This window comes from Lissotriton vulgaris, chromosome 1_1 (genome assembly GCF_964263255.1).
Source record: "Lissotriton vulgaris chromosome 1_1, aLisVul1.2, whole genome shotgun sequence".
In the NCBI taxonomy this organism is placed as follows: Eukaryota; Metazoa; Chordata; class Amphibia; order Caudata; family Salamandridae; genus Lissotriton; species Lissotriton vulgaris.
The window spans coordinates 958655064-958799242 of NC_141685.1; the positions used below are offsets into that span (position 1 = coordinate 958655064).

The 144179-nt window shown below is 45.6% G+C and overlaps 1 protein-coding gene across 1 annotated transcript; it reads right to left on the reverse strand.

The window, feature by feature from the left end:
* Positions 1-4515: 4515 nt before the first annotated feature.
* On the reverse strand, positions 4516-79617 carry LOC147748280 (glucose-6-phosphatase 2-like). The gene is made up of 5 exons (XM_086959777.1): positions 79298-79617; positions 76873-76982; positions 19124-19226; positions 8508-8623; positions 4516-6719 (listed from the first exon to the last, which is right to left on the reverse strand). Exons 1-5 carry the CDS (start codon positions 79513-79515, stop codon positions 6205-6207), a joined length of 1062 nt encoding a protein of 353 aa, XP_086815903.1. The 5' UTR covers positions 79516-79617; the 3' UTR covers positions 4516-6204.
* Between the last annotated feature and the right edge of the window lie 64562 nt (positions 79618-144179).

A 144179-nucleotide genomic window follows, 5' to 3' on the forward strand; every position in this document is an offset into this window, starting at 1 on the left:
GGTTGAGTGGCGTTGCGTGGTTGAGTGGCGTTGCGTGGTTGAGTGGCGTTGCGTGGTTGAGTGGCGTTGCGTGGTTGAGTGGCGTTGCATGTGTGAGTGGCGTTGCATGTGTGAGTGGCGTTGCGTGGATGAGTGGCGTTGCGTGGGTGAGTGGCGTTGCGTGGGTGAGTGGCGTTGCGTGGGTGAGTGGCGTTGCATGTGTGAGTGGCGTTGCATGTGTGAGTGGCGTTGCATGTGTGAGTGGCGTTGCATGTGTGAGTGGCGTTGCATGTGTGAGTGGCGTTGCGTGGATGAGTGGGGTTGCGTGGGTGAGTGGCGTTGCATGTATGAGTGGCGTTGCGTGGATGAGTGGGGTTGCGTGGATGAGTGGGGTTGCGTGGATGAGTGGGGTTGCGTGGATGAGTGGGGTTGCGTGGGTGAGTTGTGTTGCGTGGGTGAGTTGTGTTGCGTGTGTGAGTTGTGTTGCGTGTGTGAGTTGTGTTGCGTGTGTGAGTTGTGTTGCGTGTGTGAGTTGTGTTGCGTGTGTGAGTGCTGTTGCATGGGTGTGTGGCGTTGCGTGGGTGAGTGGCGTTGCGTGGGTGAGTGGCGTTGCGTGGTTGAGTGGCGTTGCATGTGTGAGTGGCGTTGCGTGGATGAGTGGCGTTGCGTGGGTGAGTGGCGTTGCATGTGTGAGTGTGGTGTTGCGTGGATGATAGTGGGCTTGCGTGGGTGTGAGTGGCGTTGCTTGTCTGTAAGTGTTGCTGTGTGGGTGAAAGTGGCACAGAGCCTTTGATGTGGCCTGGCGCAGGAGAAATGCTGCTGCTGCTAATTAAATATAAAAAGTGTTTAGGGACTCACGGCTGCCGAGAGTAACAAGGCAGTGCTGGGAGGGGGGCTGCACACCAACTGAAGTGCTCTGGTTGCACGGCCTGCGGCCGGCCGTGTGAAGTGATAAGCCTTTGAAGTACACAGGCATGCTGTGACGGAGGTGTGAGAGGTCTGGCAGGGAACAGATGGCCTGACTGTGAAGCAGGGGGCGGGGCAGCGCTGGGGAAGCCTGTGGGAGGGTGATTGATGCCTTTGATGTGGGGAGGGAGGAGAGCCTTTTGCGAGCCTGCAGGAGAAATGCTGCTGATGCGCGTGCATGTTTAATCACGTGATTCACGTGAACTTAAAGAAAACCGCGGCTGAAAGCCCGTGGTTTGAAGTTGATTTTGCCGACTTGAATTCTCCCCTTTTCCCAATCCTGCGGAATGGTAAAGGCGAGACCTAAAAATCATCTTTACTAAAAGATTAATTTTTATATTCTGAGTTCAGGCATACTAAACTCATTTCTCTATCCTGTCCCAATGGGAAGATATGCTTGTAAGATGTTATAAGTAAACTCCCATTCTATCCTATGGGACAAATAGTCTTTCCATAGTGAAACTTCAAATACACTGTAATTCACTGCCAGGACATGTCACACTCACCAGTACATGTCCTAACTTTATAATACATGGCACCCTGCCCACAGGGGTACCTTGGGCCTACCTTAGGGGTGACGTACATGTAAGAAAAGTGAAGAATAGGGCCTGGCAAGTGGTTGCACTTGCCAGATCAACATGGCAGTTACAAACTGCATGCACACGCTGCAGTAGCAGGTCTGGAAACCCTTTTCAGGGCTCCTTTAATGATTGTCACAATTAGTGCTACAGGCCTACCAGCAGCATTTGATTTACAGGCCCTTGCACCCTCAGTGCACCTTACTAGGGACTTACTAGTAAGTCAAACATGCCAATCATGGAAACACCATTCCATAATACAATTTCCAATAGGAGCACTTGCATTTTAACACTGAACAGCAGTGAGTAAGAGCGCAGAGACACTAAACCAGAAAAAAAAGTCAAAACTTGGACGTCAGAAAGGAAAAAAACAGGGGAAACATGCCAAAAGATGCCGGGTTTAACAGGCGCATTTATGGTTGTTGATAGTTGTTGATGAGGAGTACCAGTTTCTAGAAACTTTTGTCAGAAGGGGGTCCTTACGCCTAAAAAGGTTTGACAAGGGGGTCCCAGCATCAAAAAGTTTGAAGACCTCTGGGCCCGTTGCGCACACCTGTTCATGTTCCAGGTGCATTAACCCACTGAGCTGCCTTAACAATTACACTTCTATTTGAATGATGATTGGACTTTCAAGATGCTCTTTAGGAAGTCATGTCTCCTTTTTGTTACCTTCTGGGCATTGTTACGACACCGTAAATCTTTATAATCGCCAGAACAAGCCAAGAATGCAGCTTTTTACAATTTGAGATGGAAATGCTTTTTGGTATTCCAGTCTCATCGTTCACCCCTGAAACTTTCTCAATAACACATTTGGATATCTATAGATAAGTGCCTCCAGGCAATCTAAAAAATAAATTCGTTTTTTGTTGATTTGGCCGTACTTGAGCCAGATCCACCAAATTGGACGGACTTTAATTGGGGGAAATAACTTTCCAAGTTTTTCTCACACCATTTGGAGAGATCAATGTTTTATGTTTCACTCTACTCCACGCACGAGTCAGAGGCCCGTATGAAAAATCTTGTATCCACATTTTTCCATTTGGGATGTTGACTTAGGGTGACCACGTTTTTGGGACGATTGGGTTTTAAAAAAGCAAACACTGCAACATTCAACAAACCTAGAGTTACAACTAAATCTTTCCTCCGACTATGGGACGGAGAGTGCCTGAATTGTGAGTACTCACTGACATACAAGACAATGAGACACTAATGGGAATTAAGCCCAACTTTTACACGCTATATCATCTGTTATATAAGTAGTTTTCTGTTAAGGGCTACTAATTCTGCCCTGGACAAATGAAAGTGTCTTCCCCCTTTGTTTAGTCGACACTGTAAACCAGGGCATTTTGTAAATTTCCCAGAAAAGATGGTCGAAAACCTGGAGTGTCTCAGCAAACCCTGGACACCTGGTCGCCTTTGGTCTTGTTATCTCGTTAGAACTTCGATTCTTATTTTGAGAATCGAGCCGATGTTCTTAAACTAGGTGCAGGTGTGGGAACAGTTGTGTTGGGGTTGAGCGACCAGTGGTCTTTGCAGCCACGTGTGGGCTAGGCAGAACCTCATCACAGCTCTTTTTAGAATTATTGAGATTGTTTTGCAATGTTTGGGTCTTCTTTAAGGAGGCTGAGGTGCAGAAGAAAAGTGAGGGAGTGCGGCTCTGGAATTTATAAAGCAAGACACCAAGCCTTTGATCTCTATAGGACAGATGTGAATTACAGCCTTAGCCAATGGGTGCCCACCATAGATCCAAGGGAGGCCGACCTTGTCGCAGATTTGAAAGGATATCCACACAAGACAAATGTACCTATTATGAATCCATATGAAAATAATTAACAAAGGGGTTATGCTTAAACTATCCCTCCTAGTCCTATGTTGTGCTTTCCTGTTCGACTTGAGTGCTTGCTTGTGCCATTTAGAAAAGAAAGGGACCCCTACTTCTAATGCCTTCACTACTAGTAGGGAATAAATATAACTATTTTTTAGAAGAACAAACAGTAGTGAGCTTAATAATTGCTTGTGCCTACATGAGAATAGGGAGGACAGACGTCCTGTGTACTCGCACTGGAGAAAAGGGTGCCAGCTGTGATTGTATTGCTTCGGTGTGAGGTTCCCTGTACTACTGAACCCGTGCCATTAAGCAAAGGCCACCAAACTGTCCCATGTTCATGAATTGTTGGTCACCACAAACCTGGCTTTGACCTAATTGTGTCTCCTAAAGGACAAATGTTCCAACAGTGCGCTCGTTCTTTATAGAATGAGGTTCTTGAGACCTGAACCCACCACAACCACCCCCGTAATCTTTGTAATCTCTTCTCATTAAATGCATTAACTGCTTATGCTGGTTTTCACCTGTACAATTACATAAGGTCAAAGATGTATTTATTGCGATCCAGTTTGTCATAACTTATATTAGCTCGCAGCACAGCATTTTGAGAAAAATCATGCACATAATTTGCATATTTGAGTGAATATTTATTAATTTAAAAACCATGAGGTAATGAGAGGCAATGGAACTTTGACTCCGCGTTTTTTTTCCAGGTTATGACTTGTCACCAGTTATTTTCAGTGTCAGATTACTGGAAATATCACTTATAACCACATAACTTTTCACCTCTGTGTCTTGAATGTTAAGGTGTTTTTCTTAAATATGTGCGTATTCTATACCTTTCCTCCTTTTCTGCCTTTGTCTAGTTTTTGGGCAAACGAGGATTCAAAACCTACATCAACTACAAAGAGAAAGCACAGACTAATTACGGCATATCCTATCATTACACCCATAGTAATCCTCATGACTCTTCCCCCTGAAGGACCACACATGAATCAATCCCCTTCCAAATCCATTTTCAAAACAATGCTCATACACTTGCTCCCAGAAAATTGACTTCTGAGCACCCCCACATAAAATGTAACCAGGAAGCCTCCCTCTGAATGAAACCCCATAGAATGGCCACTTGACTCTACTGAGATTTTACTTCGAAGTTATGATGTATAATAAACCCTGTGTGCTGAGAAATATTAAATGCCACATGGTTCTGATCTGATGGGAAAGCAGTCCACATCCAAGTTCATTGCCCACCACCCAGATTCTGAAAATTCTATCTGCAATGCTTGCTGACAAACTGTTCTTCTTTTGTTGTTGTGTTCATTTAATCTTTTATATACTAGGCCCCGGTGGAATTTTCATGAAATGCAGAATTAAACAGTCCCTGTCCATCCTCTTTCTTAGCTCCGGCAAAAACATTTCTTTAGAGAAGATACCTGAAGATATTGGTTTGGAATCGAACTCTAAACTTTTCCTTTTCTCCCAAGAAGGAAAATAAACCTTTATTCTCGAGCAGTTGATTCACTTCCCCAATTCCCTCATCTCTCCAATTTCTAGTAACTTGTGTGTGGAGGGACAGGGTATCCCAAGAGGGTACACACCCAGTTTCTCTTCTGCTTTATAGTTATTTTATTCTACAGTGCATATACTGCATATACTTCAGTGTTATCAGTATGTTAAATTTGAACATCCTAAAGAATGTTGTACTATCTTATTATGTAGCTAAGCCCCTTGGCTTTCTGGCATTTTGTCCATGGTAACTACAAAAATCCTGATTTCCACAGTGAGGTATAACTAATCTGCATCTGCTAATAATACTGTTCCAAATCGAGCAATGCCTGTCCACCGTTTTCCATCGATGCACCTAGATAAATAGAATATAATTAATTTATCTCTACTTTTATCCCCTTATTGATTCTCGTTGAGACCTTGTTATATGTTACCACATTTACCCAAGTCTCCACTCGGACTACGAGGGGCTCTCCTGCAGTTAACACATAGATTTTTCCTAGACACAGTTAGGCCTTTGCCTGCCCAAATAAATTAAGTAGCAAGTCCATTTACCTCCCTAAAAATATCTTGCCTAGTTGAAGTGGAAAACATTCGGGGAAAGAAATAAGCAGTGCAGTATAATTAACATCTTTGATAGTAGTTGCTGTTGCCTGATGAATGGAGTGGACTTGTTCAGTATATTGAGTTGCGAATTTTAATTTTTTGTAAGGCTTTGCAACTGTTACGTTCCTCAGCTTACGGTTAGCAAATGTCTAGGATTTTATAACCATTTATCATTAGCTTCTTTTGTTGAGTACTGCTGTCATCGCTTGATTGTAATTCTTAGTGCAAGCAATAATTGTTGATTTGTATATATCCAGTTATGGAGTAATTTATGTAGAACTTGTCAAACTCATAAACCAAAATTCCCTGTTTCTCAAAAAGGCAATCAAGGTGTGATTTAAAAAGATTTTGTGAATCTATTTTTTCTCCCTAAGCATAATGAGCTTCTTATGAGGGTTGAAAAGTACTGTTCTTTTTGTACACTCCTACAACTTTTCCCCTATTTGAACAATCTTCATCAAACATACTCGAAAGATGGTTCAGGAAACTGTATAACACTGTTAAATGTATATGAACCCAAGGGTGCCAACGTTTTAGACAGTTCGTTACTTCTTCCCAAAGAAATTAAATTGCAACCTTCATAATTATTGAATGCTGCTGAACTCTGTAAGAATGGGTTGGCACAATACAAGCAAATCCAAAGTACTTTCCAGAAACATCTTTGCCTAAAGTACTTGTCATATGTTGATTCTATTTTAGTGTTAATGTATTCTATCTTAATATCATATGGCTTTGTACGGAGCCTCACACAAAGGCTTTCCCACCTTTGCTGTTGGCGATCCATCCAATGCAGGAAGGTACAAAGGCCACAGTCATCAGAGGAATGGTTGCGCACTTGCAGAAAGACAGGGCGTAGAAGAGATATGGAGAGCTGGTGGGAATCTGAAGATAGTCTAATAGTTGAAGGACAGCCAAGGAGATAACCATGCAGAGACCTTTGAAGCTCCCCTGCATCTTCTGCTGTTTGCCAAAACCTTTGCGTGAAGCTTTTAAGTTGACGGCTAGTCCTAAGCCAACAAGAGCCCCTAGGTTTCGGTACAGGCCAGAAAACGGCATAGTGTCCATGTGGATCCAGTCTGGTTTGGCACACCACTTGGTCGCTCGTTCCACCGACCACAGCAAGTCTACATCAATGAGTTTCAGCAGCAGGTAGAACCCAAGTGCAAAGAGGAAGAGGGCCACGCTGACCGCACTGTACTGTCTCGTGCTGGCACTGTAAATCCAAGACGTGTGGTTGAAGGCTTCAGCGACAAGCATACCTGTAAAGGAAAAAAAGAATATGATGGATTGTTCCCTTTTTTCAGTTCTTTGCCAATCAATGTCTGTAGGGTCTGTGTCCATTAAAAAAATACAAATGTCTTCAGGTGAGAATCCTAGACCCATTGATACTGTGATCAGTAGCTGGTTTTCCACAGGTATTGTACACTTACTTTAGAAGCTAGCTGTGTTTACTATGGATTTGAAAACCACCTCACATGATTTACAAAACGTCTCCTCTCGTACCAAGATTTCGGAGAATAATGTGACTGAGCATATACTCCTATATTTAAAATCGACTTTCCACTTGAATTTTTGCCTGAAACTTCAAAATAAGATCATCTCCCTTCTTGACAATGACTTAATTGTTGCAACCTCATCCTAGTGTTAACTATTTCTACGCGTAACCTAGCACATAATTCTATTCCCAGCCCATCATGTATACCCCAAATTACTTTAGTATACCTTAGCTGTGCCTTTTTCCAAACGTTTTTCCCATTACTTTAAATGGCAATTAAAGAAAAGTATTTGTGCTGACTTAATTTATTCCTCAGGAAGGATTCTTTAAGGTGTTTGTGTTATGGCGTTAGTTTTCACCTACAGATTTCCATGACCACCGCCCCCCACCCCATATGCAATTTGGACCTTACATTTCCAATGATTACATTCAAGCTTGCCAAGTTTGGATAATTGGTAGGATCCCTCTAGCTCTGTCTTTGTCCTAAGGCCCTCATCTGCTGGGATCAGATAGACTGTATTAGCAGAATTGACACACTTTAAGCGGAGATGCCCATCTCTGGAGTCAGTGTCACCTACCTACTGTGATACTGCTCCTCTCCTTGTGACAGCTGCATTACATACTACACTGGCAGTAGAACTGCAGACTAGCGCCATTGTTGATTTTTGCTTCAAACACATTCTGATTGTGTACATTTGTCCTTTTCAGAAAGTCTGTCACAAAGGCACTGTGGCCAATGGAATAGTTTCTGCTAGACTGAGTACTGAATCAGGTTGCGCATGAGCCATCTTCAAAAACACTGTAGCAGAACATAGGTTGCATTGGGGCAAGATAAACAATATTCCAGCATTTATGTCGTATCAACTCATTACTAGATTACGGGCAAGAAATAATTCAATTTGGCCTGTTTCTTAAAGTGGTGACCAAGCCTAGATGGCTATTCCTGCAAGGTGAAATAGAACTGTTTTGGTGTTGTATATCCAATAATTATTGCTCTGGTTATTCCAATATTGAAAAGATTAAGGTACAAGTGTTCATCCTTTCGCTAACAAATGCTTAGAAAAAAATGTAAATTCAGTCATGGGGAGAGGAAGACCACCAGCAAGACAGTGCATGTTGAACATCTCTGCCTTCCATCTTGATTTATTTTCTAATTCTTCGTATACTGGACGGTCCTAGTGTGCTGTGAAAGAGCAGGTATGCCCTCTTCCCATGATGTGCTAGAAATGTTGCTCCAAGCGCACCCACTTGTGTAATAATCAATTTGATGCTCCTCTTCACTGAGTGAGGTAGTGATTTTGGAGATGGGGCGGGAGTTTTACTTATCCATTTTGTGGATCAAATCCCTTCCTTTGATACAGTAATGTGCAGGGTGTCAATGTGCAGGTTCCGGCATTTTGCCTCTAAATTAAGTTTGTAAGTAGATGCTATGAGATATCTTTAACACAAGGAGAACATAAACGTCCCCAACACTATCCTCCAAACAGGTGAATAGCCACATCCCCCAAAACCCCTAATGTGGAGCACCTTCCAAAAACAGTGAGCAATTTACCTGCTAAGACTCCAAGAATGACTTGATGTGGGAAGTGTGTGGCCACAAAGACACGGGAGACGCACACGCTGAGTTGTATCACCCAGAACAGAGTCCAGAGGAAGATTCGAGCGCCCCTTGAAAACAAAGACAAATATTACCAATGCCGTCCTAATCTTTTAAAAGAAATGTGTTCAGCATTCTCCCCCCCATCCCCTTCCTGGGCATATCTGCACTAGTAGTTGAAAGCCAGTCAATTGTGATGTAAGACTATGGACCTAACCGGTTCGTAAATGGGGGCTGAATAATAAAAGAAGAAAACCCATTGGACTGAAAGTCCCAAAATGGATGCTGTTACCTTTCCCTTACCTCTAGATCTAAATCTTTCGTTGAGAGTTCCATCAAATGACATTGGTCAGGATGGTGACTGATTAGCAAAACTTTGCAGTTTGTATCTTTGTGATGGTGTTTATGGGATGTATGCGGTGTGGACCATGTGGCTGCCTTTTATGTTCACTTCTACTTGCAGGAAGCAATGGGTTTGGATGGAGAATTCAACATCTAAAAAAAAGGGTGTGTTTCTCTTTTGTGCAGAAGCAGATTGAAATTTGAATTTGTTTCTTGGGGCAATCAAACACTGTTTTGTAGAGCAAAACTTCAGACGCCCAATTGGGTATTGTGCAAAGCCTTTGTTAATGTGCCAAGAATGATCTTTAATGTGGACGCTTTTAGATGCATGAAAAGTGAATCTTCATGATAAAAGGTTTTCGAGTTCAAAAACCGAAATGAGTGGTGCTGAATTCTTGCCAGTTTCAGGGGGGGCAAATGAATGAGCTACATATTGTCGAGGCTTGGAACTAACCTGAAAATCATAGCTGGCCTGAGGCTGAGAGCTTGAGGGAGCGGAAACATTTGCATACATTTCTCTGGGCATTCTAGACTGACGTCTGTCCACTCTGGTTGCCTGAATGTGGCTGTAAAAGGTGCAAATTACAGGCCCTTTGTATTAATGTAGTTTAGTGGCAAAGTGTTTGAACTGAGCAACTCACTGAGCTGAATGGCGATTCTGGTGTTCAGTTCTCAGTTGCTAATGGGCATCGTGACCTGAGGAATTTGTCTGCCAATGCTTACAGCCAGTGGCGGCTCCTCTGTTAAGGTGGAGGAGCGGGATGTATGACATTACAACACACGCTTTTAACACGCATGCCTTTGCAACGCGGTTTTTACAACGAAAACCTTTACAACGCATAGCGCTTTGAGGTGCTGGATAGTGAATAGTTTAATTTACTATTCCAACTCCAGTCCCCGTGGACACTAGGGAAGGTGTTGGATAGTAAATTAAACTTATTCCCTATCTTAGAGCGCCCCCCAACGCAATGCGTTGTAATGGTTTGCGTTGTAAAAGTTGCGTGGTAAAGGCACTGCGTGGTAAAAGTTGCGTTGTAAAGGATGTTTCCCGGAGGAGCGTCGCCCCACTGCTTTTTTACCAGTGAAGTAAAGGAAAAATACCATGATAATAATTCCACATTGTTATCAGTTTATTTGTTCCTGCTTCGGCAGCTTTGCCGGGTGGGGCAAGGCTGCTCCGATGACAGGAGAAGGGGAGTTGTGAGCACACTTTGTAAGTGGGCATAAATGTAGGGCCGGTCAAACATTCATGCCCACTTTGCATGTTCTCCACCCAGGCTCTACAGTAGCCCGGGTGGAGAACATGCCCAGGCTCCCACTGCCTGCCTAAGCTCCGAACCACAGCGCTCAAACCAATCACAATGCAGCGTTGTGATTGGCTATGGGGAGCCTGGGTGTGCTTCCTGTTCCGGCAGAAGCGAGGAAACTACGGAGGAGAGATGTGGCGACCAGGTACTTTTTTTTTTTTTTTTTCTTCCTCTTTTTACGTCTCGAATGAGACACTCTATAGGACTTTACTACCTTCAGAAGAGACAAAGCCAGGCACCAATAAAGGTCCGGCACATACCATGTCCACTAGATTGTCAAAGAGCGACTAAGATATGGTCTGTACTTGAGAAAGGGCCAGAGGAAGTAATGGGTTCCTTGTGGCTCATAATAAGAGCGGCAGACATTCACCCGCTTGTGATTCAGTGTGCCCACCACGTCTAAGAGGCTTTCGGTACCTGGCCCCTGAGGCACTTGCCTAAAATCCTTTTGAAGGTGCTCCCCAGCTGGAATGTGTAAAAAGGCACCTGGCTTGCATAGCAGAGGACACCAATTCTAGAGTAAAATGGAAAGATAGGCTTGTCAATAAAGAGAAGGCAGGAGGACAGGCCCCAGTTTAACAGGACAGCTGAACAAGCACTGGCGTTGCCAATAGGTCTCGCAGTAGGAGAGTTGGAGCTATTGGTTTTGTAGATGACATTTTATATTTATATATTGTTATTGGCATTGTCAATAACAATATATAAATATACAATGTCATTTACAAAACCAATAGCTCCAACTTTCCTACTGCGAGACCTATTGGCAACGCCAGTGCTTGTTTAAGGGGCAGGGTTTTTAGTTTAGGAATATATAGGTGGCATTTAGGGGAGGTCCTGCCTTATTGAGGACTCCATTTTGGGAGCTTGGGAGCAGAGCAGAGATTGCAGTTAGCCCCACCCATCCAACCTATAAAAATGTACCTTTTATTATTGTTATAGATATGGCTTACTTCGTATGAGTTGATATAGTTACTATAGGATAGGTTGTAGTTTTAAAGGGGCGCTTTTTTGTTGGTAATGGAGACCCCCCTCAGGAGGAGGGGGTCCTCTGAGGGGACAAGAGGAGTGTTTGGAAAAAGGGAGTTCGTATTAGAGATAATTGGTCGGATGTGTGAGAGAGAGATCGGGTAATGCAAGGTAAGGACTGTGATTGGAAGATGAAAGATGAGGTTACAGCGGAAAGGGAGTTGATTTGTTCTGGGGAATTGTTGCAAAGTCTGGGGTTGTTAAGGGACGGTGTGTCAGGAAACATTGTGTATTCGTGAGGATATCTCCGTTTCATGTATTGGACTTGAATTCATGAAGGTTGATGCCTGCAAGCCTGTCCTAATAAGGTGGGCATTTATGCTGTATAGGCTTGTGTCAGGGATATTATTGCACATTTTTTTATATGTCATTTTTAGTCGCAAGTGCTGACGAAAAGCGAACAAAAGGCATGCGATTAACAAGCAGCATGTACTTGTCCAAATGTTGCCTCTTCTTAAACTTCAAACTTTAACATGCCGCCTGGAAGTGAGTGGGGGTTGTGGACGTAAGCGTACGTGACGTCTGTAACGTGGTTACGATAGGGCGCCATTTTGAACGGAAAGCCCTGCGGTGGCGGGAAAATTGGCGAAGTCCCGGGTCCGAGGAGGAGGCCCCGGTGAAGAGTAGAGGCGGTGGAGGGGGAATATGTTGGAGCGGGGTTTTCATGAGTGTAGGGAAACCCTGTGAGAGAAGTGCTGGTGTCGTGGAGAGGATTTACGGAGAGGAAGAGCAGGTGAGTAAAGCTTTATTGGGGGGAGTAAAGTAGAGGTATTACGCCGTTGCCTATTGTTAGTGTTGCCTTGTTTGTTAGAGTAGTTGTGTAAAGTGTAGGTAGCTTTTTAAGATTTGGATGAGGCAATGTGTGTGGTTGTTTATGATTTGTGTGTACATTTTTTGTGCGCTGACTGCGATACAGTTTGTGAGAACATGCTTTGTGAGTGTGTCTGCGAGTGTGTGAGATAGTGTGTGTGTGAGAGAGTGTTTTTAGTTTTGTTATGAATCTCCAGTATTAATTGGCGCACTGTGATAAGTAGTTTTGCTACTTACAGTTTGTGATGCTGTCTGTGTGGCAGGAGTGTTACCTCCAGCTGGAGATGTTGTGGCTATGTTTTTCTTTGGCTTGTACACTGAAATTGAGTTTACATAAAAAAATAGAGCGCCGTATTGGGGTAGACGGATAGATTATGTAGTGTTTTTTTAACAAACAAATAATCTAGCCTTCCCGGAGATTACATTGAAATACATGTTTATTTTTACTGCTATTGCACCATGTTGTTGGATATAGTTGTGAACGGTACAGAACATTATGCGGCTGTGCTATAAAGAGTTTTTTTTAAAAATATGTCTGAGCGAGATGCTGTTACAGTGCTACCGACGCAAGTACGTGTTTTGTGAGTAAGTTAAAACAAGAACAAGTCGGGTTGGGGCGGGGCGGGAGAGTGAGAGAGTGGGAGGGAAGAGCTGGAAAAGCCCAGGCTCGGCAGTGCGGCATGGCTGTGATTGCGTGGAGAGAGAGGGGAGGTGCTGGTGTGGGAGGGGGAGGCTGTGATTGCGTGGAGAGAGAGGGGAGGTGCTGGTGTGGGAGGGGGGAGGTGCTGGTGTGGGAGGGGGAGGCTGTGATTGCGTGGAAAGAGGGGGGAGGTGCTGGTGTGGGAGGGGGGAGGTGCTGGTGTGGGAGGGGGAGGCTGTGATTGCGTGGAGAGAGAGGGGAGGTGCTGGTGTGGGAGGGGGGAGTTGCTGGTGTGGGAGGAGTGCTGCTAGGGGAGGAGAAGCCTGATGCCGGATGGGGGCGGGAGAGGCTGGGCTTGCATGCGATGCGCGTGCATGTTCACGTGAACTTCATGAAAACCGCGGGCTGAAAGCCCTTTGGTTTGAAGATGTTTTCGCCACATGAATTCTCGCTCCGCTCGATGCGCTTGCGCACATCGATAGGTCGCGAGACCTAAAAATGGACCTTAACAGGGAATAATGTGTTAAAGGTCATAGCCATGCAGGAAACAATGTGCTTAAGTTCAAAGGCATGCACTGACTGAAGTTCACCTCTGTTCTTCACTGCTTTGACTGTTGTATATATGATGTACAATTGAGTGTTGCTTTCACGAGCACTTTCATTCTTGTGCTCCTGTAAGTCACGCTTTGCTTTCATGAGCACTTTCATTCTTGTGCTCCTGCAAGTCACACTCAATGTTTCCTTTTGTTTTAATAATTGATTGCATTCTCGCGCTCCCTGTGTTGTTTTAAATGTGGGGATTCTGGTGGGGGGTTATGGAACAGCGGTTCATTATTATGTACTGAACCATGAACTTATGAAGGCTGGAATAAACAATCTCCTGCTTTCATTGCATCTTTATTCTTATTGAATGAATGATTTCGACTTTCCCACATTGGCGACGATTGGGGATAAACCTCTCATGCTTACTTTATAAGGAAATTACTGAGGAAGTTACGTTTTTTTTTTTTTTTTTATTCCTATACGCATTGGACTCCAGCACTTTTTTGGGGGGAATACGCAGTGAGTATATTTTAAATCCCCCAATTGATTCCTCGCTGACTTGATTTAAAAAAAAAAAAGGTCTACCTAGCGTTATCATTAATTTTGCTTCTCCAACGCAGAAGGCTCAGCTAGTTCCTTTTTACTGGCAGTTCCCAGTGCCCGTTTGCCTTAAGCTTGCGCAGAAAGATTAATTGCAGTTGGACGTCAACTCACGGTTGTATGCAGACTCGCGAGTTAACAAACAGTGGATTTCAGTTCATGTTTGCTGGACAAAATTCAGAATTTTTTTTTTCTAACCTCGGAATATCAGCGCTTCTTTTTTTTCATAAGGCAGCATCTTTTGAGTTCTTCTCGAGCGTGCACAACGAAGGAATAGAATTTTCGTCAATGAACTTCCGCTCACTTGGGAAACTACGCAAAGGAAGTTTCATCATCACGCATCAGAGCGTGAACGTGCCTCCATGTTATAAACATCTTTTCATTGTTGCTTAGCGACCAAAGGAACACCATTTTTCACTCGTTTTTCCACGTTATAAATCCCCTAATTGTTCATTTTCTTCACATTTACCACTCAAAGGCATTACTCTGAAACTCAAATATTTTGGATCAATTTCAAAAGCAGAGGAATACTAAATAGGGATATTTCTTCAAATGTAAGGTATTACTAAATTGCATGTAACCTAATTTGTAGCATTTTGTTTATTTTTATTCTATTTGTTCAATTTTTTTTTCTTTCTCTTCTTTCATTATCCTATGATTAATTTCGTTCATTAAACATGTCCGATATTGTTCCACCTCCTTCCTTTTTAACGTCTTCAGGTGAGCCTCCCATGCCATGGGAAGTTTGAGAACCAGTTTTCCTTGCATATGTAGAAGTTTTGGAAGGTGATGATTGTGAACCTCAAAGAAAGTTATCACTACATAAACATTGTTTAGGAGGTTTTGGGTTAAAGGAGTTTATAACTTTACCTGCATTAATCAATCCTGGGAGAATTAATGTGTACCAATATGCATCTTCACAACTTAATCTACTTTTTGGGAAAAAGAAAAACGATGTCATGGAAAGATTCATATTTTATTCACGTAAGCAAAATCCCGATGAGTCAATTGAGGACTATGTCTCAGCATTAAGGTTTTTGGCTGCTTCCTGTGCTTTCGAACACATTTCTTACGACCAAGTTCTGAGAGATCAAATTTTGATGCGCACCAACGGTAAAAAGTCCAAGAAAAACTGTGGTGCACCTCTGATTTGTCATTAAGTGCCGCAATCGATATCGCAAAATCCATTTAACACTCAGAAAAATGTGTGAAAGAGATCAGAGGAAATTAAAAGTCCCATGTATTTTCAATAAAAAAAGATTCCAACTTGTTGGATCAGCACAAGAAGAGCTTTAATTCAAGAAACAATGTTACAGAAAAGACTGAGAACAAATACAAAACCTCAAACACCAAAATTGAAATTCTTTAATTAATGTTTGCAGCGATGACGCAATTTCAAAATGTCCCTCATGTGCCATCAATGTTGATGGAATTGACCTAAAGTTTTTAGATGATTCTTGTGCATGGTATTCTTTCATCTCATCAAAAAATGTTCATGAAAATTGGCCAAATAGATTTCTCACTCAACCTGATGTATCTCCTGGGGAATATACGGGGCACAAAATTGATTTAGTAGGTCTTTTCTCTGCCACTCTTAAATTTTCTGACCGTCAAACTTTTAGCAAAGTGTATGTTGCTAGATCTGGAAAATCTCTTCTTGGGTGGCCACACCAACATGCATTAGGTATCAAACTTGACCCTAGAGCCAACCCACCTGTTTGTGATGTTGACACTGTAAACCAGAGTGATTCTTTCTCTGTTGATCAATTGGTAAAAATTCCAGATGTTTTCAGTGGCAAACTCGGAAAATATCAAGGATTTGAGCATGTAATTAAATTGCACGACAACTCCATACCCATTCGGTTTAAAGTAAGGAACATTCCTTTATCTTACAGAGAGAAATTAAAGGACATGCTCAAAAATCTTTGCAATGAAGGTATCATAGAACCTACAGAATCCTCGCCATGGGTTTCTCCCATTGTTATTTCAGTAAAATCTTCTGGGGGAACTCAGGTTATGTGTGGATTTGCGCAGTTTAAATCGTGCAATTTGAGTTGATTCACATCCTCTTCCCAATTTACATGAAATGGTTTCCACCTTGCATGATGCAAAAGTTTTCTCTTGTATCGACTTAGCAAGTGCATACCACCAGGTTGTACTTTCTGATGAGTCAAAGAACTTTACAGCATTTATTACACCTGAAGGACTTTTTAGATATTGTTGTATGCCTTTTGGGTTGGCAAGTGCTGCTTCTGTTTTCCAGAGATTAATGAAAGAAACATTAGAAGGGTTATCAGGTGCCATCGCTTTCCAGGGTGATATTTTGGTATATGGTAAGAATGACAATGACCATGACAATAATCTGTACAATGTCTTAGCTGCCTTATCTAAGAAGGGTTTTACTCCTCGTTTAGACAAATGCAAAATAAAAGCTAAGGAAGTAGAATATTTAGGACACACCACCAGTGGGGAGGGCATCAAACCCAAACAAAAACACATTGAAAGCATTATCAATGCGCTGTTACCCGTTTCAAAAGAACAGTTAATTGCTTTTCTTGGGTTAGTTGAATTTCTACGCAACATTTATTCCCAACTACTCTGCAAAAGTTGATCCCTTCAGGTGTTTGTTAAAAAAAAAAAAGCTACATTTGTGTGGTCAAATGAGATGTCTGAAGCTTTCAAAAAATTGAGGAGTTCATTGTTAGTGCGCCATGTTTCAAATCTTTCATTCCAGGAAAAAAAATTATAAGTATGGTGGATGCCAGCAATTTAGGACTTGGTGGTGTGTTACTACAAAAAGATCATTGCAAGGAATGGATTGTAGCTTACGCTTCTAGAGCCTTAAGGGATGCAGAAAAAAATTACTCCGTTATTGAGAGAGAACTACTTGCTTGTGTATGGGGTGCAGAAAATTTTAAGTTTTGTTTGAGGCACTGAGTTCATTATCAAAACTTACCATACACCTTTGGTTTTCTTAATGTCGCCTGGTGGTGGCAGATCCATGTCCGCACGGTTAGCCAGATTATCTTCAAGGTTACAGTCTTTCCGTTTTAGTATAGAATATGTTCAAGGGAAGGCAAACATGCATTCTGACTCTATGTCCAGATTACCTATTCCTAATGAAGGAATTTTTCAAGATGATGATTGCGAAGTAGCTTTTACCCCAGATGATGTCAATTTAATACATGACGGGAAGTCTACGCTAAGCGCAGACATTTGGATGTCGGAAATGGAAAAAGACATTGAATTGAACATGGTTAAGAATTACATTGTGAATGGTTGGCCAGAATTAAGGAAAGTCTCTGGTGAAATGATGAGTTTTGTGAAGACCCAGGAGGAGTTAGCTATTGAGAATGGTTTAGTATTGAGAGAAGACAAAATAATTCCACCGTTTGCTTTGAAGAATACTACTATGGAAATAGGCCATAAAGGACATCTTGGGATTTCTTTTACTAGGAGACGCATCAAGAAAGCGTTTTGGTGGCCTGGAATAGACTCCCCGGTGGAACATTTTGTTAGTAAGTTTAGTGAGTGTTCCATTAGTGATAAATCAGCTGTGCCTTTGCGTGTTTAATCTCACCCTGTTGATTTTCCAATTGGTCCTTATAGGAAACAGGAATTAGATATTATTGGTCCTTTCCATGTTCTACCTGAAGAAAATTATTTTGGTATTGTTTTGATCGACTGTTTTTCGAAGTGGCCTGAGGTTAAAATGGTCAGAGAAGTAAATTCACAAAATGTCATTGAATTCTTGGATAGTATTTTTTGTAGGGAAGGGATTCCAGAAGAAATAGTTACGGATAATGGACCACAATTCATTAGTAGGGAAATTGAGTGATTCTTTAATAAATGTGGCATAATCCATAGAAGGATAGCTGTGTTCCATCCAGAGGCCAATGGTCAAGTGGAACGGTTTAACTGGGTTGTAAAGGAAGCCATTCAATTATCCATAAAAGGTGGTCTTAATTGGCGAAATGCTCTGGAATCTATGTTACTAGTTTATAGGACATCTCCTAATTCAGTTACTTTGGTGAGTCCTTTTGAGAAGACGCAAACCAAGCACATGGTGGTTAAAAAACTGTCTGAGTGATGATAAATTAGTTGCTAATGATAACAATGTGGTAAAACAAAGAGTTAAGACATAAGGAAAAAATAGAAACAAACTATGGACAAAAAAAGAGGTTCAGGAAGTAAACACAGTATTGCCATTGGTGATCTTGTTCGCATAAAAAGAAAAGAGAATGTTCTCAAAGGTTCTCAGTGTTGGTCAGATCCTAAGAGAATTATTGAGGTTTTCAGAAATGCAGTAAGAATAGAAGGAGGAAGTGTTTGGAACCTGAACAGGATTTCCTTGTTCAAGGGGAATTTCCCCTCAGTTGAAAATACCAACAAGGACTCGTGCTCATATTCTAGACAGAGTATTTTTTCCTCTAAAGAATTCCCAAGTTGTTCACATGGGGACAATGTTTCATCTAGGAAGAAACGTGAACATCATCTCCTTGAGAAATTCAAAGATTTTGTTATGGATTAAAAAATAAATAAATAAAAGGGGGAGGATGTGTTGTATATATAATGTACAATTGAGCGTTGCTTTCCCGAGCACTTTCATTGTTGTGCTCGTGGAAGTCACGCTTTGCTTTCAGAAGCACTTTCATTCTTGTGCTCGTGGAAGTTACGCTCCAGGTTTCCTTTTGTTTTAATAATTGATTGCATTCTCGCGCTCCCTGTGTTGTGTTTTAATTGTGGGGATTCTGGTGGGCGGTTATGGAACAGCGGTTCATTTTTATGTACTGAATCATGAACTTATGAAGACTGGAATAAACAATCTCCTGCTTTCATTGCATCTTTATTCTTATTGAATGGATGATTTCGACTTTCCCACATTGACCTCATGGAGAAGGAGAGTGCAGTGGTGGGAAGTACATATGGATGCCATCTTGCGGGTACAGGAAGTGCTTGCCTAAGCATAGTCACAAGTGATTCTGCTTGCTAATTCCTTTAGCACCTCACCCACTGTGCAGAGCCTAAATCAGTCTGTTTTGCTTCCTGCCCAGCCAAGAGCGGGTAATTATGGGCATATACATGGCAGAAAAGTAAATGCCAGTGAAGTTGGACAAAATAGAATGATAAAGGGGAGAAAAGATTTAGAAAATTTCATTTTTGCTCTGTGCAGTCTAGACCTAAAAGTCGGGCACATCAAGTGGTAGAAGCTTTGTGCCACAATCATCTTGTGCAGTCTATGCGCCAAGTGCCAAAGTTTACGGTCATGCTGGAACAAATTTGTGGCCTGTTTGTCCACTCACCTGTAGAGTGTGCCTCCTCCAGCTCTTTTAAGGTGAGCTAGGACTGCGGTCACCATGACGTACCAGACACATGCAGATCCCATTGCATGTCCGGATGGACTACCTGGAACAACGAAACAATTCAGGGTTATGTTTGAGCCTATTGGTTATTGCTGCTGCACGAAGGGAAAAAAGATAAAAGAGGGAAAATGTAAAAGCTGCTAAAATATATCCGGGGTAAAAATGTCAGAAAATTACTGAAACATCCAGATTTTGGTACAGTAAGCACTGAAATCCACAGCTTATTACTCACTATGGGGACAAACTCATAATTGGTTGGTATTTATAGCACCTGATTAATTACAACTTAGCAATATGGGATTTCATTGGGTGCGAAAAATATCACCCCAAACACCAGGCCACTCATAATGAGGGCTTTAATATGGTGTTCGGAGACATGTCGAATGATGGAAGATAGCTACATAGATCAGTACAGGTGGATACATAGGACATTGCAGATTAACATTTTTAAGTAATTGCATTTCAATAGTTGTTTTTTCTTTATAGACCAGAGTTTCACAGCTAACTCAAATAGTGACTAAAACAAGCATTGGCAAGCCAGTAGGTCTGGCATTTGGTAATTATTGTTTTGTCATGGTTTTTGCAAATCATTATTGTTCAGGAAGCTGATGAGCCCTCCTCAATCTAAACAAACATATTGATTAGGCAAAAATGATTTGGTCTCAAAAAAGTGCACATTGATAGAGTACCCCTTAACACTGAAGAGAACTGCTCTGTGTGTTCATGTGTACCTTGTGACAGGTCAGCAAGCCGTAACTCCTAGTGAAGTCCGCCATTGACTGAAGAAGGCTGACACATTGTCCCCTGATGCATTCTGGAGTAAGTGGAAGAAAATATGAGGGACAGAACCACAGACTAATGGAAAAGTCTGGCTGAACCCTAATAGGTAACTATGCTATAAACACAATTTTAGTAAAATAAAAAAAGGTCTTGGCTAACACAGACCTTAAAAAGTCAATTGGTGTGACTTTGGCTGCAGCCTCTTACATTTGGGAAAGATGGTGCGAATTAAAGAATGTAAGAAATAATGTCAGAAAGGAAGATAAGAAAGAGGAGAGAGAAAGAAGCAAGAAAGACAGAAAAGTAAATGTAAAGAAAGAAGGAAGGAAAAGGAAAGAACTAAGAAGGAAGGGAAAAATTAGAATGAAAGGAAAAAGAAGGAAAGATGGAAAGGAAAAAAGAAAGGAACGAATAAGGAAGGCAAGAAAGCGAGGGAAGGAACAAAAGGGAAGTGGGAGGCAAGTAACAAAAAAGGGAAGAAAGAAAAAGGCATAGAAAGAAAAGAAAGAAGCAAAGAGGGGAAAAAGAAGGAATAACAGTCAGACAGGGTCGCACAGATAGAGCACCCTCATGAGCTTATATTCAAAGATCATGGGCCATATGTATCAAGAAGTCCTTTTGCGATTCTCAAATAGCGATTTTTTGCGAATCGCTATTTGAGAATCGCAAAATGCTATGTATGTAGGATTTGCAATCAATTTTGTGAATCCTACATATTCCTTAATTGCGAATCGCAATTAAGGAATACTTTCGCATTCATTTCTATGGGCCAGAAATTTTGCGATTCCTTATTTTGCCTTAATACATACCATGTGGCAAAATTGCATTCGCAAACGCCGAACAATTTTGCTTGATACATATGGACCAATATGAGCTGCTGGTAAGGTGTGAAAAAGCAGATGCCAAATAAAGGCCACTTCAAAAGGAATTTACAACAACATTGACAAGACACAGGAACAGACAAGCTGGAATGTGCTCATCTGTTAGAAAGCATCCTGCTGTCACATCAGACTCTACAAACGAATAGGCAAACTAAAGTAAAACCAAAAACATTAGCACTGAGTGGAACTTCCTTGTTTGCGCATGTGCTTCTTGTGAACGGGCTAAATGCAGTCACTCAAAGTGAAATGACCCAATGACTGAAGTAGGCTGAACCATTGCCCTATGTGGTCTGTAGTATGGGGTGGAAAGGAAAATGTGAATGACACAACAGATCAATGGATGAAGTGGGATCTGAAAGCCCCTTTAAGTGAGAAGATTATACATATAATTTGACTAAAATCTAAAGGTCTAGGGTGGCTAACTAAAAACCTAAAAACAAAGGTCACCTCCCCTCGTGTTGCTGTGTACATATACTTCTGATATTCCTGCCCCACTTCCTCAAGAGGCACTGGCATGTTGTCTACATTGTGAGCTGGGCACCTGCTTGCTATAGGCCCCACTGACTTAAATACCTGCCAAAGGTCCCAACTACGCCCTTACCCATCCCATTTCCCAAAATGATAGTACAGATGTGCTCCAAAAAAGTACTTAGTGCTCTCTTGCCTATTATACATTGTATATCCTACATCTTCCACTTGCACAGTTCTTGCTGTTCAACTGTATATTCTAGCACCCTTAGTTGTAAAGTGCTCTGTCACTTTTCGGGTCTAGCAGGGCTATAGCAAAAACTATAAAACTAATATAAATATGCTGTATGTGTTCTCTTCCTAATTTGGACATGGTTAAATATTTTTGTAGTTGGATTCTGAGGCTATCCACTGTGCATGACCCCAGTTTACGCACAATCCCCCATCGATGAATTTGCTGTGGGACATCAAATGTAAAGAATACCATTACTTCATGTCCCACGTTGTTTGTGTTTGCAGTGGTTAGGTGCAGAGCACCACTGGTCCGATTACACACACTGCATGCTCTCATGTAAAACGCTTCAGAAGTTTGCATTACTGGTCCCTTGCCACTTCTGGTTTAATGTTCCAGGTTCTATTCAGGAACTTCTACCAAGGGAGCAAAGAGGTTTCATCTTTAAAGACACTGCCTCCTGCCTGTCTACGAAGGTTCCATTGTTCCAACCTGGGGGTCCATAACATGGCTAATAACGAAGCGCACCTTAAGGTGTTGCCACAATGTTACACCCCCAGGTCCTGTACTGAGATGTTTTTGCAGCCTGGCAATGTAGGGACTCCTCGACCAAATTTGCCTGGATCCTTCAGGAAAAGCCTGTCCGAGGTGCCCTCCCAATTTAGATAAACTAATACTAATGTTGTGTGGAGGGCTGGAGTAAACCCCCAGGGCTGATTGTGGGTAAATTATTTCCTGATGTAACCTAGGCCACAATTAGTTAAGCTTTTCCTTAAGCGTAAATCAGAAGGCCTTAAACAGGATACCCTCTATTTGAAGTAGCTATCCCTTAATGTTTCTTCTGTGGGGAGTATTTGCTGTGATAAGACAGTGATTTTAGTATGCATCGCTTTCAGCTTCCGCAGTCACAGGATTGCTGTAAGTTATCCTAGCACTTCCCATGCTTGGGACCCGGAGAGCTGTATACAGCCACCTGCTGGTACATTGAGGCTCGGACGTCGCTAACGTCTCTATGTAATTTTAATATGCATAAGATCTGCTGTTGTTACGAACGCACACCTCCCCTCACGTTTCCTTTCCCCCAATGGCATTGCTAGTGGAGATGGGGGAAGGGCGAGCACTGCTTTTGGTGGGGCCGAGGTGAGCAAGTTATGTCTGTCGACTACCACTAGCCCCCCCTGGCCCGGAATAAGTCGTCCGTCGGCCCGGCCGGCTCCCCCCTTACCTGCACCAGGCAGCAAACTTAGGGTATGCCCTGGGTGGCATTAGGTCTAGCTACGCCACTGCTTTTCCCTGCCAACCCCCTGTTTTTCACTATTTTTCGGCTGGCTCCTTTGATAGTTGGTTATATGTACGTTTTGATGATGACTTCACAGTCATGGCTGTGTACCAGCATGTGCTCAAATGTTAATGAATTGAAAAACATAAAACAACATGATACACTTCCATATTGGTAGCCTGTGTAGTTTTCCAAGGGCTTCTGATAAAGGCAGAATTGCAAATATGGAGGATAAGACGAGCTGCTGTGTCTTGGACTACCCAAAGTCCCTGGATAAGATATTGGGGGATTCCCAACTGTAAGGCATATCTGTAGTCCAGACAAGAGACAATCAATGCATGGATGACAATTTTCCAGCATACATCAGAGAGGAGGTGACACATTTTATGCAGTGATAGCAGAATGGTACAGGAAAGCGTTGCAACTTAACTAATTTAGGAGGGAAAAGTCAGCTTTGTGTCAAATTTTATCCTCAAATGTTCAACACAGCTCCCAGAATTGGAGATATGCTGAGCTCTGATGGGCACCGTTGTTGTTACTAAACCGCTGACTGCTTCCCATAGAGAAGAATCTTTTTTCTCACCACTATGCTTCAATTAATTTAGCTTCATCCATTGTGCTACTTATGACACACATTGTATGAAGGTACTTCTGGTGGTATTACAGTTGTCTGCTTTAGGTGCCAAAATCTGAGTATCATCTGCGCCGGAAGAATACCTTGTCTCCAACAGCCACTCAACCACATAAGTAACCGGTCAGTCCTGCACCACATACACATCACAGAAGAACACCTGGTGACTTGCAGCCACCCTACCACATAAAATAACTGGTCACTCCTGTATGACACACACACACCACCACAAAAGAACGCCTGGTCTCCAGCAGCCACCTCAGCACATAACATAACTGGATGCTCCACCACGAGATATATAATCACAGAAGAATACATTGTCTCTAGCTGAAACTCCACCACATAAAAAAGGAAAATGCTACTTACCAGTATGCATCTGTTCTTGGCATGTAGAGCTGCAGATCTGCATAATTTTGCATAGATCGCCATCTGGTGTTGGGCTCGGGTGTTTGCACTTTGTTATTGTAGAAGTATTTGTAGTCCCGAGATAGGTGACTCGTCCTCTGGTTAGTAGTGCGCATGGGCATCAACTCCATCCTTAGATTGTTTTGCCATGAATGGTGATGATAGAGTTAGTTAGAAATAGAAAGATGTCCATGTGTAATGTATCTAAGTAAGACAGTACTGCAACACATGCGGATCTACAGCTCTATATGCCAAGAACAGATGCATACTGGTAAGTAGCATTTTACGTTTGAAGCATATGAGCTGTAGATCGTATACTTTTTCATAGACTATACAGCAGTTCCCCAGTTAGCGGTGGCTACCTGTATGCATTGCAGTAGTTTGAAAAAGTGTTCTTAGTACAGCCTGGCCCACACTAGCTTGTAGTTTTGCCTGCACATCTACACAGTAGTGTTTTGTGAAAGTATGCGCTGTAGACCATGTTGCGGCTTTGCAAATGTCATCCATGGGGATGTTTCCTAAGAATGCCATGGATGCCCCTATTTTGCGTGTGGAATGTGCTTTAGGGGAAATGGATAAGTTACGTTTTGCTTTTTGGTAGCATATTTGAATGCATTTAACGATTTACCTGACAATTCCAGCTTTTGATATAGGATTGCCCATATGTGGTGGTGAGAAAGCTACGAAAAGTTGTTTAGTTTTCCTGAAACTTTTTGTCCTTTCAATGTAGTAAAGAATAGCTCTTTTGACATCAAGCGTATGAAGAGCCCATTCAGCTACGGAGTCTGGTTGAGGGAAAAAGTACTGGAAGCTCAACAGACTGGTTAAGGAGGAAAGCCAAAACTACTTTAGGTAAGAATTTAGGGTTTTTCCTAAGAAACACTTTGTTGTGATTGTATTTGCAAAAATCGTTCTTGTATGGTTAATGCCTGGGGTTCACTTACTCTTCTGAGCGATGTGATGGCCACAAGGAAAGCCAGTTTCCATGTGAGGAATTGCAATTCACATTTATATAAAGGTTCAAATGAGGGACCCATGAGCCTAGTAAGGAAAACGTTTAAATTCCATACTGGAGAGGGTGGAATTCTGGGAGGAATTATTCGTTTAAGGCCTTCCGTGAATGCTTTGATGGGAGATACCCTAAGCAATGAAAAGTGTTGTCTGTTTTGTAAGTAAGCAGCTTTAGCAGCAAGATGTAATTGTATAGATGTGTATGCCAGATTACATCTTTGCAGATGGAGGAGATAAGATAATGTTTTGAGTTGAAGCATCTAGTGGATTGATTGTGTTGTTATGGCAGTAAATAACAAATCTTTTCCATAAATTAAGCTGCATAGCATGCCCTAGTGGTAGGATGTCTAGCTTCTTTAATGACATTCATTCAGTCTGGTGGGAGATTGAGGTAACCAATTCTAAGACTTCAGTAGCCAGATTGCTAGGTTCAGTTGAGATGGTTCTGGATGTCTTATCTTTCCATGGTTATGTGTGTGAAGCTTTGGGGAGAGGTGCAATTTTTGGTGCCGAACTACTGAGAGTTCTAACAGTGTCATGAACCATGGTTGTCAGGCCCATGTTGGAGCAACCAGGATCATTGTGAGAGACTGTTGCTTGAGTTTGCGCACCAGTAACGGAATGAGTGTGAGAGGCGGAAAAGCATACACAAATCTGCCTGATCAGTTCATCCATATTGCATTGCCTTTGGATAATGGGTGTGAATACCTGGAGGCGAAGTTTGGGCATTTTCTGTTTAAATGTGTGGTGAACAGATCTATGTCTGGGTGGCCCCATATTTGAAAAAACGGAAGAAGAAGGTGCGGATGAAGTTCTCATTCATGAATGTGCTGTTGTTGACGACTGAGCAGATCCGCAATTTGATTGCGTATCCCAGGTAGATGCTCTGATAAGAGGTATATCTTTTGCGGTATGGCCCATCTCTAAATGCTCTGTGCTAGGCGTGATAGCTGCAGAGAGTGTGCCCCCCCCTATTTTTGTATATAGTACATTGCTGTCATGTTGTCCATATGGATGAGGACAGCTTTGCCTATAAGAAGTTTCTTGAATGAATTTAGGGCGAGAAAAATGGCTAGTAACTCCAGGTGATTGATGTGGAGGAGTGTCTGTGGAGTGGTCCACATACCTTGAATGGTTTGGTTCAAGAGATGAGCTCCCCAGCCGGCGAGCGATGCATCCGCTGTTAGTACTATTTGTTGAACTGGGTCTAAGAACGGCCACCCTGTGGAAAGATTTTGTGTGTTCCACCATTGCAGAGAGCGATATGTGTGGATGTCTACCAACACCAGATCTGTAAGATGACCTTGAGCTTGGTTCCACTGTTGTGCTAGACATTCTTGCAACGGACGCATTTGGAGTCTTGTGTAAGGGAAAATTAAGATGCAAGAGGCCATCATTCCTATTAACTGCATGAACACTTGAGCTGGTAACGAGTGTTGCAGTCGAAATTTTGTTACGAGGGTTTGCATACTGGCTATCCTGGCTGGATTGGGGTGTGCTAGGGCTTTGTAAGTATCTATTGTTGCGCCTAGATACTGGTGGGTATGAGACGGTTGGAGATGTGACTTGGTGAAGTTTATTGTGAATCCTAAGTTGTGCAGCTGCTGGATTGTGTCGTGTTTGTTGTACACAACTGCTTTGTGACTTGATATTTGTTAACTACACATTCCATTAAAAACACAGAAGTCCCTCCACATAGTGGAGTCACCTACTAAACTGCACCCACAAATGCTTTGATAAAGCTAGTTTATGATAAAACGCATCAAACCAATTCACAAAAGTCAACTTTAAAAATGAAAAATATAAGGCAATGAGAAAGGTGATGATTTTGGGGTTCCCCCTAACGAAGGGGGAGGACCAAGCAGATGCCTTGAACACAAAGAGCATACCATGCTGAACGATTCAGTGGTGGTCCCATCCTCTTAGGACCACCCCAAGCACTGTTATGGGCAAAACTACAATCCCAACCAAAGGTCCTGCAAAGCATTATGGGACGAGATTAGCAGTGGGCTGTGAATATTCTAGTATCCAATATCAATACATTCCTCAAGGGGCAGCAGGTCTCAGGCTGAGCTGAGAGCTAATACTATGAATTCTACAAAGAGCTGCAGTTCAACTAGTTGTTGCTAGGTATCCCTCAAGTCAAATGCTTTTGCATTTGACTCGAGTGACACCTAGTAACGAATAGTGGAACTGCAGCTTGATGTAATAATTTCAATGCTTTTGCATTTGACTTGTGAGGGACACAGAGTAACGACTAGTTTAACTGCAGCTCTTTGTAGAAATATTTTGATATTTGATACTATAATATTCACTGCCTACTGCTAATCTCATCAGACAGAGCGAGTTGTGGAAATCACAGAGTACTCCGCCAACTACGCCCACCCATGGTGCTGTTGTGACCCCGCATGGAAGGACTTTGAATTGGTAATGTTTTGTAGGTATTTTCTGTGAGCAGGGTGAATAGGAATGTGGAAGTAGGTGTCCTTGAGATCTAGAGTGGCAAGGAAATCGCCTTGTTGAAGCAGCGGGAGGACCTGCTATAGCATGACCATGTGGAAGTGGTCGGATTGTATGTATAGGTTTAGCGGTCTGAGGTCTAATATTGGCCTGGGAGAGCCATCCTTTTTGGGAATGAGGAAGTAAAGGGAGTAAACCCCTCTGCCTTGGGGGTGTAGGGGAACCGGTTCTATTGCATGTTTTTTAAAGAGAGGGAGAACCTCTTGCTTGAGAAGTGTTAGATGTTCTGTAGACATTGGATGCTGTTTGAGAGGTATGTAGGAGGGGAGAGCAGTAAGTTCCTAGCAGTAACCATACTGGATAATTTGTCTTACCCACTTTTCCGTGGTGATGGAATTCCAGACAGGTAGGAACTAGAATAGTCTTCCCCTGAGTGGAGTGGTCTGGGGGGGACTGGAGGAAAGTCACTGTTTTGTGGTGGGGAGTTGCGGGTGTTTAAACCACGTCCTCTGCCCCTGTTGTTATTGCCTCTGTAAGTCCCTCTAAAATATCCTCTGTTAGGGGAAGTTTGAGTGGGGCTTTTATAAGTGGAAGAAGTGTCTGTACCAGTGGTTTTGGAGGCACCCTTATAAGAGTAGCGACAAAAGGAACCTCTACTAGTTGTTGCTTGTAGAGGCCCCATGGATTTAGCTGTATCTGTGTCTTTTTTCATCTTTTCTAAAGATGTGTCCACAGTGGGTCCAAACAAGTATTCCTGATCGAAGGGTTGATTGAAGATAGTAGACTGCACCTCTTGCTTAAAGCCCGCAATGCGCAGCCACGCATGTCTGCGTAATAACACGCTTGTATTAAGTCCACGGGATGCTGTATCTGCAGCATCCAGTGCACATTTTATTGAGGTGTTCGTGATTAACTTTCCCTCTTGTATGTGATAATTTGTCTTGGTCTTGTACTCATCTGGAAGATGTTGCAAGAGTTTTTCAAGTTCATCATAGTGAGTCCCGTCGTACCTTGCAAGTAAAGCTTGTGAATTAGCAATGCGTCAGAAGTTTGCTTCCTGGGACGCAACCCTTTTACCTGATGCATCTAGGAGCTTTGATTCCTTGTCTGGCGGAGGGGCATCACCTGTGGTTTGGGAATTTGCCCGTTTGCCAGCTTTTGCCACTACCAATGAGTCCAGAGGGAGTTGCCCTTTAATGTAAGCTGGCTTGTACTTTTTCTCAATCCTAGGATTAAGCACCCTAGCTCTGAATTGTTCTTTACAAACCTCAGGGGCATGTTTACTCATTCCCCTGATCATAGGGAGAGTATTTGTAGTATTTTGTTGCTGGAAGAATGTCTCTTGTAAACCATCCTCTGCTAGACGGTCTGAATGGAGTTGAGCCCCATGGTATTGTGCAGCTCTATTTATTAGTTGTGCAAATCCTACATTATCATCTGGGGGGGATTGCCCAGACAGATACACATCTGGCTCAGGCACATCTGGGACATTGTAGTGTTCCCAAGAGTCATGAGGCGGGTTACTTTGTGTGTCATCATCGGTATCTGTGTGATGTGGGTCTATTCCCTCATCCTCTCCCTCTATATCCTCATTAGCCTCTTGTGGTGTAGGTGAAACAGGAGGCACTGGAGAGTGTGCTGGAGAGGGTATAATGTTTGATGGTTGTGGAGAGAAAGGCCAAATAGATTAGGTTGATGAGTCTTTTTTCTTCGAGGGTACCTTAGGAGTTTCTGAGGTATTCCAATTTTCTCTTTTTAGGTGGTATGGAGGGGACATGGCCAGTAATAGGGTCAATATTGAGTGTTTTTTTGCTTAGGATCCGGTGAATCTGGATGGAAAAGTTCTTTGGATCCACTGTCTTTCTTGGGCGCAGAGGACTTCGGCTCCAAGTCGTGTTTTGGCCTATCTTCCTGTTATAATCCCGGTTGAGCGCCGCTGCAGTTAGTACAACGGAGTAGCGACGTTTATTTCATGTAAAACTACTTTACCCAGAGGCCCTTGCAGTACTATGGGAGGTTACTTAGGGGAAACACTTCCTGTTTCCTGTGTCGGATATTCTTCGGACTACGGCCCCAGTGAGGAGTACTGCGGCTGCGGTACTCGGAGTTCCTTGCCCCCAGCTCAAAGACGGCGCTTCCTGTGGTATTTCTAGGCGTTTGTGAGTTCGGCCAGTTTCCCGATAATCATACCCCCTTGTCCTCCGTTGGCGAGTCCGGTAGACTCATGCGGAGGACGATTGTGATTTGATCGGCTAGAGAAGCCCGACCCGACATTGCCCTCCGTTGGTTGAGCTTTCCTTGAGCTCATGCGGAGGACGATTGATTTTTGATTACTTGTCAGTCGGCTTAGGATACTTTGCGACTTTGCCCTCCGTTGGTGAGCCTGTCTCGTTGGCTCTTGCGGAGGACGAAAACTCTACAAGAATATTACGGACTGTACCAGGCTTGGTATACGGTCTGTTGGCAAGGGAAGTACACCTTGCTGCCCTGACCTAGGATCACCTTGGCTTTGTTACGTTATTGTATATACAGACTCGTGGATTCTAAACGATCAGGTACTGATTTAAGTGCCTACCTCCACACACAGATCGCTGACGCTTCATTGGAGTTAAGGTACTGCTTCTTCAAGATTATATATATTCTTATTGGGTGAATTAACCCTTACAGGATTACTTGACATTACGTTATCATCTGCCTTTACGCTGTTCCTCCATGATGTCCCTTTATCAGTTAGAACTTTAACTAAGGAGGGTATGTACACTATCCATCTTTGTTCTATGCATGCCTGTAGACTTAGTATTAGGACTGTGTTGAATGGTTGTTGTACGTTGTGTTTTACAGGTGGGAATAGCGTTGTTTTCAGCAGTACATAGTTCCGGATGTGGGTGAAGAGAAGTTTCAGAGCCTTTCATATTATTTACAGGTAGACATTAGGAAGGGGCTATAGATGGGGCATGTCACGTTGTGTTTTGCTGGTAGGGACTAAGAGAATGATCTGACTCACGTTCTTTTATGTTTGTCGTTTCAGATCTCCTTCCCCGCAGTTCCCTCCCCTCCCCGCGGGCTTTATTGCCCTCGCCTGATCCTTCCTTAACCCTTGGCTATAACAGCATTCAGGGTTTGGATAGATCAGGAGGTGGCCCTTATTTTGCATCACGCTGATTCCGAGGACTTGGAGGATAACACTTCCTTAGCTTAAGGAGGGGTTTTTGTGTCCTTTTAGTTAGGTGGAGTTTTTGACTCTGAGAATGTAGTTGTTTTTTTCGGCTCCGAGGACTTGGGTTGAATTTGCCTTGGTGCAGAAGAGTCTGTTACTTTTGTTTTTGGTTTCGGTTTAGGTGCTGAAGATTATGGGGTCGACGGGACCTTGGTTTTATGTTTCGGTGCCAAAGATGGTTTTTCGGCACCGTGGTGTGGCTGGCTCGAACCCGAGCTGCCTTCAAGGCTTTGTGGGCTTTGGAGCCGGGCCAGGAGGCGGGGCTTCTGAAGACTTGTCTCAGTGTTGACCTAGACCCGAAGGTGAAGGTGTTACCTTTTGTGTTTTTGGGGCCGGGGCGTCGACGTCAGTACTCACACTCTGTTGACCTGGGGTTCTCGTCTGGTCTTCTGAGTCCGAATCGTCGGCTTTGGAGCCACTGGCCTGTTCATCTCCTTTCTTTGATTCCGGATTTTCTGTGCCTACCTCGAAGATGTCTTCTGGCACCGAAACTGTTGATCGGGACATTTCGTGACATCGAGCCCAGCAATCACGGATGGTCTTCTTAGACCTGAAAGAGTCACAGGCCTGGCAGAATTGACTCTAGTGTTCTGGCAAGAGACAAAGGTTGCAGACCTTGTGGAGATCTGTGTGTGGGAATTTAGCCCCACACTTGCATCTTTTCAATGCAGTCCTTTCCATAGGCTGGTTGATTGCGCCATTCGGCCCAAAGGTCCACGTCAACGACTGGACTCAAAAGGTTCTTTGAAACTAGATACACGTCGAGACAGATTGCGATCGAAACAATACCATTGACCAGTGAGAGTTTTGCGCGTTGAAGGGGAATTGAAACCGTGTCGACTAGGAGCGCAGCAAATTACATCCAAACCTGATGGCGGAAAAAAACAATCTAAGGATGGAGTCCATGCCCATGCACACTACTAATCAGAGGAGGAGTCACCTATCTCATGACTACAAAGACTTCTACAATAACAAAGTGCAAACATCGGAGCCCATCACCAGATGGCGATCTATGCAAAAGTATGCGATCTACCGCTCATATGCCTCGAACCGTCATTTCTCCTGCCCAAAAGGAAGTCTTTGCTATTATCAGAGAATTATCCAGTATCTCCTCTCCCATCTGTCAATCTTGGACTTTTGGAGAAAATTTTTTTTTTTATCTCAAAATTTGACATGGTTTAAAATTCAATCAATTCATCAATCTCAAAAAGTGCTGCGATGAATAAAGCTGCCCTTCTTTACAAACACCCAGCTTACCCCTGCAGACATCCCTCTTACTGCTCTGGAGGTTTCTTCTCCCCTCAACTCTCTCCACCCCTATCCCTGCCTCTCCCGTCCTCCTCGGGTAGCCTACCCAACAACATCATTGAGTCTGGAATATACAAAAAACGGGAATCAAAGCATAATTGCCTGCACCAGTCTTAAGATCCCTATCAGTATTAAAGAAACAAAGGTGCAAGAAACGGGCTGGAAGCACAATTCCCTATACTTCCTTAAGTCAGAAGCTGATTCAAAGAACCTAGCATTCCTCAATATGCAAGCATATAATAGCCCGGCACACTCTGTACACAAATTTTTTCAAATTCAAAAACAGTTCAAAGGAATTTGTTCCAAAGACGAGTCGATGTTCGTTTTCAGTTCATTCTTTATTTTTCATTCTTTAAAATGTTTTGAAAGCGCCACTTTTGAAACCGCCAACGCGTTTTGTTCCATCCAGGGACTTCTTCAGGGCTTGAAATGTAAATACAGAATATTCAAATTGATAATCTTTCATATTTTCTTAAATGATTTAAAGTTAATGCACTTCCTCGTATATTGAATTTGGTATTAGCAGGTAAAGACTCTCTGATAGGAAACAGTGTCCCGGATGAGGTAATTCCGGTCCTGCAGAGAAGGGTCCTCGACAGTGTTCGTCTAACGTAGAACTGGAAAAACGCATCATTGAGTCTCTCTGCAGGGTCATCATAAATCAATGATCCCTCTCCACTCCTTTGATGTGGAGAACACTGAATCACACTGCTACGTGACCAACACCTGCACCCCATCTCTGTTACCGTCTGCTGAATATACTCGCGTCTATACTGATATTCCCACCACTCTCCCATTGGCCCAAAGGATGACTCTTGCTAATGTGGAACCCCCAAACCTGACCAGCAACCGGATTCATCTACCCTCATAAATCTCTAACAGCCGGCTCAGGGGACCCATTCCCGGGTCATCAATTTTGTATCCCCAGCTAGCACCTCCCCCACTACTAGAGCCCTCCCTTCCCAACCACCTTACAACTCCAGGCACTGTAGCACTCCCTCTTCTCCAGGCCCTTTGATCCCCATTTCGCCCTCCTGTTCTGACAACTCCCTTAGCTCCAAACTTACTGAGATCTCCCTGGAGCTTCAGCAATTTAAGGCAGACATACAGAGCCTACTATTTATCAGCTCTGATTTAGCCAACAATTGTTGTACCAACAAGCTTCCTGGCAAGAGTAGGCACCCCGCCCCTTACCTACACCAATTGTACTAGATTATGATCTCCTCCCTTCCCAATAGGGGTCTCTACTACTTCTACATTTCCCCATCTATCCTGGAGACCCATTCCCTATCCTAATGCCCCCACTCGGCCATGTAGGGTGAAAGCTACTCTATCTGACAACAATATCTTCTACGCTCATACAAAACTATACACTTTGCCACCCCAAACAGCTTTGGTCAAATTCATACTATTCCAACCAATCCATACAGAGAACCTAGGCCTAATACTAGACTAATACACAATTCCAGCCTTAAGCAAATTCCCATCACTCACAAGTCCTCCATTGGCGCCATATCACATCTGAAGTGTATGCTTCTCAATTGTCGTTCGGCATCTAAACACACAGCTGATATCGCTAACCTTATCCTTACACATAATCTTGACCTCATAGTTCTGGCTGAAACATGGTTAAATGTTTCCTCCACACTGATTATCAACATCCTTGTGCCCCCTTTATATGACATCATCAGATTAGATAGACCAATCAGACCAGGTGGAGTTCCTTCATACACTGCAGCAACCGTTCCGTGAAGCAAGCTCAAAACATCACTCTCTCCTCATGTGTAAAATGTAAATGCCTTTTGTAAAGCGCACAGCTACCTCCAACGGAGGTGTCCCGCCGCTGTCCGTATACTGCTTAGGAACCCTTCCTGGTTTTTCCCTGTGGAATATCCCCTCCTGGGCACCCCCAAGGTGAGGCCAGGCATCCCAGCGCTGTTGGGGCCGTTGTGGAGATTAAGCAAGCTATTGCCCAGAGTTGCAGAGTGGGACCCATGGTTAGAATAGGCACCGAGGCGAGAATTTTCAGGCCCGAGGAAATTGAGCCCAAGACCGGCCGAGGCGGGTATTGAACCCTGGTCCCGGACCATACCTCTGCATCAGGGTCTGCCGCTCTAACCACACTTCTCCACTAAGTGAATATGTGAATATCTGCGCGTTGATATCTTGAGTAAGGAAAGGCCTAGTTGCAAACTACATGCATTTTACAATCCTCCAGGAGAAAACCTAGCATTTATTGAACAAATAATGGAAATCCCCACGACCAACTCCATTCCCCACTGTGCCCATATCTTCCTTGGTGACTTCAACCTACACTGGAATGACCCTTGCGATCAAGCAGTGATTAGCCTAAAAACCTTCCTATCTGATCTTCACCTGGTCCAGATCTGCGATAGTCCTACCCACAACTTGATCTCGACCTTAGATCTAATCATTTCCAAGACCAACATCATTCAACTTGAATCTATTGTTCCATGTGACTGGACAGACAACCATTGCATCACCTTCCGCATCACAAAATCAATGTCCTCTAAAAAGACACAAATTAAAAAACCTAATCACTGGAAAAGGAGCATTAGAAACATAAACCTGCACATACTTACCTCTATTAGCAACCACTTGCTAAACTCTCCAGAAGACATGTCAGAGCCTTACGGATCATTACTACACTTCAATGACAAATTTTTTAGATGATACTTCCACTCTGGACCAAAATAGTAAATGCATCATTAATGCAAGGTTCTGTATCAGACTGCCTCAAATCTAGACAGATATCCCCCATTGTCAAGAAACCCAATGCAGATCACACTAACCTAAATAATTTCCACCCTATCTCCAACATCCCAACACTTTCAAAGCTCCTCGAGAAATATGTCCACACTCAACTATGCAATCACATCAATCACTTCTGATGGAGTTCTGTAATTTGCAGGGGTGCATCATAATCACGGATAGTACACACCCGCATATATTTCTATGTTGCATTAACACCTTGGCTGCTAAGACGTTTCCCCTCCTGTGCTGATATTTCTATGTTGCATTAACACCTTGGCTGCTAAGACGTTTCCCCTCCTGTGCTGATATTTATTGAATCCCATTGTTCATGACGAGCACAGCTCGTCATAAGCACAGCTCCAGTGTGCCTCATGACGAGCTGAGCTCGTCATGAGCAACGAAGGGGTTAACATTTGACCATTAGAAGGTGTTCAGTAAGAACATGTGAAAGTGTAAATGGTAGGAAAAGTGCTGTGCCATGTAAAGAGACAATGTAGCATTCATGGTATAATATTGTCATCCATAGTATTCAATGCCATTTGCCCAACAAATTAGTTATATGCGATGTGTATGATTTTATACATGCACCATATTCAAGTTGCACATACGCGTGACTAAATTGCCTTTGACGTGTAGGATTTAATAAGTCGCTTGCAGTTAACAATGAGTTTGGTATGCTTTGCGATGTAATGAGTTAGAAAGGCCTAGATGAAATGTTCACTTATGTATGTATTTGAAAGGCCTATGTGTTTCACTCTTATGTTGGCCGGTTTCTGTAGGCCTGAATTGTATTTTCCCTGAGGGCTCTAAACAGGGCTTTTAGAAATTTCATGTACATGTTGAATCTATTCTGTTCTCACATTTCTGTTGAAGGTGGAGAAAGTCATCTTTGTTAGTTAGCATAACGTGTTTTGTTTAGGATAAGTTAGGCTCGGGAGGATGTGATACATTTTGGTGAGGAGAGCTGATATTCGGGAGCCGGTGTTCTTACTCATTGAGGGTGGCCTGGGAATCAAGGTCATCTAGCCAGGAGCTGGGAGCACCAACACAGTGTGGAAAATCACCTATGGGAAGTGTCCGAGATGAGGTGATCTATGGGTGTGTTCTATGTTTTTGTGTTTTGTATTCGGGATAGTGTCCCAGGGTGGAGTTAGGAGAAGGGGTGAGGAGATCGTAGGAAAGAGAAGAAGCATCTTAGAACGAGTTCTGTAGCTTTGCCTACATGACTCATACAAAGTGAGTGTACTTCTTAGGAAGTCTTCATGCGCTGACACCTTTTTCCTGATCTTGCCTGGGAAATGCCTAGTAGGGATGTCACAATACTGGTAGTGTAGGGACAGACTAATGCTTTTTATTCATTCTCCGCAGATGAAGACCAAACTTGAAGTGGGGGCAATTATTGCCTGCGTTCTGTTTCTGGAGATTGCCATTCTGTTCATGATCCATCACATAAAGTTAGTGTGAGAAAGTGGCTCTATATATACTGGACTAGAATGAAGTACAGTGTGTATAGAGTCCACCAACCCCAGAGGTATAACAGAGGCTAAAGTCAGAACTGACCTTACTCTCCAAAGTGGTAGCTTGGTCGAGCAGTAAGGCAGTACCAGAGGACAGTGTAAAGCATTTGTTGTACACACTCCATCAGCAAACGGTTTCACACACTCAAGGACTGAACTTCAGGCCAATTGTTTTTATATCCACAGATATAGTTGTTATATTTTTAGAACCAACAGTTATAAAAATATACTTTTCTCGTTATGAGTACTCTCATGCAATTACTTTGCAAAGGATCAATAAAGTTTGTGCACACAGTGAATACAGTATTGGTAGTAAGCAACACAATCATAAAACACACTATAGCATTGAGCTCAATGGGTTTTCTACATTTAAGTACAGTTGATTACTATGCAGATTACTTTGGTAGTTCCAGGACTAGATCATATATTCAGTCCTGGGGTCTATGCTGAAACCATATTAGCAAAAACGTTTTAGTTACTGTAGTAAATTTTCATGAATATAAAGCTGTTTTAAAAATTCACACTTAGAAACTTTTCAGTGAAAATCTGACAATGTTATTCAATGGGAGAAAATTCAGAATGTAGGTAAAGTACAATCGCGTTACTTTTGTAATCCAGCACTGGTCTCCTAGGGCCAGCACTGGGGTCTTAACTTAGAACAGGTTGGTAATTGCGTTTCAGTATTTCATAGGATTTTTAAAGAATATCTCAAGTTTTCAAAAGTAGAAACTTAGAAGAAATTTCATAGAAAAGCAGACATTGAGTTCCTATGGAGAAAATACAGATTACTAGTAAACCCAGTTGGGATTACTTTTGCGGTTCAGTACTGGGCTGAAAGGTACAGTACTGGCTTCTCCCCTGATCACAGGTGAGTACTTCGGAATTCGGACTTTGGCGGATTTTATATGAATATTTTCAGTTTTCAAAACTTCACACAGAAAATGTTTGAGTCAAAATTGGTCAATGTTTCCACCCAAGCACACGGGCGCACAACACTACAGCCCGTCAGCACTCCCCGGTCTCGCACGCATCCACCAGCAGCGCGACGGGAGCTGCGCAAGTTCAACCCAGTGCCGCCATTACCCGGCCACAACGACGGAAGACGCCAGACCCCGGCAGCGGCCGACAAAGCCACTCAGCGGCAGTCAACGCTACACGGCGGCCACAGCGGGCGTGGGTTGTAGAAATTGCAGACTTTCCAACGGGAGCACCGGGTGCCATACACACGCGGCGCCACCAGTGGGGCAAGAGCCTGGGCAGCACCCACATCAAGGGGGCACTGAGGAGAGGCATACCGCGACAGCCCCAGCCGGTGTGGGTCGCAACTTACAGCGCACCGCCACACTCCCCTTTGAACCCAGTGCTAGGGGGAGACTCAGCGCCTGGCCTGTACGCAATCTCTAGGAGAGCGTCGCACCACTGCATAACGGCGAGGAGACACCACCCCCCACTGCGGTGACCATATACCTCGACGCGGCCTACCGCCGGAGCGCAAAGAAGCGGCCCTGCGCAACCCACGCACGATCATTCTACCCACCTGGCAGTTTAATTCACGGCAGCACCATGTCTCACAGGGGCCCCAGAAACAACTCAACCCAGGCCAAGTTGGACAAATTCGCATATGAGAGGCACTCACCACCCCAAGACCAACGCAAGGCCGCCGGAAAAGCGGCTGAAACCGAGGGGGCGAAGAAGGCCACACTTGATGATGTCCTAGCAGCACTGGCCCAAGTACAAACGACGGTGGGTGCCACGGCAACGGAAGTCACCTTGATAAGAGCAGATCTCCAAAAAATGAACGAGAGGGTCAAGCAGGTCGAGGTGGTCACTAAGTCGCTGGTTGAGGATGTATCCGAATTGCAAATAGCAGTAGAACGTCTGCAAACCGATAACAAACTGCTTAGGGACAAACTGGATGACCAGGAAGGGCGCTCCCGACGCAATAATGTCCGAATTTTAGGTGTGCCGGAATCAGAAGACACGGGGGCATTGGACCTCTACGTGGAGGACTTGGTCAAAACTCGGCTCAAGCCTAAGGGACTTTCAAACTTCTTCTCCGTCGAAAGGGCGCACCGCGTTCCGGGAGGAAAACCCAAGTCGGGGGCCGCACCCCGACCGATACTGGCTAGGTTGTTCAATTTCCGAGATCGGGACGCCATTCTGCAGGCCGCTAGAGTGGCACCGGCCATCCAAATCCAGAACTCGAAGATTGCTTTCTTCCCGGACTATACGGCTGAGGTATCTAGGAGAAGGAGAACGTTCCTGGAAGTAAAAAAGACCTTGAGAGACAGAGAACTGCCGTACTCAATGCTCTTCCCGGCTAAACTGCGGGTGGTAGCGGACAAGAAAGTGTGGATCTTCGACTCCCCTGGAGCAGCCCGGGACTGGCTGGAGGGTTGGCACACCGTTGGACGACAGCGCAAAACACACAGACCGGATCGAGACCGTGGAGGAGGCAGCAGAGCTGGCTCGCAAACATCGGGTCGAGTGGAGGGAACGGAACACTCATCATCCCATGGGTTTGAAGGGGGAGGCGAGGAAGACTGAACCCGACCACGGACTCTGGACACTAAGCAGTCGCCGACTGCCGAACTGACTTATAATTTCCACAGCTGCACGTAGACGCTGGCATGGCTGCCCCAAAAGCCTTCAGGGAAGCCGCCTGCCTGGGGAGACGCTCTCCCCCCTACAAGCAAGTACTCTGGTTTTGGGATGGGTAAAGCACTCTGCTCAGTTGAGGTGGCGGGCAGTTGGAGGTCCGTTAAGCAGGGGGGCAGGGAGGGGGGTTTGTTTTGAACTGTTTATGTTAGGAATGTGCATAATGGGTCGAGGACAATGTTTCAGTACCTATGGGAATCAGAACACATTGCTGGGAACGGACAGTGACATTATGCCCCCATGATGCCTCTGAACGCTTTGCTGCGCGACAACGCAGCCGATAAACCGGTTACATCTCTGGGGCACTACATCATGTACCTAATATCACCCGATGGCTAACAATCCCGTACCGGCAGAGGGGGTGACTCACTCTGACACACAATGCCCACCTATGACCTTGATGTCCTGGAATGTGAGAGGTTTGGGGGACAAGGTTAAGCGGGGATTGGTATTGACGGCTATTAAGCGCCTGCGGCCTACTGTGGCCCTGTTGCAAGAGACACACCTGGTGGGGGGGGCTACGAAGGCCTTGGATAGGCGAGGCTACAAAATGTGGGCCCACTCTGCTTTCACGTCCGGCTCCAGGGGGTCCGGCATTCTAATACAGAAGAACTCACGTTTCATGCCCCTATCAATTAAAACGGATGATCAGGGCTGCTTCGCGGCCGTGCAGGGACAATGGGAGGGGAAACCCTTTAATTTGGTATCAGTGTATGTGCCACCGGCTTTACACTCGGTCCACCTCCCAAGACTAGGGGACTTCCTTTTAACTCTCCCCGAGGGTGAGACCATACTAGGGGGGGACTTCAACGCGGTCATAGACCCACAACTAGATAAACACCCCTCCCCCAACCAGACAGGGGGGGAAACATACTTTCGACGATTTACCACGGCCATGGGCATGACAGACATCTGGAGACACTTACACCCGGGCACGAAACAATACACATTTCACTCCGCGGTGCATGGCAGCCTGTCTCGCATCGATTATTTCCTGTCGCTGGGGGAGGCCCTTTGTCAGGTAGATACCCTGGTGATTCACCCTCGTGGTATTTCGGACCACTCACCGCTCACACTGACGCTTTCCCTACAGACGAGAGCACGTAAGCGCATATACCCCATGCACGCATCATATTTTAAAATCCCACAGGTTCGCAAAGCACTCAAACACGCCACGAAACACTACTTTCTTGAAAATACCCATCCAGTGCGCTCCCCGGCAACGCTCTGGGAGGCCTATAAAACGGTTCTGCGGGGACAAGCCATTAACACTATAACCGGACATAAGAAGCAACAATCTCAGGAACTAGCTGACCTAGAGATTACGTTGAGGGAGCGGACCGCGGCGCATGAGTCTCACCCTTCTCCCGCTGCCCTGCACGCACTCACTCTCCAGCAACAGCTGTACAATGATCACCTGCGGTTGGTAGTCAAGGGTCTCTTAACCGACACTCAGAACAGGATCTATGAAGTGGGAGACAAAGCAGGGAAAATGCTGGCGTGGCTCGATAAACGTGAGGGTAGCTCCAGGGGGGTCCAACGTCTAAAAGATGAACAGGGAGTGACACACACTGATCCGAGGCGCATAACAGAACTACTTGCGACCCATTTTGAACGAGTGTACACCCAGGCTCGTACAATCACACCTGAGAGTGCCAGGGCGCTCTTGGCACCGATCGAGGTTCGGACCCTCTCACCGGAGGCGTCGAGCGAGCTGGAGGCGGATATCACAGCCGATGAAATCCAGCTGGCCATTAAGGCACTAAACCCGGGCAAGGCATTGGGACCGAATGGGATACCCGTAGAATTGTATCAAGTGATGCCGGACACCCTCAGCACGCATCTGCTGGGGATGTTCAAGGACTGCTTGGAGAGGGGTTCCCTTCCACCGGACCAGCGTGCGGCTACTATAATACCAATCCCCAAGCCGGGTAAACCCCCAGAGGACTGCTCCTCCTATCGGCCAATTTCCTTATTAAACGCGGAAGTGAAAATCTTGGCCAAGCTTCTGGCACAGAGGATCCTGCCCCATCTGTCCTCGATTATACACCCGGATCAGTCCGGGTTTATGCCGCACAGGAACACAGCGCTGAATTTGCGGCGACTGCATGGTATCCTGGCCAGAGCTGACACCATCACCACGCCGGCAGTAATCCTGGCACTTGATGCCAAAATGGCATTTGACCTGGTGGAGTGGGAGTACCTTTTCGAAACGCTGACGCATATGGGGTTCGGGCCTCGCTTTCTAGTGTGGGTTAAACTGCTGTACACAGCCCCGATGGCTCATGTGGTGGCGAACGGCCACATTTCCTGCACTTTCCCGCTGGGTCGGGGCACGCGACAGGGATGCCCTTTGTCACCCCTGTTGTTTGCCATCTCATTGGAACCACTTGCGACTCTCATACGAGCCTCCCCCCTCCTCAAGGGTATACCAGGGACCGGGGGTTGGGAAGACCGTCTGTCCCTTTACGCAGACGACATGCTGCTGTATCTAACAGACCCCGGGGAGGGAATACCGGCCTTGTTACGCATTTGTGACACGTACGGCAGGATTTCCGGCTACACGCTAAATTGGTCCAAGTCAGAGATATATGTCCTACGGGGTCCGGCTCCGGACCTCGACGATACTTGCCCGCTGCGACTGGCGGGATCATCCTTTAAATATCTAGGCATACACGTCACTAAGGACCCGGCTGAATTCATGGATAAGAATCTGAAGCCGCCCCTGGATAGACTCAAGCGGGATGTGGAGTTCTGGTCCGGCCTGCCGCTAACACTCCTCGGCAGGGCGGCGCTTTACAAGATGATGGCGTTACCACGCTTCTTGTACGTCCTCGACAATTCACCCTATCCTGTGCCACCCAAATTCTTCCAGAAAGTAGCGGCTCTGGTTTCCAACCTACTTTGGGGCAACCTCCCGGCACGAGTGGCACAATCCAAGCTACACAGAGACTGGTATAGCGGGGGCATTGCGCTACCGAATCTGAAACTGTATTATTGGGCTGCACAATTGAGGCCCATTAATCAATGGATACACGCACCACATACCGAGCCAGCATTTCATTCGGACAGGGAGCAGTTGGGCGCTGATAGTCTGTTGGGTCCACTGTATGATCACTGCAAGGTGCGCACTCTGGTCGGCCCCACCAAGTTAACGGTGCAGATATGGCATGCAGCTACGGCAGCTCTGGGCTGGAAGGGGAGAATCACAAGGATGACTCCGCTGTGGGACTCTCGCGCATTGGGCAACCTGAGGAACACCAAGGGGTTCGCACAATGGGACACGATAGGCATCTCCGTGGTGGGTGACCTATGGGAGAGGAATGAAGTGATCCCCTTTGCCCGACTAAAAGAACTCTATGAGCTCAACGACAGGGAACTCTACAGGTACATTCAGGTCCGTCACGCACTGCTTGCAGCCATTCCAGCAGACACACTACTCCCAGAGTCCTCACCCTTGGAAGATCGCCTACTCACAGATTACATGTTAGAACGGGCAACATCCCTCACTTACCGTAAGCTACTCAATAACAGCCCTGAACCCACATCACACCTGAAGGAGAAATGGGAGGGGGAGGTTAACGACATGGATGAACATGAATGGAACGCAGCACTTGGGTCCCCTAAAGAAATAGGCATCTCGGCACGCATGCGGCTGGTGCAATTTAAGATCCTGCACAGGGTTTACTATACAAGGACAATGCTGCATCGCATACACAGGGCGCCCCATCCCTACTGTCTGCGTGGGTGTGGGGAGGAGGGCACGTTCTTCCATACCATATGGGACTGCCCCAAGATCCAGGAATACTGGAAACAAGTACTCCGCACACTTTCACAGGCATTAGATCACTCCATATTACCTGACCCGAGGAGGTGCTTGCTAAATATATGGGAACCTACTGACTTGTCCCGATACGAGCAACTTTGGGTCACGGCGGGGCTAATGGTAGCGAAACGCGACATAGCACAGCGCTGGGGGGCAGCAGAACTCCCAACCAAGTCCCAGTGGTGCTTGAACATGGATCGAGTGATGTTGACCGAGCGAGCAGTGTACATCAACCGAGCCTGCCCCGGGAAATGGAATAAGATATGGCTGAAATGGAATGAGTACAGGGGGGACATCTGCGAACCCTTGCGAGAGGATGATCTGGATGAATCCGACGATGAGGGCGAGGAGGGCTAAACCTGGGCGGGAGGGGGGAGTGTGGGGGAGGCCTGGGCTGCTGTAGGAGGTCGCCTCTTAGAGCTTAGACAGATGAGTCAAAGGGGGTAGGGGCGGGTGGGGAGAGTAGAGGCATGTGTGCACTGTGTAGGGCTGTCAGGTTCCCATACTCCCAAGAGACACTAGAGACTTGAAATGCACTGATTCGTGTCAGACCACACTGTCATTCCTAACTGTTGTTGTTATGAGTTTGTTATTTTTCAAAAAACGAAAAAACTCCATCACAACCTCAATTCCTGCATTGAACAATTGCTCAACTGGCACTTTTATTTTTTCAGCACGCTCCGTCAAGAATTTTATTGTTACTGTGGTATTGTTATCCTTGTTGCTGAAAATCTCTGTATACAACGATCCTCTGATAGCGGCCGGCCCTCAGGGTTGTAGGCATTCCGCTGTGTACTATGCAAAGTGCAATAAAGGTTTTGGAAAAGAAAAAAAAAAAAAAAATTGGTCAATGTTATCCAATATCAGGTAAGTGAGTTACCGGTTTCCAGGTGAGTACTTGGTTGGTGAAGTTAAGGTTCTGGGCATAGACTCAGGGGTCCCCCAGGGTCAGGTAAGTACAGTTAGTTCAATCCCAGGAGCACAGGGGCAGCAGGGTGCAGAGGTAGGTAGGCCCAATGATATCCAATGAGGGGAAGGGGGCCTTCGGTTGGTGGCTGCTGGCTAGCAGGCCACTCGGCTGTGGGAGCTGGGCTCCTGGTCACTTGCTCAGGGCAAGGGGGGGGGAAGTAGGATAGGACAAAGGTGGCACAGCCAGCGGCACTCGGGCGGCTGGGCGCAGGGTGCTCTTGAGCCGTCGGGCGCTCAATGTTATCCAATGGGAAAGGTCAAAAAGAAACAAAGGCTGCAGGCTCGGGGACGGAGACTCTCCAGGGGCGACCAGCACTACAAGAGGTAAGTTGGGATCTTGGAGCACAGGTAGTTACCCCAAAGGGAGGCACAGGGGGCTGTAGGGCACCGGGTGCAGGGGTGTCTTTGGGTGTCAGAAAAGCTTACCCTCGGCTGGTCGCGGTTGGGGTGGCCCCTGGTTCTGAGTCTGCAGGCGTCGGCTGGTTCGTCGAGGAGGGTCCTTGGGCACTGGACTTCGGTTCCCAGTCGCTGGGGGGACGTCCTCGTGGTCCTGGTTCGGTTGGGCCCGGCTGGGCTCGGTGGGTACAGAGTGGGCTGGTCCGGAGCTTCCTGGTTGGCACCAGGTGGGTTGTTGCAGCAGAGCCTCTGCTGATGGGAGTCCCAGTCTTCTAGAGGGTCAAGGCAGGCAGGTCCTCCTGGTGTCCCAAGGTTGCTGTCCGCAGGAGTCGCCGGGATTAAGCAGGAGCAGGTTCCAGGATCGACAGGCCGGTAGGGCTGGGGCCAAGTCAGTTATTGTCGTCCTGTTGTTAGCAGCTGCACGGCGGGTCTTCTTCTTATTGATCTTCTTTCTTCTTTTGGTATCGGGATCTGAGGCAGGAAGGTTCAGGGAGCCCCTAAATACTGAATTTAGGGGCGTTACAGGTAGGGCAAGGACGGGGACCAATGGGTCCCTGTCCTGGGGTGAGTACATCCCCATGTCTGCTCCTCTGCTGTGGGAGGGGGCAGGAGCCTAGCTGGGATTGGGCAGGGCTCCCCATCTACAAGATAGCCGGAGCCCGTGGTCGTGCTTCACCTCGTCTCCCCCACCTGAGGGGAGGGTTGGCCCAGGCTGGCACACCCCCTTCCTGACATAGTTTTTCCCGCCAGTGTGGGGGTTAGAACTGGTGGGGGCCTGTTGCTGGGTACAGCAAATGGTCTGGAGAAGCTCACAGAGGCGGTATGCCTTTGAAGCTTCCCCCTGACCATCCTGGGGGAGGATACCTAGCACCTCGCCCAGGATGTGCATTGTTGCAGGCCCAGGAGAGCAGGGGCTCTCCACCCAGGGGTCCAGCAACATGTCTGCTGTGTGGCAGCCTCTGCAGCCACTCAGCCCAGACCTGGATTGTAGGTTAGGATTTCAGAGGGCATCTCTAAGATGCCCTCAGGTGCATTTTACATTAAATCCCACTCTGGCATCAGTGCGGGTTTAATGTGCTGAGAAGTTTGGTACCAAACTTGTCAGTCTTCAGTGTAGCCATTATGGTGCTGTGGAGTTTGTAATGACAACCTCCCAGCACCATATACTCTTAAAGGCATCACTGCACTTACAGTGCCCAGGAATATCCCTGGGTACTGTAGGGGCACAGGGCTCATGCACCTGTGCCCACACTTCTGGCATAGGGCACCCAGCTAGATGGGTGACTGAAGTATGCCAGGGCAGTGGGTTCTGTGGGCATGGCACACAGGGATGTGTGCCATGTCGACTCTTGGTTTAGTTCTGTACTTAGGCACTCAGCCTGCAAAGGCAGCATGTGGGTGCCAAGGTACAGGGCCCCTGAGGGTGGCACAATAAGTGCTGCAACCCTCAGGGGTCTTCTCTGGTCACCATGCCCTGAGTACCATTTACTAGGGGCAGACAGGTGGCCAGAGAGGCCAATTGGGTTTTTAGTTTCAGCACAGTTTTAGGGAAGGAACACAGGCCCTGGGTACCTGGTTGGCAGGAACCCAGGGCACACTTTGTCAAAGCACATCAGCAGTTCAGAAAAAAGTGGGGGCATACCAAGGCAAGAAAGATGGCACTTTCTTACAGTTAGCCCGTAGGTTTGGATTTGTATTAGTTCCCATGTATTTCTACAACCTCGTAATGAGGTGCTTGTACATCCAGTTGTTTTTAGCTTAGTAATAAATCCCACTGAAGAATCACAGACTCCGTGTTCCAAGTTAGAGTCATAGTTCCTATAAATTGTGACCATGTCTAAATGAATTGTTTCTCCGGTCTACACTTCTCAGCAGGCAGTAAAGGTCCATCTGCCGTGAGTTCCACAGTAATTTGGTAGGGAGTAACTCAGCCCTTTCACTTCCAGCTCCTAGACCAATACCAATCTGGCTTCCGTCCGGTACACCGCACAGAATCGTCCATTACTCACATAGTTGATGACGCGCTGCAAATGCTTTATCATAATGAATTTTGCCTCTTAATCCTCCTCGACCTCTCATCAACATTTAATACGGTCAAACATGACAGCCTCCTTTATTTATTGGAACGCAGGATGGGCCCTTTTGGTCATGTCCTAGTCTGGTTCGCCTTATTCGTCAACAATCGATCCCAAATAATAAAGATTAACCACACCCTTTCCAACCCATACCTGTCACACTAGGTGTTCCACAGGGTTCGTTGCTATCACCCACTCTCTTCAACCTGTTCATGGAACTGTTAACTGAATTTCTGAAAGCATCTAACATCGAGTATCACATGTAGGCTGACGACACCCAACTTTAGCTTAAAATCTCCTCTCCCGAAGATATAAGTTCTCTTAATGCAACTTTACAAAAAACTCAGAATTGGCTGTCCTCCAAACACCTTAAAATAAACACTCTTAAAACCGAATTTCTCTTAATTTCAGCGCCCGCTCACTCACTAAACATTACAGAATGGTTGAAACATCTAACTGCCCTAAATTGCATCCCACAGGTCATTGACTTCATGAAATCATGAGGAATAGCACTTGACAACAATTTGAACATGCATGAACACATCAGCACAGCTACCAGAGTAGCTAACTTCCAAATGAGCAACATAAGGAAAGTTGCCCTTTTCCTCCCCTTCGAGGACCTCAAGTCAGTGGTACAAGCCCTAGTTATCTCCAGGTTGTACTATGGAAATGCATCTCTTTCGGGCCTTCCAAGACCAAAGTTGGCCCCCCTTAGGACTCACTTAATTCAGTGGCAAGGCTCATTACCTGATCCAAATGCTGCAACCACATAACACCAGATTTGAGATCTCTACACTTACTCCCTTTTGAGGCACGAATTCAACTAAAAATGAAAATGCATGAAACTCAAAGCCTTACACTTTAACACCCAAGGTACATTGCATAAAAACTGTAGCTATCTGGCGGAGCTATATCTTCAAGAAGCAATGCATCTTTACGTCTGAAACTACAGAAATTTAAGAAGAAGAAAACCTATGACTGGGCCTTCTTTGGTACTGCCCAAAGAATTGGAAATTTCCTTCCTTCTGAAATCCAAGTTATTCCTTCATTGGTGTCTTTGAAAGCACAAGTAAAACTGTTATTGATGAACAAATACCTGAGTAGTTCATAGGTCCTTGTCGCATTGACCTTCACTATTCTTACGGGCTATACTTGCGCTATGTTGCACGGCACCTTAGTTTGTTATGTATCTTTATGTTTCTTTATTTTGGGTCCTGAGGTAGTTCTTCAACCCGTCCTCGTACCACCACTACATGTACTTTTAATTTTGATTGTTATTATTGCTTTTCATTGTCTGCTTTGCTTACCTCTTGTATCTTGTTCATGTGTAAAGTGCTCTGATACCCTCGTGGGTCATATTAGTGCTATATAAAACTCTAAATGAATAAATAAACAACTCTCAATCAAGATAGACACCTACATTTTGTTACAGGCAAGATTGAATATCAATTGATTCCACTTCCTAGACAGTTAAGTGGACTACATTTGCACCCAAAGATTTAGCGGAAATATTGTTGCTACTGAATATTCACTGTGACCTCCATTTAAAGGGTTCTACACCTCTTCATGACATTGGTAATGCGTCTTTAACTTCTGCTACATATGTATAATTCTGTTAATAAAAAAAGACTAATTTGGATTATCTCTCTCCCTCTTTGCCCAGTAACTCTGGTTCCTATAGCTTTCTAAAATATTGGAGGTTCAGGTGGAAGATCAACTAAGCCTTTTCTGGAATCAAATAATAACCTTATTGATTTTCTGGGAGACTATTACCCCCTTCGCAGCACAGAATCATCTCTTTTAGCAGTTGTAGATGATCTTCGACTTCCAGCGTAGGAGAACACCTCTTCTGTCTTAATCCTTCTGGATCTCTCCACTGCATTTGATACCATTGCCCATACCTTTCTGATAAAACAACTTTGTGAGACGTTGGCCTTGCATATGCTGTCCACTATTCTAGTGGGTATTTTGCACCAGTCCAAACAACCCTTATTGATGGTAGGTTAAAGACAACCTTTATAGAAAGCCATCCTAGTGGTAGCTGTGGAGCCTCCAGGCTAAGTCTTGGAGGAATGTAAAGCAGCTTGTTTTTCCCAGTCTATAATCTCGTGCATGACCAAATGAAAGGCAACCACACCAGGTATATATATATATATAATATATATGTATTTATTCTAAACACATCCCACTAGTCTCTTTATGAGCTGGAGGCAAAAGTACATACAGAAAACTTAATAGCACACAGTAAATTAGCAAAATATACATTGAGCCCTAGGGGCGTACCAAACCATATATTAAGAAAGTGGTATAAGAACCACGACTGGACTAGACACAAGGCCTAGAGCCTGTAGAAGTGCTGGGGCCACAAGGAACCACCAAAAGTAGTGACACAGGGGACCCACAGGGAACGTGTACAGTGTCTAAACATAGCCTGGGATCACTATTAACTTCTATGTGGAAAGTCGCAGTTGTAAATTTAAAGATAAAGGACACTTGGGAGAGGACTTTGAGCAAACCCCTTTAGACTTAAGGGGTTCTAGGGCCAACACCCACGGGAGCACCAGAGTACTCAAGTTACCTCACCCAGAAAGCCGGGTGCATAAGTGTCTTTTGGTGTCTGGAACCGTCTTTGTTTCCAATGGCGATCTGCTGCAAAGTGCTGCTGCCGACGAAGTGCAAAATGCCCAGTGTGTTCTAAGCCTGGATCAAAGATGAGAAGAACCTGAATGCAGAGGGGACAGAGTCTGGGTCACTAGCCAGTGAACTGGGGCGCATAATAGTTGAATGCCCACCGATGTTGGGTGATTTCAGGTGGAGAAGGTGAAGCTTGGCACTTCAGCCACGAGGACCAGGAGGCATTGACAACAACCAGGTGGTGGAATCGAGCTGTCCCATGAAGGTTGTTGAGTGCTGCGGTGTCGGTGCCTGGATAGAACCCAACAAGCCTTGGCAAAGCACCCCACGCAGGAATCAAAGAAAAGATTCGGAGTGGACCAGCAAGGTACAAGGGACTCCCCACTTGGTGGGGAGTCAGGGCATCTCTGGAGCAACCAGGGAAGCCAAGGAAAATCAGAGTTGCCTTCACATGGACCCACCAGTAGACGGACCAGGGATCGCGAAGGAGCCTCGAGCTGAAATGCTAGAAGCGGCTCACAGAGCACTCGTGGAGTGTAGGCCCACAATCTTTGGTGAAGCTGGTGCCCGGGGCTTGGGCTACAAGTAACCCAAAGCACAACTTCAAGAGACGTTGAAATATCAATGCACTAGCAAATGTGCACGGTGTCCAGGAGTTCCAGTTTCACGTCACTCACGAGGGCTGCGGGTCTCAGGTTTGTTGGGGACTCAGGTTGGCCTCTGAGAAGTCTGGAAATCCTCTTCCTGTGTTGCAAATACTTCAGAGTCCGGCGGGAACTTCGGAAATGGAGACCGGTATGATGCTACATTGGTGCCTGCCAAGCAGGGGAATCACTCCTTGTCCCCAAGGGAGATTCTTCCGTCCACTAGTTTTTAGTAGAGCGGCAAAGTTCCAGGATTCAGTTTCAGAGTTTCGTTAAGTGTAATCTAAATGTTGCCAGGGGTTCCTTACTTATACTAAAGAAAGGAGTTGGACATACTCTGGGGACCCACCTATGGGAGGGTCTGGAAAGAGAGGTGGCTACACCCATTCCCTTTGTCCAGTTTCGCACCAGAGCAGCTGGTAGCCCCTGCAACTGGTTTGAACTGGACTATGCACAGGGACAACAAATGTGCCCCGTGCTGACTTCAAAGCACTCCGAGTGCACCCACCCAGCCCCAATACACTAAAGCCTGTTTGGGAGGTGGTTACACCTGCCTGTGACAAGAAACCTATTCTCCAACGCTCTCCTGCCGGAGTTTCGGTCAGCAACAGGAGGCCAGACTCGTCTGTGGCTGCAGCATCCATTTTGTGATGCCAGGGCTCTTTTAAACTATTACCGGTTAGACCAGTGTGTACATGTTTCTCCCTCTAGAAGGGTGGAATTCTACCCCCGCTGCGAGGACTGGTGGGGGGTAGGATTCCAAAGTGTTTGGCACCAAACACAACATGGTTCCATGCAGCCATTCCATAGTTAGCATTTACCCCGAGGTTATAATGCACTTAAGAAGTATATGGTCTGGCTGCATCACTGATCAGCCCCACAGAATGGATTCCGAAGGCTACAGAGGGGTCCTGCTCATGCATGGGCACCCTCCCACACAAAACCAAGCACCCTGCCTTCAGAATTTATAAGGCTTGCCATAGGGGTGACTGATAGGTTTCTATGTGCAGTGATTAAAGGTAGATATAGGTAACCTATATCTCAGTAAGGGGTACATGCACCACCTTACCCAGGCTGCAGTAGTAGTCATGTGGTGCCAATTTTGAAGGCTTCTCAGGGGTGGCATAATACATGCTGCAGCCCCTGGTAGGCCTCTGGGGTACCTATGCCATGAGTACCTGGTGTACTATATACTAGGGACTCACAAGGGTACCCTAGTAACCAAACTGCAGTGTACCTAAAGTACATGCAATCAATTTAGAGAGGAAGCAGCTAGTCTGGGGTCCTGGTTAGATGGGCCCCAGACAGATCAAAGTCGAAAAACAGTGAAACACCAGCATAAAGTGGGGGTAACCATAGTAAGCAGATCCTACTATACTACACACTTCAGTCTATAGGCAACCGAGGGGCAGCACTTCATGTTTTTTCATCTTTTCTCACAGGCAGAAGGCGTCTGGTGCTTCTGGCTGAAGTCCATCATTCCTAAAACAGCTTTTTTGTGGGGTATATCAGGGTACATCTATTTAGGATTTACATGTTTATATGTGTGATGCCCTGCACTCCTATAGTATCTCAGATTAGATGTACTTATTACATTAATGCCTAAATCATATATGGTGCCACCACTCAACCTGACTGGCTCCTGTCAGTCCAAACACTACATACACAAACAGATCCAGTCAGGTTGAGTGGTGGCACCATATATGATGTAGGCATTAATGTAATAAGTACATCTAATCTGAGATACTATAGGAGTGCAAGGCATCACACATATATACATAATTTATTCCAGTTGGCTCCATCGATACCCTGCACCCATTCAAATGGATTTTGAAGAAATTGCACATATAATACCCAACCAAGCAGACGTTAAAGCATACACCACTGAAGAGGCAGAAAGTATATATACATTGATTAAGGATGTTAGGGATTTTCACGGTAGACTAGGATCAACGGCCCAGGTCATCAAACAATTGAAATATACACTCAGAAAGGAAATTAATCAAAGGCTTCACGCCACCACCCTGATACAGTACCACAAGTTAAGGCGCATTCCGAGAGGTTTACGGATATTACTAAGACCGATGCTATTTAAATTTAACAAACCGTTCATTTTGAGATGGTATGCCATTCTCAACAAGTGTTCTTTAGATCTTATGGTACTCATTATAGAAGAATTGTCGAATATTTTAAAAGAGTTGGAAATAGAAATTCAGGAAATGAAATCAGAGTTATCCAAGCGCATGACAGAAGAAGAATTAGCAATCGCTCTCAAAGAGATAAATGATAAACTAGATGAACACACCAAAGAGGTACATGAGCGTAAGTTGCGCAAGTTCAAGCGCGATACAATTGATTATAAGTTAGACGAGGTCTACACTTGGGCGGATCAGTATGCGCAAAGGAGAGTCTTTAAGAAACCAGACGCTTCGACTTCTGAAGAAAGCATAGCTACAGAATCAGACACCTTACCTACTAGAGCACCTTTAGGTGCGATACCAAGCACAAGCAGGAGTATTGAGGCGCAAGGAAGTAGTAGCACCACACCTAAGCAGGCTTTTTTAGAGGTAGGCCGTACGTCGAACCATCCTCCAGACGACAATTCTACAGTCAAACAAAGCGAACAAGGAGGGGACAAGGTTAAAAAAAGCCTTGAGGCAAGAGGAACTAGTCATGAATATTTCTGACTATACACTAAGTAAGCAAGAGTTGCATGTCTTGAATAAAGGCATGTCATTCGTGCCGACTTACCAAACCAATCCATTAGAAACAGAGGTGTCTCTATTCAAATTTATGAGAAAATTGCGTTTAAGATGGTTTTTTCATGCAACCTCAGGCGACACTGATTCACAACAACCGCCACAAAGGGAACAGCATATTTTTATACCCAAGAGTACATTTGTAGCACCATTTTCTCATAAAGCATTGGACCTATTTGAGACTTTGATAAAAAAAAGACCTAGAGAACATTTCCAACAATTCTAAGGGCAGGAGTAACTTAACTAAGATGGAAAGAATTACTTTAAATCGGTTGGCCAATAATGACACTTAAAATAGTGCCTGCGGACAAGGGGGGAGCCCTAGTGGTCCTCAACCATCAATACTACAAATCTAAAGTTGACCAGCATGTGATGGATGAAAACACGTATATCAAATTAGACATGGACCCTATGGTCCGATTTCAAGCAGTTTTGACACAAATCTTAGAGAAAGCCAAGAACATGGGTTGGATAAATGAGCAGACACAAAAGTTCTTAACAGTACAGCATCCGAAGAGACCATATAACTATATGGTCCCAAAGATGCACAAAAATTCAATAGATCCCCTGTTCAGGCCCATTGTGGCCAGATGCGGTTCACTGCATGACCCACTCGGCAAATATCTAGACCACTTTTTGCAGCCATTGGTACGGCAATGGACCACGTACATACAAGACACGACAGATTGTTTAAGGCATGTTAATGGAGTTATCATTTCACCTGATGAACAGATTTTGTTGTGCACTATTGACATTTCAGCACTGTATACGTCCATTCCACATGAGGAGGGAATTGAGGCAGTAGAATGGATGCTGTTGAAACATGATTATGATGAGGGTACTAATGTTTTCTTGTTAGAACTGTTACACTTCTGTTTGTACCATGGATATTTCTGTTGGCAAAAATCATTCTATCTACAGAGAACTGGAACCTCTATGGGTTTTACTGGGGCACCAACTTTTGCCAATATCTTTATGGCTTGATTTGAAGAGATGAACATATTGCAGTAGACGCAGTGGACTGATCATTTGAAACTATATGTTAGTATATAGACGATATTCTTATAGTATGGAATGGCACACATGACCAGTTGATAAGAGAACTGAATATTTTGAACACTTGTCATGATCACATCAAAATCACATACTCTATTGATGCAACTACAATGAATTACTTGGATGTTTTAATCGAGAAACAGGAACATAGGTTGAGCACTAGAGTGTATAAGAAATCAACACACAGAAACAGTGCGTTGCACTACCAAAGTTTTCACACTACATCACTGAAGAATCATTTACCGTTTTCACAGTTCCTGAGGGTGCGGAGAATTTGTTCAGATGAGGTTCAGGGACTACAAGAGATGGAGTGTCTTTCACAGGCATACAAAGAAAGGGGTTACCCTGTGGAGATTTTACATGAGGCAAAGCGCAAAGCAATTCTAGTGCAGAGAGAGGATTTATTGAAAAAGACCATGAAGGTACCACTCAAGAGGGAGGTATTTGTCATCAAACATTCTACAGCAGCCAGAGCCATCAAGAAAAGCATTTTAAAAAGATGGGAAGTTATTGAACAAGAGAAGGATTTTCATCAAGTGTTCACAGGCAAACCTGTTTGCACACACGAGGTCAAAAAACCTGAAAGAGATTTTTAAACGAGGCAGTGGAAAGCAGAACTCACTACACCACAAGGGGATGATCAAGTGTCACAATTGTAGCCACTGTGGCAACGTGATTGTAGGGGATGTGTTCACACACCCACATACAGGCAAGCACATCAAGTTGAGACACACAGCAGACTGCAACACACAAATGGTAGTGTATGCCATTAAAGGCCCTTGCGGGCTGGTGTACGTAAGGAAAACTACAAGGAAAGTAAAATTTCACATCACTGAACATAAGAGCTTGAAAAGAAATAATAACTAAGTCCAATCTGGCGATACACTGGAACGCGAGACAAAATTCTATTCCACAATTTCGCTTTACTGTGTTAGAGAAACTGGACGAAATGTCACATGCTGATGTCAACCGTCTATTGTCTCAAAGAGAAACTTATTGGATTCGTCTCTTGAATACACTGGAACCTTGTGGGCTCAATGACAAACTGGAAATGTTATATTTTTTGTGAAATATTTTGCAAATGGTATTTATTAGGCATGTGCAGGTCGTTGTTGGTTGAAACATGAATCAAACAGGTCACATGGGGTATCTCACGGGTGTGTAGCTGACACTACATAGGTTTATGTACATAAACACTATTACAGCAGACATTAGTTATTTGTAATTTACACACTAGTCACACGTAATTCACATAGCAGTATCATCTGTTGCAGGATTATGACTCTGGGTATCCTTCAGTGGGGCAGGGGTCACGTAGGGTGTTTGTGGTTATCGTTAGTCAGGTAGGTTTTACACTAGGCAAAGATGGCGGAGCTTTTTCAAGAGGGGACGGTGGTCCTTCTTTCTTGTTTGGTATATTGACGTCAGACGCGCTTTCATTACGAGCGTTTGACTTGATTTTTAGTACAGTGGCACTTTTGGAACGGATAGTTGGCTAATGACAGCGGGTTTTGTTGAGAAATGACATGCGGCAGTAAGGTGAGGGTCCAGTACGATAGTTTTTCGCTTAAGGAACAATAATAAGATCGTGGAAGATAGACAGGCGGGGTTTCTTTCTCTTTAATGTAGTGCTGGAGCAAGACGTTTTCGAGCCGGTAGCAACTATTTTCTCATTGATGTTGAAGACAATTTGAAGTCAGGCACAGGTACGATTCACGTAACTCGACAGGTAATAGTTAAATGGTACATTAGGTGCACGTGGTATACAGGCGGTCATAATCGTTTGATGTGGTTTTTTTACAGGCAGACAGCAACTTACAGGTCAGTTAAAGGCACATGGGTTGTTTATGTATAGGGTTAAGGTAGCACGAGGTTATACACACAATGGTTTGGATTGTGGTTGTGGTATGGTGACTTTTAGCACCCGTTTTCCTTTTGATTAATCTTTTAACAAGCATGACAACCAATCATTAAGCATCGAAGCGGTGGTCTATTGTATCCCTGTTGAATTTTTGATAGATATATATATATTAGTTCTTGTTGTTTCATTTTAGAATTCCCTGATGAAGGTATATTATACCGAAATGCATTGGGAAACAACATAAGTATGCTGTAAAGAAGTGGATACATGATGTAATGCATTCACGATTTGATTTGAGAAACTGATGCAAAAGCATAAAGAAGAAGAATAAAAGGAGAACCGATACACGCTTTTACTGTGGATCAGCTTGTTTTCGGATTATCTTGTGGAAAAGACTCTTTGTGTTGGTACACATAGTACCATTGAATGCTATAGGTTTTGAACAGTGGGTTTACACTATTTGTAAAAAGATTAGCACCTACGGGGCGAGTGAAAAGTGCGACACTCTCAAACAGGATCTGTTTGTGTATGTAGGATTTACATGTTGCCACTAGAGTCTATTGTCCAGTTCTTTGGTCTAAATCTTTACACTTACGCTGATAATACTCAGCTTCTATTTAAGTTTATCTCTACTACTATGGATTCTTCTGTTGTTGAGAATTGCCTTACTGCTGTCCACAGTTGGACGAACCAGCATTGGCCAAGCTTCAAATGGCAACCTATTGCCGGACAGTTAAATGGGGCATTTGCCCACCTTCTTCCAAAGTTGTGAAGAGTCTGGGAGTTAAAACAGATGCCGCTCTACAACATAACATAACAGGTGTATTTGTAAAGCGCACGTTCACCCCAGCAACAGGGCATCTTGGCGCTGAAATAACAGATGTATATTGTTACCCAACTCAATGGTACTCATTTTATCGACCACAAATGGATGAAAGGCTGGGTGGACTCACCGGGATTTGAACCTGTGACCATGAGGTCGAACACAGGCCCCTGCAGTGGAGGCATCAGTCCACTGAGCCACCAGGCCCGGCATCACTCTCTGCAGCCATTTCAAAATCATGCTACAGACTGGCGGTGGCTGCTTTAAGGTTCAGTCCAAAGACCCCTATGTGAAAAGATTTGATCTGGCTTCCTGTCCAACAGCGAATCCAATTTAAGATTCTGTGCATAGTACATCGGATTCTGTACAGTACTAGGCCTTACTTTATATTCAAACAGAATTAAATGTACCTACAGCTAGACCTTTGCAGTCCTCTGGACGTCGCATTATCGCAGTTCAAAAATTCCGTTAAACTAGGACAGGGGCTCGTTAATTGTTCGTCTGTGTCTCAGCTTTGTAATAAACTGCCTATGCCTCTAGAGCTCTGTTAAAACCATATTTATTTTGAAAAAAAATGAAAACCTTGCTTTTCAATATCACTTGAGCTCAGTAGTTACCTTTCTTTGGAGCCTCGGGTGGCATTCGGGAGAAGTGCGCTTTATAAACCAACCTACCTACCATAAAAACACAGGTACCACAGAACAATACATGATCCCTTGCAGTCACTCGAACACATGAAATAACTGGTCGCTCCTGCATGACACACCCACCACAGAAGAATACCAGATCTCCAGCAGCCGCTCCACCACATAGAATTGCTGGTCACTCCTGCACAAAACACACACCATTGAAGACCAGGTCTCCTGCAGGCGCCCCACCATGTAAAATAGCTGGTCACTCCTGCACAAAACCAACACAACTGAAGAACACCTGGTCTCCTGCAGCCACCCCAACACATAAAATAGCTTGTCACTCCTGCACAAAACCAACACAATGGAAGAAGGCCTGGTCTCCTGCAGCCACCACAACACATAAAATAACTGGTCACTCCTGCACAAAACCAACACAATTGAAGAAGACCTGGTCTCCAGCAGCCGCCCACCACAAAAAACTACTGGTCACTCCTGCACAAAACACACACCATTGAAGAAGACCTAGTCTCCTGCAGCCGCCCCACCACATAGAATAGCTGGTCACTCCTGCATAAAACACACACCATTGAAAACCTGGTCTCCTGCAGCTGCCCCACCACATAAAATAGATGGTCACTCCTGCACAAAACCAACACAATTGAAGAACACCTGGTCTCCTGCAGCCGCCCCAACACATAAAATAGCTCGTCACTCCTGCACAAAACCAACACAATTGAAGAAGACCTGGTCTCCTGCAGCCACCCCACACATAAAATAACTGGTCACTCCTGCACAAAACCAACACAATGGAAGAAGACCTGGTCTCCTGCAGCCGCCGCAACACATAAAATAGCTGGTCACTCCTGCACAAAACCAACACAATTGAAGAAGACCTGGTGTCTAGCAGCCACCCACCACAAAAAACGACTGGTCACTCCTGCACAAAACACACACCATTGAAGAAGACCTAGTCTCCTGCAGCCGGCCCACCACATAGAATAGCTGGCCACTCCTGCATATAACACCCACCATTGAAAACCTGGTCTCCTGCAGCTGCCCCACCACATAAAATAGATGGTCACTCCTGCACAAAACCAACACAATTGAAGAACACCTGGTCTCCTGCAGCCGCCCCAACACATAAAATAGCTTGTCACTCCTGCACAAAACCAACACAATTGAAGAAGACCTGGTCTCCTGCAGCCACCCCACACATAAAATAACTGGTCACTTTTGCACAAAACCAACACAATGGAAGAAGACCTGGTCTCCTGCAGCCGCCGCAACACATAAAATAGCTGGTCACTCCTGCACAAAACCAACACAATTGAAGAAGACCTGGTGTCTAGCAGCCACCCACCACAAAAAACGACTGGTCACTCCTGCACAAAACACACACCATTGAAGAAGACCTAGTCTCCTGCAGCCGGCCCACCACATAGAATAGCTGGCCACTCCTGCATATAACACCCACCATTGAAAACCTGGTCTCCTGCAGCTGCCTCACCACATAAAATAGATGGTCACTCCTGCACAAAACCAACATATTTGAAGAAGACCTGGACTCCAGCAGCCGCCCGACCACATACAAAAACAGGTCATTCCTACACAAAACACACGCAATTGAAGAAGACCTGGTCTCCTGCAGCTGCCCCACCACATACAACTACTGGTCACTCTTACAAAAAACACACACACCATTGAAGAAGACCTGGTCTCGTGCAGCCGCCCACCACATAAAATAATGGGTTACTCCTGCAGAAAACCAACACAATTGAAGAAGACCTGGTCTCATGCAGACGCCCCACCACCTAAAATAACTAACTGGTCGCTCCTGCATGACACACCCGCCACAGAAGAATACCAGATCTCCAGCAGCCGCCCCACCACATAGAATTGCTGGTCACTCCTGCATACAATACACACCATTGAAGACCTGGTCTCCTGCAGCCTCCCCACCACATAAAATAACAGGTCACTCCTGCACAAAACCCACACCATTGAAGAAGACCTGGTCTCCTGCAGCCGCCCACCACATAAAATAGCTGGTCACTCCTGCACAAAACCAACACAATTGTAAAAGACCTGGTGTCCTGCAGCTGCCCCACCACATAAAACTACTGGTCACTCCTGCACAAAACACACACCATTGAAGACCTGGTCTCCTGCAGCCGCCCCACCACATAAAACTACTGGTCACTCCTGCACAAAGCACACACCATTGAAGAAGACCTGGTCTCCTATAGCAGCCCCATCACATAAAATAGCTGGTCAATCCTGCACAAAACACACACCTTTGAAGAAGACCTGGTCTCCAGCAGGCGCCTCACCACATAAAATAATGGGTTACTCCTGCAGAAAACCAACACAATTGAAGAAGACCTGGTCTCCTGCAGACGCCCCACCACCTAAAATAACTAACTGGTCGCTCCTGCATGACACACCCACCACAGAAGAATACAAGATCTCCAGCAGCCACCCGACCACATAGAATTGCTGGTCACTCCTGCATAAAACACACACCATTGAAGACCTGGTCTGGAGCAGCCGCCCGACACATAGAATTGCTGGTCACTCCTGCATAAAACACACACCATTGAACACCTGGTCTCCTGCAGCAGCCCCACCACATAAAATAACAGGTCACTCCTGCACTAAACACACACCATTGAAGAAGACCTGGTCTCCTGCAGCCGTCTAACCACATCAAATAGCTAGTCACTCCTGCACAAAACCAACACAATTGAAGAAGACCTGGTCTCCTGCAGCCACCCCACCACATAAAAACACTGGTCACTCCTGCACAAAACACAAAGCATTGAAGAAGACCTGGTCTCCTGCAGCCACACAACCACATAAAAAAACTGGTCACACCTGCACAAAACACAAACCATTGAAGAAGACCTGGTCTCCTGCAGCCACCCCACCACAGAAAGTAACTGGTCACTCCTGCACAACACCAGCACAATTGAGGAAGTCCTGGTGTCCTGCAGCCGCCCCACCACATCAAATAACGGGTCACTCCTGCATAAAACCATCACAATTGAAGAAGACCTGGACACCAGCAGCCGCACCACCACATAAAATAACTGGTCACTCCTGCACAAAACACAAACCATTGAAGAAGACCTGGTCTCCGGCAGCCACCCCACCACATAAAACTACTGGTCACTCCTGCACAAAACGAACATAATTGAAAAAGACCTGGTCTCCTGCGTCCGCCCGACCACATAAAACTACTGATCACTCCTGCACAAAACCAACACTATTGAAGGAGACCTGGTCTCCTGCAACCCCCCACCACATAAAATAACTGGTCACACCTGCACAAAACACAAACCATTGAAGAAGACCAGGTCTCCTGCAGCCGTCCCACCACATAAAATAACTGGTCACTCCTGCAAAATGCACACTATTGAGGACCTCGACTCCAGAAGCCACCACACCACATAAAACTACTGGTCACTCCTGCACAAAACACAAACCATTGAAGAACACCTGGTCTCCTGCTGCCACCCCACCACATAAAAATAACTGCTCACTCCTGCATAAAACCATCACAATTTAAGAAGACCTAGGCTCCTGCAGCCGCCCCACCACATAAAATAACTGGTCACTCCGGCACAAAACACACACCATTGAAGACCTGGTCTCCCGTAGCTGCCCCACCACATAAAAATAACTGCTCACTCCTGCATAAAACCATCACAATTGAAGAAGACCCAGACTCCTGCAGCCACCCCACCACACAAAACTACTGGTCACTCCTGCACAAAACGAACATAATTGAAAAAGACCTGGTCTCCTGCGTCCGCCCGACCACATAAAACTACTGATCACTCCTGCACAAAACCAACACTATTGAAGGAGACCTGGTCTCCTGCAACCCCCCACCACATAAAATAACTGGTCACACCTGCACAAAACACAAACCATTGAAGAAGACCTGGTCTCCTGCAGCCGCCCCACCACGTAAAATTACTGGTCACTCCTGCACAAAACACAAACCACTGAAGAAGACCTGATCTACTGTAGCCGCCCCAGCACATAAAATAACTGGTCACTCCTGCACAAAACACACACCATTCAAGAAGACCTATTCTCCAGCAGCCACCCTACCACATATAATAATGGGTCACTCCTGCACAAAACCAACACAATTGAAGAAGACCTGGTCTCTTGCAGCCGCCCCCCACATAAAATAGCTGGTCACTCCTGCACAAAACACACAACATTGAAGACCTGGTCTCCTACTGCCACCCCACCACAAAAAGAAGATGGTCACTCCTGCACAAAATCAACACAATTGAAGAAGACCTGGACTCCTGCAGCCGCCCCACCACATAAAACTACTGGTCACTCCTGCACAAAACACACACCTTTGAAGAAGACCTGGTCTCGTGCAGCCGCCCTACCACCTACGACTGCTGGTCACTCCTGCATAAAACACACACCTTTGAAGACCTGGTCTCCTGCAGCCTCCCCACCACATAAAATAGCTGGCCACTCCTGCACAAAACCAACACAATTGAAAAAGACCTGGTCTGCAGCAGCCGCCCCACCACATAGAATTGCTGGTCACTCCTGCATAAAACACACACCATTGAAGACCTGGTCTCCTGCAGCAGCCCCACCACATAAAATAACAGGTCACTCCTGCACAAAACACACACCATTGAAGAAGACCTGGTCTCCTTCAGCCGCCTAACCACATAAAATAGCTGGTCACTCCTGCACAAAACCAACACAATTGAAGAAGACATGGGGTCCTGCAGCCGCCCCACCACATAAATCTTCTGGTCACTCCTGCACAAAACACACACCATTAAAGAAGACCTGGTCTCCTGCAGCCGCTTCACCACATAAAATTATGGGTTACTTCTGCAGAAAACCAACACAATTGAAGAAGACCGGGTCTCCTGCAGACGCCCTACCACCTAAAATAACTAACTGGTCGCTCCTGCATGAAACACCCGCCACAGAAGAATACCAGATCTCCAGCAGAGGCCCCACCACATAGAATTGCTGGTCACTCCTGCATAAAACACACACCATTGAAGAGGACCTGGTCTCCTGCAGCCACCCCACCCCATAAAATAACTGGTCACTCCTGCACAAAACCAACACAATTGAAGAAGACCTAGTCTCCTGCAGCCACAACCACCACATAAAATAACTGGTCACTCCTGCACAAAACACAAACCATTGAAGAAGACCTGGTCTCCTGCAGCCGCCCCACCACATAAAATAACTGGTCACTCCTGCACAAAACCAGCACAATTGAAGAATACCTGGTCTCCTGCAGCCACCCCACCACATAATGTAACTGGTCACTCCTGCACAAAACCAGCCCAACTGTAGAAGACCTGGTCTCCTGCAGCCACCCCACCACATATAATAACGGGTCACTCCTGCATAAAACCATCACAATTGAAGAAGACCTCGACTCCAGCAGCCGCCCCACCACATAAAATAACTGGTCACTCCTGCACAAAACACACACCATTGAGGACCTGGTTTCCTGCAGCCACCCCACCACATAAAATAACTGGTCACTCCTGCACAAAACACAAACCATTTAAGAAGACCTGGTTTCTGGCAGCCACCCCACCACATAAAACTACTGGTCACTCCTGCACAAAATACCCACTATTCAAGACCAGGTCTCCTGCAGCCACCCCACCACACAAAACTACAGGTTACTCCTGCACAAAATACACACTATTGAAGACCAGGTCTCCTGCAGCCACCCCACCACATAAAACTACAGATTACTCCTGCACAAAACACACACCATTGAAGAAGACCTGGACTCGGTCACTTCTGCTCAAAACACAAACCATTGAAGAAGACTTGGTCTCCTGTTGACATCCCACCACATAAAATAACTGGTCACTCCTGCATAAAACCATCACAATTGAAGAAGAACTGGTCTCCTGCAGCCACCCCACCACATAAAATAATGGGTCACTCCTGCATAAAAGCATCACAATTGAAGAAGACCTCGACTCCAGCAGCCACCCCCACCACATAAAACTACTGGTCACTCCTGCACAAAACACACCATTGAAGACCTGGTCTCCTGTAGCTGCCACACCACATATAATAATGGGTCACTCCTGCATAAAAGTATCACAATTGAAGAAGACCCAGACTCCAGCAGCCGCCCCACCACATAAAACTACTGGTCACTCCTTCACAAAAAGAACACAATTGAAAAAGACCTGGTCTTCTGCGGCCGCCCCACCACATACAACTACTGGTCACTCCTGCGCAAAACACACACCATTGAAGAAGACCTGGACTCCAGCAGCCACCCCGGCACCACATAAAACTACTGGTCACTACTGCACAAAACATACCATAGAAGAAGACCTAGTCTCTTGCAGCCGCCCCACCACATAAAACTACTGGTCACTCCTGCACAAAACACACACCATTGAAGACCTGGACTCCAGCAGCCGCCCCACCACATATAATAATGGATCACTCCTGCATAAAACCAACACAATTGAAGAAGACCTCGATTCCAGCAGCCGCCCCACCACATAAAACTACTGGTCACTCCTGCACAAAAAGAACACAATTGAAAAAGACCTGGTCTTCTGCGGCCGCCCCGCCACATACAACTACTGGTCACTCCTGCGCAAAACACACACCATTGAAGAAGACCTGGACTCCAGCAGCCACCCCGGCACCACATAAAACTACTGGTCACTACTGCACAAAACATACCATAGAAGAAGACCTAGTCTCTTGCAGCCGCCCCTCCACATAAAACTACTGGTCACTCCTGCACAAAACACACACCATTGAAGACCTGGACTCCAGCAGCCGCCCCACCACATATAATAATGGATCACTCCTGCATAAAACCAACACAATTGAAGAAGACCTCGATTCCAGCAGCCGCCCCACCACATAAAACTACTGGTCACTCCTGCACAAAACACACACCATTGAAGACCTGGACTCCAGCAGCCGCCGCACCACATATAATAATGGATCACTACTGCATAAAACCAGCACAATTGAAGAAGACCTCGATTCCAGCAGCCGCCCGACCACATAAAATTACTTGTCACTCCTGCACAAAACACACACCATTGAAGACCTGGACTCCAGCAGCCACCCGACCATATAAAACTACTGGTCACTCCTGCACAAACCAACACAATTGAAGAAGACCTGGTCTCCTGCAGCACCCCACCACATAAAACAACTGGTCACTCCTGCACAAAACACACAATTGAAGACCTGGTCTCTTGCACCCACCCCACCACATATAATAACCGATCACTCCTGCATAAAACCATCACAGTTGTAGAAAACCTGTACTCCAGCAGCCGTCCAACCACTTAAAATAACTGGTCACTCCTGAATAAAACCATCACAATTGAAGAAGACCTGGACTCCAGCAGCCACCTTACCACATAAAATAACTGGTCACTCCTGCATAAAATCATCACAATTGAAGATGACCTGGACTCCATCAGCCACCCCACCACTTAAAATAACTGGTCACAACTGCATAAAACCATCACAATTGAAGAAGACCTGGACTCCTGCAGCCGCCCACCACATAAAATAACTGGTAACTCCTGCACAAAACACACACCATTGAAGACCTGGACTCCAGCAGCCGCCCCACCACATAAAATAACTGGTCGCCCCTGCATAAAACACACAGCATTGAAGACCTATACTCCAGAAGCCACCCCACCACATATAATAATGGGTAACTCCTGCATAAAACCAAAATAATTGAAGAAGACCTGTACTCCAGCAGGCGCTCCACCACATAAAATAACTGGTCACTCTTGCATAAAAACAACACAATTAAAGAAGACCTGTACTCCATCAGCCACCCCACCACATAAACTAACTGGTCACTCCTGCACAAAACGGACACCATTGAAGAAGACCTGGTCTCCTGCAGCCACCCCACAACTTAAAATAACTGGTCACTCTTAATAAAACCATAACAATTGGAGAAAACCTGTACTCCAGCAGCCACCCAACCACATAAAACATCTGATTACTCCAGCAAAAAATACACATCATTGAAGAAGACCTTGTCTCCTGCAGCCACCCCACCACATAAAATAACTGGTAACTCCTGCACAAAATACCAACCATTGAGGAAGACCTGGTCTCGGGCAGCCACCCTACCACATAAGACTACTGGTCACTCCTGCACAAAATACCCACCATTGAAGACCAGGTCTCCTGCAGCCGCCCCACCACATAAAATAACTGGTCACTCCTGCACAAAATACATGCTATTGAAGACCAGGTCTCCTGCAGTCACCACACCACATAAAACTACTGGTCACTCCTGCACAAAACACACAGCATTGAAGACCTGGTCTCCTGCAGCCACCCCACCACACATAATAATGGGTCACTCCTGCATAAAAGCATCACAATTGAAGAAGACCTCGACTCCAGCAGCCACCCCACCACATAAAACTACTGGTAACTCCTGCACAAAACCCAAACCATTGAAGAAGACCTGGACTCCAGCAGCGACCCCACCACATAAAATAACTGGTCACTCCTGCATAAAACCATCGCAATTAAAGAAGACCTGGTCTCCTGCAGCCGCCCCACCACATAAAACTACTGGTCACTGCTGCACAAAACACAAACCACTAAAGAAGACCTGGTCTCCTGCAGCTGCCCCACCACATGAAACTACTTTTCACTCCTGCACAAAACACAGACCATTGAAGACCTGGTCTCCTGCAGCCGCCCCACCACATATAATATTGGATCACTCCTGCATAAAACCAACACAATTGAAGAAGACTCGATTCCAGCAGCCGCCCGACCACATAAAACAACTGGTCACTCCTGCAAAAAACACACAATTGAAGACCTGATCTCTTGCAGCCACCCCCCCCCCACATATAATAACAGATTACTACTGCATAAAACCATCACAATTGTAGAAAACCTGTACTCCAGCAGCCGTCCCACCACTTAAAATAACTGGTCACTCCTGAATAAAACCATCACAATTGAAGAAGACCTGGACTCCAGCAGCCGCCCCACCACATAAAATAACTGGTCACTCCTGCATAAAACCAGCACAAATGAAGAAGACCTGGACTCCATCAGCCACCCCACCACTTAAAATAACTGGTCACAACTGCATAAAACCATCACAATTGAAGAAGACCTGGACTCCTGCAGCCGCCCACCACATAAAATAACTGGTAACTCCTGCACAAAACACACACCATTGAAGACCTGGACTCCAGCAGCCGCCCCACCACATAAAATAACTGGTCGCCCCTGCATAAAACACACAGCATTGAAGACCTATACTCCAGAAGCCACCCCACCACATATAATAATGGGTCACTCCTGCATAAAACCAAAATAATTGAAGAAGACCTGTACTCCAGCAGGCGCTCCACCACATAAAATAACTGGTCACTCCTGCATAAAAACAACACAATTAAAGAAGACCTGTACTCCAGCAGCCGCCCCACCACATAAACTAACTGGTCACTCCTGCACAAAATGGACACCATTGAAGAAGACCTGGTCTCCTGCAGCCACCCCACAACTTAAAATAACTGGTCACTCCTAATAAAACCATAACAATTGGAGAAAGCCTGTACTCCAGCAGCCACCCAACCACATAAAACATCTGGTTACTCCTGCAAAAAACACACATCATTGAAGAAGACCTTGTCTCCTGCAGCCACCCCACCACATAAAATAACTGGTAACTCCTGCACAAAACACCAACCATTGAGGAAGACCTGGTCTCGGGCAGCCACCCTACCACATATGACTACTGGTCACTTCTGCACAAAATACCCACCATTGAAGACCAGGTCTCCTGCAGCCGCCCCACCACATAAAATAACTGGTCACTCCTGCACAAAATACATGCTATTAAAGACCAGGTCTCCTGCAGTCACCACACCACATAAAACTACTGGTCACTCCTGCACAAAACACACAGCATTGAAGACCTGGTCTCCTGCAGCCACCCCACCACATATAATAATGGGTCACTCCTGCATAAAAGCATCACAATTGAAGAAGACCTCGACTCCAGCAGCCACCCCACCACATAAAACTACTGGTAACTCCTGCACAAAACACAAACCATTGAAGAAGACCTGGACTCCAGCAGCGACCCCACCACATAAAATAACTGGTCACTCCTGCATAAAACAATCGCAATTAAAGAAGACCTGGTCTCCTGCAGCCGCCCCACCACATAAAACTACTGGTCACTGCTGCACAAAACACAAACCACTAAAGAAGACCTGGTCTCCTGCAGCTGCCCCACCACATGAAACTACTTTTCACTCCTGCACAAAACACAGACCATTGAAGACCTGGTCTCCTGCAGCCGCCCCTCCACATATAATAATGGATCACTCCTGCATAAAACCAACACAATTGAAGAAGACCTCGATTCCAGCAGCCGCCCGACCACATAAAACTACTTGTCACTCCTGCACAAAACACACACCATTGAAGACCTGGACTCCAGGAGCTACCCGACCACAGATCACTACTGCATAAAACCATCACAATTGTAGAAAACATGTACTCCAGCAGCCGTCCCACCACTTAAAATAACTGGTCACTCCTGAATAAAACCATCACAATTGAAGAAGACCTGGACTCCAGCAGCCGCCCCACCACTTAAAATAACTGGTCACTCCTGCATAAAACCATCACAATTGAAGAAGACCTGGACTCCATCAGCCGCCCCACCACTTAAAATAACTGGTCACTCCTGCATAAAACCATCACAATTGAAGAAGACCTGGACTCCAGCAGCCGCACACCACATAAAATAACTGGTAACTCCTGCACAAAACACACACCATTGAAGACCTGGACTTCAGCAGCCGCCCACCACATAAAATAACTGGTCGCTCCTGCATAAAACACACAGCATTGAAGACCTGGACTCCAGAAGCCACCCCACCACATATAATAATGGGTCACTCCTGCATAAAACCAACATAATTGAAGAAGACCTGTACTCCAGCAGCCGCCCCACCACATAAATAACTGGTCTCTCCTGCACAAAATGAACACCATTGAAGAAGACCTGGTCTCCTGCAGCCACCCCACAACTTAAAATAACTGGTCACTCCTAATAAAACCATAACAATTGGAGAAGACCTGTACTCCAGCAGCCACCCCACCACATAAAACATCTGGTTACTCCTGCAAAAAACACACACCATTGAAGAAGACCTTGTCTCCCGCAGCCGCCCCACCACATTAAATAACTGGTCAGTCCTGCACAAAACACAAACCATTAAAGAAGACCTGGTCTCCTGCAGCCACCCCACCACATAAAATAACTGGTAACTCCTGCACAAAACACAAACCATTGAGGAAGACCTGGTCTCGGGCAGCCACCCCACCACATAAGACTACTGGTCACTCCTGCACAAAATACCCACTATTAAAGACCAGGTCTCCTGCAGCCGCCCCACCACATAAAATAACTTGTCACTCCTGCACAAAATACACACTATTGAAGACCAGGTCTCCTGCAGTCACCCCACCACATAAAACTACTGGTCACTCCTGCACAAAACACACAGCATTGAAGACCTGGTCTCCTGCAGCCACCCCACCACATATAATAATGAGTCACTCCTGCATAAAAGCATCACAATTGAAGAAGACCTCGACTCCAGCAGCCACCCCACCACATAAAACTACTGGTCACTCCTGCACAAAACACAAACCATTGAAGAAGACCTGGACTCCAGCAGCGACCCCACCACATAAAATAACTGGTCACTCCTGCATTAAACCATCACAATTAAAGAAGACCTGGTCTCCTGCAGCCGCCCCACCACATGAAACTACTGGTCACTCCTGCACAAAACACAGACCATTGAAGACCTGGTCTCCTGCAGCCGCCCCACCACATATAATAATGGATCACTCCTGCATAAAACCAACACAATTGAAGAAGACCTCGATTCCAGCAGCCACCCGACCACATAAAACTACTTGTCACTCCTGCACAAAACACACACCATTGAAGACCTGGACTCCAGCAGCCACCCGACCACATAAAACTGCTGGTCACTCCTGCACAAACCAACACAATTGAAGAAGACCTGGTCTCCTGCAGCACCCTACCACATAAAACAACTGGTCACTCCTGCACAAAACACACAATTGAAAACCTGGTCTCTTGCAGCCACCCCACCACATATAATAACAGATCACTCCTGCATAAAACCATCACACCTGTACTCCAGCAGCCGCGCCACCACATAAAATAACTGGTCACTCCTGCACAAAACGGACACCATTGAAGAAGACCTGGTCTCCTGCAGCCACCCCACCACATAAAATAACTGGTCACTCCTGCACAAAACACAAACCATTGAGGAAGACCTGGTCTCAGACAGCCACCCCACCACATAAAACTACTGGTCACTCCTGCACAAAATACCCACTATTGAAGACCAGGTCTCCTGCAGCCGCCCCACCACATAAAATAACTGGTCACTCCTTCTAAAAATACACACTATTGAAGACCAGGTCTCCTGCAGTCACCCCACCACATAAAACTACTGGTCACTCCTGCACAAAACACACAGCATTGAAGACCTGGTCTCCTGCAGCCACCCCACCACATATAATAATAATGGGTCACTCCTGCATAAAAGCATCACAATTGAAGAAGACCTCGACTCCAGCAGCCACCCCACCACATAAAACTACTGGTCACTCCTGCACAAAACACAAACCATTAAAGAAGACCTGGACTCCAGCAGAGACCCCACCACATAAAATAACTGGTCACTCCTGCAAAAAACTCAAAGAATTGAAGAAAACCTATTCTCCGGCAGCCACTCCACCACATATAATAATGGGTCACTCCTGCATAAAACCACCACAATTGAAGAAGACCTCGACTCCAGCAGCCGCCCCACCACATAAAACTACTGGTCACTCCTGCACAAAACACACACCATTGAAGACCTGGACTCCAGCAGACACCGACCACATAAAATAGCTGGTCACTCCTGCATAAAACCAACACAATTAAAGAAGACCTGTACTCCAACAGCCACCCCACCACATAAACTAACTGGTAACTCCTGCACAAAACACAAACCATTGAGGAAGACCTGGTCTCGGGCAGCCACCCCACCACATAAGACTACTGGTCACTCCTGCACAAAATACCCACTATTGAAGACCAGGTCTACTGCAGCCGCCCCACCACATAAAATAACTTGTCACTCCTGCACAAAATACACACTATTGAAGACCAGGTCTCCTGCAGTCACCCCACCACATACAACTACTGGTCACTCCTGCACAAAACACACAGCATTGAAGACCTGGTCTCCTGCAGCCACCCCACCACATATAATAATGGGTCACTCCTGCATAAAAGCCTCACAATTGAAGAAGACCTCGAGTCCAGCAGCCACCCCACCACATAAAACTACTGGTCACTCCTGCACAAAACACAAACCATTGAAGAAGACCTGGACCCCAGCAGCGACCCCCACCACATAAAATAACTGGTCATTCCTGCATAAAACCATCACAATTAAAGAAGACCTGGTCTCCTGCAGCCGCCCCACCACATAAAACTACTGGTCACTGCTGCACAAAACACAAACCACTAAAGAAGACCTGGTCTCCTGCAGCTTGCCCACCACATGAAACTACTGGTCACTCCTGCACAAAACACAGACCATTGAAGACCTGGTCTCCTGCAGCCGCCCCACCACATATAATAATGGATCACTCCTGCATAAAACCAACACAATTGAAGAAGACCTCGATTCCAGCAGCCGCCCGACCACATACAACTACTTGTCACTCCCGCACAAAACACACACCATTGAAGACCTGGACTCCAGCAGCCACCCGACCACATAAAACTACTGGTCACTCCTGCACAAACCAACACAATTGAAGAAGACCTGGTCTCCTGCAGCCACCCCACCACATATAATAACAGATCACTCCTGCATAAAACCATCACAGTTGTAGAAAACCTGTACTCCAGCAGCCGTCCCACCACTTAAAATAACTGGTCACTCCTGAATAAAACCATCACAATTGAAGAAGACCTGGACTCCATCAGCCGCCCCACCACTTAAAATAACTGGTCACTCCTGCATAAAACCATCACAATTGAAGAAGACCTGGACTCCAGCAGCCGCACCCCACATAAAATAACTGGTTACTCCTGCACAAAACACACACCATTGAAGACCTGGACTCCAGCAGCCGCCCACCACATAAAATAACTGGTCGCTCCTGCAAAAAAAACACAGAATTGAAGGCCTGGACTCCAGAAGCCACCCCACCACATATAATAATGGGTCACTCCTGCATAAAACCAAAATAATTTAAGAAGACCTGTACTCCAGCAGCCGCACCACCACATAAAATAACTGGTCACTCCTGCATAAAAACAACACAATTAAAGAAGACCTGTACTCCAGCAGCTGCCCCACCACATAAAATAACTGGTCACTCCTGCACAAAACGGACACCATTGAAGAAGACCTGGTCTCCTGCAGCCACCCCACAACTTAAAATAACTGGTAACTCCTAATAAAACCATAACAATTGAAGAAGACCTGTACTCCAGCCGCCACCCCACCACATAAAACAACTGGTTACTCCTGCAAAAAACACACATCATTGAAGAAGACCTTGTCTCCCGCAGCCGCCCCACCACATTAAATAACTGGTCAGTCCTGCACAAAACACAAACCATTGAGAAAGACCTGGTCTCGGGCAGCCACCCCACCACATAAAACTACTGGTCACTCCTGCACAAAATACCCAATATTGAAGACCAGGTCTCCTGCAGCCGTCCCACTACATAAAATAACTGGTCGCTCCTTCACAAAATACACACTATTGAAGACCAGGTCTCCTCCAGTCACCCCACCACATAAAACTACTGGTCACTCCTGCACAAAACACACAGCATTGAAGAGCTGGTCTCCTGCAGCCACCACACCACATATAATAATAATGGGTCACTCCTGCATAAAAGCATCACAATTGAAGAAGACCTCGACTCCAGCAGCCACCCCACCACATAAAACTACTGTTCACTCCTGCACAAAACACAAACCATTGAAGAAGACCTGGACTCCAGCAGCGACCCCACCACATAAAATAACCGGTCACTCCTGAATAAAACCATCACAATTAAAGAAGACCTGGTCTCCTGCAGCTGCCCCACCACATGAAACTACTGGTCAGTCCTGCACAAAACACAGACCATTGAAGACCTGATCTCTTGCAGCCGCCCCACCACATATAATAACGGGTCACTCCTGCAAAAAACTCAAAGGATTGAAGAAAACCTATTCTCCGGCAGCCACCCCACCACATATAATAATGGGTCACTCCTGCATAAAACCACCACAATTGAAGAAGACCTGGACTCCAGCAGCCGCCCCACCACATAAAACTACTGTTTACTCCTGCACAAAACGAACACCATTGAAGAAGACCTAGTCTCCTGCAGCCGCCCCACCACATAAAACTACTGGTCACTCCTGCACAAACCAACACAATTGATGACCTGGTCTCCTGCAGCACCCCACCACATAAAACAACTGGTCACTCCTGCACAAAACACACACAATTGAAGGCCTGGTCTCCTGGAGCCACCCGCCACATATAATAACGTGTCACTCCTGCATAAAAACATCACAGTTGAAGAAGACCTGGACTCCAGCAGCCACCCCACCACATAAAATAACTGGTTACTCCTGCATAAAACCAACACAATTGAAGAAGACCTGTACTCCAGCAGCCGTCCCACCATATAAAATAGCTGGTCACTCCTGCATAAAACCAACACAGTTAAAGAAGACCTGTACTCCAACAGCCGCCCCACCACATAAACTAACTGGTAACTCCTGCACATAACACACACCATTGAAGATCTGGACTCGAGCAGCCACCCCACCACATAAAACTACTGGTCACTCCTGCACAAAACACACACCATTGAAGAAGACCTGGTCTCCCTCAGCCGCCCCACCACATAAAATAACTGGTCACTCCTTCACAAAACACAAAATATTAAAGAAGACCAGGTCTCCTGCAGCCGCCCCACCACATAAAATAACTGGTCACTCCTGCACAAAACACAAACCATTTAAGAAGACGAGGTCTCCGGCACCCACTCCACCACATAAAATAACTGGTCACTCCTGCACAAAACATAAACCATTGAAGAAGACCTGGTCTCCTTCAGCCGCCCTACCACATAAAATAACTGGTGACTCCTGCACAAAACACAAACCATTGAAGACCTGGTCTCCTGCAGCAACCCCACCACATAAAACAACTGGTCACTCCTGCACAAAAAACAAACCATTGAAGAAGACCTGGTCTCCTTCAGCCGCCCCACCACATATAATAATGGGTCACTCCTGCATAAAACACACAGCATTGAAGAAGACCTATTCTCCAGCAGCCACCCCACCAGATATAATAACGGGTCACTCCTGGCTAAAACACACAGCATTGAAGAAGACCTGGTCTCCTGCAGCCGCCCAACGACATAAAATAACGGGTCACTCCTGCACAAAACCAACACAATTGAAGAGGACCTGGTCCCCTGCAGCCGCCCCACCACGTAAAATAACTGGTCACTCCTGCACAAAACACACAGCATTGAAGAAGGCCTGGTCTCCTGCAGACGCCCCACCACCTAAAGTAACTAACTGGTCGCTCCTGCACAAAACACAAACAATTGAAGAAGACCTGGTCTCCTGCAGCCGCCCCACCACATAAAATAACTGGTCACTCCTGCACAAAACACAAACCATTATAGAAGACCTGGTCTCTTGCAGCCGCCCCACCACATAAAATAACTGGTCACTCCTGCACAAAACACACAGCATTTAAGAAGGCCTGTTCTCCTGCAGACGCCCCACCACCTAAAGTAACTAACTGTTCGCTCCTGCACAAAACACAAACAATTGAAGAAGACCTGGTCTCCTGCAGCCGCCCCACCACATAAAATAACTGGACACTCTTGCACAAAACACAAACCATTAAAGAAGACCTGTTCTCCTACAGCCGCCCCACCACATAAAGTAATGGGTCACTCCTGCACAACAAACACAGCATTGAAGAAGGCCTGGTCTCCTGCAGACGCCCCACCACCTAAAGTAACTAACTGGTCGCTCCTGCACAAAAAACAAACCATTGAAGAAGACCTGGTCTCCTTCAGCCGCCCCACCACATATAATAATGGGTCACTCCTGCATAAAACACATAGCATTGAAGAAGACCTGGTCTCCTGCGGCCGCCCACCGACATAAAATAACAGGTCACTCCTGCACAAAACCAACACAATTGAAGAGGACCTGGTCCCCTGCAGCCGCCCTACCACGTAAAATAACTGGTCACTCCTGCACAAAACACACAGCATTGAAGAAGGCCTGGTCTCCTGCAGACGCCCCACCACCTAAAGTAACTAACTGGACGCTCCTGCACAAAACACAAACAATTGAAGAGGACCTGGTCTCCTGCAGCCGCCCCACCACATAAAATAACTGGTCACTCCTGCACAAAACACAAACCATTAAAGAAGACCTGGTCTCTTGCAGCCGCCCCACCACATAAAATAACTGGTCACTCCTGCACAAAACACACAGCATTTAAGAAGGCCTGTTCTCCTGCAGACGCCCCAGCACCTAAAGTGACTAACTGGTCACTCCTGCACAAAACACAATCCATTGAAGAAGACCTGGTCTCCTACAGCCGCCCCACCACATAAAGTAATGGGTCACTCCTGCACAAAAAACACAGCATTGAAGAAGGCCTGGTCTCCTGCAGACGCCCCACCACCTAAAGGAACTAACTGGTCGCTCCTGCACAAAACACAAACAATTGAAGAAGACCTGGTCTCCTGCAGCCGCCCCACCACATAAAATAACTGGTCACTCTTGCACAAAACACAAACCATTAAAGAAGACCTGGTCTCTTGCAGCCGCCCCACCACATAAAATAACTGGTCACTCCTGCACAAAACACAAACCATTGAAGAAGACCTAGTCTTCTGCAGCCGCCCCACCACATAAAAAAACTGGTCACTCCTGCACAAAACACAAACCATTGAAGAAGACCTGGTCTCCTTCAGCCGCCCCACCACATAAAATAACTGGTGACTCCTGCACAAAACACAAACCATTGAAGACCTGGTCTCCTGCAGCAACCCCACCACATAAAACAACTGGTCACTTCTGCACAAAACACAAACCATTGAAGAAGACCTGGTCTCCTTCAGCCGCCCCACCACATAAAATAACTGTTGACTCCTGCACAAAACACAAACCATTGAAGACCTGGTCTCCTGCAGCAACCCCACCACATAAAACAACTGGTCACTCCTGCACAAAACACACACCATTGAAGACCTGGTTCCTGCAGCCGCCCCACCACATATAATAACGGGTCACTCCTGCATAAAACACACCACAATGAAGAAGACCTATTCTCCTGCAGCCGCCCCACCACATAAAATAACGGGTCACTACTGCACAAAACCAACACAATTGAAGAGTACCTGGTCTACGGCAGCCGCCCCACCACATAAAATAACTGGTCCCTCCTGCACAAAACACACAACATTGAAGAAGGTCTGGTCTCCTGCAGACGCCCCACCACCTAAAGTAACTAACTGGGCGCTCCTGCACAAAACATAAACCATTGAAGACCTGGTCTCCTACAGCCGCCCCACCACATAAAATAACTGTTGACTCCTGCACAAAACACAAACCATTGAAGACCTGGTCTCCTGCAGCAACCCCACCACATAAAACAACTGGTCACTCCTGCACAAAACACACACCATTGAAGACCTGGTTCCTGCAGCCGCCCCACCACATATAATAACGGGTCACTCCTGCATAAAACACACCACAATGAAGAAGACCTATTCTCCAGCAGCCACCCCACCACATATAATAACGGGTCACTCCTGCATAAAACACACAGCATTGAAGAAGACCTGGTCTCCTGCAGCCGCCCCACCACATAAAATAACGGGTCACTCCTGCACAAAACCAACACAATTGAAGAGTACCTGGTCTACGGCAGCCGCCCCACCACATAAAATAACTGGTCCCTCCTGCACAAAACACACAACATTGAAGAAGGTCTGGTCTCCTGCAGACGCCCCACCACCTAAAGTAACTAACTGGTCGCTCCTGCACAAAACATAAACCATTGAAGACCTGGTCTCCTACAGCCGCCCCACCACATGAAATAACAGGTCACTCCTGCACAAAACCAACAAAACTGAAGCAGGCATGGACCAGTAGCCGCCCCACCACATAAAACATCTGGTCACTCCACCATCCCGCACACTCCACAGAGAAATACCAGGTCTCTTGCGGCCACTTCATCACATAAAATAACTGGCCACACGCCCACAACTCACACATCACCGAAGAATACTTGGTGTCGGGCAACCACTTCATCACATAAAATAACTGGTCACTCCTCTGTGATGCACACGCATCACAGCACAATACCTAGTTTCATGTAGCCCCTATACAACTTAAAGTAACTGGTCACTCCTGTGTGACTTATGCAACACGAATGTATGATGTTACAACACATACATTTACAATGCATGCCTTTACAACGCAGTTTTTACATCTCAACATCCTTTACAACGCATTGTTTTACATAGCATGCCATTACTTTGCATTTTCAGAAACTATCTTTACAACGCATTCCATTACATCGCATTATACCGTTACAACGCATACCAATACAATGTATACCATTACATTGCATTTAAGGTAAGTGTTGGATAGTGTAGGGGTAAAAATGACTGTTCTAACTCCAGTGAGTGCAACAGTAGAGTAAGTGTTGGATAGTGTAAGGGTACTATGTGTTGTAATGGTATGCATTGTAGAGATTTACGATGTGATGCCTGCTTTGTAGTGAGATGCATTGTAATGACATGCGTTGTAGTGGCATGCAATGTAATGGCTGCATTGTAATGACATGCGATGTAAAGGATGTTGCGATGTAAGACTGCGTTGTTAAGGTTGTTTCCCCAGAAAAGTATGTGGTCCCTGCAGTGGTTCCACTCGGTAAAATAACTGGTTGATCCTCCATGACACACACCAACCGCAGAAGAATACCTGGTTTCGTGCATCCGCCCGATACATAAAATGACTGGTCATTTCCATGCAATATACGCACCACCTAAGAGTACCTGGACAGTGATGCTGCTTCCCTTAGAAACCTTACACTGGATCCTTTGCGTTGTGAGCAGAAATCTATCCTGACACAAGTTTGAAACTATTCATGGGATGTTCGGTTACTTTATGGACGACCCAGCGTTGGCTCTCACCTGGCCCTGTCTCACAGGTAATGGGAAACTGCTGGAGTCGCGGGGCCGCCTGCCCATGATAGATGCTGGTCTCCTGGACCCACCAGTAGGGCCTCTGGCCGAACATGATCCTACAAATAGAAACAAAGAGGGAAAGTCTGTTGACGCTTATCCTTCTCTGAGAACCACCTCAAGCAGCTACCAATACTTAGTCAGGGGTATGTATATAGTTCTTTTAACACGGACTACATTCTTGTACTGCTATTTTGTGAAGATTAGGTCTTGTTAACCGCATCGCTGCGGCGGCTTTTCCCGCTGTGTGCAGCAATTTTTTAAAAGCCGCGTTACATGACGAGCTCAGCTCGTCATCCGCACACGACCACCATGGCTGATGACGAGCTGAGCTCGTCATCAGCAGCGAAGGGGTTAAAGAGTACCTGCAATGTTGGGGCAGTGTTGGTAAGCTGTCCATCTGCACATCTGTGGTCTTAGACATATCCATACTGGTGGTTACTTAAAGTCATTGGCTGTTATAGAGATGGACAGGGAGGATGGGGTGATTTTAGAGACGATAGAAGGTTATCCATACAACACTGATTCGTTCACATATCCGGAGACTTGTGGGCAAGTATAACAATAAAAAAGCTCAGCCTTCAAAGAAGAACAGGCTTAACTGGGAACAGATCATGAAAGAAGACAGCAATATGCCTTGGCCTGCTCCAACATTCAGCTGATGAGCACAGATTTCAAGCACAGCCTGGTTCAACAAAACAGAAATGTGACCTTCTTCCAGGCACTGATAAAGAAGTGCTGACATAGAAAAGCTATCTCCCTGGCTTGCTCAAGGGATGGTTAACAGCAATCGTGAAAAACAGACATGAGCTCTTAATAACCCTCTAAGCCCCATAACAAGTCTTTTTGCTCAGTTTTATTTATTGACAGTCATTGTATATTGAACAGAGTTAAAATTTGGGGAAACATACATTTTCCCTTTTTTTCAAGATGTTGCATGCAAGGGGGTATCCTTTAAAGTTTCGACAAGTATCCCTTGTGTAGCCTTGCATTTGCTTTCACCTCTGTCTAATGTGGTATTTCCTTCTCCTTACTGGCACAAAAGCACTAATACTTCTGTGAGGGGGAACAAGTAATGGGGAGATCTCACCACTGAGTTACACTTCTGTCAGCCTCTGCTGGTTCATTCACGTTCCCTCTTGCACTCCATCAATGTAGTAACCCTGCATACTTAGGACTTTATTTTGAGTTGGGAGCCGTGGAACATCCCCAGAAGAGCTAAATCCTGAGTAGAATCTACTAGCAGAATTTCCACCACATACTATCCCTATAGTAGTGGTAGTAGTATATACTGCTGGCAGATTCTACTCCAGTTTTAGGACTTCCTGGTGAAATCTGAGGATCTTCGATAACCCCCCAACTCTCATGTAGGGTCTGAGTGTTACCAGCTTGGGTCTTTGTTTACGCCCAGTAAGTATATCCCCAGTATCATCTGATCCTGCCGGACAATGACTCCACTGGGAATGCCAATGCGCAATTTGAACTCGTGCCCCGCACAATAAAAGTGGTGTGCGGAAACAGATGTTTCCGAATACCAAGCATGCGCCAAGAAGTGATACACCCCCTGCCATGCAATGCATTTATCCAGCTGAACCACAAGATATTAAATGTTGGCCTTTTGACTTGGGGTTCTGGTAGATGTGTTCTTAAAGAGATGGGGGAGATATGGAGGAAGTCAGATTGCCTCCTTGTACCTGTCCTGCAGCACTGGGTTGGGTTGTAAGAAAGTTGCCCAATTTTATAGGTGCCCTCTGCTCTTTCTGAGGTGCAGGGAGATAAGAAGACCTGCCCAAGATCAGGGATGTCATAAGGATTTTGGGGGCCCTGGGCAAAACATACTTTAGGGGCCCCTGTTCGGAACAGCTTTGGATTTATGATCCAATTTCAGATTTCGTGCTCTCTTTGGCTGGTCTCTGTCAGTGCATATTCTGAATGTGTTTCCATCTATTATTTCGGGATAGTGATGTGGGTTTTAAATATTCTAACAGCACCAGCAGCTAATTAATATTATCGCAAATAACGTCTATGACGCCTCTCATGTTTCCTATGTGAGGTCCTGTTTTGCTCTAAAAGAAAAAAAAATGGATGTTGCAGGAAACATTAACACAACATTTCTCTGAAAAATTTATGTGATGGACTCCCACAGATCACCCACATTGGAAACAAATTAAAGGAAAACGGTATTTAAAGCAATTTGTTAAATAATTATTCAAGGTCATCAGGGCAAGAGCAGAGCAGTCTGCAATGCGAGGGGCCCTGGGCCAGAGCACACAATGTTGCCCATGCCTTAAAACGTCTCTGCCTAAGATCACACGACTAGTTGGGAGTCTTCATTTGAAAATCCCTTAGTGCGTCCCTCTTGCGGCACCCTTACCATTTGAGAATGAGGTTGAGCCAGTCTCCGATCACAGCCACCCATATCATCCGCGTGCCCACCCGCCGGCTCAGGTGGAACCAGACAGGGAAGTAGAGCAGGAAGGTGTTGCGGGGGTCGCCGACAGCCGACATCAGGCTGAGGAAGCCCAGGGACCCCTGGTAGTTCTCCTGGAGGTGCTGGATGGCGCGGACACCATGGCTGTGGAGCAGGTCCATTCCTGGCTGGTGCAGTAGGGCGGTATGAGGTGAGTCAGGGCAGCCCCCAGCCCCGAGCCAGATTCTAGTGGCGCGCGCCCTGTTGAACCAGCCAGAAATAGTGAGAATTGTCTTTTGCAACAGCCGTCCTGATCTTTGGACAGTAAGTGCATCTGCGCCGAGGCCGAGAAAGGAGGGGGTGGGCTGGAGTTTCAACCCTCGGCCGGGTTTATTGGGAGGGAGGAAAAGTGACCTGCGAGTGGGCCCCGGGGAGAGAAGTTACTGAATAGGCAGGTAAATGTGTCCCCGCAACCCTGGCTCTTAACAGCAAGGACATATTGACATAGGGCTTATAGCCACCTGTTCCCGGTTTCAGTGCGCTATAGACATCTGCTCATTTTCAAATCGATGGTGCAAAGCCTATTGGTCTCCTCAGGATAATGAATAGCCAAACACGCACAAACCCGTGCAGCTACCAGACCAGCATTTTGTTTGTTATCAGGCGGGCGTTACTCGCAAATAAGCGACCGATGCGCGAGCCTTCAACACGAGTGGCTGTTCCCCAGCCCTACTAGCTGCTCAGATTCCCTCCAGTGCTAGGAGTGCAGGTACTCTGTTACAGAGTACCTGCTTTATTTCTGAAAAGTGCCGGTCCGCTCCCATTAAAAGTATTAATTCACGCTTGACAAGTGCTGGTACTCTCCCTCTCAAAATTAAAACAAGCATTTGCAATGCAATAGGTCTCGCATTAGGAAAGTGTGAACTATTGGTATTGTAAACGACAATTTTTTTTTATATGTGTTGGCTTTGAAAATATATAAATTAATAGCTTTGTCATTTACAATGCCAATAGCTTACACTTTCCTAATGCGAGTCCTATTGGCTATGGCAATGGCAATGCTTGTTGGTAGCAAGCAAGGACAGTGCTGTTGTGGTGCTGAGTAATGCTGTGGTTGGGCATGAGTGATGTGGTGGTGTCCCTGAGTGATGTGGTGGTGTCCTAGAGTGATGAGGTGGTGCCCCTGAGTGATGTGGTGGTGTCCTAGAGTGATGTGGTGGTGCCCCTGAGTGATGAGGTGGTGCCCCTGAGTGATGAGGTGGTGTCCTAGAGTGATGTGGTGGTGCCCCTGAGTGATGTGATGGTGTCCCTGAGTGATGTGGTGGTGTATTAGAGTGATGTGGTGGTGTCCCTGAGTGATGTGGTGGTGCCCCTGAGTGGTGCCCCTGAGTGATGTGATGGTGTCCCCGAGTGATGTGGTGGTGTCCCCGAGTGATGTGGTGGTGCCCCTGAGTGGTGCCCCTGAGTGATGTGGTGGTGTCCCCGAGTGATGTGGTGGTGTCCCCGAGTGATGTGGTGGTGCCCCTGAGTGGTGCCCATGAGTGATGTGGTGGTGTCCCTGAGTGATGTGGTGGTGTCCTAGAGTGATGAGGTGGTGCCCCTGAGTGATGTGGTGGTGTCCTAGAGTGATGTGGTGGTGCCCCTGAGTGATGAGGTGGTGCCCCTGAGTGATGAGGTGGTGTTCCTGAGTGATGTGATGGTGTCCCCGAGTGATGTGTTGGTGTTCCCGAGTGATGTGGTGGTGCCCCTGAGTGGTGCCCCTGAGTGATGTGGTGGTGTCCCCAAGTGATGTGGTGGTGTCCCCGAGTGATGTGGTGGTGCCCCTGAGTGGTGCCCATGAGTGATGTGGTGGTGTCCCTGAGTGATGTGGTGGTGTCCTAGAGTGATGAGGTGGTGCCCCTGAGTGATGTGGTGGTGTCCTAGAGTGATGTGGTGGTGCCCCTGAGTGATGAGGTGGTGCCCCTGAGTGATGAGGTGGTGTTCCTGAGTGATGTGATGGTGTCCCTAAGTGATGTGGTGGTGTCCCTGAGTGATGTGTTGGTGTTCCTGAGTGATGTAGTGGTGCCCCTGAGTGATGTGGTGGTGTCCCTGAGTGATGTGGTGGTGTTCCTGAGTTTGTCCTAATGGTGTCAAGGGCACATGCAGGAAACAAGTCAACCTTGTGGGCTTCTCTGCACCAAGTCCACATCTGACTTCATTCTTCTGCAGAAAGCCCCTTGACTCTTATCATGCTGAAGGCCTAGGTCCAAAGGACAGTGCAGAAGGGGTACAGGAAATTAATAAACGAAATTGAATCATGTGGTTTCTCTGCACCCAGACACAAGTTCAAGTTCAAGTTCAAGAATTTATATAGCGCACTACTCACCCAGAGGGTCTCAAGGCGCTTGGGGAGGGGGTTCATAATTTATCGAATAGCCAGGTTTTGAGTTCTTTTCTGAAGGAGATGTGGTTCTGTGTGAGGCGGAGGTGAGTGGGGAGTGAGTTCCAGGTTTTGGCCGCCAAGTAGGAGAAGGATCTACCTCCCATGGTGGATCTTTGGATACGCGAAACTGCGGCGAGGCCTTGATTGAAGGATCTTAGTTGGCGGGTGGGTGTGTAGAAGGATAGCCGAGTGTTGAGGCATTCGGGCCCCAGTTTGTAGAGGGCCTTGTGCGCGTGGGTAAGGAGACAAAATGTTATTCTCTTGTTGACGGGAAGCCAGTGGAGGTCTTTCAGGTGTCTGGTAATGTGATCTTGGTGAGGGATGTCCAAAATGAGTCTCGCCGATGCGTTTTGGATGCGTTGGAGTTTTTTCTGTAATTTGGCTGTGATTCCGGCGTGGAGGGTGTTTCCGTAGTCTAGTCGACTCGTGACCAGTGCGTGGGCGACGGTCTTTCTAGTGTCAGTGGGGATCCAATGGAAGATTTTTTTGAGCATACGAAGTACGTTGAAGCAGGAGGATGAGACGGCGTTGACTTGTCTGTTCATCGAGAGGGAGGAGTCTAGGATGAAGCCTAGGTTACGCGCGTGGTCTGTGGGTATGGGTGCTGAACTCAGATCCGAAGGCCACCATGTGTCGTCCCAGGCAGAGGGGGATGATCCTAGGATGAGCACTTCCGTTTTGTCGGAGTTAAGTTTTAGGCGGCTGTTTTTCATCCATACGGCTACTTCTTTCATGCCTTCGTGAAGGTTGGTTTTGGCGGTGTTGGGGTCTTTGGTGAGGGAAAGGATCAGCTGGGTGTCGTCAGTGTAGGAGATGATGTTAAGGTTGTGTTGACGCGCGATGGAAGCGAGTGGACTCATGTAAACGTTGAAGAGGGTGGACTGATTGATGATCCTTGTGGTACACCGCAGATGACTTCGGTGGCCTCTGATTTGAATGGGGGAAATCGGACAAGTGAAATATGTTGACTTCTCTGCGCCAAGTCCACATATGTCTCCGTTCTTCTACAGCAAGCCCATTGGCTCCGCTCAAGTTAAAGGCCTTGGCCTAATGGACAGGGAAGAGCGGGCGCCGGAAAGTAAAAAAGGGGAATTTGTCCTGATGGTGTGATGGACACATAAAAGAGAAGCAAATCACACAATTCTCTGCGCAAAGGCCACATTTGACTTCAATCTTCTGCAGACCAAGACACCTCAAATCTATTTGAAGGTCTTGGTCTAATGGACAGTGCCGAGACAGTTCAAAGGTTACTTATTGTCAAATATATATATATATATATATATATATATATATATATATATATATATATATATATATATATATATATATATATATATATATATATATATATATATATATATACACATACTCACACATATATAGTTTTGCAATCATATGGTTTCCAGAGCAGATGCAGATTTGCATGCTGGGAATTTGGCGGTGTGCTGGGATGCCATATTAATGACTAGAAAGGGGCAATAGGACAGGGGTAAAGTCCGTTTAAAAGATCATTTGTCCTGATGATGTCATGGATACCTGAAGGAAACAAGTGAAATGTGTTGACTTCTCTGCGCCAAGTCCACATTTGACTTCCAAAGCTCCGCAGAAAGGGCCTTGGCTCAGAGCTCCCAGAAGTGTCGGCCTGATGGCCAGTGAAGAAGTGTCGTAGGACCAGTCAGAGCGTTACTTGAAGCAATGGAGTTAAAAAATGCGCATTTGCCCCACGTGAGCGATGGGCACGTGCAGACAGGCGCGGTGCGCGGGCACCAGCAGCAGGCCCAGATTAGTCTTCCACTGGCCTCACAGCTGCGAGTTCGAAGGATCATGGATGCTTTCGTGGCACAACAACGGCGATGACAAGTTGATCGCTTTGTAGCGAGAGGAGTGTAGCATAAAGGGAGGGTGGAGGGAGGCGGGCAGCCGGAAAGATGTCTGCTGATTGGGAATTCAGGAAATACAGTCCCCAGCAGCAACCTTGAGAGAAATCTTGATTATCTTTCCTATTCCTAATTGAAAGATCCGGTCAGCTGTTAAAAAGAAAAGTTGTTTTGCCAGCTTCATTAGTGTTCACCTAATTAGCTGTAAAGCTGATGGATTCCTGACAGCTTTGGTGATTGGAGATGACAGTTACACAGTCCTGGTTGCCTTTAGTTGTGCATTAACTAAATTTTCTGCTGCAGGTGACAAATGGGCTTTGGTACCTGGATAATCATGTCATAGGAATTAAGGCCCGTTCGATGGTCCGGAGCACAATAACAACAAAGTACTCCCAGTGAGAGAGAGAGAGAGAGGAAGAGGGAGAGAGAGAGAGAGAGAAAGAAAGTGTGTGCATGTGTGTGTGTGTATGAGAAAGTGTGTGTGAGACAGAGAGAGAAAGAGGGTGTGTAATAGAAAATGAGAAAAAATAGAGAGAAATTTAGAGAGAAAAAAAATCAGATAGAGTGAAAGACACACAGAAATAGAAAGCTGGAGTGAAAGAAAGAGAGAAGGGAGGAAAGACGGGAAGAATGAAATACTTACTAGGAGATAAGAGAGACGATGAATGAGAGAGTGGTAAAAGGAAGGTGAGAGATAAAGATTCAGAACAAGCACGGTAGGATTTCGTCCAGAAACAAGCTCTCGGCATTGCTGTGGCGGGGAGGGGGGGTGGGGCGGAGAGCGGCAGCGGCAGCCTTTGAAGTCTGATGCCGAGGCACAGACAAATGGTGAAGTGAGATGTGCACGCGGGGGCGGGGGGGCGGCAGCCTTGCGAGGCCAGCAAGTTCGGGAGCGCATTCCTTTGAAGTCTGATGGGGGGATGGGGGGCGGGACATCAATGGAAGGGTAGGAGGGAACGAACATATGGGGTGTGAGTGATAACAAAAGTAAGAGGGGGAGCAGAAAGGGAGGCCGAGCGCGCGCTGGCGAAAGCAGTCCAGATGCCAGCTTCGTGCTTCAATGCCTCACATGCACTGGCCATAATCCGCATTCCAGAGGTCTTTGGTAGACTTTTCTTTTCCCTTTACTATATCTCTCGCCAAGAATGCGCAAGCGCATTGGCGGGCGAGACCTAAAAAGATACCGGTACTCCGTAACGGGCGGTACCGGCCCATTTAAAGTCCTGGGTCTAAGAGTCTCAGGTCCCACGAGTACCTCAGGTAAGGTGAAAGCTGTACCAAGAGGTTTGAGAGATTGTAGACCACACGAAATATACAACATAAACAGTGCTCTGCTAATCGACTGTCAGAGTGAATAGCTGCACTACGCACCTTAAATACGTCATAATGTGTTGCACAAAGTACATGAAACAAATGCACTTTTGAAACCGACTGAATGGCTGCCCAAACTAAGCCTACACTACAAATGACATATCTCAAAACAATGAAACACATATTGGCTTTGTTTAAGTGCTAGGGTGCGGGGGGCTTATTTTTTGTGGCCCTGGCAGAGCAAGTTTTATATCTATCCAGTGCTTCAAATGGGCAGGTACTCTCCGGTACAGGGGACCTGCACTTTTGTTAATTTGAAGGGGAGGGCTCTGCACTTCTCAGCACTGCTGCAATGTTTTTAATGTTATAGTACTCGTATTTCTCAGCAGCAAGCAGCCACTCTGTGGGCAGTAAGTACCTGCACTTTTCTAAATCCATTAAAGAAAATGGAGTTCCCTAGCACAACCAGATTTCTGCCAGGACTCAACTCCTGTTTCCGATGGGACATTGCTAGTCTTTGCTCCTTCCTCGTTCGCTGTCGATCATTTTCAGGATGGTGGTGAGGCTGTTCAACACTGGTTTACCCCCCTCTCTGTGCATGCTGTTAATTAAAAAATCACAAGTGAATGCAGAAGGCTGCTAAAGTAGTAGATCAAAAATAATTGTGAAAGTGCAAACCTAGGGAGAAATGCACTTTTGATCAAAGGAACCATCCCAACTGTCAAGAGCAGTAGTTTATTTAAAACTAATCACCAGCTCTAGTTTGCTTAGGTTATGGTAACGTCCACCGGAAAGTCCATGAATGCCCGGTTACTCACCGGTAATCTTCATTACTCCGAGTCCTGGTCTTCACCTGTAATTTTCATTACTCTGAGTCCTGGTCTTCACCTGTACTCTTCATTACGCTGAGCGCTGGTCTTCACCTGTAATCTTCATTACTCTGAGTCCTGGTCTTCACCTGTAATCTTCATTACTCTGAGTCCTGGTCTTCACCTGAAATCTTCATTACTCCGAGTCCTGGTCTTCCTGTTCCATTCCTGAACCCGTCCCTCCATGTTTCTGTTTATGCTGATTGGTTTATGTATTTCTTCTTCTTCTTCAGTTTCTTTGGTATTCTCAGGATGTGTGGATGACACACTTCCCCTTTATGCATGCCAGGTCAGGTAGGATGCGCCATATTGGGGGAAGTATTCTACTTTGCTAAGTAATAGGTTTCTGTAGAGCAGACAAGCTGCTCATTGTTAAGGAATTGGACCGGAAGACGGACGAAGAGGTAATGAGTGAAAGCATAGTACGTTGATCAGTCGAGGATGATGATATGAGAAGAGGATGGCAAGATGGCATTATAATCTAGAAGCATCAGGGATGGTCTTTGATTGGTTCTAGCAGCAAAAGTGCTATATTGAGGATTTCACCTTTCATGTGAGGAGGTCCCGGGATGTGTTGTGCCTTGCAAAGTTTGATGAAGGTTTTTTTACACTCAGATTTCTAGGAAGTTTGAAACTTTGAGAAATGTGTTGTTGGTGTAATGCATAGACCTGGCGATAACGAAATTGGATATTTCTTGATGAAGATTTTTTTTTAGTCTAGTTTTTACATGTTATGAAAGATGGAAGGCTAGGAGGCAGAGGTTGGGGAGTGGCAGGAGAGGAAGTCTTCAGAGTTGAGGTTATGAAGGTTCTTGAATAATGCAAGTTCCTGATGGCTTGCCAATGACATTGAAGACTTATCTTGTACTGTAAGTGCTTTATATTATATCCATTAGCGTAGATGTGGAGGTGAGCTGTTCTCCGTGATATAAATTGTATCGATATTGCGAGTGGCGATGATGCCTATGACGTGGAGTACTATAGAGTGTACTTTGATGGACAAGTGATATATTAATATTTATATATATTACCTACTGGCGATAGCCAGTAGGTATATATAGTTAGGACCTAGTTACCATAGGAAATACCGAACATTCTATTGTGAATAACTTTGGCGCCGATTGAGGGATCTGCCTGTAATTTTCCTTAAATTTGCCTTGCTCCTTCCCTGAAAGTTTCGGAGGGATTCGTCAAGCGGGGGCCGAGAAAAAAGGGTGGTCCCAAAACATGTTTTCCCCATGTTAATTTCCATAGGGACATTCTGACAAGGCTACAGCTCGAACGGCTGAAAGGAATTATACCAGATTTGGCAAAATGGTAGGGACTGGTATGGAGCAGTGCCTTTTGTATGTTTGGTGTAAATCCCTCCAGTAGTTTATGAGAAAATTGAATGTGAAATTGAGTCCAATGCAATTTTCCATAGGACCTTTAGACACAGCTGCAGCCCGAACGGCTGAATGGAATTACTGCAAACTTGGCAAAATGGTAGAGCCTGGTATGCAGAAGTGCCTTTTGTATATTTGGTGAAAATCCCTTCAGTAATTGTTGAGAAAATCGACTTTTTTCAAACTATATATCTATGGGCGGGACACGGTGCGCGCCCGTGCGCGCACCCTCCTTGCACGTGCGCGGACCTTAGCGTGCGCGAGCTGTATGCTGATTGGCTGCCAATGTTTGTCAAAACAAACGTGTAGAACTCAAAAAGGGGGCAGGGTAGAAGTACCCTGACCCCCTAGGCCTGCTCAGGGGGTCCCACAAGGACCCCCCAGGCCCCCCCAAAAATATGTTTTTTTTAAAAAAAAATCGCGGGGTCCGCGGGGGTGGGGGGGTTGCGGGGACCTGGGGGGTCCTTGTGAGATGTCATCATTGATGTCATTTGAGATGTCATCAGTGATGTCACTGACCATGTCATGAATGATGTAATATGTGACATCATCAGCAGTGGATTGCGGGTGCTCGAAATATAGTTAGTACAACTAACTATATAGGAGCAATTTCAATGGTTTTTTAAATGCTAATTCCTAACTATATAAGGCCTGAAACCTATATATATCTATATATATTTCTATATATCTATATCTATATCTATATATATATATATATATATATATATATATATAAAGCTCTGTGGATGGGCAATTAATGGTGATGAGTGGAATGTTAATGAGATTTCCTTGAATTAGCAAAGCTATTATGCAGAGAGTATGTTGTTTGTGAGTGAACGCAGCAATTGAGTACAGTGTGTGGTATCAGACACATGGTGGCTTTCTCCGGGGAAAGGATTAGATATTCTGCCTTTTTAGTTTTTTTAGATGAAAACGTGACCAAACATGAAGTTATCCGGGTCCTTATTTTTTTCCAGAGGACAGACAATTGAGGATGCCATGGGAGGAAGGTAACTTAAAAGGTCAGGTGGTCAGTGACTCTGATTGGATGCTCTTGTCTTATTTTTTCTTTTATTTATTTATTTATTTATTTATTTATTATATTTAGAGTGTTTTATACAGCGCGTACATGACCCAAGGGTATCAGAGCGCTGTACATAGGGTTGAATGAACAAAATGATCAGTATAGAGGTACATCAAAAGTAAAGAGCCACAGTAGGCTGTTGCAACAAATATCACATAAAGCTCCAGTCAGCCAATTAATATGGTCTTAGTCTTCATTGCTCAGTCTTGCATCTTCTTGGTGGTTATTTTGCTGCTGCTCTGAAACTACTCAGATCTAGGTACTCGGCAGCAGCGTTTAAAGGGTTTAACTATAAACAACGTGCTTGTGACTGATCTACAGAATGCTGCTATTGTGACAACCCTTGCGCCCTGGGGAGGGCCTCTCCGAGAGTCTATGCAAGAAACCTATTCATTAGGATCTTTTTCACTTCTTTTTTTAAAAGGTGGGATGATGGGTTTGAGCGCACCTTGGGTGGTAAAGAGTTCCAGATCCTTGGCGTCGCCCTGGAGAAGGAGTGTGTGTAAGTTTTTTGTTTTCAGAATCTAGGAGGTTTAATCCTGAGAGAGGTAGCACTTCTTAGGTGGCGGCTGCCACCGGAGATTCAAATCTTTTCTGCCAGGGTTCTTACCTCGAGGGGCAGCCAGTTTAGGTAGCTAAGTGAAGGGGTGATGTGTTAAAGTGTCTAGCTCCTGTTACCAGACTTGCTGCAGCATTAAGGGTCGATTTGAGTGGAGCTGTTCCCGCTTTGGGTAGACCTGACAGGGTCACCGAGCCATATTCTAGTCTGGAGACCACAAGTGACTGTACTGCTTGTTTGAAGTCTACATGTGACAGAAATGGTTTCAATTTCTTCAGTAATCTCGGTTGGAATGTCACACTGCACGTGGTTGCACTGATGTGAGGTTTCATGTTTAGATTCTTGTCTAGTGTTATTCCAAGGGATTTTGTGGAGTCAATGATGATAGGTTTACAGTTGAGGGAGTCTAGGTGCTTTAGCCAATCTTGGATGAATGTGGAGCTGTTTTGCAGGGTGAAAAGAAGGAATTTAGTTTTCAGAGAGTTCAGCTTTTGGTTGTTTTAAGAAAGCCAGGACTGAGTTTTTGACTAGCATTTTATTAATTTGAATGCCGTTGTCTAGGGAGGAAATCTTTAACTATAGTTGTGTGTCATGTGCGTACATGCGGTATGCAATGTTCGATTGATTGAGGATTTCAGTTAGTGGTTCCATATGTAGGTTAAAGAGTGTGGCGGAAGTATTCGACACTTGGGGGACTCCGCACCTCACTGGTGAGGCGTCAGAGAATGAGTTGCCTAGTTTGATGCATTGTGAGCGGTTCTGCAGGAAGGAAGTGAACCAAGAAAGCACTTTCCAAGACAACCCCATTCTGTGTTCCAGTATTTTTAGTAGGATATTGTGATTGACCGTGTCAAATGCCGGTGAGAGGTCTAGGAGGATGAGTAGGCACGAGTAGTTGTTGTCTAGTATCTTAAGGGTGTCATCCATTATGTGCTCAATGGCTGATTCGTTGCTGTGGACTGTTCCAAATCCTGATTGAAATTTGTTGCGTAAGTTGAATTGGTCAATGTGCTGGCTCAGTTGTTTGCGCACACACTTTCCCAGCAATTTTGCTAGAAAGGGGATATTTGACACTGGGCAAAAGTTGCCCAGGATTGTAGGGTCAGCACCCACTTTTTTCAAGGGCTGTGTCACTTGTCCAATCTTCAGGCATTCTGGCATACTGCCTTGTTTTAGTGATCAGTTTACAATCTTCATTAGTAATGGGTAGGAAGAGGTGACTTAGTCCCTTTAGTGTTTTTGAGGGGATGGGGTCATTGAAATGTGAAGTTGGTTTCATGGATAGTAAGGCCTTGTGGACTTCTTGCTCTGTTAGATTTATGAACTCGCTCCAGATAGCTTGATTTTTGGTCTTGTAAGGGTTGTTCGTTATTGGCTCCACCACCTGGCATTTCAGGTCATCGACAGGATGGCGATCATTGGCTATATTGTCTATTGCAATTTCTTTTTCAATTTCCAAGATCTTTTAATTGAACAATGACGAGAACGCTTCCCGTTTTCCCACTGTGTTATTGCTGAGCTTGGTTACATTGTTTGCCCCCAGTTGCTGGTTGACAATTTCAGACTTCTTGAGCGATTCCTTGCATTGTCTATTTAGGTTCGGGAGTACGATGCTTTGCCTTCCCAGATGCGTTTTTTGTAGCTGTTTTGTCGTTCACGTAGTTTGCTTAGACGTAATGTTGAGGGTTTCCGTCTCCATCTTTGTTCAGCTTGTCTAAGACTTTTCTTTTCCTCATTCAGGCTTTGATTGTACCAAGGTTAGGAGGGTTTGATTCTTTGTTTCTTGAGTCTCAGAAGGGCTACTACTGGTTGTAGTGTTCAGTCAATTTGAACACATTCTGTTTTGTTGCTGGAGGGGTGAGGTGTATTTTGCACAATTCTGTCAGTATCACTGTATCCATGTTTTTGGTGTCTTTGGCTCAGAATTTTTGTTTGGTTACTTGCCCTTTGGTGGCATGAGAGTGCGTAATTAGGTGGAATAATATTGAGTAACGGTCAGACCAGTCGATGGGTGTTATTGAGTCTATTGACAATGCCCCTTATCTGGATATGATTAGGTCGAGCATTGATCCTTTGTTGTGTGTAGGGCTTGTGCAAGGCTGGGTCAAGTTTTGATCATCGAGGAATTATCTGAGGGTAGCAACCAGTGTATCTTCCTTGTCATTCTAGTGGAGGTTAAAGTCACCAAGAAAAATCGCATTGGGGTGTAGCATGGAATGTATTGTGATTGTTTCCATCATCTGTTCAATAAACAGCTGGTTGTCTCCTGGAGGGTGATAAAATAGGTGTACTTTGGCTACTGATTTCTCTGCTGTATAGATTTCTGCACCCATGTACTCACAGTATGTGAGATTGTCTACACTGAAGGTTTTGACTTGAAGGGAGTTCTCGTGAATGATTGCAATTCCGCCTTGCGGTTGCTGTTGTTGGTCGATGTGCTGGATGGTGTAGTTTGGCGGAACAAGTAAGTTAAACATGGGTGTGGACCATTGATTTAGCCATGTTTCTTTCCAGAAAAGAATATCCAATTCATAGTGAAGGATAGTTTCTGCAGTGTCTGTGGCATGTTTGATCGCAGATCTGCAGTTTAGTAACATGCATTTGGTGCTCAGATTTGAGAGGGATGTTTTTTATCCTGATGCTTTCTCCTTTCCTTGAAATCCACGGTCTGTATGTTGAAAACTTGTAAATTGAGAGGAGGTGAGGGGTTGTTGTAGAATAGAAGCAAGGTTTCAATGTTTTTCTTGGATAGATGGTTCTGTGCTCGTTTGGGCCGAAAAATTGATGGCCAAGGTTGAGTGCCATAGCTAAATGTTGAAATTGAGAGGTTGTTAGCTATAGGGGTTAATGTGTCTTGAATGAGTGTCAATCTCTTGGCAAGCTAGTAATGTTTCTTTGATGATCGAATATGGTACGTTTACTCTATCAGATAGGGTTTCAATTTTGTTTTCCAGCTTGCTCAGCTGTGTGTTCCAATAGGAGTTTTATCAAAAAAGGGGGGGGACTGAGAGCTGGGTTATGAGGGCCTGCACACAGGCTCCCAAGTAAGGCTAGAATTTAAAGAAGGTGTGCAGTTTCCTTTGTGAGTGTGGGGGGAAGGCAGGTCTTCGTGATGCCCTCACACACCCCGAAAGGTGTCATGCTTCATCATAGGGTGGTTGCCCCTCGTCAGGCCGGCGCTGCAATATCTGACGGGCTCCCAAAACCGGGGCTCTTTGTCGGGGATCGTTTGAAGAAGAAGCCATAAGGTGTGTGCAGGTGCGGGGGCTGGGTAGTGCACAATGAGATGAAATTGGATAAAATAGGTATAGAGCAGTCCTCTAGAATAAAATTTTTGTAAAAAGGTAGCTCTAGCCTAATTAAAAACGAGAGTGAACCCCTGTGTGGATGTCACTGTTTCTAAGAGGGAATCTATGCGTGGAAGGTCGACATGTTTTGTGCCTAGTCGTGCCCCTAACGGGTCAATTGGCACTTCTTCAGGACCATTTAAAGAAAAAGTGAAATTCGTGCTCTACCGCCTGGTATTCAAATAGTCGATAGAAATTACCAGGGGCGGTAGAAAAGCCCTAGTTGACATATAGTGGGGAATTATTAGACCCCTAGTACAGCAACAAGAGGCTGACGAGGATGGCCAGAGCACCTCGTTGCTCCGGTGGTAGGCGTGGAGAAGCATCTTGCTGTCCTCCTACCCTAGCTCCAGCATGAGCAATCTTTCCGGTCTAAAGAGAAGAAAGGGGAGACAGCTATAAATGTATCATGTACTCCATGGCAATTGCTTCTTACCTTTCTGGGACAGATGCTGGGTATGGTGTTGACTTAAGAGGCAGTTGTCTCTTCTGTGAAAACCCCCAGAGGGAAACAAGAAATCCTGTACACAGCTGAAGTAGAACAGGAATAAGACTAATAAGAGACTGAGATCTGCTCTCACACCAAAGATAAGGTTGTGCATAGCCTTAGTGCAGTCTTACAATATCTCTCAAACAAGGAGTGGAAGAAACTTTCAACCACTCTCCACTAGTAGAAGTTTCTGGTTCACAGCATTATGCTCATCACACTAGATCAAAACCACCAAGACTTTGGAGATATCCCTTGGTGCCATACCAAAAGAGAGGCAACTTACAACCCAGATGCAGTCCGTTAGGCACAGGGCCACCACATTTGGAGTCTATCATGGCCATCTGTAATCAGCGCGAACTGGATGACTGGTATACCCTCTCAGCAGTCCTGCTATGAGAGGAATCACCACAACTGTACCCCGGCAAAGCTGACTTTAATCAGCAGAGGCTTATTGGCAGCTATGCCCTCTTGGTGGACCTTATAAAATATGGTTTGTGATGTAAGTAGAGAAGATGATCTGACATGTTGCTGGTTGGCATATAGTAGATTTATTGCAGCACAGAAAACAGCAGGTCTGTCACCCTTCTGGCCAAAGCTCTAACTGCCACACCATAGAACATACAGGAGCATCATAGGCAGAATCCACAGACAATCTAGAAGGCTAACAGGGAAGAAAGGCTAAGCATTATACAACATATCTCCTCCCCTTAACTAACAAAAGAAAAAGAAACAAAAACACAAGAAACAAAAGAACAGAAAGACTCTCAATGAATGTAATCATCTAAATAAACTGGAGGGCGACGGGAGCGAGGACTCCTCAAACTAATACCTGAAGGAGCAGAATGAGTAGGAACAGAATCAAGGGTAGAAGCTCTAACTGCCACACCATAGAACATACAGGAGCATCATAGGCAGAATCCACAGACAATCTAGAAGGCTAACAGGGAAGAAAGGCTAAGCATTATACAACAGTTTGCCTGGCTAACTATCACTTTACCAGACCAAAACGGCCATAGAACATGTATATATCTGACCACCTATCCACCAAAGCTAAATTACACATTACCAAAGTTGATATATACTCTGCAATGCAGAACATGGCTGGCAATCCGAAGTACCTAGAGGACTTAAGTCCTTCCCTCCTTGTCCCTCCCACCCATAACCATGTCCTATATGGGTTAAGGGGTGGGTAGAGGTAAAGGGAGGTGAGGATGACTTAAATGTTTAGGGGCAGGTAGCAATAAAGGGAGGTATTGGTGATTTTAGGGGTTGAGGGTGGGTAGAGGTAAAAGGGAAACAAAAACCTTTTACAATCAGTGTGTTTGATTATGAATAAAATATTCTCTAAATAATAAAAGAGGTAACAAACAAGTAAACGTGACACAGCAGCACAATTTAATTCAGAAAAACACATACTGGATGGCAACAGTGTAAAACAAATAAATTATGTGTGTAGCTTCATAATCAATAAAAGCAACAGGCAGCCAACATGTATGTCTCGGAAATTGGTCACATGAGACAAAGTTTCATTACTGCTAGTTATTTGTGTACTGTTCTTGGAAATACTAGGAAGCAAATGCTTTAACTCTGATGGTTTCAAGGTGTCTTGCAAGCAAAAGCAAAAGAATATATATATATATATAACATTCCAAGCACAAGCAGCGCAGAAAAACACTAATCATGAAATCAATCAGTACTTGGTCCATGCTCCAGGGACGAAAACAAACACAGAGAGAGAAAGTGAATCCCAAGCAACGTGGGACAACTGACACACGCTCACCAATGAAAAAGAAGAAAAAAAGATTGACAGATAAGCCAACCAAATGGTAAGTAATAGGCAGGCCAAAAAACTATTTCTAGTTTTTTATCTTAGAAGCAATAAATCATCGTAAGCGCCAGCACATGTGCTGTCTTAGGCCAGACCTAAAAATTAATGTATAGCTGCTCGGGCAGCTATGCTTCACTCCATCCCTGAAAAAGTATTTTGTCTTACAGTCAATTGTAATGTTATTTTGTTACCTGTTCAAAGGAACCATCTTGTAATGTGCACTAACCCAACTGTGTGCAGGGTTTGGTTGCAATGCTGCAAAAACTAAATAAATGAAATACCTACCATGAGGTTTGATTTTGAAAGATCAGCCACCAGACCCCATAACTATAGTCTATTCTGGATAATACTCTAGCCATTAAGCCATAGGTTGAAAGTAATTGAAATGCATGATCATCTGGACTACCAAACACATTGATATGTAATACTAACGGGCGGTGGAACACTACATAAGTACAAAATAAGACCAACAAAGTTAACAATGATACACACATGCAACATACCAACATGGATGGATTGCAGAGGTGAGTGTTGGGATTACTCTGCCGCCTTGTGTTTTGCTGCCTGCACGAGTGCTAGGGTTGTGTTTGGAAGCCCATCCAGAATAACATCTTACCATAGTGGAATCTGGATAATACCCGGGTCCACGACAGCAGGCGGAGAGTCATTTGAAGACATGACATTTGTCTCTGTGTACTATATGACCCTAAGCCATACCTGTTTAGTAAAGTAAGTACCCATTTATGAATACCTCCTTCAGCATCTGTCTATGGAAAGAAAGCTACAGAGATCTCCTGTGTCACTCATAATAAGTGACACACATCTAGAGATGGTGTTCAGATAATTAAACTGAATCTCAAACCTGGTGAGGAGTAGAAGCAGGTTGTCACATTTAACTTGAGTCCCTCCTTACATGTGTGTGGAGCAGTTGCTGATAGCAGAGAGAAGGGTGGGAGTTCCATCCCCACGGGAGAGCAATTTCAGCAAAGCAGATCAATGCTCTACAACTTGTTAAGATTGTATGTGGCAAACACAAGGAGATGATGGAGAGAGCACTGAAGGGACCCACGTCTGGGCATACCCTGCCAACTAATAGTGACATGGGTTGAGTGTCTTTAGCTATAGTGGTTAATGTGTCTTGAATGAGTGTCAATCTCTTGGCAAGCTAGTAATGTTTCTTTGATGATCGAATATGGTACGTTTATTCTATCAGATAGGGTTTCAATTTTGTTTTCCAGCTTGCTCAGCTGTGTGTTCCAGTAGAAGTTTTATCAATAAAGGGGGGGACTGAGAGCTGGGTTATGAGGGCCTGCACACAGGCTTCCAAGTAAGGCTAGAATTTGAAGAAGGTGTGCAGTTCCCTTTGTGAGTGTGGGGGGAAGACAGGTCTTTGTGATGCCCTCACACACCCCGAAAGGTGTCATGCTTCATCATAGGGTGGTTGCCCCTCGTCAGGCCGGCGCTGCAATGTCTGACGGGCTCCCAAAACCGGGGCTCTTTGTCGGGGATCTTTTGAACAAGAAACCATAAGGTGCGTGCAGGTGTGGGTGCTGGATAGTGCACAATGAGATGAAATTGGATAAAATAGGTATAGAGCAGTCCTCTAGAATCAAATTTTAGTAAAAAGGTAGCTCTAGCCTAATTAAAAACGAGAGTGAACCCCTGTGTGGATGTCACTGTTCCTAAGGGGGAATCTATGTGTGGAAGGTCGACATGTTTTGTTTCTAGTCTTGCCCCTAACGGGTCAATTGGCACTTCTTCAGGACCATTTAAAGAAAAAGTGAAATTCGTGCTCTACCGCCTGGCATTCAAATAGTCGTTAGAAATTACCAGGGGCGGTAGAAAAGCCCTAGTTGACATATAGTGGGGAATTAATAGACCCCTAGTACAGCAACAAGAGGCTGACGAGGATGGCCAGAGCACCTCGTTGCTCCGGTGGTAGGCGTGGAGAAGCATCTTGCTGTCCTCCTACCCTAGCTCCAGCATACGCAATCTTTCCGGTCTAAAGAGAAGAAAGGGGAGACAGCTATAAATGTATCATGTACTCCATGGCAATTGCTCCTTACCTTTCTGGGAGAGATGCTGGGTATGGTGTTGACTTAAGAGGCAGTTGTCTCTTCTGTGAAAACCCCCAGAGGGAAACAAGAAATCCTGTACACAGCTGAAGTAGAACAGGAATAAGACTAATAAGAGACTGAGATCTGCTCTCACACCAAAGATAAGGTTGTGCATAGCCTTAGTGCAGTCTTACAATATCTCTCAAACAAGGAGTGGAAGAAACTTTCAACCACTCTCCAGCTAGTAGAAGTTTCTGGTTCACAGCATTATGCTCATCACACTAGATCAAAACCACCAAGACTTTGGAGATATCCCTTGGTGCCATACCAAGAGAGAGGCAACTTACAACCCAGATGCAGTCCGTGAGTCACAGGGCCACCACATTTGGAGTCTATCATGGCCATCTGTAATCAGCGCAAACTGGATGACTGGTATACCCTCTCAGCAGTCCTGCTATGAGAGGAATCACCACAACTGTACCCCAGCAAAGCTGACTGTAATCAGCAGAGTCTTATTGGCAGATGTGCCTTCTTGGTGGACCTTATAAAATATGGTTTGCCTGGCTAACTATCACTTTACCAGACCAAAACGGCCATAGAACATGTATATATCTGACCACCAATCCACCAAAGCTAAATTACACAATACCAAAGTGGATATATACACTGCAATGCAGAACATGGCTGGCAATCCGAAGTACCTAGAGGACTTAAGTCCTTCCCTCCATGTCCCTCCCACCCATAACCATGTCCTATATGGGTTATGGGGTGGGTAGAGGTAAAGGGAGGTGAGGATGACTTGAATGTTTAGGGGCAGGTAGCGATAAAGGGAGGTATTGGTGATTTTAGGGGATTGAGGTTGGGTAGAGGTAAAAGGGAAACAACAACCTTTTACAATCAGTGTGTTTGATTATGAATAAAATATTCTCTAAATTATAAAAGAGGTAACAAACAAGTAAAAGTGACACAGCAGCACACTTTAATTCAGAAAACCATATATACTGTATGGCTACAGTGTAAAACACATAAATTATGTTTGTAGCTTCATAATCAATAGAAGCAACAGGCAGCCAAAATGTATGTTTCGGAAATTGGTCACATGAGGCAAAGTTTCATTACTGCTAGTTATTTGTGTACAGTTCTTGGAAATACTAGGAAGCAAATGCTTTAACTCTGATGGTTTCAAGGTGTCTTGCAAGCAAAAGCAAAAGAATATATATATAACATTCCAAGTACAAGCAGCGCAGACAAACACTAATCAGGAAATCAATCAGTACTTGGTCCATGCTCCAGGGACGAAAACAAACACAGAGAGAGAAAGTGATCCCCAAGCGACGTGAGACAACTGACACACGCTCACCAATGAAAAAGAAGAAAATTAGATTGACAGATAAGCCAACCAAATGGTAAGTAATAGGCGGGCCAAAAAACTATTTCTAGTTTTTTTTCTTAGAAGCAATAAATCATCGTAAGCGCCAGCACATGTGCTGTCTTAGGAAAGACCTAAAAATTAATGTATAGCTGCTCGGACAGCTATGCTTCACGCCATCCCTGAAAAAGTATTTTGTCTTACAGTCAATTGTAATGTTATTTTGTTACCTGTTCAAATGAACCTTCTTGTAATGTGCACTAACCCAACTGTGTGCAGGGTTTTGGTTGCAATGCTGCAAAAACTAAATAAATGAAATACCTACCATGAGGGTTGGTTTTGAAAGGTCAGCCACCAGACCATATAACTATAGTCTATTCTGGATAATACTCTAGCCATTAAGCCATAGGTTGAAAGTAATTGAAATGCATGATCATCTGGACTACCAAACACATTGATATGTAATACTAACGGGTGGTGGCATACTACATAAGTACAAAATAAGACCAACAAAGTTAACAATGATACACACATGCAACATACCAACATGGATGGATTGCAGAGGTGAGTGTTGGGATTACTCTGCCGCCTTGGGTTTTGCTGCCTGCAGGAGTGCTAGGGTTGTGTTTGGAAACCCATCCAAAATAACATCATACCATAGTGGAATCTGGATAATACCCGGGTCCTCGACAACAGGCGGAGAGTCATTCGAAGACATGACATTTACCTCTGTGTACTATATGACCCTAAGCCAAACCTGTTTAGTAAAGTAAGTACCCATTTAAGAAAACCTCCTTCAGCATCTGTCTATGGAAAGAAAGCTACAGAGATCTCCTGTATCACTCATAATAAGTGACACACACCTAGAGATAGTGTTCAGATAATTAAACTGAATCTCAAACCTGGTGAGGAGTAGAAGCAGGTTGTCACATTTAACTTGAGTCCCTCCTTACATGTGTGTGGAGCAGTTGCTGATAGCAGAGAGAAGGTGGGAGTTCCATCACCACGGGAGAGCAATTTCAGCAAAGCAGATCAATGCTCTACAACTTGTTAAGATTGTATGTGGCAAACACAAGGAGATGATGGAGAGAGCACTGAAAGGACCCACGTCTGGGCATACCCTGCCAACTAATAGTGACACGGGTTGAGTGTCTAAAATGTTTCAGCGCTCTGTCCATCATCTCCTTTGTTTGCTTTGTTCACCCTAAGTTGGCAGTGTATGCCCAGACGTGGGTCCCTTACTCACTTTGCTACTGGATTCAAGCTAGCCTGGCTGATGAGGAGTGTTACCCCGAAACTGGTCTTAGGTTCTTTGTTTCCGGTCCAGGGAAGACCTGACTGGACAGTTTTGGCTGGACTGTTCCCATAAGTACCAGGGTCAAGACTGATTTGCATATGACTGGGTCTGAACTTGGGTGGCAAAGTGAGCTAAAGAACAATGATGGATTCAACCAAGATCTAATAGTGACTGGGGGTGAGTGTCTGAAAAGTTTCAGCGCTTTGCCCACCATCTCCTTGTGTTTTGCTTTGACTATATGTTACACATTTAATCTGGATGCCTGTAAACACAATATCCACTCAGAAGGATGTTAATTTGTGCAGCCATTGCAGTGATGTTTGGACGTTTTTGTACAAATCATACAGCATTTCTTTTTTTAGCATTTATTTACCTTGTGTAATTGCTTGATATTACTTCCTATGATGTCACTAGATGTGCTGTATAATCCTCACTACTAAGGATTTTCAGAACTTAAAAGCTGTGGTTTAGCTGTAAGAATTGCAATGCATCCAAAGGGCATAGATATCCCATTTGTTTCCCAGAATGTAGTAAATAAGCAACTCACCTACAGGAGATGCAAATGACAGGCGTGAAGCCAGGTACTGTTTAACCACACTGTCCTAACTGTAGAAGTGGATAAAGGAATACCCTTGACCCCTGAGCACTCACCTTACATTTTTATCTGCTTTATTGATGTTTTCAAGCCTAAGCTTATAGGTAAGCACAGCCTTATCTCACAATGGGTCTTGGTAACTGCATATCTTCGCTCTAGTATGTAGTAATGAGCATCCCCGACCCCGGTGCCACTAACAAACAGGAGGCGTAACCTGTGTGTGTGTGTGTGTGTGTGCGCGCAGATATGTGTGTTTATATATAAAATTATATTATATTTTTGTGTGTATGTGGCAAATGTGTGAATGTGTGCTTATTTGTACAATTGCTCTAAATTACAAGTTATTGGGCTGCATTTATTTTCACTGCCATGGTGACATCTATCTATCTATCTATCTATCTATCTATCTATCTATCTATCTATCTATCTATCTATCTATCTATCTATCTATCTATCTATCTATCTATCTATCGAGCAGGATTGGAATTAAAACAGCAGGGATATACAAAAGTGTTAACCCTTTAAATGACGCTCAGGAACTTTTAAAAATAGTAATAGCTCAAAAACAACTGAATGATTTTACACTAAACCTATAGAAAGCATGCTTTTTGAGTAAAGTTTTACATTTACGCTAAGTTTGGCGTAAACCTATTCAACAGTTTTTGCTATATCTATTGGCAAAATTTCCTATCCTAGCCAAAAGTGTGAAATCATTTGTTTTTTTACTCCCCCTTTTTTTTCTCATGGACTGATGCTCACGACTATTGGCATGCTAAAACATAGGTGAACCGTCAAGTCACTTTCACCTCCCTTTACCTCTACCCAAACCTGAACCCTAAAGGCACCCTTACCTCCCTTTACCTCCTCCTACCACTAATCCCTCAAGTCACCCTCACCTCTCTTTACCTCTACCCACCTCTGAACTCTCAACTCACCCATGAGCGACAGAATATTGTCCGGAATCATGTGGTCAGTGGTGCTAGGACTATTTTTTGAGTGGGGGGTGCTGGCCAGTAACATCACTTTACTAAAGCCATAGGGGATAGGCTGCATGTTGACTTTGAAAACACAACATATGCTGTCGAAAGAAAATCATTTGATTGGCCCCTATATTGCTCATTGTCTGACTAAACTTTTTCAAATTAAAAGTGGTGCTGTAGCACCTCCAGCTCCCCTAGTTCCAGTGTCACTGCATTCAATCAATCAATCAGGGGAATTGTAAGCTTGCTACTCACCCATGAGGGTCTCAAGGCGCTGGGGGGGGGGGGTCCGCATATCTGTTTCGCCGAAGAGGCAGGTCTTGAGGGTCTTCCTGGAGGTGTGCAGCGAGGGGGCGCATCTGATGTCTACTGGTAGCTAGTTCTAGGTCTTGGCTGCAATGTGAGAGAAGGATCTACCGTCTGCTCTGGCTCTATGGATGCGTGGAGTTTTGGCCAGTGCGAGGGTGGAAGATCGGAGGTTTCTTTTGGACGTGGAAGTTGATTCTGCCGTTGAGGTATTTGGGTCCGTTGTTGGTGTAACTATGCCCCCATGCCCAGAAGAAGCTCCTGAAAGTGAGGGAATGAGATTGGGCAAACACAGGACAACGTTATAAGGACTGGAATCCTCAACTGTGTCCTCCAGACTGGAGTCGCAATTCAGCTCAGCTTGCTGCAACTTGGACGATAACCAGAAATGGGTGAAAGGCATAGTTCAAAACTTCACTCCAATCCTGCCTGCAGAAAGGGATTCACTTGTGTAGCCTCAGGTCTTGTCTCCAAATGAAGAAACAACACCCGGGTGTTCAGCCTGGAAGGGAACAAGTCCCTCTTAGAGAGAACCCATCTCAGAGTAAGCTGATCTGCAGCTGCCAATCACTGGAATCCTTCAAGAACCAGGAGTTCCAGTCTGCAAGTAGTTGCTTGTCTGAGGAAGTGACCCACCTTAACTGAAATTTCTTTCTCTAGGCAGAAGCATCAAAGTCTTGGGCTAGTTCCTTGAGACTCTTGGTCCGGGTTCCTCCCAACTGATTGAAATATCTCACTGCTGAGTTGTTGTCAATTCTTAGCAGAACACATCTCATTGCGTGTAAGGAAATGCCTCTTGTTGCATGATTACCCTCAAAGGTTTGGACTGATGATGATGGTTTTTCAACTCTGAGACTCCGCTGAGCCCTCCTAACCAAACCTCAGTGATAGTGCTCTGACCCTCAAAAGTGTATGTTTAATTGGACCATACCCAATTGGCATAAGCGAACTTACTTATAAGTCAGGGCAGAGCCAGAAGGCGATGGAACAGGATGTGCGGCACGAAGCTCCCAGGATGCCGCATGCCAGCGCCCCTCTCACAGTGCGTCTGATGATACTGAGCCCCCCGGCCGTGGGGGGGGGGAGGGTTGAGCACCCTCAGAGTAAGGGGGAGACCAAAAGAGCTTCATTGTTGTAAACAGCTGGAAAGTCTCTATATTTCTGGACTTTACAGCCAAAGTTCAAAAGCGGAGGGCCTCCTTTGTGCCTGTAAAGAAACGTCTACGATCACTGGACATTCAATATGCGCTGCTTTTCCCTGCCAAACTGTGGATCCAAGCAGGGGGCAATACACAATTTTCTATAATGCCCACAAGAGGTCTGGGACTGGTTAGACACTCATTAGGGAGCAATAAAACAGGAGGGGCCTCCAATGCCTTGTAAGCACGCCCAGCACAAAATACAACGGAATAAGAAACTTCCGGTGGTCGGCTCCACCACAAAGCAGGTATCCACTGAGTGCAGGTGTGCGGTGCGGGTGGCAGCCAGACTTTGTAATGGCAGTGGCACATAAGGAGAACAGGAACATTAGGAATCAGAAGAGAGCAGTATGGTGGATTTTGAATGCAGCGGCTTGCTGCCCAGGGTTACGCCATAAGCTGCAGATGAAATAATCTGACATGGTATCAACTTGCTGAGTAAGGGCTACAATGTATAGATCTACCTAAAATGGCAGATGGTGCAAGTGGCCTCCCTACAGGAAACACACTTGACTAGAGCTGAGGGCCAAGCATTGCAACAATGCTGGAGAGGTGTATTGCACAACATACTCTGCATTTGTTAGGGGGGCTTCTACTATGCATCCGCCCGCGGGTCCCCTTTGAGCCTCAAACGGGGATGAGGGACAGTGAAGGGTGGTACATACTCCTAGCGGAGAAATAGGACGGTCTGGCCTCGATGCTGACACAGTTTCTTCACTACTCTTTGGTGGTGGGAGGAGATTTTAATTGCATTGCATTTATAACTCTAGATAGATCTCATCCCTCGGCCAAGGACAGCTCCATATAAAGTCACCCAAGTGTTCCGAAAATGGATAGCAAGGTGGGATCTACTGGATACATAGTGAGTCCTCTATCCCTCCACCTGGAGTATTCTTACTATTCAGGGGTACATTAGCTGCATGTGCAGCTGGGTAGGTTCCTGTGCAATGCATTATGACAAGAAAGGCCACAGGCTGCAGAATACCTATCCAGGACGCAATTTGACCACACCCCATTACTGCTGACCCTTAAATGGAACACAACCAGACCCCTAATTCTGTTTTAGAAACTTAACACTCTTTTGTTGGAGGACCCAGCTTTTCTGAGAGACACTAGGAGAGACCTTAGACAACTACTTCAAAGAGAATGAGGGTACTGCAACTTCTAAGTTGGTGGGATGGGAAGAATTTAAGAAGGTATTGCAGAGGCAATGAGTAGTGACAACATACAAAGTACAAGTTCAGCTGAACTCGGATATACAGAAAGCAGGAAGACCGGCTCCACAAGTTAGAAGAACTCTGGGAGAGGACCCTGTCAATGAGACTAGTCTGCGATAAGAGCAAGTGTCTCCATGGGCCTCTGGCCTTGATAGAGCATTTGCTGGGTTATGACCACCACACCTCTAGCCAGTACCCATGATGAACAGAATAAAACTGGCAGGCACCTTGTTTGATTGAAACGGGGATCCACAATATGCAGCATCCACAAAGAGCAACTGAGGTAGTCCACTCACAGGTGGAATCAGTCAAGCATTCCTGGAATACTATAAAATGCTATACGCACCTGGTATGCTGTGCAGAGCACAATCGATCCATGAATATATTATCAGCGCACAGTTGGAGCAACTCCCAGCATTGGAGAAGGCCCCACTGTGGGTGGCTATCATAGAACAGGGGTTCAGGGGGGCGATCATCGCCATGGCAAAGACAAAACTGCTTGGCATGGATGGGCTCCCTATTGAATTATATACAACCTATACAGATTGTCTGGTCCCACTCCTGGCCTCACTGTTTAGCGCAGCTAAGGAGGCCGGGGAGCTTCTGAACACCATGCGTGAGGTGCTGATAATGGCCCTGGGCCAACCAGGAATGGACAGTGGAAGGGTCGAATCATACATGCCCCTCTCTTTAATTAATGTAGACTAAAAGATTCTCAGTCAGATACTAGCCAAGAGACTCTTGCCCCGAATACAGATAATAACCCATCCCGACCAATCTGGGATTTTTCCCTGCACTAAGCACTTGCCAAAGTATTAAACGATTAATACAGGTGTTGCACAACTCCACAAGGTTCCCCACAGCAGCTGTAGCGCTGTCGATAGACATTGAAAAGGCTTGTGATTCACTGTCCTGGGCCTTCCTTTATGTCTCAGTGTCAGGCATGGGACTGGGCAGTAGGTTCATCAGCTCGACGAAGTTGCTATATACAAACCCAACAGTGTAGAAACTGGCTCTATATACACTGCACCAAAGTGAGGTACAGTGTGTAGAGTCCAAGGGTCTCCAAAGGTTTGACCGAGGCTAAAGTTAGATAGAACCTTACTCTCTAAAGTGGTAGCTTGGTCGAGCAGTAAGGCAGTATCAGAGGACAGTGTAAAGCATTTGATGTACACACTCAGTCAGCAAATGGTCTCACACACTGAAGAACTGAACTCTAGGCCAATTGTTTTGTATAAAAAAATAAACTGTTGTTTTATTTCTAGAACCAAACAAGCCTGGTACAGGTAAGCATAAAAAGACTTTTCAGTAGTAAATTTCTTGTATGAGCACAGTTCAAAATAGCAGTGTAACTTGTACTGATTTTAGTTACAGTTTTAAGAAAGCAGTTTGCAACACATTGTAGGGATAGTGCATTCAATTGAATGGGCTTTTTAAGTAAAATGCAGTGAATTACTTTTCAGATTACTTATGCTAACACAGGACTGGATCCTGGATTCAGTCCTTAGACATTTCCTGAAAAGAGGTGAGTGAATGCGTTTTGGTTAAAGGTACGATTTTTAAGGAATATTATTGTATTTCAAAAGTTGACACTTAGAAACTTTTTCACATAGAATCACCAATGTTATCCCATGGGTGGAAATTCACTTAGCAGGTAAGTTAGGTTATCGTTACTTTTTCTTACTCAGTGCTGGATCCTGGATTCAGCACTGGGACATTGAAAACAGTTGAGAAAATGCGTTTTGGTTGTTCGGCTGATTTATAAGGAATATTTGCAGTTTTCAAAAGTCGACACAGAAACTTTTTGGGAGAAAAAGTGTCACTGTTATCCTATGTGGAAAAATTAGTTATCTGTTTCAAGGTAAGTAATCGGTCTTTTGAGTTAGGGTTCTGGGGATAGACTCAGGGGTCTCCCAGGGTCAGTGATGCACTGTTGTTGCACCCTCAGTGGCACTCGGCCGGCCTGGTGCAGAGTGTTGAGGCCCAATTTTATCCAATGGGGGATAGGGGGACTCCGGTTGGCAGCGGCTGGCAAGCAGGCCACAGGGTTGTGGGAGCAAAGCACCTAGGGTTAAGCTCACGGCACGTTGGGGACCAAGTTAGCACCAAAGGAGCACCCTCAGCGGCGCTAGGGCAGCCAGGTGCAGGGTGCTGTTTTGAGGTCGGGTGCCCTGTTGATTTCAATGGGAATTCTCTGGGGCAAAGAAACACTGCAGGTTCAGGGACGAGGATCTTCTGGGAGAGACCACCACTTTGAGGAGTAAGTTGGAATGTAGAGGGATGGTTAGGCACCGCTGGGTTGGGCACACAAGGCTGTGGGGCGTCTGGTGCAGGGGTGCCTTGGGATGTCGGATTTTCTTACCCACTCTGGTCACGGTAGGGGGGCCCTCTGGATTGAGGCTGCAGGCGTCGTCAGGAGGCTTGAGGCAGGTCAGGGGCCCCCTGATCTCAGGTCAAGATTGCCGGGCGGATCTCTTTGTGGCATTTGTTTACTCAAACACGGGCTGGGCTTGGCGGGTGCAGAGTGTGCTGGGTTCACAGTTCATGGTTAGCACCAGAAGCTGCAGTTCAAACATGTCCGGTGTTCACGGGAGAAACAGCTTGGGAAGTGAATGCAGGCAGGTCCTCCAGGGTTTGTGAGGTTACTGGCTGCTGGACACGCCAGGATTTCACAGGAGCAGGTTCAAGGGAAGACAGGCCTGTAGGGCTGGGGCCAAGTCAGTGGGCGTCGTCCTCTTGTTAGCTCTGCACGGCTTCTTGTCCTTCTTTTCTTGACATTGCTGGATCTGAGGAAGGAAGGTTCAGGGTGCCCCATAATACTAAATTTAGGGTCATTACAGGTAGGTAAAGGTCATGGACCAATGGGTCTCTTCCTCTGATGGGTACACCCCCTATTCTGCTACTCTCCATTGGGAGGGGGCAGGAGACTGTCCCTGGTTGGCTGGGTTCCCCTATCCTCAAGATGGGGGAACTCAAGGTTGTGCTTCACCTCGCCTCCCCCACCCTAGGGGTGGAGTTGGCAGAGGTGGGCATACCTCTCTTCCTCACTTTGTTTTTCCCACAGGGTCTCCTGCCCAAAGTGGGGGGGGGGTAGAACCAGTGGGGACCAGTTGCTGAGTACAGCAAGTGGTCTGGAGAGGCTCACAAAGGCGGTATGCCTTTGAAGCTTCTCCTTCGTGAACCCTGCCCATCCTGGGGAAGGAGGCTTGGCACCTTGTCCCAGGATGTGCATTGTTTCAGGCCCGAGAGCGGAAAGCTCTTGACCTAGAGGTCCAGAAACATGTCTGGGGAGGCAGCCTCTGCAGCCACTCAGTCAGTTCACTGGGAGTTGGTCGAGTTTCAGGGGGCATCTCTAAGATGCCCTTTGTCATGCATTTTACATTAAATCCCACACTGGCATCAATGTGGGTTTAATGTGCTCAGAAGTTTGATACCAAACTTCTCAGTCTTCAGTGTAGCCATTATGGTGCTGTGGAGTTCGTAATGACAACCTCCCAGCACCATATGCTCAAGTCAAGTCAAGTCAAAGAAGTCTTTATTCGATATTTCATCATAAAAGACATACCACACAAATCAGTCATAAAAACAATTCAATCAATAAGATGACCAGTTAAAGTGTGTACATTACCCTACAATACAAATACGCGAATGCCATTAAAAAGTATGTAATAATTTAAAACAATAATTTACTATACATTAAGAGCAAGCTAAAAATAGCAATAAATCACAATATACAAGACTTCATTTACAGTAATAAGACCAGTGTAAAGGAACATCTATAATACAACATATTAATCCTAGGTGCATCAGGCCTGTGCCCATCCTGGCATATTATTATAGGGCAGTTAAAAATGAATTAATCAGCCTTAAGCGTAGGATCCAGGCCCATCCAATAAATTTTGCAACCCCAATAACCACCAATAAGGACGTATCGGTTTTTAAAATTCTACTAGCTGTCTTCGCTGAACGTGTACCCAGTACCCAGTAACCTACAGATTGGGCGTAGCCACTTATGTCTAGGAGCATGGTACAGAGGACAGACGAAGAGGAAGTGGTCAGCTGTTTCTTCCAACTCTGTACACTGTGGGCAGTAGCCATTACCACTGTTGGCCCATGACTTTGTTAGATCCCTGAGCGGTAGTGTCCCTGCTCTAAGCTGATGGAATAGCTTACGATCTAGGGGCCTAGTAATAACGTTCCAATAGTCTTCAAGGTGGCAGACGTCCTTCACCAACACAAAGGATGCCGTCAATGAGCCGTCTATCAGTGAAGCATGTCTTTTGGAGACGGCCCATCCCCAGTACAGATCTCTAAACTGCTTTTTCGGGGGAAAAGTAGCTGTGTCCGGGTTAAACCAGAGTTCTCCCAACCCCATATCAAGTAATGTGATGCTTAGGTCTCTCAACCAGCCTATCCTGTGGGAGCCCTGTAGATCCCCAACTTCTAACAGTGCTTTCGAGTACAGAGAGAGTTCAGGCGTGGTCCACAGATGCCGCCAGAACGCTAATGGTCTATATCGCGCAACATCCTTGACTGGTTGGCACCCTAAATCATATAACAGGGGAATATGGGGTGTAGATTGCGGGAGGCCTATTACTGCCCTAAGAAATTTGTTTTGGGCCACTTTAAGGGGGTCCAGATTACTATACCCTCAAAGCTCAGCACCATACAGCACTGCTGGCAATATTTTTGAGCCGTAAATCTTCATAAGTGGGGACACTGGTTTTGTTAGGGAACATTTATGTTCTTTAAGAAGAGCTCCCCCTAATTGGGCATGCTTTAAAACAAGAAGGTCTATCTGGGGGATTGTCACTAAATGTGACGCCAAGATATGTAAAAACCGAGGTCTGTTCAAGGGTAGCCCCTTCCATTGTTACCCTAGCTGTAATTGGACTTTTCCCCCGTAGAACCATAAACTTGGTCTTAGCCACGTTAACCTCTAGCTCATGTTCGCGGCAAAACAGTTCAAACCTAGACAGGGCTAGCTGTAGTCCCTGTCTCGTTTTAGATATACTCTTAATGGCAGCACTGCAATTACAGTGCCCGGGAATGTAGGGGTACAGGGCTCATGCACCTGTTCCCTCACCACTGGCATAGGGCACCCAGCTAGAGGGGTGACTGATGTATGCCACGGTAGTGTTTTGTGGGCATGGCACATAGGGGTGTGTTACTAAAGTCTATGGACATGCACAGCCTCTGTAGTTCTCCTAATGTAATAGTCTTTACCGTGCTGCCTGGGTATCGCTCCCCGCCTGGAGCGTGGTCAATAATTGGTTAGTAGCAGGTATATACCCATATACAACTGTCCCCCTGGCACAGGTGTGTTGCTGACAAAAAATCCAGCTCTTTTTATAAACTATATAGTTTCTCGCAACTGATTGTTTATATTCAATTTTATTTCATTGATTTTCTGAATCTTTATACGTTCATTTCATCACAATTCGAGTTTCATCCAAAACATGATATATATCCAATGCATTTCGGTGGTTAAACCACCTTCATCAGGGATCCATCTGCAAATAACAAACAATAATTTCTGAGCATACTGTATACTGACCATTTCACTTATAGCAATCTATTTCAAAAGTTACCAACAAACTATAAGGCGAAAAACTCTAGCCAGGTTCAACTTCTCACTATATCTAGTTTGTACTAACCAGAAGGTAAATACGGGTGACTATTCTAGCTATGTCCATTATCCAGCATCTCTTTGCTCATTAATATATACAAGATAAACTCACTCCTACTGACGAAATACACCTGAGCTATCGTGTCTGGGAAACATATTACTGCGAGGTGCCAAGTGGCCCGTTAACAAACAAGCTGTCCATGCTATTACAGTCGTTGTGCTATAAACTGTGCTATCTGCCGAAAACAACTCCATGCTTAGCGTTCTTAATTCAATGGGTGCACCTCAACGGTTTCCAACTCTTTAACGTTCAAACGTTCATACGTTTGCGTTATGCTCTCACCTGCAATGGCTTCACTCGCGTCTCCTACATGCTGCCGCAGTTACGCGCTACTTTCATTTCCGGATTTAAATTGTGGTGACCATAGAGCAAAGAGATGCTGGATAATGGACATAGCTAGAATAGTCACCCGTATTTACCTTTAGGGAGGGTAATGCAGTGTCCTTCCACGTTGTCTGGTGTGTCCAACCTTGGTTGCTTACCAAGACAAGGTGATGGAAGTTATCACGCTGGCGACAGGCCGGTCGATGGCTAGAACACCAGGAATCTTTCAGCTGGGATGGCTCACTAGGACTAAAGTAAATGCAGGCACATCCAGATTCACAGACTTACCACTAATACTTGCTAGGCATCAACTGGCAATGACCTGGAAGACTGTAAGGCTTGGAACTGGCAGTCAGAACTGCACAAGTGCGCTGATTGTGAGGGAGGTTAACAGGGGACCGAGGCTTGTAAATTGGGAAGAGGCCTGGAACCCGAAACGACAAGACATACTCCGACAAAATTGATAATGGGCAGATTGTGCGCCATGCAATTGACAGGGGATTGCCATCAACATGTATGGATTGGTGAGAGGCTCACAAAGCACGGTGGAGCCCTACCACAAACAGCATAGATTCCCACCTTCAGATATGCTGGGGGGGGGGGGGGAGGGGGGGGGGGACGGGGGGGGGGAGAGAGAGAAAGATAAGCCACCTTCGAACGCTGACACAAGAAAAGCCGACTCATCAGCACCCTAAACACACTGCATTACCTCTCTCTGTCAGGGTTATTGTATTTTATTTATTTTGATTCATTTTCCTTTATTTGTAAACATTTTGGTTAACACTGCATTGTAAAAACTTCAGAAACGTGTATTTCTCACCGTTATGGATGCTGTGGGGGACAAAAGGCAGAAAGGTGTTGGGGAATGCATATGTGTATACCTCTGATGTAAAATTCAATAAACTTCATTTAAAAAACAAACTTAGTTTTAGGTTCCTGGTATATGGTACTAGGGGTACCCAGGGCCTGTAAAAGTGTCCCACATGGGCTGTAGTACCTATTGTGCTACCATGAATGTGACAAAGTAAATCATGTCTCCCAACCTGTAACTGCAGACTGGTAGAGAAATTTTAAACTGCTAACTCGACTTTGTCATTTAAACTAATGACAAAGTCCAGGCCTTTCTTTTTAATATATATATGTCACCACTAAAGTAGGCCTGTCGCTGCATATTAAAAATGAGGACATGTATTTTATATGCCCTAACAATAAAAAAATATATATATATCGTTTTTGTTGTAGAAAGGCTAATAGACCAGTTCACAAGTACAGGGTTAGGTGCTGACAACTGAACGGTGCAGACTTTTAAATGGTACTACTATAGTTGAAACTTCAGGTTAGCAAAGGAACCATTACATTAAACCCAGGTTGATGCCCAATTCGAATTTAATGTAACTTTTGATTATAAGGTAACCGTAGAAAGTTGCCACTCTGTTAACCAATTTTTTCCAGTGGCCTTTTCCAGTTGCTGACCACAAGACAGCTTTTTGCCCACCTGGGGGGAGAGGAGAATGACTCCTAGGAAAGGACACAATAGAGGCCTGCTGTTGAAAGAGGTGTTACCTCTCCCTGGCAGGAAGGCACGCAGGGTGTGAGCCCAAAATGCAAGTGTCAAACAGGAAGCCGCCTTTGAAGGGCAAATTGTGGACACACATGAGAGGGGCTTCTCCTTTGTCCAGATAGGTTGGTGTGAGAGACAGAGAGGGGGAAATGATTGCAAACTCGTTTTCCCATGAGTGTGTAGCCCTCGGGTATCCACACCGAGAGAAGAGTTCTGTAATTTTAAGAGTGGGCAGAATAGTGCACCCTGGGATAGCTACTTGCCACACATTGCAAGAAGAGGTCATCAGGCGGGAGGGAACCTGTTAGTCATTGCATCCCCAGAGGGCAAGTTGTGGGCATAAAAGTGTCACCCCTTGCATACAGACTTATGATCACATCTGTACTGGAGAGAGAATCAAAGTAGGACTGCCCTGCTGTTCCTTGGACCTAGCAAAGAGAGGTAACAGCAAGACCTGGACTGCATATACTGCTTTAGGGCTAGCAAAGAGAGGACTGAGCCTGTGGTGCCCTATTCGAGGAAAGGTCGTTCCCCAAGCTCCAGACGGAAGAGGTGAATTCCAAGAGTCAATTAGCTGACGTACTGTTACAGCTTTAGGGCCACACAAGATGAAGAAGCACCTCTGCAAATTGGTAGCCATAATTGCTTAGTTGCCGCTGACTGCCACAGCGCAGCCCAGGAGCCCGAACCCCAATAGTAAAAAGTTACGCCGAGTCTCCTAGGAGAGTTGTTGAGGTGCACCCAAGACGGACACTATCCACAGTTGAAGAGAACCACTGTTTTCACTGTGACTGGAGACCAGTGGCAACTGTTTTTAGGTTTTGACTGGCGATGCGTACTTCAGTACGCATGCGCCAAAAAACCTTTTGATGTGTGTGTGTGGGGTCGGGAATACGCCCTCTCCTCCCATTGGCTAGCTCCATAAATGGAGGCTAGCCATTGGGACCTTTTGATGTGTGTGTGTGGGGTCGGGAATACGCCCTCTCCTCCCATTGGCTAGCTCCATAAATGGAGGCTAGAAATTGGGAGAGGGCTCCGTCCGTCAATCTCGGACCAGATTCGGGGGCGTTCCCGAGAATTTTTGGCTTTTGGCGACGTCACGCTACGTCAGCCAAAAGCCGAGAACGCCCCCGAATCTGGTCCGGCATTGAGCCGGCACCCGCCTTCCTGCTTGCGTGAGTGCTTTGTTTTTTTTGCCGTGTGTGTCTGTTCCCGCTCCCCCCCCCTCCGCTGTCAGTGTGTCCGTGTGTGTCTGTTCGCGCCCCCCCCTCCCTCCCCCTCCGCTGTCAGTGTGTGGCCGTTCCCGCCCCCCTCCCGCTCTCCGTGCCTTTCCGCCCCCCCGCCATTGCATTGTAAATGCTTGTTCACACTTGACTTTGTTGTGCGTCCTTGGTGATTTGGCTGCTTTTCTATGTCCGTACACTTATTTGTAAAATTGGAAGCGAGTATTTTCTGTCTGATCGCATGCATGACAATCGGAAGGCATTTTACTTTGTCTGTGCGAGATTAGAAGAACTATTGAATGTGGTCTGCCCCCGCTGCCCCCCCCCGACAAACCCTGTGATCTTTAGAAGACCACAGCAGCTGCTGACCATGGCTATGCCTGAAAGTGAGCCCTGGCTTTTCAAACTAGAACACGGTGTCTGCTGGGACTGTTAGACCATACTTACAATGTTAAAAGGAAAACTACAAGTTCCAGAATGCAATGCACGGTTGGTTGACGTGCAAACACTAGTTAGACGTGTCACAGGTGACATGGACTGCACGTTAGCTGTGCCTTATGTGCAAAACGAGGAGTGCTTAGAAACATTGAACACGGGTTGGCAGCGCTACGTTAAAATAAAACTGCTCGTACTTTTGGTGGAGGCGGAACAGGAGCTGTACGTTTTGTTAGGAAGGCCGGATGTAAACCTCCGCCTTTTAATGAGGCGCCCCCTGCCACGGACCAGGTTGTGAGATCAGGGGCCAGTTGATAAACCCTGCACCGTTTCTGATGTGATCATCCTGCCCCCTGCCCTCATCTCTCTTGATCCCATTGTGCTGCCCACTGTCCCTACCACAAGCAAGGTCTGGGAACCACTTCCCAACTGTCCCCTGCTCATTAGCATGCCAATTAGGAGGACACAATGACCGCAGGAAAGATAATTAAAGGCGGCCCCGGATTACGGCCCGCTCAGGACTGTATTCAGAACAATCGCAGGACTGCTTTTCAGCCTAATTCCTAATTCATTTAAAATGTCGAGTTCAGGAAGTCTATCTGCCTGCCCCGGTACCCCGAGTTCAAATCCCGGGTGCGCGGCTTGCTGTCCCATGTATGTGCATCAGTGGTGAAGTTGCTCAGTTGGTTTTGCACCTTGCCACATATCAGAGTGTGTGCAGATAATAATTCAAGCGCCACCGGAGCCACCTCTTGCTTTTATCCTCCGAGTTGTTGCCACGGGCCCTTACTTTCTGCCGGTGCCCTCGCGTATCTCTGTGGTCATGGAAACCTGGAGGGATTAGCAATAGTCTGATTATTTTTTTGCAAATGTAACATAGCAAGAATCATTGCAAAAAACAGCATAGCTGCCGTTTAAAGGTGTGACAATATAACTTCCTAAGCACTGTAGAAAACATGCTTTACTCTCAGCAAACGGAAGGGCACTCGGTTTAGGATGGAGTTCTGATTTCACCCTCACATATGCGACTCGCATGTTTCAAGCGTGAGCGTTTAAATCATTGAGGCATCCTGATATAATAACGTGTAAATAATATATCTGAGAGGAATGTTATGTTGCATCAGCTTCAACTCAACATGAATATTTTCTCTCTGGAAATTAACATTTTATTGAAATGTGCACGATTACTTCCATGGGATAAACATCTATTTTCTTCTGCTTTTTTCAGAAGAGTCTGCAAACTTTTTTGTGTTAAACTCCACGGAAATTTCTACAGATATTATCAAAGTAGTCGTGGAAAATTCACATTCGAAAATATTCAATAATTGTAGTCTAAACCCATTTGTTCTTGCAAAGACTGTGGAATATTTTTTGAAGACACCCTATGTTTTTTCCCGAGGTTAGTAGCATAAGATTGCAGACCGTGTGATGTTTCATCATGCTGCTATCGTTTTTAGGTTTTGACTGGCGATGCGTACTTCAGTACGCATGCGCCAAAAAACCTTTTGATGTGTGTGTGTGGGGTCGGGAATACGCCCTCTCCTCCCATTGGCTAGCTCCATAAATGGAGGCTAGCCATTGGGAGAGGGCTCCGTCCGTCAATCTCGGACCAGATTCGGGGGCGTTCCCGAGAATTTTTGGCTTTTGGCGATGTCACGCTACGTCAGCCAAAAGCCGAGAACACCCCCGAATCTGGTCCGGCATTGAGCCGGCACCCGCCTTCCTGCTTGCGTGAGTGCTTTGTTTTTTTTGCCGTGTGTGTCTGTTCCCGCTCCCCTCCCCCCTCCGCTCTCAGTGTGTCCGTGTGTGTCTGTTCGCGCCCCCCCCCCTCCCTCCCCCTCCGCTGTCAGTGTGTGGCCGTTCCCGCCCCCCTCCCGCTCTGTGAGAAAAGTTTGTGTGTACGGTGTACTTCGGAAACTAACATTTCTTCACGGTTGTAATAAATGCAAAGCCTGAAGCTCCCTGGCGTCTGAGCGGTAGTTTGCATGTTGCCAGTTTCTGCTCCCAAAGAAGTGCACGTTAATTAGTAACTCCTGGTGTTCGGATGGGATCGATAAACGCTTTGCTGTCTCAGCATGGAGTCCCCAAAATGGCTTGTGCGGGTTTCCCAACCTTTCTTTGCAAACTGCCTGCTCACCAGCGAAGCGGGTCGTGCTCTCGGACTGTTATCCTCGGCATGTGTGTGGAGCAGGCCTACTTAATCCTCCTCAGTCGGGCTTTAATAGCTGTTGCGGTCCTTCTGATACTTTTCATCTACAGTGCCCGATAGTTGGGATCGCAGCTTGTAGAGAGAGGCGAGAGTCTAAACGTTCGCTCTTCATTTTAAGAGAGGTGGTTTTCGGACGTTTAGTCTCGTCAAATAAGTGTAAGCCCTACGCTTTTAACTCTTGCAACCTGCGTGGCATGTGGGTACATTTGCTACGTCACTCCAAGATGAACTTTTGTCTCGGTTATTTGCCAGTCATCCTCCAAGGGAGGCACTCGGTCTGGATGAACGATCAATGTCTTCGTGGGTGCCTAGCTGCTGTTCTCCATTGCCATCATGCCCCTTTCAAACGCTTTTCCTGCGTAGGTTGTTTACTTGGTCATGCCATTATTTTAGGCCAGCAGTTATTAGATATGCATTTTCTAAGTGCAAGTATACGTAGTTAATAGTCGGAACTGAACTTTACATTTGCTCTATTATACGAGATTCACTGAACGAGTGCCTGATGACTTGCAGAGGCGCCGCTAGATGTTTTTTAGAGGGAGTCATACGAGGAGGCTCATATAAAACTGGCATTCAAGCTATAACGGGGGATCATAAAGTATGTATGTTCCGCTGAAAGCTCAAGCCAGACTCTGCTCGATGTCCTCTTGCACCCTCGAAACATGTTTTCATGTGGCTTCTGTCTGCCATACACACTCTAACCTCAAGTGCCAAGAATGAGACAGTCCATCATTGATGTAAAACAGGATTACAATATATCCAGCTAGTGGATGAAATACACAACTAGAAAACATGACCCAGCTTCCCTGCTTGTTTTTGTGAGCCTAGGTGACTATTTGATTTCCCTGATCCTCCTTTTCAGGTCTCGCTTGCAAAATATATTATTGTATGCAGCCCACCTATTGGTTAACATTCATTGCCTTCGTTGGTGCTCTTATCTGCTGCCTTTTAATTTAGCTATCAGGTGCTGGCTTCACTTCTTTAGGCTAGAGCATGGGCCACATACTGATTGCTTCAGTTGACTACTGGCCTTCTGCTGCGATTGAGGTACTGCTTTACAATTTTCTTCCTTGTCATTCTTGTTTTAACCTCTTTCAATTTGTGGCTATGTTTTACTATGCCACTCACTTCAGATAAGCCCTTTTCTCGTTTGAAACAACATGCCCATACTTTTCTAATTCCTGGAAAACAGTTCCCCGTACTTGTTGTGAAAAGATAACCGCCCGGGATGGTTAATTCCGTTAGCAAAATGCTTCAGCTACAATAAAAGGCAGGGGGTCTCCTCTGCTGTAAAACTAAGGGAGAGGCAGGCAACTAGACAGGTCGTCTTGCCAGGGTCCCTGCTTGCGTGAAACTAAATGTAAGTTTGCGCAACTGGTCAATCTGCAAAGGTAAAGACTGCTCAGAGCCCACTGAGCTGTGAAGTGTGTGTACAGCCTGGGTATTTCCAAAATATATATTTTGGAAGCATTTTTTTTTATTTTGCACTTTTTGTAGTATCCTATTTTATACTGTGTGTAATTCAAGTTTAAAATAATGAATTGTATAGTCACATTGCTCTCTGTCAGACTGAGACCTCTTGGTACTAAATATACAGAAGTCGCTATTCTCCTCTGCTCCAACCAGGATTCAATTGTGTTTTTAAAGTACAATAGTGCAATGTCCACTGCTTAACTTAATATGTGGTGCGTTATTTTATATGTAGTTACCTGAAGGTGAACGGACAAAAAAAGTTAGGGAATAATTTAATTTAGCCATTCCTTTGACCCTGCCCCCATGCTCACTCACCACACCACTGTTGCGCACAGCATCCCAGTTCCCATACTTTTCCTAATATACTTCAACCACTGGATTTATAAAGCGTGGCTAATCACCTGATGGGGGATCCAGGCGGTTGCAGGTCCAGGAGGCTTATTCGAACAGCCAGGACTTGAGGGCCGTTTAGAATTCCGGAGGTGAAGTCATGGTCCAGAGGTGCGTGGGGAAGCTGTTCCAGGTTTTTAGGTTTTGCCTGGGGCACGGAGCGTTTGCTCCGCCCCCAGGAGAAATCTATAGATTTCAGTAAGGACACTTGAATACGCCCCTCTGTTCCATTGGCTACCCCCATAAATGGAGGCTAGCCATTGGAACAGAGATCTGTCCGTCAAGGCCGGACCAGATTCGGGGGCGTTCCCGAGATTTTTTCCCTCTCCACCCTTTTTGCCTCGTCATCGGGTGGGGGGCGGGGTTTCTTTTTTTTTTTTGTCCGTCTTTGTTTTGGCCATTCTGCGGCCGGAGGATGTCCAGGTGAGTGCTGGTTTTATCAAGGCTTTCCTTACTGGACACGAGAACTACGAATCGGAGTCCAGGTGAGTGCTTTGTTTTTTTCTTGTTCTTGCCGTATGTCTTCCCGCCCCCTCCCGCTCTCCTTGCCTGTCCGTGTGTTTGTCTCTTTAATCGCTGTTAGTCCTATTTCTATGCGCACGGTACGACCCAGGTCGAACGAATGGAGCTACCGTACGAATTGCTTTCACTATATCTACCACACGGATGACATCGCTGTCGCTTCCCTTTTGGTACACCATTTAGAGAGAAACGTTAGCCTCTAGTTCACCAAAACTCTGTTTTAGACTCCTTAAACCCCATCAATCCAATGCATGTACACATTCCTATATAAAGAGCATTGGTGGAGTCTTTCTTCAGTCTCTATGGTCGCTCTGAGCATGGCTCGTGTACAGAACAATAACGTCCGCCCGACGCATTTCCGGTGGGGGTGAGTTACAGACGTTCTGGTTGCCTTATTACATTCTTCGTATTCGACCCTCCTGGAACCACTGAGCACCAGGGTACACGTTTCCCGCCGGACCAATGAGATCAAACTACGAATCGGAGTCCAGGTGAGTGCTTTGTTTTTTTCTTGTTCTTGCCGTATGTCTTCCCGCCCCCTCCCGCTCTCGTGCCTGTCCGTGTGTTTGTTCCCGCTCCCCCCCCCAAGGTCCTGCGAGGCTCCCGTGTCGCGGTGGAGCCCCGCCTGCTTGGAAGGCTGCAGGGAGAAGAAGCGGCCGAGGAGAGGAGCGAAGTCCCCAAGGAGAATGCCCGGTGAGTGATATGGGCTACCGGGGGAGCTCTGGTGACGCTGTGGGGCCTGCGAGAGGCACAGTGTTGGCAGGCAAGGTGAGCGGCACCGTCTGGTCAGAGGGCCGCTCCCACAGGAGGCCCCTTTTCTTCCTGAGTCCCCCGAGCGGGACTCCATCGTAACGGCAGCAGACGAGTGGCCCTGTGGCAGCGGGCCGCCCGCTCCGCCAACGTGGGGCATTGTTTGTTTTAAGAGCCTAGTGACAGGCTCCGGGGGCAGGGCACCTTGGTGATGTCGAGCCCCCAAAGGGGGGGCTCCAACGACGGCCGCATTTTTGTTAAGAGCCTGCTTTGACTTGTAACTGGGGTGATTGTTTGGGTTCTAGTGCTACAGATCACGGTGGGCCTGATTCCCGTGCTTGTCGTGTGGATGATTACCTGGCTGGTTCTGCGGCTTGCTGTTAGCATGTTTGCTAGGTTGGTTCTTAAAGGGAATTTAGGTGGATTCTCTGCATTGAATGTGGTTTTATGACGATGGCTTGGCTGGGTTCTAGATTTTGACCTTATGATTACTTTGCAGGATATGGTACATGTCCTTAACATGATTTATTAACTAAGTGTCCTGTTTTGCAATGATTTCACTGATGGATCTGGTGTTGTCCTCTGCTTTGTGTCCATCTCATTGTGTGTCCTTCTAAGGTATTCTGGAATGTGAAGTGTGGTGTCAGGTGTGTCTGTGCTGTTCTGCCCTCCGTTACAATCATCCCCCCCCCTCGATTTTGGGTCCTTCTGCCCTCCGTCTGCCTAGTGTTTTGTGCCGTTCTGCCTACCCTTAGAATCATCCCCCCCTCGTTTTTGTGTCTGTCTGCCTCGTGATTTGTGCCGTTCTGCCCTCGGTTAGAATCAGCCCCCCCTCGTTTTTGTGTCCTCCTTCCCTCTGTCTGCCTGGTGTTTTGTGCCAATCTGCCCTCAGTTATAATTGTTTCCCCTCGTTTTTGTGCCGTTCTGCCCTCCGTTAGAATCACCCCCCCCTCGTTTTTGTGTCCCTTCTTCCCTCTGTCTGCCTAGTTTTTTGTGCCAGTCTGCCCTCGGTTATAATTGTTTCCCCTCGTTTTTGTGTCCTTCTATAAAAGGCAGTTTAAGCAGATAAATGTATCTGTTGATCTCTCTCCCTCCCTGCATATCCCCCCCCCTCGATTTTGGGTCCTTCTGCCCTCCGTCTGCCTAGTGTTTTGTGCCGTTCTGCCTACCCTTAGATTCATCCCCCCCTCGTTTTTGTGTCTGCCTGCCTCGTGATTTGTGCCGTTCTGCCCTCCGTTAGAATCACCCCCCCCTCGTTTTTGTGTCCCTTCTTCCCTCTGTCTGCCTAGTTTTTTGTGCCAGTCTGCCCTCGGTTATAATTGTTTCCCCTCGTTTTTGTGTCCTTCTATAAAAGGCAGTTTAAGCAGATAAATGTATCTGTTGATCTCTCTCCCTCCCTGCATATCCCCCCCCCTCGATTTTGTGTCCCTTCTTCCCTCTGTCTGCCTGGTGTTTTGTGCCGTTCTGCCCTCTGTTACAATCATCCCCCCCTCTTTTTTGTGTCCTTCTGCCCTCTGTCTGCCTCGTGATTTGTGCCGTTCTGCCCTCCGTTACAATCACCCCCCCTCGTTTTTGTGTCCTTCTTCCCTCTGTCTGCCTAGTTTTTTGTGCCAGTCTGCCCTCGGTTCTAATTGTTTCCCCTCGTTTTTGTGTCCTTCTATAAAAGGCAGTTTAAGCAGATAAATGTATCTGTTGATCTCTCTCCCTCCCTGCATATCCCCCCCCCCCCAAGCACGTCAGGCAGGGGGTTCGGCGCCCAGCAGCACACAGCTTAAGCCCCGCAACCAACCCCCTCCTTTTTTTTCTCTCTTCAGCCTTGTGGCTCTAACTAACGCAATTCTGCAAGGGGCCACACTTGGGGTGGATCTGCAGGTCACCGAAGTGGCAGAAAATCAATATAAGCAGCCTGTCCCCTCCCTGCCCTTTACCAGCCTGTCCTTTCCCAGCCTGTCCTCTCCCAGCCTGTCCTCTCCCAGCCTGTCCTCTCCCAGCCTGTCCTCTCCCAGCCTGTCCACTTCCAGCCTGCCCTTTCCCAGCCTGTCCTTCCCAGCCTTTCCACTTCCAGCCTGCCCTCTCCCAACCTGCCCTCTCCCAACCTGCCCTCTCCCAACCTGCCCTCTCCCAACCTGCCCTCTCCCAACCTGCCCTCTCCCAGCCTGTCCCCTCCCTGCCCTCTCCCAGCCTGTCCCCTCCCTGCCCTCTCCTAGCCTGTCCTCTCCCTGCCTGTTGTCGTGTCCAGGCAGCAGCGTGCACTGCGTCCCTGAAGTAACAGCCCTAAAGCAAGCAAGAACTACGCCCCCCTCCCACCAATCCCTGTTAGGTAGTGGAAACTGTCCAAACTGGGGTGCAAACAGCCCCTCTCACCTTTCGGCCTGGTACAACTGCACCAGCCGCACTACTTCCCTACTGACCGTTCTCCACTTCAGCCCCGTCTAAATTACAATTCATGCTTGTGACCCTTTTGCCTGCTTGTGCTTGTTTTCATGACCCTGTTGCCTGCTTGTGCCTCCGTGTGCCCCTGTTGCCTGCTTGTGCCTCCGTGTGCCCCTGTTGCCTGCTTGTGCCTCCGCGTGCCCCTGTTGCCTGCTTGTGCCTCAGTTTTCGTGTCCCCCTGTTGCCTGCTTGTGCCTGTTTTCGTTCCCCTGTTGCCTGCTTGTGCCTCCGCGTGCCCCTGTCGCCTGCTTGTGCCTCAGTTTTCGTGTGCCCCTGTTGCCTGCTTGTGCCTCAGTTTTCGTGCCCCTGTTGCCTGCTTGTGCCTCCGTGTGCCCCTGTTGCCTGCTTGTGCCTCCGTGTGCCCCTGTTGCCTGCTTGTGTCTCCGTGTGCCCCTGTTGCCTGCTTGTACCTCCGTGTGCCCCTGTTGCCTGCTTGTGCCTCCGTGTGCCCCTGTTGCCTGCTTGTGCCTCAGTGTGCCCCTGTTTCCTGCTTGTGCCTCTGTGTGCCCCTGTTGCCTGCTTGTGCCTCTGTGTGCCCCTGTTGCCTGCTTGTGCCTCTGTGTGCCCCTGTTGCCTGCTTGTGCCTCCGTTTTCGTGCCCCTGTTGCCTGCTTGTGCCTCCGTGTGCCCCTGTTGCCTGCTTGTGCCTCCGTTTTCGTGCCCCTGTTGCCTGCTTGTGCCTCCGTGTGCCCCTGTTGCCTGCTTGTGCTGTGTGGGTGTGTGTGGAGGGCTCTGTGTGTGTGGGAAGCTTTGTGTGGCTGTGTGTGTGGGAAGCTTTGTGTGGCTGTGTGTGTGGGAAGCTTTGTGTGGCTGTGTGTGTGGGGGGCTCTGTGTGGCTGTGTGTGTGGGGGCTCTGTGTGTATTTGTGTGTGTCATTTGCGAGAGATAAAGCTAGTGGCATTGTAAATGACAATGCCATTTATTTATGTTAAAAAAAACATAAATAAAAATAATGTCAAGAGCAATGCCAATAGCTCTAACTTTAACAAAGGCAAAACCATTGCATTGTAAATGCTTGTTTTAGGCTTCACCTGGACTTTGAAGAACATTGGCCTGTATGGCCAAAGTCGCCCCACCATGTTTGTGGACTGAGAGGTGCGCAAGGGAAGACCCCTGTCAATTGGTTCAGCATCCTCAGCATCCTGTATCCCGTGCATCAGGACCATTCCATTGATGTCTATGGGAGTTTACCCACAGAGCCTGGGACTGGACTGGAGACTGCAAAATGACTAGCCTGCAAAGCTTTATTGGCCTGCCTGACTTGCTCACTGGCAGAGTTGGTCACCCAAAGTGGTCCGGATTGCTTGAACACAACTTTATAATAAGGTCTCAAAGTAACCAATAACTGCTGTAGTTGCCAGTGCTTATTTGCATTCTTAGAGAAAAGCAGTGATTTACAATGTGCTTAATAATTTTTATCTCCAGAACTCTTTTGTGCTTTTTATGTTTTGGTGTACATAAACATTCAAAAATAAGATCTATTTTTATAAATTGGTTTCTGATTTCCTTTGTGTCTCATTTCTTTCTTATTCAATTATTTTGGTACTTCTTAATGCTTTCCACTTACTCGTTTATTAAAGCATGACTGCTCAAATCCATAGCTAACCAGGGCTGAGGTAAGGTTTCACTAATGAGTCTGACTCAACCCAAGACAGGTTTGTGAGTTTATTACTCAGTGAGGTCCCACTATATAATAAGCTGCATTTCTTCACACTGCGTCTCTAAAAAATATGAAAATCATAAAGGATCCTGCCAGGTGGACCAGAAGTTTATATGGAAGCCTAACTCATACTGTGGCCACTGACCCAGTAAAAAACGTTTCCACATTTGGCCTCCCAGTCCATCACCTGCCATCTGAGTCTACCTTTATATGGCGAGACGATCTGGAGTTCGATCTGCTGTTCCTTGCCTGCATGTGGTGCAACCACATGGAGGCGAATATTTCCAACGTGGCCACTCCCGATAGAGGAATCGCCTCTGATCTTCTTCTGTTCTAATATGTCATAATGGAGGGTAATAGGAAGATGGCTTGAATGGAAAAGGCTAACAGGTCTGCTCCCCTGGCCAGAGTTCAAAAAGTGATCATGTCCGCCTTCAGGACCTGTTTGTGGGTCTCATTTTGTCATGTGGTAGTTGAAGGACTGCCTTCTCTGCATCTTTTAGCACTTGTGAACATCAGCAACCCCATTCTCTTAATGGGAATGAGATCAGATTTCTACTGGTTTATTAGGAATTTGAGATCCTCCAGCAGCTGAAAAGTTGATTGTATCTGGTTTAAAAGAGTGTTTTTGTCTAGCAGAAAAATGTCATCTACCCAGGACTCGCTGGTTTGAGCAGTTTGAAAAAAACACCTGGGGCTTAAGATATTCTGAACTGGAGTACTCTGATCTCCCATACATGTTTTTTTCTACAGGAACTGTAGGACACAATAGTGGGGACATAAAATACACAAAAAATAGGCATCCTTTAAGTCTAGCCATACCATCCACTTGTTGTAGAAGATGGATCCTCTCTATATAGAAACTAGCAGCCCGTCCCGACGTTGTCCGGGCATAAAAACAGAATGTCTTTAATGGTTCGAGTAGGTAATATTAATTTATTTTAAAACCTTAACACGCTCCAGCCGCGAACGTGTTTGTCCGCTGTAGCCGACGCCACTGCAATATGTACCTTAACACGCTCCAGCCGCGAACGTGTTTGTCCGCTGTAGCCGACGCCACTGCAATATGTGAACTGTGTCTGCTCCAGCCGCGAACGTGTTTGTCCGCTCCAGCCGACGCCACTGCAATATGCGAACGTGTGTGTTCACTCCATCCCCGAACGTGTTTGTCCGCTCCAGCTTACGCCACTTAGACGCACAACATCGCGTCAACGTCCAACGCCCACAACAATGCTAAAGGACACGCCCACTCGTATTGGAACGCTAGTCCCACAGAGAACGCTTCTCGCAAGCTGTATAATTCCGCATGCTTTTGCCGAATGCCACGCCCATCGCTTTACAGCACAACGCACACGCCCACAACGGACTACTTTGCACAAAACGTTCTTTTCCCCTTCTAATGTATATGTTGGGCTGCTGTATAGCCTATGTCCATCTGCTGATACTGTGTTTTGCAATGCTGTATTGGGTGTCCCGATTGGCGCTGTAGTTCCTGAGCTTACCCGCCTCAAAGGTTTGGGCTCTCTCTTTGTAATATTAGTATGGATGTCTGTAAACCAGGCAGCAGTTGAATTACCTCAAATGTATGACTTGTCAGACACCCTTCCTTTTCTTCTTTACCAGGAAGAGGTTTCTTAGAAAAGCTGTTGAGTAATAGAAGGACCTCTGAACTGCCACTTTGGACTACCAATTCTGAACCTCCTGGTCTATCATAGCCAGCAAGGGCCAGATGTATGACCATTTCATTTTGCGAGTCTCTAATTGCGATTGTTTGCGACTCACAATTACAGGTCTGCTCCCCTGGCCAGAGTTCTCAAAGTGATCGTGTCCGCCTTCAAGACCTGTTTGTGGGTCTCATTTTGTCATGTGGTAGCTGAAGGACTCCCTTCTCTGCGTCTCTTAACACTTGTGAACATCAGTAACCCCATTCTCTTAATGGGAATGAGATCAGATTTCTACTGGTATATTAGGAATTCGAGATCCTCCAGCAGCTGAAAAGTTGATTGTATCTGGTTTAAAAGAGTTTTTTTTGTCTAGCAAACAAAATTACTACTTATTAAGCTGCTCGGATGAGGCCATCCGAACAGCCATATGGGCTAAATTGCTACCTGCAATGAGCTATGGGCAGGATCACCAAGCTATTAGAGGGTTGTCACACAGTATCATGTTAGAAAATATTTAACATCCCTAAAAACACCTGGCTCACATTGATTCATCTAGAATTCGACCTGGTGAATATGGACATTGAATTGAAAAAGGATATCATTAAGGTCCATCATCGGGTGACCAGGGCAGATTCGGATTTCTTGTGAGGTGCTCTGAACACCATATTTCTAGACAAGGGCATGGTCCGTCAGCTTGTGCCACTGTCATTCTGAATCTGCAGCACATTGTATACTGTTGATTGGGTGTGCTACCTCAGAGGCAAATTTATCTGAAGCCAATTTTGTTTTTGCAAAATGGGATAAGAATAAGCCAAAAGGCGTTGACATTCATCAACACTTCAGCAGTACCAAAGGACCTAGTCCAAATTGGCAAATTCTTCTCGAAAGCTAGAAGGCTGCTACAGAATGCAAGATGACCAAACACGACTGTCTCATACGAACATGGACTTTGAGCTGTGGACATCATTAACCAGAATATTCTGACTAAGATTAGACAACAGACCACTTCATTAGCTGATTGCTCAGCATGTTTTCTCTTTATTGTTATTAGCACGTGGTACTTTATTGCACTTTTTTGAGACAGTGGGCCTGGATTCAGTTAACAGGGCACTTTACACACCAACCAGTACTAGCATTTTGGCACTTTATAGAACAGCCTTCAAATCTGATCTTTCATATCTAGAACAAGCCAGAAATGCCTATCGGCTCTAACTACCTTCCTAAAATGTGAATTCCTTTATCTTTAGGTACAGCAACGGTGTAAGTGCTGGCCACAATGCCTAGAGCATATTTGTCTTTTTTACTACCTGTTTGATCGCTAGGTCTAGCAAAGTTGTAAGTGCTTACCACAATGCCCAGAGTCTATTGGCTTTTTTGCTGCTTGCTTATAATGTGAACATCTTTACTTTTAGGTCCTGCAAAGCTGTAAGTGTTTATCATAATGCCTAGTGTCCCTAGGCCAAGATCACATAACAGAGTACCTAGCTAGTCAACTGCCAAGCAGGCTTATTCATAATTGCACTATCACAGAGCACTAGCACAGGGCACTTGATAGCACGGTTAAAGCACTGCTAGATAGCTTCTTGTCAATAGTGAAACTTGCCATGATGCATTTTATAGAATACCTTAGAACCTGCCTTCCTGCAACAAGTATACATTAGAAATGTCCTTTGGCTCATTGCTATCAGTCTAAATTGATACATCTTTTAATAGTAATTATAATTAAACTTGTAGTAATGGCTGTCACCGGGTGAGAAAAGGCCGCACAATCAAAAACAATTTTATCTCAAATACAGTAGTAGAGGGTGAAAAAGAAGTTTTTAGCAAAACAATTATTTTTGGGGTCCTAGTGGCTCCAACGCACCTACTGGTTACTGATTACTTTTCTGGCAGACTCCTTACAGCCGATAACCAATCTAGGGCAATTTTTAGCCGCGGTCCACGAGCTGGCCTCTTCTGATAGAGTCACCCTCAAACCTCCCCCCCTCCCAATCTCTCTGTGATTCTCTCAATAACTTTTTTATTGAGAACATAAAAATTATCAAGGACAATATATCATCACCTTCCTCCACGTTCTCCGACCCCCAAACACCGTCTAATACCTTCCACCTGGATCACATACTGCCTCTGACCAGTCAAACTCTTTCCCCTCCACTGGTCCGAGTTAAGTCAGGATCCCCCTCCAACATTTGCCCTGCATATGTTCTCAGAGAGATCTTTTTCGTCTGTCCCCAGCCCCCCTTTACCTTCCTGAATGACTCCCTTAAATTAGGCGTTGTCCCCAATTTCCACAAGTCGGCAACAATCATTCCCATTCTAAAAAATCCCGGCATGGACCCATCCTCCCCATCCAACTATCGCCCTATTTCCCTCCTTCCCTTTCTTGGTAAGGTCCTTGAGGCTCACGTCACCAAAGTCCTTAGCTCATTCGTGGAAGAGAGCGGTTGCTTAGCCTTTGTCAGGTGGGCTTCCGCCCATTACATTCTACCGGGAAGGTTGTCATCTCCATCATGAACAAGCTTAGAGAGGGGATGGACTTCAACTTGCCCCAGGCCCTTGTCCTCCTTGATTTGTCCGCTGCCTTTGACACGCTTGATCATTGCATCCTTCTTTCCCGTGTCAGGGCGGTGGGCATCGGGGGTCGGCCCTGGCTTGGCTCAGCTCCTTCCTCAGCGATCGTACTCAGTCTGTCCATCTCGGTGACTTCTCTGCCCCTCCACGCAAGGGGCAGTGCGGTGTTCCTCAGGGCTCTTCCCACTCCCCTCTATTGTTTAATCTGTACATTTTTCCCCTGATTTTTGCTTTACAGCACATGGAGGTCACGTTGTTCAACTTTGCCGATGACCTCCAACTTTTTTTCAATCTTTCACACTCCTCTGGCTCCATTCACAATTTCCAATCAGTCATGACCTTCATCAGGGACTGGATGAACTACAACCATCTCAAATTGAACCCGGATAAAACCGAGCTTGTACTCACCGGAGGTCATCGCAGTCCCTGGATTCCTACTTTCTGGCCCCCTTCTCTTGGTTCCCCTCCGTCACCTTCTCCCTCAGTCAAAACATTAGGGATAACACTGAATCAACCCTCACATTACACTCCTAGATTAGCGCCGTAGTCTCATCTTGCTTTTTCACTCTCCGCACCATTCGAAAGATTTCTCGCTTCTTTTCCTTCCCAGCTTTGAAACTCATTCTCATGGTGCTTGTCCTATCGCGTCTGGACTACGGCAACATTCTGTATAATGGTATCCCTGCCTATGCCCTCCGACGCCTCCAACTGGTCCAGAACCAGGCTGCCCGCCTTGTCTATGGCCTCTCCAAATCTCACCATATGACCCCTCTGCTCAAGGCACTGCATTGGCTCCCTGTTAAAGAACGAGCCCTCTTCAAGCTGGGTTATATAACTTTCAGGCTAGTGCCGGGACTGCTCCCGCTTTCATTAGCTCTGAAATTAAGACTTATATCCCCTGCAGAGAGCTACGCTCATCCTCTCAGTCTCTTCTCTGTGTACCACGGTTCAAGAAGAATAAATCTGGGGGGATAAAATGTGTGGTTCTTGCTCCCACGTTTTGGAACACCCTAACCCCTCATATAAGATCTGCAGACTGCTATCTTAAGTTTCGCAGGGCACTCAAAACTTTCCTCTTTCGGCAAGCCTTCCCCTCCTAGCATCCGCCCCCCTGACTTCTAGGGTCTGCATCCTTCAGCGCCAAGAAACCACCTGGTAATCGTGCACTTAATAAATATTTTTAAATTCAAATTTAAATTCATACCAGGAGATGCTAATCACACAAAAAAAACAAATGTGTACAAACAACTGAGACTGATAGGGCCCTAATAAGGACATCCTCTAGTATTAGCAATCCAAAAGGGTCTGGATAAAACCTGCCAATGTACCTATGCCAACACGTGTTCCATCTGCCCGAATACATTTTTCAAGGTGGTGTTCATGAAAAGTTGACCCATCTGGACTTGTTTATGGTGACGGATGGCTCTGAAAATCACAATGGCTGGGATGGCTCCAATGAAGGCGAGCCACTGTGGAGGCATGATTTCAGCATGTTCTTACCTTAAATGGGATAGGATTTTCTGCTCTAAGTCATTGACCTTACAACCGTGAGACCTTTTTTGGAGGCTAATTTATTGACCCTACCGTTTGTTCCCTTCTGAGCACGCTATGTAACAGTTACTGTATTTATCTCCTCTGACCCTTTTGTCATGCAATTGTTCTGTTTTGTTATTCTTATCTGATGCCGATATTAAATTTATTACCTGCCTCCATCCTTTTGTAAAGCGCTATGATATCCTTTGGGATCTTGTTTGCGCTATATAAAACTTTATAAATAAATAAATCTAACCAGGACTCGCTGCTTTGAGCAGTTTGAAAAAACACCTGGGGCGGAAAATATTCTGAACGGGAGTACTTTGAACTCCCATACATGTTTTCTCTACAGAAACTGTAGGACACAATAGTGGGGACATAAAATACACTACAAAATAGGCATCCTTTAAGTCTAGCCACACCATCCACTTGTTGTAGAAGATGGATCCTCTCTATATAGAAATGTCTGTAAACCAGGCAGCAGTTGAATTACCTCAAATGTATGACTTGTCAGACACCCTTCCTTTTCTTCCTTACCAGGCAGAGGTTTCTTAGAAAAGCTGTTGAGTAATAGAAGGACCTCTGAACTGCCACTTTGGACTACCAATTCTGAACCTCCTGGTCTATCATAGCCAGCAAGGGCCAGATGTATGACCATTTCATTTTGCGAGTCTCTAATTGCGATTGTTTGCGACTCACAATTAGGGACACGCCGAATGCGATGTACTAATGTCTCTCAGACACATTTTGTGATTCCTGTTGGGGTCGCAATAGACCTACTTCATTAATATTCATGAGGTTCGTTACAATTTGCGACCCATTGGGAATCGCCTGTAATCACAGGGATGGTGGTCTGCAGGTATCAGCAGACCACCATGTCTGTGAATACTTACTAAATAAAGCATTTTTTTTTTAATGCAACCCGTTTTCCTTAAAGGAAAGCAGGACGCATTTGAAAAAGAAAAATGAGAAGCTTCCTTTTCATTTTTTAAGATTAGACTGCCTGCTCTTAAAACATTTTGGTGCCCACATAGACAAAGGGAAAGGGACCCTTTCCCGTTTGCGAATGGGTTACCACCTCCTTCACAGAGTGGGTAAAATATGAATGTTTTGCCACCACATTACGGTCCCAAAACATTTATAGATGTCCCTGAAACTCGCTATTAGGAAGGGATGCCCTTGAAATGCCCCTTCCTAATACCGACTAGCCAACCCTATTTTGCGAGTTTGTAATAGGTTACTGACTCGCAAAATACATGTGAAAAGACTCTTTAGTATTTGCAAATGGCCCGATTTTCCGTTTGCGACCGCTAAAACGGGTTGTACATCTGGCCACAAGTTCTTTGAGGTGTGGTTTTACCATCTGCACTGAGGTGCCCCAAACTCTATTCCGAACCCTTGAACAGTCTGAAGATTCCAGGAATCAAAAAGATCTATCGACAATTATCCATACATTCTTCTATCCTGTCCCCCCTAGCCTTACTAGGGAAGAAGATAAGAATCACACCTGTAACGTTGTGTTGCTTCTGCCACTGCCTATGTGGAACAGACCCCTTCCAGCTCAGTCTTTGGACACGAAGAAGGGGTTGATGTATTGTCAGCTGCGGCCCGTGCAGGTAAGAGCGGTAGGGCAGTGGGGCTAGGTAAGGGGGGATTTCGATTGACGATGAAGAGGTAGAATTAATTATTTATTTAATTTTCCCTCATCATCGTCCATCGAAATCCCTCTTCACCCGGACCCACCGCTCCTACCTGCACGGGCCGCGGCTGAGTATTGTTAATCCTGCCAACTTCCTTTTCTGACGTTCAAGCCTTCACCAACACTTTCTGCAGCAAGACTGGCCCAGATGAGCATTCCTTAACATTCCCCCAAAAATCTATGGGCAAAGAACTTTCTGTTGCGAGGGCTGTGCTTTGTTGAGTGCTGCGAGTGTCTGGAAAATCGTAGCTAGATTGTAAACAAAGGTGTCACTCAACAGCTTTCCCATTGCTTGCTGTTCTGCCTCAAAATACACCAAATCTCCCAGTTTAGGGTTGAGCCTCAGTACGGTTGAACGTCTTCACTGTTGATTTACTGTCATTCACATTGCAGAATTGGCAGAACATCTGCTGGCCCTAACCTGAAATTATCTTGGGTTCCCCCTGGTCCCTCAATTCCTTGGCCACCTCTGCCAGTTTCATAATCTTTGCCAGAGATCCAGATAAATCAAACAGTCTGTGCTAGCATGCAAGACTGGACCTTTTCTAAACCCTCCTGGGGGTTCTAGGTCCATTTCCATAGAAAAGTTACCATGTCAGTATTTATTCAGCTGTGCATCCAACTACTGGTACAGTAAACAATGGTCCTGAACCTTATGTGAATATCAAAATAATCGTGATACTTAGTTCAATAGGTCAATCAATTTATGACCATGCTAGAGGAACAAAAGTCTGCTTATGGTATTCAATACATTATTCATACAAAAAGAGAGAAAAGGCAACAAACCAGATCTAAAACCACAGGCAATTTATTTTTATTGCATATGGTGAATTGAATATACTTTGCAGTTATTATTATGTATGTAAGGGTTGCTCCGAAAGGGGGAACGTGCGAAGAAGAAGAGTGCTCTAGTGTGTAGTGGTAAGGAAAAGGAAAAGTATTTTAGGTTGTGACATAAAAAGATAATACAGTTCTAAAATGCGGACTGGTTATAAATCACCGTCCTTAATTGCCTAGCCACGGATGCAGTTTATGCAGTAATTGTAACACAATTCTCTATTTAGGGATAAACATTCCCATGTTGCATGTTAGGCATGAAGGATTGGGGTCCAGGCCGTATATTTAAAGGGGCCTCGACGTTTCGACCCGTCTTGGGGCCATGCAGGTAAGTTAGACCTTGGCCGTGCGGGTCTTCATCAGGACAGACTGGGGCAACCGAGAGGATGTGAAGGGGCTTCAGAGTACCCTAAAGAGATTAATAATTAGAATAAGGCTGTTGCACTGATTGGTTGGCCAAAAGTACATAGGAGGGTGTGTCAAAAGATTACCCCCTAGGTGATTCACGAACTGCGATGAATCCAAGTGCTTAGGAATTGGCCAATGTAGTAGATCACTGATGTGACATCTGGAAAATAATAGGGGTATGTATCAGCCCAGTGATAATATTAAGAATGAATCAAACGGCCGCTTGGTGCAGTATATCGGGATTTATCTGCAAAATAACGGAGGGGTCAATCGAAGCGGGGGGAGGTAGGTCCAAGTAGTTGGGACACTCCATATCCGTGCTTGAAATTAAGTCAAAAGCTGTCTAACTGGAAAGATACAGGGAAGGCCACTTTCAAAGTATGGTTCAACTGGGTCACCTTCCTAAGGGGAGCAGACAACATAACGAAAAATCGAACACCACAAGTTGGACGCAGCAATGAGATGTGGCTCTCCCTGGAAAAATACCTTGCCTCGCAAAAACCACTGTGAATGCACCATTCGGCCCTACACAGACCCCCCCACCACTCCCCCTGTCATAACCCGTCTGCAAACTCTCTCTTGCCATACAAACCTCTATTCACCGCACCTGTGTCCGTCTTTTCTCTCACTTCTTCTCATCTCTGTCCTACTTACCTCTACACATGATCTCTTCCGACCGTAGGGGGCAATGCATTTGACCGGTATGTAAACACAAGGACTCAAGCAGCCTATGTATAACCAGCACACATGCGCCGTAACAAGCCCGTATGTATTATTACAGATACGTGTGTTTACATTTACCAGTGTTGCCTTCGATCGGCTTACTCTGTACTGTTTTGTAAAAACTTCTTCTAATAAAATCTTTTGAAATAAAAAAAAAAGCTGTAAAGAAAAGTGGAACTGGAATTAGCTGTCCTGTTGCTAAAGGTACAAGCGTTGGCTTGGAAAGCATGACCGGCGTATTAGTCACTGAATTACCTTAGACTGCAGTGAGTCAGCGTCTCAGCGTCTCGTCGGCTTCACGTCTTGCTAGAGAATGCAAGCGCGTCTGCCACGAGGAAGTTTAAAACCGAATCTTCGTCGGGCCGACCTTGCCGGTAGGGTAGAAACGGAGGAGAGACTAATCTCCGGTGGCTACAGTCATTCTATTAATTTGAGTCCAAACATCGAATTAAAGTCAAAAAACATTGCGGGACAAGTTGTTTAGTAGTGTGAACAAAAGTGCTTCGGTATTTTGAACCGGCTACAAATGTGGGCAATAATAACACACAATGGATGGCGACATGGTGTCGCTCATGATGATAGCACACAGATGATTATGTGGGAGCTACTCAACAATACGGTACAGGGGACACAGTACACAATTGTGCTTCGATATACCAAATGATGTGGTGTGAAAGCGAACCAGTATAAATGAAACATTTCCATGTTGTGAGCGATTATACAGATTGCATTGTGTTACATTGTTACATAGTATCAAAAGACACAGTATACATAAAGGTTTACGGTATTAAGCAAGACTGTACAGATGATTGGGTATAAAAAGGGTGGGGTTTGGACAATGTAGACACACAATTGATACTAGTGGCTAAAAGGGGTCTGACTGAAGCATGGTGTGAGCAGGTCGCATCTCAAGTAAATGAAAATAACGCACTAGTGACAGTGTGGAGGTTGCTGCGAAATGGGGCCCCAGTGTGACAACTAAGGGTGGATATACATGATTTGGGTGATTCATCCGACACCCAATATAGACACCTGTCTGCTGATCTCCTCCAGTTCATTCAAACCCTTAGAAACAGTGTCCAGAGAGTGTATCCATTTACACTTGCGTTTGTCCAGTATGCTGCCTCAAGTCACCCCCTCTAGGGTTTGTCTTAACTTTCTCAATGATCCACCACCTCAGACTATCAGCCTCATGTTCAAAGGTGGTAAAATGGTCAACTAAGGGCGCTCCTTGCACCTTGCACCGGATGCGGCTGCAATGCTGCAAGATGCAGCATTTCACCTTCTGTATTGTCTGTCCCACATAGAGAAAGCCACAGGGACAGCTGATGGCGTAAATGACGCCAGTCGTGTTGCAGTTACTGTGTTCTTGTAATGTGTATGTCTGAGCATTGTGGGTAAATTCCTTTAGTTCTATTGTTATGGGACAGGCTTTACAAACTCCGCATTTGTAGTGGCCGCTAACAGGCGGGTTACCCCACAGGGTGGTTTGACCAAGACTACGGTGGAGGGTAGGAGTGATTTGACCAAGTGGTCCCTAATATTCTTGCATTTCCAAAAGGCATGTAAAGGGGGGGCATGTCACCTAGTTCATCCGCCACCAGGTGCCAATGTTGGTTTATAGTTTTCTTAATGGCACTGCTCTTAGTATTAAAGGTGGTGATGCAAACCAAGCGATCTTCACTGCTAGCCTTAGGTTTGGGGACCAGTAAGTGCTCCCTATGATTATGCCAAGCACATTTGCGAGCCTTCTTTAGGAGTCTAATGGGGTACCCATGCTCACTGAGTCTAGCTACTAGTCCTGCCGATTCATCAAAATAGTCTTCTTTGTTGGTACAGTTCCTCCGCGACCTCAGGAATTGGCCAAAGGGCTGATTATCCCTGAGGTTATGGAGGTGGTGGCTGGTATACCTCAAAAGAGTGTTGCGTTCGCTACTTTTCCAATAGAGGCTGGTGTATAACTTACCTGATTCTGTTTTTAGCTGGATGTCCAAGAAGTTAATGGATTCCCTGTCAGATTCTAATGTGAACTGGATGTCCGGGGAGCAGGTGTTCAGCCAGTTGTGGAATTCTGCTAGTTGTTCACCACTTCCTTCCTAGAGTATCAAGACGTTGTCTATATAGCGTCGCCATAATGTTATGTGGTTGTGGTAAGGATTGTAATCATTGAGGACAAATTGATGTTCATACTCACTCATGTAAATGATGGCTAAGTTGGGGGCGAAGCTCGCCCCCATAGCCACGCCCTTGGTATGAACATAGTAGTGATCATGAAAGGTGAAGTAATTTTTAGTCATTGCAATTTTAAGTAATTCCACAATGAACTCAGTGGGGACTTTGTGTGGAGCTGGCCTCCTATTGAGTACATATTCCACGCATGTAAGTGCTGCTGTCTGTGGGATGTTGGTATAAAGGGCAGTTATGTCCATGGTTGCTAGTCGGCTATTCACTGGGTCATGGGCACACCCGTCCACCAATTGGATGGTCTGCATCGTGTCCCTCATGTATGTGGGTGTGTCTTCTGCGATCAGTTTTAGAAACACATCGATGTATTTACACAGTGGTTCCAGCAACTAACCACATCCAGATATATGGGTTTCCCTGATGGAGCTTGCATACGCTTGTGTATCTTAGGGAGAGTGTAAATGGTTGGCATTCTGGGGTGTTTGTTATTGAGGTAGTTGTGTTCAAGTTTAGTGAGATACCCTGTGTCAAAGGCCTCGCGTGTTACCCTTATTATGATTTTGCTGATTTCCTTGATGGGATCCGTCCTAAGTTTAACATAGTTCCCTTCCACGGATAACTGAGAAAGTATTTCACCTTTATAGTTCTCAGTATTCTGTACCACAATTGCACCCCCTTTGTCGGCAGGTTTAATCACAATGTTGGTGTTACTCTTAAGTGATTGTAGCCCTTCCCTCTCCTGTTTGCTTATGTTGTAGCGAACATATTGCCGACTGGCTAATATGTTATCCACACTTTGGAGGACCACTTGTTCAAAAGTAAAAATTTATGGGACATCAAGTGTGTGGGGGGATTGAATTTGGAGGGAGGTCTCAAACCACTACCCGAGATTATTGGGTTATGGGGCATCTTAAGGAAGTGGTGCTTGAGCCTGCCCTTCCGAAAAAATTGGTGCAGTTCAATTTTGAGGTTGAGACTGTTGGGCTTAGTAGTCGGGACAAAGGATAAGCCCTTGAATAGGATCTCCTGTTCACTGGGCTTGAGTGAGTAGTCAGAGAGGTTCACTATCGGATTCTTGGGTGTGTGGATTACCATCTGTAATGTTGGCGTCTCGTCTGTATATCCCCCTGTGAGTCTTGTTGGAAGTGTGTCTGCTTCTTCCCTCTCCCCCTGCCTTGATTCCACATTGGGGTTCTTGTTCCCCTGGGTCTTCCCCAGGTGCGGCCTCTTCCTCGTTGTCCCCACCATGGTTCCTCCACTAAAAAAGGCTGCTGATCTGTGTAAGTCTGGCCCGCGCAGTTGTGGTTGTGGTTGTACAAGGGCCGGGAAGGTCAGAATCACTATCTGAACTGCTGCCAAAGGAGGATCCAGAGAAAGTGTTATATCTCCAGTAGCCGCCTCTGCCGGAGAAACCCCCTTATTTGTCTCTCACATAGTACCCTTCCTGAAGATAAGGGTAGATTGTCTTTTTATCCTAAAATTTGATGTCCCTAGCTACCTTGTCTAGCTTGGTGCTCTGGGTGTAAATGTCAAACTCACGGATGGTCCTCTCTAGTCTTGCCAAAGCCTCTTTTACGTTAGTCAGAGCTTTGTCTTCAATGATTTCTTTTCTCAAGTCAAAAATTTCTTTGGTTAGGCGTTCTACTTCTTCAACAGCTGTCTCAATTCCAAGCACCATCCAGTGCCTGGAACAATTAATTGACACAAACTAAAGTTCTCCTTAAACTTTGGGTTATCCAGGAAGATTGCAGGCTCGTTTCTGACCTGCAACCCAACCGGAATAACGTTGGATTTAAGGTATTTGGCTAGAGTGTGCCCATGAAGCTGTGTTCTTATCAATTTTTTCCCCAAACATTCAAGCTTAGAGATTTTCTCATTTAATGTGAGGTCTATGTTAGGGGTGGTGACTCCTAAAAACGTACCTCCTCCTTGTTCTTGTGGGAGTTTCTCTATGTAATCTTCACTATATGATAAGGTCTCCTTATCCGACATAGTCTGTTCGGATAACTATGGAGTGACTTTCAAGTAAACAATTTTAAACAAACAATTAACAGTAACATAAATTTGTACAAAACACTAAAGCATTCAACAAACAAACCCTCGCAGGCATCACCTACTGCACATAGCTGAAGGCCATGCTAGTGGGGCGGGGCCGGGGGGGTTGGGGGTTGTCCAAACATGGCAGGTTGGGCTAAATTATTGATGTGAATTAAAACCAAAAAACACTGAAATTTGCATGTTATGGTTAGGACTGCAATACAGAACTAACATACCAGCCAGGCAAAGCACAACCTGCACACTAAATGCAGTGCCTGTGACCTCACAACTGTTGTATCAATAGATACTAATACTTGAAAGCACAATGTAATTAAATAACTAGGCATTCTCTTCACCAGTTTGTCCCGACCCCCCCGCTTAGCCTCCTAGGCTTTGTTAAAAATTGCCCAGACGCCTCCCATCGCCTGATTGCTATGCTGCTTGTCCTCGCGCAGCTTAGGGTTTCCATGTGTAGGGGGCACAAACCTGCACCTAAGTTCGCCCAATGGCTTGAGGATGCATCGCGATGCCAAACCCTCTTATCTGAATTCTGGGACCTTATGCCAGCCAGGTCTCGTCCACTGGACATATGGGGGCCCCTAGTGTCATACCTTCATGTTCATACCCCCCACAGCCAGACTGCCTCTCCCGCACTCCCTGCCGGCACTCCGCCCGCAGCGGCCGCCGGTGAAGGTCAGTAACCGCCCTTTGCCCCGTTCTTACTCCCTCTCGGATCATGCCCGCTCCCTCTCCCACAATTTATCTGTAGTGTATCTGTGACTGTTTACTCTCCTGATGTGTACAAGTAATGTCTACTTCAGTGGCTGCACTCTGCTCTGTTATTGGCCTTTCTTTATATCCTCAATCATTGCTATGTATATAGTGCTCTGATTTGATGCAAGATTGTAATGTGTCTATGCTATTTTGTCAATGAAGGTTTTAAAAAAATAAAATAAAAAAAAATAACTAGATATACTCAGACCAATACATAATGTACATTAGTAAGTGTTTCTTTTATAGTGTTAAGGGTAGTGAGTATGCAATTTCGCCTGTAAAATTATTTACAATATTTGTAATTTCCATTTCCATATCAAGGGAGAGGTCATAAAGATTACATTTGGTTCGCGAGTTATGGTTTATGTGCCTGGTGTGAGGCAAATTCTTCATGATGGTGCCACATCATTTAAATAAAAAAATTCTATAAGATGGATGCCCCTATACTATGCAAATAATCCTCTGCATTATTTTCTATGTAGTAGCATAGCATGGTTTATATATGCAACGGTGACGGGTCCTCTGCTAAGGCAGAGGAGCGTCGCCCCACTGCTATTTGCGCAGTTCAAAAAATAAAAGTAAAATGATAATAACAAGACGTTATTATCATTTTATTTTATTTTTCTGTGCGGGACTGGAGCCAGGTTGGAGTGGGGCGGGCTGAGCAAAGTAAGGAGTGGTCTGCACTCCCTAAGTGCGCATGAATGTTTGGCTGGCCAACCTTGGGCCGGCCAAACATCCTCATGTTCTCCACCTGGCTGTGTTGCACAGCCTGATGAAGAACATGTCTATGCTCCCAGGCATTGCCGGAGTGGCCTGTTTGGCCGCTCAGACCAATCAGGATGCTGCTCATGCAGTGTTGTGCTTGGCTGGGAGAATCTGCTTCTGGTGCTGCCAGTTCAGCGGAAGATGATGGAGGAGAGGCATGCGGGGGCGGCTGCTGCGAAGGCAAGGAACGATTTTTTTTCTTTATTCCCCCACCCCCGTTCCGAGGCAGCCACCACTATTATACAACTGAATAAAGTAAGACTTGACGTGACAGCTGAATCTGTTTTGTTTATCCTGCAATTTAAACAACTTACCTCAATATGCCTGACACTTCTGAAAAATGTCAACATGAATCTGCTTTTACTTTTTGCAGAAGGAAAACAAATACTGCTTCAGGTAGCTATCTCTTCCTGGACAGACTGCAGCAATATCCCAAAAGCACTAATCCAAACATAGGACAGTGTCTCCCCATTTGCACCACGTGGTGTCCGCAAAGAGTTTCTTGTTCTAATCCTTGATTCAAAACTTGCTTATCATAAGGCTGAACATTTCAATTCTTTTTTCATCTTTGAATGAGTCAACTGGGGTTTCCAATATTAATCCTCGTCTTTATTTTCTTGTATCCATTACAACATCAGGGCTGTATTACAGATTCCACATATGAATTATAATCCATTCCCACATGACGATTCTCTAGCACCAACCCTTATCCCTCCTAGGATATTTTCTGTTCTATTGAATGGCTCGTCCAACAAATTATAAATCTAAACAAACATTTATAAATGCTTCTCTAATTGAAAATAATGCAATCTAAACCCAAGTCTATCGCTGTAAAATCGTTATTAGGTGTTTGATGAACGCAAGTTTGAAACAGTATTATGAAGCAATACCTTTAGGAGTGCGCTGATATTCACATTTGAATAAACTGCAGCAATGCCATTTTGGTGTCCCTATCTAAATATCTTCTGGTCAGCCATCAGATGGTTTTATTGAGCACTTTTGTATTTAGAATTGTTTTAAACTTGATTGTCTTTTCTGCTGTTTTTGTAATGAATTTAAGTAATCACACAAATGAATTAATTCATTCCATAGATTCTCCAAAATGTAGCTGTCGGGCTATTACGTGATCTCCCGTCTTCTGACCAGTGAGCATTAGAACCCAGCTATCAGAACTTTGTTGGATTGAAGCCACAAATTGAAAGTTGTTAAATAATTGAGCATTTTCCAAATAACCAGCAGTACCTAGTGAAAGTTCCATTTATCTGTGCTCCTAATCTTACCTTATGCTCTGTATCGAAATCTTCGATCTTTTTCCAATGACTTACTGAAGATACATAACATACACCACATTAGAATTGTAGGAGAGGGAGTAAATCTTTTTCTTTTCTTGGAACTGCTCTCTGGAAGACATTTCTCATGGAGATAAACCAGTTCTCCAATGAGACAGCATTCCAAAAATCATTGAAATTCTATATTGTTGTAAGCATACTTACTTAAGTCCTTTTCCTGTGTTTAGTCTGTTAGCTATAAATTAAATAATTTATTAATGAAAAAACTGTATTCTTGAAAGACAGTTGGCAGGCCTGTATTTTACAAGAATAGAGATTCCTCTTCAACGAGATCCCAGCTGAGTATTGAATGTGATCAAATGACTTGTAGAAAACAAAAATCATTCAGGTTGCAAACATTCCATAATAGAGGCAAATGTCATACTGAATAATTTCTATAGGTAGAGAGAGGTCAACCGAAATAGTAATGAGCCATGCCCACATCACAAAGGACAAGATTATATGCATTACACTAAAAAACACATTGTATACCAAACAACTTATGAATGGGTATTACTGTATACCATACCATCATCCTCACTTGTGGATAGTTTAGATTTTTCACAGCCTGGTGGGCAGAAAATCTGGATTTTATTAAAGACACGGAAGCTAATATTATGCAAATCTCCTTTATTACTACAGCCCAGTAGCAATAATGAGAATGAGAATATAGAACATTCATGAACATTCTAGACAACTACATAGTCCCTTCGCGACCAGCCATCTTCCTTCTTTGTTATAAACTGCGATGAAAGATCAAACTTCATGAAGAAAACAGGAATATATTTGAAGACAGCTTTCCAAAGGTCGTCCAAAGGGAAAAAATGCATTTTCATTCTGAAATAAAAAAGTAACATATCAAGTATCTTATCCACAATGGGAGGGATAATAAGAGGAGGGATAATATTAGTCTCTGTGTCTTTAATAAAATCCAGATTTTCTGCCCACCAGGCTGTGAAAAATCTAAATTTTATGGCACGACACAGAGGCCATATTATGCAAGTTTAAAGTGCATTAATAACATTATCAATCGGATTCGAAATTGGTCTAAAATAACAAGTCCTGAACATGCTATCGTTCGACCAGTCAGCTGCCCTAAGGATATCTTGTAGACTTCCTCCCTTAAAAAAGGCCTTAGAAGCCGAAGCACCTCTAAGAGAGTGAGCTCCAAAGACAGAGGTATCTACACCACTTTCATGCATGACCTCTTTAACCCATCTTGCCAAGGTCTGAGAAGAGACACCTTTGTGAGGCGATCTATGTGAAATCAAAAGTTGACATTCATTCATTCTTAAATTTTTTGTTTTTCTTTCATATTCTTTCAAAAATTTAACTACACATAGTCTTTCATTCTGGGGAAAGAAAGGGTAAAAGATAGAGGAAGACATTGTTTTACTTCTTTTCTTAAGGTAGAAACAAACACCCTCGGGTTGGAAGGCCCTACTAGAGATATCCAAAGCTTTAACATCAGAAGTTCTTCTGAAAGACACCAAACGTAACAAAACAGTAAGTTTGTACGAGATTCGTTTAAGTGAAAGAGAGAAATTATCACCCCAAGAGGAGAGAGTTCTAAGAACAAGGGTGACATCCCATAAAGCGGAGTATTTGGCAGAAGGAGCTTTGATGACTCTCATTTTCCTCATAATCTTTTTAGTTAGTAAGGTTTGACCAACAGAGATTCCGTTAATAAGAGAGTGGCCAGCAGAAATTGCGGATCTATAAACGTTAACTGTTCTATAATATAGACCAGATGTGAACAGATCAGATAGATAATTAACTACGTGAACTAAATCAGTTGAAACGGATCATAGTGTCGTTGAAGGCACCAGCGAACCCATTTGATCCATGCCAATCGATAAGCTTTCCTTGTACCGGAAGCCCATGATTCTGAAATGAGAGTCCGAGCATTTGACGAAAGTCCTGGGATTCGCCATTGTCTCCTGAAATCTTCCATGCCGTCAGAACTAGAAGACCTTGCTCTACCAGGGGATGGATCTCTCCTAATGGCCCCCGCAGTATCTCCCTGAAGGGAGGAATCAGGATGGGGAAGTCTACAGCCATTTCGAGAATTATGGGAAACCAAGCTTGGGATCTCCAAAGTGGTGTTATGACGACCATGCTTTGTTTGTAGCGACGAGCATGAAGGAGTAGGCGTGGAATTAGTGCAAAAGGCGGGAAGGCATAAGGGGCTAGACCGGTCCAATCTTGGAGAAAGGCGTCCACTCTGAGAGCTTGAGGGTCTGGTCTCCAGCTGAAAAATTTGGTTAGTTGAGTATTCAAATGATCTGCAAAAAGATCTATCTGAAAGGGACCCCAATGAGACTGGACGATTAAGACAATTCGTCTGTCTAGTTTCCAATTGCTGTAGTCCTTGAAGTTCCTCGAGAACCAATCTGCTACGCCATTGTTCAGTCCAGGAATGTGTTCTGCCACTACAGAAATTCCTTTGTTCAAACAGAAATCCCAGAAACCCATTGCAAGGTCCGATAAACACTTGGAATGTAGACCTCCTAGTTTGCTGACGTAACGTACTGCGGAGACATTGTCCATCCGACGTGTTACACAGCATTTGGCTGAATTCTGAGTGAAACAGCGTATTGCAAATGAACTCGCTAATAACTCCAAACAATTGATGTGCAATCTCTTCTCTTGAGCAGTCCATTGACCTCCTGCAGATAAGTTCCCACATCTCGCTCCCCATCCTTGTAAACTTGCGTCAGATTCTATTATTAGATCTGGTGTCTCCCCGAAAATGTCTCTGCCATTCCATGCTTCAAACATTCTTCAACCACCACAGGAGTTCTGTCTTCGAGTCTAGATCCAGGGAGATCAGATGAGAATAAGAGTGATTCAATCTCAGGGATCTGGCTTTTAATCTCTGAAGTGCCCGGTAATGTAAGGGTCCCGGAAATATTGCTTGAATTGTTGAAGAGAGTAAACCTAGGATTTTTGCCAGAAGCCTCAAGGGGAAGAGGTGTAGACTGAGTAATTTTCGGATTTCTTTCCTGACTTTCCTGACTTTGTCTGATGGAAGTCTAAATTCTGTTTTTACAGTATCTACCAGGAAACCCAGAAATTGAGTCTGTTGACTCTGAATCACACAAGATTTCTTTGTGTTTATGATGAACCCGAGATGCTCTAAGAGTTGTATTGTGAGGTTGGTGTGAAGAGACACTGTATTTTTTGATTGGGCCATTATAAGGATGTCGTTGAGGTATATAATTAACCTCACGCCCCTTTCTCTGAGCCAGGTAGTTATGGGTCGGAGTACTTTGGTGAAACACCAAGGGGAGGATGACAGACCGAAGGTGAGGCTGCAGAACTGATAAAGAGTTCCCTGCCAGGTAAATTGGAGGTATTTTTGGTGAGGTCCCCAAATTGGAATTGTTAGGTAGGCATCTTTTAGATCTAGCCTGGTTAGCCAGTCCCCTTTTCTTAGAATGTCTCTCAGAAGGTGAATTCCTTCCATTTTGAAGTGTTGGTATACAACCCACTGATTTAGACCCTTTAAGTTTATCACTGGTCTTTGTTCCTTGTTTTTATTTTCTACTAAGAAAATATTGCTGAGGTAACCTAAGCAGTGTGTTTCGATGATGGCACCTTTCTTTAATAGGTCTTCTTGAACCTCTTGGGACACTAGGGCTCTGTCCTTTTCTGAAAAGGAAATTTCTTGTGGAATTCTTTTTTGGAATGGTAAATCGATAAAATATATTTTGTAGCCTCTCACTGTTTGTAGGATCCAAGGATCTTTGGTCACTAAATCCCAATTCTCTGCGAATAAACGTAAACTCCCTCCCACCTTTGGAGGAGTAACAGAAAGGTCTTTCGAGGCTCCTACCTGAGGAGAAGGATCGTTGTCTTCTTTCACCTCTGAAAGTGCCACGACCACAGGATCTCTGTCTTTGAGGATAGAATTGGTGAGATCCGAAGTTGTTGTTGTATCTTCCCCCACGTGCCATGAAGGGTCTTGATGAGGAGTTTCCTCGGCCGGGGAAACGACCCCGCATTCTCCCGGCCCTGGTGAAAACACGATCCTGGAATACCTTTTTAATGTTTTTTTTAGATTTTTTTTTCATAACCGTATTTATTGAGAGTTCAGGCAAGCAGCAATACAGTTCTCCACAATCAGGAGGATACTGTCAGTAATATGCAGGTAGTAGCATGACCAGGAACCCAAATTTTGAAAGCATTCCCCGCCCCACCCCCTGCCCCCACCAACCCCCCTAAACATACCCCAACGCCCTTCCCAACTACCCACCCCTTATCCCACCCTAACCCAGTGCACGTGTTCACAAGATAACAATGACAGATGTAAGGCAATGCAGATGTCAGACATCAACCTAAGTTCCAGGGTCCTCATCCGGAGGTAGCACATCATCTATGTCAATCGGAGGGTCCAGGGTCAGCCCTCTGTAGTCCGCCCACCGCTTCCAGATTTTATAGTGTTTCCGGGGGCACCCCCTAGCCTCAAACACAGGTAATTCCAGCCCCATGAGAAAGTCTAATCCCGCCTTCCAGGCGCTGAGTGGGGGGGCACGGTCACTCTTCCAAGCCTTTGCCAGATCCTGTTTAGCCACCACCAGCCCCACTAACAAGAGATGTCGTTTGTAGATGTTGCCCCCCACATTCTCCAGGACATGGAGGAGGCCCAACCTAGGTGTACGAGGGAGGTCCCACCCCAGCACTTCCGATAGGCAGTTCCAAACCCCATTCCAAAATCGGGTCAGGCCCCCACAAGACCACACCGTGTGCAGGAGTGTCCCCCTTTCAGCTCCACACCTCAGGCACTCCGGAGCAGCAATAAGGCCCGCTCTCCACAACTGTTCCCTAGTGTAGTACGCCCTGTGAAGGTATTTAAACTGAATACATCTGAGGCGGACAGCTATGGCAGCCCCTCGGGGGGATTCAAGGGCCTCACGCCAGTCATCCTCATCCAAGGGGCCAACATCAGTCTCCCAGGAGGCCTTCAGTGTCAGGAGGGAAGAGGAGCAATGCGTAACCAGGGAGCGGTATATTTGAGAAACCTTCTTGTCGCCCAAGTTCCCCATAAAAAGTTTGGCTTTAATTGGGCTAAAGTCAGGAAGGTGATCTATACCCACCAGGCTCGGGTCGAGGGCATGGCGGAACTGGAGGTACCTGAAAAATTGGGTCTTGGGCATATGAAATTCGGAGCTAAGGTCCTGGAAGGATTTGAGTGTAGTCCCGGTGAGGACATGACCGAGTGAAGAGATTCCGATCGCGTCCCAGCCTCCAAAGCCTGACAGGGAAGCCAGTGCCGGAAGCAGTCCATTATTCCACAGCGGAGTCTCGGCGGTCAGCCTGCCCCACCAACCCATGCGGCGCAAAGCATGTCTCCAAATCGCGAAGACTACCTGGGTGACCCGCGGCAGCTTCTTCCTCCGCCCGGCCGAATATAATAAAGTATGGAGCGTGGCATCCCCCATCAGAGAGTGCTCTAA

Coding starts and splice junctions, on each gene's coding strand:
- LOC147748280 (XM_086959777.1), bottom strand. CDS start 79,515: ATGGACCTGCTCCACAGCCATGGTGTCCGCGCCATCCAGCACCTCCAG. Junction 19,227..76,872: donor TACCTGTGAGACAGGGCCAG/GTGAGAGCCAAC, acceptor TCGTTGTTCCAG/GTAGTCCATCCGGACATGCA. Junction 8,624..19,123: donor GGAGGAGGCACACTCTACAG/GTGAGTGGACAA, acceptor TTTGTTTTCAAG/GGGCGCTCGAATCTTCCTCT.